Raw genomic sequence first — 144,179 nt, forward strand, 5'->3', positions numbered from 1 at the left:
ATTTATTGTGCTGTTCACATTCTGTCCCCTGAGTGAGAAGCTCTGAGCGGGGAGTGAGAAAAGAGAAACAAAACATAGCGAGTTGAAATGAATGCAGTGAAAAGGTGTCCAGTAACAATGCCATGTTTGTGTCTTTAATTGATTTTCATATCCGTACAGCAACACGCTCTTTATCCGTCAACATGTCATATTATCCCGAGACCATTAACGGAATAACACAGAGCAATTGCAAGATTATTGTGCCACAATATTTCGCGCTCCAATAGATCTAATAAATTGTCCTTAACTTTAAGTGCTTTAACTTTCATTTAACACAGGATACTAATTACTCAGTGTGTGACATTGGCTTGCAGTCATTGGCTCCATGCTGTGTAAAGGTTCAGTTATTTCCCCCCTACATGCTGTAATTACATGTAAGTAACCCAGAAACGGCAGGGGCACGGTCTCAGATACATTTACATTTTTACTTTACAACATCAGGAGGATACGTCCCCTACTGGCGAAGGCGACGCAGGTTCTAGTCCAGGCTCTTATCATCTCACGCCTACTGCAACTCCCTCCTGGCTGGACTACATTCATGTTCCATCCGACTGTGACAGCTCATCCAGAATGCAGCAGCCCGACTGCTCTTTAACCTGCACAAGTTCTCCCACACTACACCGCTCCTCCGCTCCCTTCACTGGTTACCAGTGGCTGCCCGAATTTGCTTGAAGACTCTGGTGCTGGCCTACCGTGCTGTGGATGGATCAGACCCTTCTTACATCCAGCCCGCTCACTTCGCTCTGCATCGGCCAATCGGCTCGCTACTCCCTCACGGCGAGTGGGGCGCAGATACCCCTCAAATAACACCCGCCTGTTTGTTATCCTGGTTCCAAAATTGATGTCAGGTCAGCAGACAGTCTGCACACCTTCCGTCGCAGACTGAAAACCCACCTGTTTCGACAGAACCTTGGACAATTTCTGTATGTAGCATTGGTTTGGCTTGTTTGAAGCTAAAGGTTGAGTTTTTATTCTATCGTTTCTGTTGCACTTAAAATGATTTCACCTATTTGAAGCTAATGTACTTGCAAGAGTATTACTGTTCAGAGTTGTATCCTCGTGATTGTTTGCACTTATCGTGAGTCTCTTTGGACAAAAGCCTCGGCCAAATGAAAAGTGATGTTATGGAATCTGTAAACGTATTAGGACATGCATTGAAAGAAAAGCAAAAATGGTTTCAATTTCTATCATTTCTTTCAGAACAGTGGTGAGGTGTAAAAATACTTTTGGTCTGCAACGCCCACATTGTGCCAACGCTCTCTGACATCTCTCTCTCCATAGAATAACAATAGCTCAAATCGAAATGTGATTCTGCTGTAATCATGTAGAGGCAGTCTAACATGCACCAAGCATTGCCAACAATCCCCCGAACCCCAACACAGAGCCAAACCATATGTTAAATTACTATGTGTTCAGCCTCCCTGATTGCAGTACAATCAGGATTACCCATGCTTCTAAAGTGAATTGTACTGCTTGTAACCATTTAGTATTTCTGCCGAGCACGATCAAGTTTCCTTCAGAGACACACAGTGTTCCCTCTCTTGTTCCTCAACAACCCCCACAGATATTATGCAAAGGCATATTGCGACAGTGTCCTAGAGCATACAAAAATATTCTGGCTGTAGAGAAAAAACCACGTGTTACCCACTGCTCTGTGAATATCATGGACCAATCAGCGGCTTCTGAGATTACTGCATGTCTCTGAACACAATCTGGATCACCACAGATGGTTGCATATTTAGATTTTAAGTAAAACAAATTTCTATCGTGTTTAAGATGAGTATTTTCCTATATTTTGTGATTTAAATATACCACCAACCTTCTTCCAAGAGCAGAATTAAAAAATATATATTTCTTCCACATGCTCTCTTTAGCCCACGTGCTGTTCTAGGTATACATCATGAGATGACCTTGAATAACTGAATTGCTTACAACAATGTAGTCAGTCTTGAAATACTGACAAAGCATACATACAAACTTTATAAGATATTCAACCTATTATAAATAAATGATACATTCCTTGACTATCTTAAAATGAAGATACATTCAGGACATTTCAGCTCCCAGCTATATAGGATGGATCTTCAAAAAAAAAAAAACGGGTAGGACTCGAACCACAGGCCGCTGTGGCAAGGACTCAGCCTTTATACATGGGTTGCCCGCGCTACCACCCGGCTGAGCTACCACCCGGCTGAGCTACCACCCGGCTGAGCTACCACCCGGCTGAGCTACCACCCGGCTGAGCTACCACCCGGCTGAGCTACCACCCGGCTGAGCTACCACCCGGCTGAGCTACCACCCGGCTGAGCTACCACCCGGCTGAGCTACCACCCGGCTGAGCTACCGGGGCGCACAGGAAGTGTCTTTTCTAATCTGGTGTGGACTTTCAAAGGGGCTTTCTTGCCCCGAGTTAAGCCTCCGAGGCAGCACTTCCACTCAGGCTTTCTAGTTTCAACCACAAACCCACAGCATGAGAATAAGTGCAGAGTCTTAATTTAGGCCAAGCAAGTACCTCTAACGCAAGTACAGTACTGCTGTGGTTCCAAAGCCCCAAAAGGCACGACTGACACATTGTCAAATACAAATGCAATATAATAAAAAGTATTTTCACAGTACTTTAACAGAACTAAATATTGATTAGCATAACAGGTGCTTAACAAGCCGATTCTAACTAAGCGACAGCTTGTTCTCAGGTGAAGAAACAACCAGAGGCACAATGTGAAGGAGACTCCTATCAATCTGTGTCAGAGACAGAAAATGGAAGCTGGATATTTCAACATGCTCTGTGGTGATGTGACATTATGCATGCAGCAGAACCCCATGGAAATGAGCCACCCTTACCGAAGATGAAGTGGACAGGAAAGCACCCGTTTCCAGGGTTTGAAGTGGCACTCGGTCATGAGTGCCACTTCATTCCTTGACAAGCATTCTTGAATCGCTTTGCTGCCAGATTCGATGGTGAGTTTGGATTGAAGTAGATACTTGAATGTATTATACAATGAATGAGATACTCGAACATGGCTGCTCATTTATTCCAGTAAAAGCTGTTCACATAGAGCATACTACAAAAAGAGTTTATTTTGTTTCCTAATATATGTGAATTAGTGTCTTGCTCTCGCTGAGCCCGGCTGAGAGAAATATTATCTTGATTCATCTCTTGGTGGATTTTAAATATGTTGGACCCAAAGGTTGACATTGCAGTACCATTTTTAAATGTATGTAATGTCTCTAAAATGTTTTTTAAATTTTAATTGCTGCTTGTGTACTGGTTGTAGATAGCTAAACTTTTTTCTGGGCCTGAGGACGAGCAAGACATCACCGCACAGAGTAACTTTGAGTGTCTCAATGTTTGATTCGGCTGATAGGCAAAAGTGTTATAAACTCCAAATAAAATAACATAATTCAAATAAACGTAGAGGGACTCTTACACAGCTTTAGTATTTCACTGCTGCATGTCAAAAGGAAACACAACTAGAGAGATTGTCTTTTTTATTCCACACATTCTCCTTATCTGTCTAAATCTGGCCTCTACATTACCCACAATGCAGCTTGATCATGGACATCAGCAGTAAACCACTCTGCACTTGCTGTGCCGTTGTTTTCCTATAGAGAGCCACCCTTGGCGCTCGAAATTGCCATGAGCGGTGCTGTCAAAGTTCAAGTTATTTCAACTTTTACCTTGATGCCGCTGACCTTTCAAAGCGCATCCAATGAGACAACAACTGTATGTAACATAGCCGCAAGCAGGGGAGGTAACCATAGAAACAAAACTAACTAGCTGCCTTTACCGCAAGGCTGCGAGCCCTACCTCGACGTGAGCACGGAGAACATTTCATATTATGTGAAGGCAGCTTTACTGTTCATAAAGCACAATGGTTTTCTCAAACTGTTTGTCTCCATAAACCTTGTATTCACCCCGTCTAAAATGTTCCGTTTTTTAGTCTCTTAAAGCTCCCCTCCCGAAAATCCCAGTCTGCTCTGATTGGCTTGCGAGAAAAATATGTCACATGTTTTCCAAAGGTTCTCAAGTCCGTGATATAGGAAAGGGAGCCAACTCAGAATGGTTTTCTGACCTAGGCAGCCAACATACAACTGGCTGGGAAGTCTTATTTCACAGTTGTTAGTTGGTAGAAACTCCACATACCAAAATGTTTGTGCATAAGCTCTGGACAAGTGATTTTTTTTAATAATACTTTCCCTTTAAGCAAAGAAAAAAACAATTGTTTTGCATTATCTGACACTGACTTACACTGGAGACAAACTTGAAAACCACATGATACTCCAGGTGGGAATAAACTAAACTGCAGCAAACCCATTCAATATTCATCCTCTCCTTTCAATGCCACGGGGAAAACATCAGTCAGCAAATGAACTGTCCACACCCTCTTTCAATGCTTCTATTAATTTTCACCTCGGACAAACTGTATCTTTTGCCACAAGTAGTTTTAAAGACTGACTCCCAGTGTGACCCTGTGGTTCTGGTAGGTGGGTGATATCTGTTCTGTTTTAAGTGCCACATGTTCATGTTCGGTGTGACCTACAACCGATGCAAGGACGTCTCTCCTGGGTCACGATTCTTAGGAAAAAGAGAAAACCCTTTAAAAGAGAGACTGTGACAGGAACAGAGAGAGAGGGCTCGAGTGTCGAGACGTGTTCATATGTGCGTACTGTGTTGTTGGCGTAGTAGACGGAAGATCTGTCAAACTAAAATATACACGGCCGAAAGGAAGTAGGATTTCATAACCAAGAATCAGAGTTATTGGCAAGATACAAACACACACACTGGGCATCAAAGGAGAAGTTAAGAGGCGGCAGCTAATCAGAAAGGTTACTCATTAGTTGAGTTGAAAGGGAGGTTGTGTGTTTAACAGGGAAATATTTTTCTCAAAAACTAAAAGCTGTACGCTCCTGCTGAGTCCAAAACGTATTTTTATGCCATTAACAGTTTTAATCTCAAATGTTCATTCCAATTATAAAAGCTTGCTTGTACTTGTGACAAATGATCCTCAGTGTTCCTTCCTTTGCATGCACACAGTAGTGAATACACTACATCAGAATGTGCAGTGCTGTATTCCACAGGAAATTAGAAAGGGAAACATTTAATATTCCTCCCTATAGACTAAACCTCTTATGAGTTGTATATTGCCATGTCAAGGCTTTATCCTCCCTCCCCTTATCTAAAAAGTGTATCATCACACACACACACACACACACACACACACACACACACACACACACACACACACACACATTTCAGCACCATGTTTGAAACCAAAAACCCTGTAAAATCCCCAAATCAAGTAGATTTACACTTGAATGGAAAACAGCTGCAATTCCTCAGATAGTAGAAAAAACATGCTGACCATTCCTGAAGTGTAACTCCCTAAAGTCTCATGTTCATGAGCGCTGCCAACACTTCATGAGGAAACAAGTGAGGGATCCAAACACAGGGAGTCTGCATAGTTGTGTTACATGCTCAACAAAGTTTGTCTCAAGTCAGTGGTTCTCATTGTGTTGGTCACTCTCCATGACAGTGTTTTTATTCCAGTTCAACTGAAAGTATGATTGATGATTGATTGACTTTTTTCCAGTTTGCCCCAAAAAAGAAAAACCCAGCAAGGACATAAAGGGGAATGACATTCAGGTTGATGTTTTTTTACCATGAAAGCAGAACAAATAGTTAGACTCAATATACTGTATGTTGCTCTGTAAAATTTCAAGTCCATTGCATTTTCTTTTGACTGGTGAAGCCTTTAAGGTCTCACCATTGTATTGTTTTGGACACATGACCAAGCTGGAGGTACCACTTTGGGGGTTAGGGTCGGTTTCCTGGTATTTTCTGCCTTGTCCTGATTGTACTTGGCAATCTGGGTTAAACTGAACTGACCTCTGATGCTCATGTTTCATGCCGAGATAAATAAAATCTAATCGTATTCTTGGTATTAGGCCCGGAGGTGTGGTCCAAAAAAAAGGCAGCCTGAGATTCAATCAGTCAAGCAGGATCTTGGCTGCCACAAAGGCCCTGACTTTATCTTTACGCAATATAACCTGCGATGCACTCTTGTACAGTCTTGGAGTCTCCCGCACTCTTTGCCCCCAGATTTCAAAATACAATCAATTCTATTCTTTCCCCAAAAAAATCCAGTGGCTCTGCTTTGCAATCATGTTGGTCTGTTCAGTGCTATTTTTTTGGTCACTGATATGGGTATGAAAATGAAAAATGATCCAAAAAGGAAGAGGCACGACTCAAAAAAAAAAAAGGTTCTTTGTAGGGTTTCCATTTAATTAGACATGTTGAGTGTTCATTATTACCGAGACATTCAGAGTTTCTTACTCAGTTTGATCGATGTTCCTTTTTGACGTCAGATTCAGATCAAAGCACCTTATTTGTCTTCTTGATCATTCGTTGACCTAAAACTGACATTTGGAAAGATTCACTGCTTGTGTCTGTGTGCATGTGTGTTAGGGTTCACATCCTTCTAACCGATGACAGTTTTTCAGATGCAATATGGAAATGAGTGTAATTATAAACCATATGGAGGAAAAACTCTAACCCACATGTGTGGTAAAGATGCAGAACAAAACTGCGGTGGCAGTGGGGACTTTGTACTGTCTCAGGTTCTGCTGCACTGTTAGTCCACCTTCGATTTACAAGTTCTATAAAATCAGAGCCTGGACGCAGATATTAATTCAAATCCTTTGTTTTATATCCAGCCGGTGCATTAATGGCTATATATATAGTTTTACTCATGTTTGCAGAAACAGTTTATTTAAATGTTTTGTATCTGTATGTTTCACTACAGTATTGAGCTGAACCCAACTGAACTGTATCCAAATGTATTATTCCTTATAACCCAACTTGGCATTTTCAGGATTCATGTGCTAAAACTCTCCTCATCTCCTATAGGAAAAGCACATTTCATATCGCCAGCTTCACTTCCACCAGCAGTGTGCTAATTACCCAACACTGTCCTCAATTCCCACAGCTGTGTTTCAGATCTCTAAGGGAAAAACATTTATTTATTTTATTTGGGGTGGGGGGGTTATGCTCATCAAAGATTAATCTTGAATTGGAATGTAAAAATGTCAAGTGTACTGCTTTGTCGAGAGAGGAATGAGAACATTGAAAATCCTCCTTTTGCCTCGCAGAGAGTTTCTCACTGCCTGGCACAGGCGCAGCCAAGACAGTCCCTCTGAATTATTTACATATTCCGGCGGGGGGGGTGCATACACATAACTGTTATATGCCTGGATGGGTGAGAATGGACACAAACATTCATTGACAGCTATCATATTACAGTTCTCAGCCTCAGACCATGTGATGGTGGAAGACTCCACCACGTAGAACAGGGGGGTCATTATTTGCAAGCAGGATCTAATTATTGATCGTAAGCCAGGGAGCAATGGTACTGTCACATCAGTGGCCGTCCTAGCTCCGCTTAGCTTATTGATCATTTAATAGTTTTTGCCAAGGTAGTCAATATTGATGCAGGGATTATTCTTTAACATTTACCTTCCCCCTGTCTTGACACATTAACTTGCAGAGTGTATAAAGTCAAAGCATTGCAATTTTTGATTGATTTCAACCAAAGGTATTTTTCTTGTTTTTAACTAGGATTAAAAAGTAAATACAAAAAGAAAATGGTACCGTTCTGGTGGATTGCCTATAAAGAAAAGGCATATTTTTTAAGGAGGCTGGTCTCCAGGGCACTATTCTCCATCAATACTAGTTAAAGGATTGTCTCTGTAGCATACTAATACAAGGACATTGGATTGTTAAACATACCCATACGCCTGTTCCCATTATAAAGGGCCTGAGTTTGGGATGCGCGACAACATATAAAATAACCTTGGATTGTTCTTGGCTTCTTTTTATTTCTTTTTGTTTTATAAAACACTTGTCATCACTACTTAATTTTTTATGTTCTTGACCCATTAAAAATACTTTTTTTTATAGGCATTCAACAATATAGTTTGTGCACATTAGTCGTTGAGTTGCTCACATGACTGTAAGAATTTCTTCCTCCCAAAAATAATGGAACAAAAAATATTAAAATAACAGCAGGAATGACATTTAGAAATATATGACATGTTCTGTCAGTTTTCCCATATCTTCCTGTAATCATTTAATAAATCTCAGAAAGTTCTCACACACATGAGTACGTAAACACTGCGATACTGTTGTTAACTGTCTATAAATAGAAGCTTGGTGTAAAGTGTCACGTCTTGTTTCTCTCTTTCATCTCTTTCCTTTCCACCCACAGAGGGACTGCATGTGCGTTAGCTTAAGATGTATCATCATCATCATTGTGTCTGGACAGTGCGGGGAAAAAAGACAGCTTTATGAGGCGCAGAAACATTTACTAACACTTTGAGTCAAATGTTTAGAATAAAATAAAACACAGATGAATGACTGAAGTCTCACAAATGTATTGTCTTTACTTTTTGGAAATAGCTACAGGGGTAGTAACACATTCTTTACCTCCAGCTGCAGTGCTTCTGAGAGCTTTGGAATCCCTGACACATCTTTGAGATGAGTATGAAAGTTGTGCTCACTAACTGATTAAATCAAATCGGATTTTTTTGGGTACAGTAAATATAAATACACAGTTTAAGAAGCTAACCATGTTGGTGAAATGGATAGTTTAGGCTCCTCTTAGCGGTATTTAACAATGATTGTAGAACTCTCGACGGACTGCCATAAAATGGAATGTTTTGTCGTCTATATGGCTTTTTTATGACACTTGAAATAATACACACACAATCACAAGCAAATAATCCACACACACACACACACACACACACACACACACACACACACACACACACACACACACACACAAACACACATAGCAAGCAATAAACACACAAATGCACATTCATGCGATGCATTTTGTGTGCAGCTTGATAATATTTGAGACCCTCTGGGTGTCAGTAAATACTTTCTATGGTTCCAGTGGAACATAAGACTTAAGTAGCCTCAGTAAATGGTTTTATAAGCAGTTCACTGAAGCATGATGTCTCCTTACCTGAAACCTCCTTATCCCTCACACACCACCACTGATACAATTTATTTTCAGGCAATTGTGGCACAGACCGATTCCCTCGATTGATTCTATTGCCTCGGCTAAAAACGAGCCCTCACCCTTCAGAGAGAACGAGTCACCCGAGTGTTTGTGCGCTTTACACGTGGGCTCTATAGCCAACCTCTAGGAACTCTTACTTAAATCCAAATGAAAGCCTTCGTGACTCAAGTTTTGTCCAGATATTTCTGGTCGAAGCTGAATAGATTTTTAGGAGGTTTGTCTACTCTGAGGTTAGTGCCGAGAGCAAACAGGGGCCAGCTGCTCCTGCTTATCGCTGAAAAGCAAACTTCAAACGAGATTTATCATCGTTGCTGTGATGAAAATAAATACTGCCTTTAATCACGCCGATCAGGAATGGCTAAATGTGTCAACATACAGAAATGTAATTCACAAACTGCCATCTATATCAAACCCATAACTACTGTGTTAAATGTGTATCATTCCCCCTGGATCCTATTGCCTACATTTATACCTGTCTATAGTAAGGATGGAGAGCAGTGCCAAATACCTGAGTGTAACATGGCTGTTGATTTGATCTACCAGCCAGCAATGGAAGCATTGATTGATTGAAATGCTAACAAGTTTTAATTAACACCTTTTAGTGGGCGTTTTGCTGTTAGCAACTGCAGATGAGCGACATGTCAACAACTTCTGGCGTAAAGGGTATGGGAGGACTTCCTCATAACTCACATTGCTACATTATAAATCCTGCTGTCTCGTGCACGTCAACAGCATGTTGATTGATACTTTGCACAAGAAGTATAGTCTTCTTATCCATTTGCTTTTGTTTGTATGTGGCGTTGTGGTGTGAGTTGCAAAGGTCTGGAGGAAGTTCTCCTCAGTGCGACTACGTGCCATTCTACCTACTCATTGTATTTTTTGCATCAAAGTATAACGGCGGCTGTGTCCTAATTGCAGCGTGCGCTTCTGCAGACTTTGAGGTGAAGTCATCAGCGAAGGCTTGAGTGTCATTTTCTATAAAAGTTTTCTCAAGTCCCAAGCCTGAGCCAGTGACGAACATATATTTGCTCAATCCAAGAGGAAAAAAACAGTTTGGTCTTTAATTTACAGGCTGGTGAAACTCTGTCCTCGATCTCAGCAGTGAATATCATCAAAATGTGTCAATTCTTAAGGGATACCTTTAAACAAAGTATAATCCAAACTGAATCCTGAAAAATCTGAATAAACAAAGCTGCCTTCAATTAAAAGCTGTTTAAAGCCCAACGAGAAATTTGAGTCTGTTAAAATAACACCCGGCTAAGTCCTCTTGGTTTGAGGAATCTGTGGAGTTGAGTTTAAAGGAGCCTTGCTGTTCCTAAAAAACGATATTTGATATTTTCTAAATGTTGTATTATTGCTATCTTCAGCTATTCCGACGCCTGTGTGAAAAGAAATTATTTTCTGACACTGACTAATGCTGTGCTGAATTAAAGACTTACACAGATTGAATGTATGCCATTGATGCAGATGTATATATAGGATTACTTGCACACTACTGACAGATATTCAACAGAGATGTCTAAATAAGACTAAAAGGCTAAATTCCTGGCTAATTAAACAGCTATAAGAAGGTAAGTTTAGAAAAGTGTGAAAGCTCATGTCAATCATTCAGTATCACCCCATATATCGCTCTATTATGCATTCAGCGCAAACTGACAAAAACGCTTCAGAGTGGAACGTCAGCGGAGCATAGCTGACTACTCAGCAAACCCAGCCAAAATATTATGATTTCCAACCGTAGTTTAAATAAGAAATGCAGGTTTGTGGATGTGGGGGCTCAGGCCAGCGTTTCAGGCAACCACCAGATTGCTGCCTTGGACGTCTTGGTAGTGGAAACAGATGGGATGGGGCTCACAGTGGCAGATCATTGTTATTATCGTCGTACAGTGGGGGCGAGTTATGAAAAATGCTGCTTGCTATGCAATGTCGCATGGTTTTTTCTCTCTGGAAAACTAAAAGCAATGGGTTACATGGTAAAAGTGCAAAAATAATAGGAATACTTTTGACGTGAATGCAATATCTTGGCAGCTTGTTTTCTCCTTTTTTGTTTTTTTATTGATCCATTGAGATGGAATACCCAGTTGCTATTAGCACTCACACCCACTTTGCCTGATTTTCAATGACAAATAGATCCAGATGCTCAAAGTAGTTTTATATTGAACATCGCAATCATAGCTCAATGAAAATCTAATTTCGGTAAAGTTGTAATGTTAGCACTCAGCTCATTTGCTGCAGAATAAAAAAAAAAAGTACAATAATAAGTCTAAGAGAGGGAAAGCATGAGCTGCTGCCAGTGGTATCAACGGCCTGGGACTAAGAGGAGAGAGAGGAGAGACGTACAGAAGCCTGCTGGGGGAACACATAACTCCGCTCTGTGTCCCGATGCTGAGAGTGGAAGGGAAAAGAAGATACAATGCCATATTCTCTTTGGAATTAATTCACTGTCTCTTCTCCAAGAGCATCTAATTTAGTGTTGCTTGCCTTCCTTACTGTCTCAATCTGCCCCTCTCTCTCTCTGTCTCTCCCACTTTCTTCCTCCGTCTCCTCTCCTCTCTCGCTGCTTCCATCCTGCTTTGCTCTGCTCTCTCTCCTCCCTCCCACCACCACCATCACCACCCTTCTAACCACCACCTCTTTCCCTTTGCTGTCTCTCGTTCTCTCTTTCTCTGCCTTAGGCCTTTGTTAGACTGTCTTTGTGGCGGGCGCAGAGAGAAAGAGGGAGGCCTTGAACACGACTCAAGCAGTCTGATTGGGAAGGAGAGCGTAAGAACCTGGAGACATGGGAGATGAGAGAAGGAACGAGTGGATATGAAAAAGCTCTTCTCCCCCCTGTGACAGACAGAGGGAATGAGAAAGGAGAGGCAGCTTACTGATAGAAACACAGACAGGCAACAAAGAGAAAAGTGATTATCCCCTTATCCACTGTTTTAAAGAGGTTAACCTCATTAAAATTGCGGTTATGAAAATGCTGAGGGCACGACAGATACTAAAGCCTCATGCCATACACTCTCAGTCTGAATTCATAGATTCTTTACCCATTAAGTTTTAATTTCAGATACTTCTGCGTCCTAAAGGTTCTTTAGCCCCCCCCCCCCCCGTTAATTTAGATGAAAGGATAAAATCTTCGTTGCCCTTCAAGGTGCAGGTTATTGCTGGAAGAGGAATAGTAGTCACTCCTCGCAAACTCTGTAACTTTTGCTAGAAGTAAAAACATGGCGCTCGCTTTTAGAGGCTAAAATTTAAAAAAATTGCAGTAAATTAGTAAAATATGAGAAGGTCACTGTGTTTTCCAGCCCGTTGCTCATCCTAAATGGGTCCCCGTGGCCCAAATGAGGATGGATGTGAGCTGAAGAGGATATACTAGTCGGAGCTCAGCCTCTCGACAAGGGCAAAGGAAGAGTTGAGTTCGAACGACTGGCTGTATACTAGTGAGGAGGATTTACAGGATACATTTGTGTTCAGTGTGAGGACTGGCAGCGGAGACTGGGAGGAGGTCAAGGGGCCTGTATTTAGTGTACAGATTTAGCAGCAAGCCTCTGTGAATCCTCTCTGATCATCTCTCTGTTGTTTGCTCTTTCTCTCTCTTGTCTCTCTGGCACACATGAGACTGAAGCCTAATGAGGACTTTTGTGTCCGTGTTTCCGTTGTAACTGCTCACTAGCCAGTCATACGAAGAACACAAAGTATTATCTTTTTAAATAGTACATTCTTAGCCCAACTCCAAACAGAATGTTGTGCAGATAAAGTAACAGCATGGAAACAATGTGAGGTGCTGTGATTGTACGAATAGAGGACAACGTCTCATTAAGATGATAGCAGACTCAACTGTTGGACCTGCGGATGATTTATAGGTCTTTTTGACCAAGTGCATACAGTTATTGGTCTCTTTCTACATTAAAACCATGGGACACTTGATATCGTTCATGATTCATGATGATGAGAGCGGAAACACCTCAAGGTCAGACTGATAACTATGGGATGCTGGGTGATGACATCAGCTTGTGTTGTGGAGAATTCTCACTAAAATGTGTGGAAATAGAAGTATGACATTAAACAGGATGCATTATGTCCGTTAAAATGATGCATTCTGCCTAACGACCAATTACTGACCTTCAGTAAATGTCACATTGAATCCAAAATTGCATGTCCTTGCAAGAAAAGATCATTGTTATCCATCACAGTGAAAACTTCAAACTCTCTTCTACCTTTCAAATATTATACTTAACAGTTACCATGTAGTACACCTGATGACCTGTAATTAAATTCCCCACCATGGCTTTATCGTTGTACATTTGAAATTGCCAACGTTTTTACTGTCAGCCTCATTTAAACCCAAGTTTCATCAGAATCCAATCAGTGGTGGTTGAAATATCACACACGGCACATGAATCAGTGTGGTGCCACCCGTGTGCAAAAATAATCTAATTTTCAAAATGCCACAGCTCAGTGACATATCTACAGCAGTTTACATTGTAGTTTCATCAGTGCCTTGACAATAGTGCCTAAATGGATGAAATCCCAAACTGGTTATTAACCTTTCATTGAGATCATGTGCCATTTCACCAAGAAGCTGAAGTAACTTTTCAAGTGGAACAGCAAAGTGTAGGCCATGAAATTGTCTACATTGGTGCTCCTGTCATCCACGGAGTCAGGCTATGCTTGTTGCAGTATGGGCACACACTACCTTAACAATCAAAGCTCCATTGCACTCCATTGACCATCACAATCCACCAGAGTCTCTTCCAGGAACAACAGACACAATCACAATACAAAGACAAGGGGTATTTAATGTTATACTCAGATAACAGGATGTCCATCGAAGACCGACATCTCACAAAGAAATATATTTATGAATCTTCTACATAAGGAGGCCTAACCTGTGTGAAACTACTCATTGTATTAACATAACGTATTACCATTTACAGAATGGCCTAACTTTTGGATGGGAATGCTGGTTCAAGATCTGCCATTTAAAATCCAACATTTCCAGAGAGAATGTACTTGAAACAGCTATCCAACTTCCTCAGCCTTGAAGAGGAAGCCATGTGGAGTGAATAAAACGAGGTTAAAAAAAACGGCAACAAAAAAACTGATTATACACAATTTAAAGTCCAAATCCCAGCAGACTTTTTGGAAGTGCTCTTCAGTTGTCTCCATCAGAGAGACGGCACCCCAGTCGGTTCACTGTGACCGAGCGTGAACCTCACATCCTCCAGTGAGCCAAACAGACTGTCCTTGAAGCCGAGTCAAAATGCACCGCCTAGTCAGGAAGTTAGGTGATAGTACCTTCAAAACAAAAGCTTAACTTTTCAAAAAGTTACATATATGGAGTACACGTCATATAGCTTTATAAATCGCATTATTTTCTAAAAAGATAATCATTAAATCAGCTATCTAGTGGAACACAAGTTGGCATTATCCTTCATAGGCTATGCTTTGCAATTTCTGCAGTGAAAAAGACGATCTGAAAATAACAATATTGCTTTTAAAACATCATGTATTAAACGTTTTTGCATTACTAGGAACGCAATGCAGCTTATTTTGACTCAAAATTGATGAATTGCCTGGTTTTATTTTGGTAGTCTGTTCCGGAAAAAGATGATAGTTCACGGAGGCTTGACAGCAGTTGTCCGGGAGCGTTGAGCGCACACGCCGCTCTCTCCACTACATCGCACCACTGCGGTAGGAGCGGGGAAGGCAGCAGCAGAGGGGGACCCCGGAGGCACAGTTCACTTGTCCCTGCACGGAAACAAGTCCAGGTGGTCTCTCTGCCGACTTTATCACAGAGGAGGACTTTACCTGAGAGGAAGCAACAGCTCCCAGGGCAATCTTGCAGCCCAGCGAGAGCGAAGGAGGGAGAACTTTTGGCTATTGCTTTTTTTTCTTTCTATACCACACCTGCTTAACCTTGGAAGTCAGACCTGTTTATTGTGAGAGGATGGGACTGCTACTCCTCTCCATCGCCCTGTGTTTGGGCACCGCTGTCCCGCATGATGTGAAAGGTGAGTGGGAAAGTGACTTGCTCACTGTATCGTGTGTCAAAACATTTTTGACACGACTAGCTTTAGCGTGGGAGTACCACAAACTGATCATTGGCGACCGGAGCATCTTCAGATATTAAAAGAGACCACGTGAATAGATTATTTAAAAAAAGGAAGAAGCCCACATGAATATTTTAGCATAATGCAATGTCCGTTTATGGAGAATCTGTGTTGTTTGCGGAATGCGAGCAGCCTGTCGGCACGGTTTGGCAACACATACCGCTCTTAATCTGTGCAAGATTCCTTAGTTAATTGTTTCGCTTTCGTTTTAAGGAACACTTGTTTGAGTCGATGAAACAGATGATTAAATATCTTATTCATGCGTAATGTCTCTGTGATATGGACCAAAGCGGTCCGTACATCAGGCGCACATTTTAAGTAGAAATGTGCACAGCGCCAGTATTTTATTCGCCCTCACAGTGATAATCTCCAGCTGTTTGTTTAGCTCCTCCGTGATGCTTCAGAGGATAAAAAAGAAGATGTGCGTCCAGATAAAGCCGCGGTCGGTTAATACATAAAGGGACGTCACTTTCCCCTCTGTAACAAACTGAATGAAGAAGAAGAAAAGATAAAAGAAAAGATGTCTCCAATGTGGGCTTCAGACAGACCCTGATGCTATCACTTTAGAGGAGATATGCTCGAGAGTCTCCTGTGTTAGTGACATCATGGCACCATTAATGACTAGGATGACACTAGGAGAAGGTCAGCTGTGCATTACAAGTCTAATGTATGGTCTTGAAAAACTCACACTGCCTTTTATATGTAGCGTGGATATTGTTGAAAGCTTATATATATATATATATATATATATATATATATATATATATATATATATATATATATATATATATATATATATATTCACCTGACCCACTGGATCATCATTTAAATCATTCCACATCCCACCTCCTTTGTGCTTCCAGTTACTGATGATAGGAATATTAAAGCTTTGTATATTTCTCATGAACAGGGCAGGAACGGTACCTGTGGGATTAGTGTAAAGAAAGCAGTGTAGCCCTTATAGAAGTAGGTCATGCCATCTGTCCTGTCTCTATTCATTTAGCATCATGCTTGCCTCAGGAGTCACACACATGTCAGACAGACCTCAGTCTCTACACCAGGACTGTGCCTTAAGCAGAGTTTCTAGGGCTCCCTAAGCATCACAGTGTCAACCCAGAATCAGCCGCTACAAGACATAATACTCCCCGGTAGGTGGGCATAATGAAAGCAGAGGAAAAGCAGGGAGCTTTAGTGCCGTGGGTCGACTTGTTTCAAGGCTCAGTGAGTTAAAAATACACTCTGCACTTGTCCCTCAATTAATCATATCCCGGTTAAATTTGTTGTATTGTAAAGGGATTTTTGTCCATCTGTTTTCAAACTGAGTACAGCTGTAACATCGTTCACGGTGAGAAGCTGGTTTGAGTAAGAGATGGAGGTGGATGGAGGGTGCTGACAGTATTTGATCTGTGTGTGAGCATCCTTACAACCATCCTCGGTCACTAAGGCAGCTATTTTAACAGTGTACCTGCTCTTTTTTGTTTTTGAAACCCAGAGTTGGACTGGACAGGGATCCAGAGGTCCAACAACATTCCTACTCCCCATCATAAAGAATGCATCGTGATGATTAGAAGTCTTTTTTTGTATTATACATGAGCTACGTTATACTAACCTTTCCCCGTGGCTGAAAGGTAGCAGGTGTCTTTAGACACTGCTGCTAACAAACGCTCTATTGAAGATGTCACAGGGTGACTCTGTCCACTGAAACAAATTGATGGGGTAGAAACATTCGCCTTCAGGTAAAACAGACTGCATTGTTCCAAGTCAGTGTGCAATACATCACTTCCTCTGGTTGGTTACTGGTGCGGACTCTCACACATTGTTTCAGCCTGTCTGCCTGGACAAAGCACATGACTGCACCAGTGGGCTCCCTGTATGTAAGATGCTTTTGTGCTTGTTTAGAGTGTCAGTTTTAATGACTTTTATGCATCTTCATTTTAGTCTCAGTCTTGGTATAATGGCTGCACAATTAGAGCCTTTTAGCCAAATGGACGGCCATCTGGAGGGGAAATGTGATTTTCTGCTCATGGTGAATCATGATTAGTGTTAATATCGTTGGACACTGTTCATTTCACTGAAAGATTTAACTCGTTAAACACAGTTGAATGAGTTGGTCAAACACAATGCACCGATGTAGAAACGTTGTGATTTCCAGAATGGTCGTGTGTTTACTTTGGCTTCGTCGGTTGCTCGCCATGCTCACAGACTATAGGGAAAGACTGACTGACTCCCTCGCTAGCAGGAATGGCAACTTGTGCATTTGGACAAACAATAGAGCAGGCTGGAATGAGAGGGATTTAAACTAACTCACTTAGATTTTCCTTGGACGCATTATTTTACACAGTGGGCTATAATTGTCATGAATTATATGATGTCTTAATCACTGCACATATATAACTTCAGATCTGTAAACAACTTGCCGCAGCACTACAGTGTTGGCTCGAGCTGCAGCAATTAGTTGATTAATTATCAAACAACAGAAGAAAAAAGAAATCAATAACTATTTTGTTAGTCGATTAATAATCTTTTTCTTTTTTAAAGCACATTTTCCAAACATTCACTGGTTAAAGCTTCTCAAATGTGTCATATCTGATTGTAAACGGAATATTTTTGGTCAAATAAAACAAGCAATCTGAATGTTTTATGTTTGGCTTTGAAAATTATAGCTGGCCCCTTTCATTCTTTAAAAGTTTTTCCGATAACAGTTTAAAAAAATCCTGCTTGCCACTGTGCAGAAAACACAACAACAACAACAACAAAATGAGCGCTTGTGTTTTGCAAACTGCTGTGAATACTAATAAAAGATATTCTCCTTGAATGCATGCAGACTATAGCGATATATCTAAACGCTCATTACATTTACTGGCCACTGAAGGTTATAGTGGATATACAGCCGACTTTTAATAACAACGACTCCCAACCTCCCTCCACAATGCCCTTCTCTCTGCTTTTAAATGGCACAGTCTTCAATCAGTCGAGAGAGGTCAGACCTCTGTCAGATCAGCAGCCATGATAACCAAAGAACTGAAAGCAACTCATTGCACGACAACCCACACAAGGAAATTAGACGTGAGCTATCGCAACATAGGAATCAATCTTTCCACAAAGCCTTCTCTCCGGTTGCTGTAGTGTACATTGGCTACTAGACTTGACTTTTTTCATGTTTGCGGAACATGATTGGGCTATTCATTGTCACAGCTGACGTTCCTTAATCCCATTAATAGTCGAAGGAGAGGTAATCTGTCTCCCGTGCTGACATGTTAATGAATACGGATTCTATTTGTCTTTGCTGTAGTCCGCCTCTCTTGTCCCGCCTACATTTTTTACTTGACTTATTGGGAGGGCAGTAGAGTTCCAGAGGTTACAAAGGACACACGCTAAGGAAGATCTTAAAGAACTTTAACATGGCCCTGAGATAAGAATGGGCAGAGCATCGGTGAAATACATTGTTTAAGCCGATACATACACATATAAGCTTTCAGACTAAGCTAAATGATTGTAATTGTGTGATAGATAGATAGATAGAGATAGATAGATAGATAGATAGATAGATAGATACTTTTTAGGCATCCAGTAGCTTAAAGACATATAACATATAACATTACACATCTGCCCCCCGGACCGGTCATGAACGTCTCACTCAGCTAAGATATAAAATATGGGTGTTGGCGACATATTTAGCTTTTGGTCCAGTTCTAGATTTTCAAGGTGACTGGAAGCTTTTGTACATTAGCCAGTAAAAAAAGAAACGATGTGAACAAGAAGAACAGAGAGAGCAATTGGCAGTAAACAAGAAAAGAAAAGATATTGCCTGTTTTCTTTCATCTATAAATCAATGTTTGATGTTTCTATTCACAAAACTCTGGAAAAACTTCTAAATGTTCCCAAATATCTTTTTAAAGGTCTAACATTCCCCAAAAGCAGCATGTTACATTATGACGGCTGGGATAAGCAGTGATCGTCTTAGCATTCCATTAAATCCAATGTCAAAACTCAGGAAGAAATAAATAAATAAATAAAGCCCCCCCTGAAAGAAAGAGTAAAGAGATTATAAGAATGTTTCGTTTGTAGTGTCATTTCATGTCAAGTGTACTTCACTTTTTGTGTTAGCTAAGAACATGCAGCAGCACACCCGCCTCATAGTTTGAGCATTCAGAAGACCGCATGCTGGTTTTAAGTAATCCCCACTGGGTCACGATTAATGACTCATCTGCACAAGCAGGCTCACACACAGTGTGTGTGTGTGTGTGTGTGTGTGTGTGTGTGTGTGTGTGTGTGTGTGTGTGTGTGGCAGATAATGACGTTATATGATGTCTTTCTTTAAATGAACTGTAACACATTGCACCGGTATTGTTTGTGAGTTTGCTGAGGCTCACTACTTTCTTGACTCACTACAAAGAAAAGCCATCCGAAGCCATCCAGACAGAACACATTTAGCCTGAAGTAGAAAATGTAATTTTTATGGTACAGATGGCCTTAAATGGTTGTTCAGACAAATAATGTTAACATGCAACATGTAGCAGGTACAGGTCCAATATCAGAGTAGAGTACAACACACTATTCAACACTACTGCACAGTAGCTAACCCTTCCTGTTAGCGGATGGTGATATGTGGCAGCGTGTTTAAACCCAACTGATGGGACTTTGTATGCGCCCACATACATGCTACTCGCTCCCTTTTCAAATTGTTTAAAACATTTATTTTTCATATTGTTATGCTATACAATTCTATACATTTGTGTGCCATTACTCGTGATTTACAATGAATACAAACACAAACATGGGTTTGCATTGAGTGTCAACACTGCAATGCCTTCATATTACTTATTGCAATAAGTAGCATTAGGCTACATTTTAATGAAGCTTTATAGTTTTAGGGTGCTCGAGGTGCATTGTGCTAATTGCATTAGAACACATTTGTTCAGACTTGTCTATTATCCACACAGTAGCCTGGCATCAACAAACAAAAAAACACAACTTGAATTAGATTTGAGCTCTCAGAGAAATGCAGTCCAAAATACTTTAGATCGGCCTTGATCCTATAGCTGCTCTCCTTATCCTCACTCTGCTCATTGTACTTGTACATTGAATGGGAAAGCACCCATTTAATTACATTCTCTGTTCATGTTAACCATGTCTCCATCTATATCCGTCCCCCTGCGTGTTTGTTATTTGCAAATGCAAACAGACTGCATATCAGCTCCGTGCATGCCAACTGTACTGTACTTTCAATATCATTTAACAAGCAACTTCAATTTAGACGGCTTTAAGTATTAACTAAATAGCTATGTTCACTGCGAAACAAAAGCACCTTAAGTTAAAGCTTGCATTCTGCAACAAAATTAGGGCCATGTAATTACCGTGTAAATTAATGTCTGTTCGCTTTTTTAGTTCTCTTTGTTTTTTAAGCGCCTGCCTTTACACAAAAAAAGGAGTCATTCTGACGACTAGTGTGTGTGTGTGTGTGTGCGTGTGCGTGTGCGTGTGCGTGCGCGTGCTAAACTCACTGACGAGCATCAGGGTGGATTTTCATTGCCTTCCTTACGTGAGCCAAGCCCAACTTTTGCATTGCAGCGGGAGTGTCAGAGCAGCATCAGCTGTACATTATCAGCGCTGGACATGAGTGAGAGACTCCACCTTTCCACAGCGGATCAATAAGCAGAATAAATTACTTTGGATTAAGTGCAGAACTGCAGCAGCCTGTAAATCTGAGGAGGTTTGAGCAGTTGCAGACTGTTTGAGCTCCATTGTGAGACCAAAGCTTTAAAGCAGTGAGATTAAAACAATGAAATGTCATATTTCAGAGTTTAAAAGCTTGTACATGGACGGATGAATGACGCATAGACATTTTGCTGGAATGTTTTATCTTTACACGAAAGAAGCCACCTCCTGAAACATTTCTTTTTTTATGTGCTATCTGCTCTGTGTGAGGATATAAATGTATTTTATGCTTGTAATTTATATAGTTTCCCCCCCATCTCGCCAAGAGATGTTTCCTATCTATGCGTGTGTGTGTGTGTGTGTGTGTGTGTGTGTGTGTGTGTGTGTGTGTGTGTGTGTAGTCCATCCAGTCTCATGTTAAGTCTGTGATTTTGTCATTTTATCAAAGAAACCCAACGCGTGCGATGTATATATGCTTGCATTTCTGTGTTTCACAAGCATGCTTTAATTGCTACAGACTGAAGTTAAGCCTGCTTTAGTTCAAATAAGATTGAAGAGTTAAAGCAAAGTATCTCTCCGGCTCTGGAACGCCACTGCGTTTTCAATAAACCCAATCTACTTGTTTGAGATCAGATGGGTGCAGGTGGCTTAAGTTCTTACTTCCAACAAGCCCTAAGGTGATACGGGCTACTTATTCTTATTCTAGAGGCATACTTAACTCATGAGCCCCCGTTTCACAGTCTACACACCGGGGTCAATGAGGTAACTTGAATCTCTAACCCTTTTCTTCTCCTGCATGAATGTACAGTAAATGATGCGGCAGAAGCTAAATGTTCATCTAAAAAGTAATAAATAAGTCGTCACTGGTTTGACGTGATTGTGCCGGGTGCCATCCATCGTTCCGATTATCTCTTTCCTTTCCCTGTGTAGCATTCGATGCATGTCTTGCTGTAGGATTTAGTTTGTGCATTTCATCTCATTCCCAGACTCATCAGCTCTTTGCTTTACTGCATTTTAACTTGTATTTGATTATGTCAATACCTGTACTGATGATGCTGTTTTTCTTGTGTCTTGTGTTTGTGTTTCTGTGTTTGTGTTTCTGTGTGTGTGTGTGTGTGTCTGTGTGTGTGTGTGTGTGTGTGTGTGTGTGTGTGTGTGTGTGTGTGTGTGTGTGTGTGTGTGTGCAGTTGTGTGGGTTTGTGTGCTCGAAGCTGGGAGAGGTAACCCAGAAATGTCATCACACAAAGTCTCGGCAGCAATTCTGGCTCTTAAGCACAGCGTGGATGTGCATCTATACTTCACTCAGTTGCCAAAAAACCCAAAAACAATGTCAGCCATTCTGCTTTCACACTAAATGTTGCTGAATGCCAACAAAGGGGATCAGTGGGTGATTGAGAACAAGAAAGGAGTGTGTCTGTAAATACAATGTTTTAGTAAAAAGAGATACGTTCTTCAACTTAGATATGAACGCACTGCCCTGGACTAGTGCCAAGTACTTTCCAGCAGGCTTATTTAAGGCGAGGGCATGAGTTATATGCTATATCCATTGAGTAGAGTGCATATATTTTTTTAAAGTGGAAAATCTCCTGTCAATGTTTTTAGATTTAGATTTTACCCTAGATGTGTTTACTACCAGGCAGGGTGGGGGAGCTGAGAGCCAGGATGGAAAGCACCTTTAATGTGAAGTTCAATGAACAGCAACCACTCACCTTCAAACTTCAAAGTAAAGCCCATTACAAAACTTGCCATCCATTGTCACTTATAAAGCGGGAAAGGGTTACAACAAGTTGCACCATTTTGGTAATTGCTACAGGTATGGAACTGATTGGATTGCTTTTCTCTTTGCAGGGGTGTTGAGGCAAACATGGTCCAACAGAAGCATTTGAAATACATTGAAACATGTCTGAGGCACTGAAAGACAAGTGGCAAAGAGCTGCTGGTCTCTGACTTGAAGACTTAATGCCAATGCGCGGGGATATGGTTTAAGAATGGGCAGTATGCAGCTGGCCTTTAAGCTTTTATAAGAAATAAGAAAACCAAGGACAAGCTGAACGTTGCTGCAGCCACTCCTACGTTCTGTCAGAATAATGTATATTCTCAGGGACGTCATTTAATTGAATTCTATCACTATATTTAAAGATAATGTTGTCTCTTGGTGCACATTTATACCAGCAATGTGTTTTGGTTTGTGTTTTCCTCTTTATGGACAGAAATCCTACAAAGGACTACTCTGAACTTGCGGCTCACGAAAGCGTCCGCGGCTCAACGGTCTTTGTTTGTGTCATTAAAGTCGTCTTGTGGAAGCCTGAAGTTTAGGCGGCGAGTCACGGTGCAGCCCCCACGCACCGTCTGTCACAGGGCCAACGTAGATTTACACACAGTCTCGACTTCTGGCAATTGGATAGTAATCAAGTATAAATGATCACACATTTCACTAATTCATTATTATGCATATTTGTGTTTTTTTATAGTGAGGGAAATTTATAATACAGTATGCGTCATTCACCGTATTGTGCCATATGCAGGCACACAGCGAAGCCAACTCCACTGACATCATTCACCATGTTGAGGGTTGTCTTCTATTCTGCTTCTAACCCAGGTGGTTGGACAGTGTGGTCTCTGTATAATTCACCAGTGTTTGAGGTATGAAATATTTACATGTGTGATCTTTCTAACCTGCCTCAGCTGTTCTATAGGTGGTTGTGCTGCACTGCTGATGCAGGCAGAGTCATACTGAAGTACTTGAACACTGTGCTTGTAAATCTTGTTCTGTGTTTAATGTTGAACCTGTGAAGTTAAATTAGCGGTTCGAAAGTTTAAATCACAGAGCGTATTTTTAAACAGTTTCAAAGCGTTCAAATCTTTGTAGATATCTCACCCCTCTCTCTCTCAGCTAACAGCCACCGAGCGAGAGGAGAGAGAGCGCAGAGAGAGCAGAGAGAGAGAGCGGAGACGGAGCGAGAGAGAGAAGAGAGAAGAGCGAGAGCGAGGAGCGAGAGAGCGAGAGAGAGAGAGGAGCGAGAGCGAGAGAGAGAGAGCGAGAGAGAGAGAGTGAGAGAGAGAGAAAGAGCGAAAACAGAGAGAAAGAGCGAGAGCGCGAGAGAGAGGAGAGAGAGAGAGAGAGACGAGAGCGAGAGAGCGAGAGAGGAGAAAGGAGAAGAGAGGGAGAGAAGAGAGAGAAAAGCGAAAGAGAGAGAGGGGGAGAGAGTATCGCGCGAGAGCCTAGCTACGAATACTCTACCTATCTCTCTCTCTCTCTTCTCTCTCTTCTCTCTCTCTCTCTCTCTCTCTCTCTCTCTCTCTCTCTCTGTCTGTCTCTCTTCTCTCTTCCGCTCTCTCTCTCTCATCTCTCTCTCTCTACATCTCTCTCTCTCTCTTCTGCCTTCACAATTTAAGCAAATCACCTAAGCACTTCAAACCCAGACAGACGAGGCACACACACACACACACACACACACACACATACATGCGCGCACACAAACACACACTATAGAAGTTATAATTATAACACATCAAACCACTGTTCTAATGTGACTGCTGCAGCTGGGCAATGGATTGGCATGATTCTATGAATACAAATATTTGCTAGTTTCTGCTGGTCCTCACTGTGTAGTAGACTTGTATTGAATTGTTTGGTTGCAGAACATGTGTTATTCATTTCCTGCTCAGTTCTGCTTCTACAACTGAAGTGAACGCAGTGTTTTTTCAAGTAGACACAACATATTCACTAAAAAAGTAGCTTAGAACATTTTGATGTCCAGTAATCAACCATGACTGTACATCATCACTTATAAAGCCATTGTGCGCCGAGCCTTGTCTTGCTCAACACTGTGGCTCTTTGAGGGAAATAGCGTCGGCTACATGAAATTCACTGACCAAGGAGTAAGTGGGATGAAGAAATTCAATTTGCAAAGGCCTGCCCTTTCCAGTACACACAATGCACAGTTTAGGCCAGCGGGGGTGTAGTATGAGTGGAATAAGGATCAGAAGATATTTTGTAACTACTTCTTCATGTATTTCTAACATGCATACAGTGTAGTAGAGACACATCACACGCAGCTTCCCTTGTAATATTTCTTCACACTTTAAATTGCCAGTATGACCTTAAGCTGCCGCTATGCAGTCGGAGAGACAGTGAGAAGTGGGGCAGCGTTTGCTAGCTGTAAAAGAAACACTGTACCTTTAAATTAACTGGGAGAGATACTGTGTTAGAGCTGTGATGAAGTATATTTAGGTATCGTGTGGGATTACATTCAGAAAAGATTTTTAACGAGACAATTAGTGAGCTTTAAAGGTGCTGGTAGGCATATTTCTGTTCTTTCGGAGAGAGCCTGGTTAGTCTCCAGTCTTTATGCTAAGCTAAGCTAACCGGCTACTGGCTCCCACTGCATGTGGAACTGAGAGGCTGATACCACTCATGTCTAAATCAAGTCAACCAAATACACATATTTCCCAAACATGTTTCCCTTTAATGCAAAGAAACATATATTAAAGTGGAAATCATTTGGATTTAAATGCTTTTCTTGGATTTATCAAAATGTAGGATTGGCTCTTTAAAGCTATCTGTGTCCCTCTGTCACTTACATACACACACATACACACACACACACACACACACACACACACACACGCAAAAAGACAAAACATTTGAATTTGCCGTACCATTGCATCCTTTGTGAATTTTGAATCCGAGAGTTGCTCAGTCACAGAGTATTTGTGTGACATAATCTCCCTTTCATCCCAAATGCCACATGGAAAACATCACGACAACAAGAGTGCTAATGAGGTAAACATTTAACGAACAGGGTCACGGAAATGCCTTCATGTTTCGTTGAATATGCATCAATCCTGTGAATTAGTGACACAGTTTTGAAGTAAAATGCTTTTTCCCCCCCCTTGCCCATATTTTTTTCTTTCCTCGCCTGTTAATCTGCACTAGCACTTTCTCCATCACAGACACCTTCCGTTTCAGCAGTTACTCTGAAGAATTGGATGAGATGTAAGCTCCACTTCTTTATACATGTTTGATGAATCTTTTTATTCCACTTACGGGATACAAGCATGAGTGTGTGAGATCTTGTCTGGGGAAAAAAGGGTGCAAAAGATGGTAGGTTTCCAAGTTTGTAATGAGGCTAGCGAGGCTCTGCTGGCTCACGAGCAAACTAGGACATCTGTAATGAGCGTGCAGAGAAACGAGGGGGTGCGGGCAGAGAGAACGGAGAGGAGCATGTTGCGAAACCTGAATTGAGCCAAAAGCTCAGCAGTCCAGTGGATGTTAGGAGGGAGGAGGGGTCAGTCATACGTGCTTATCTGTGTACCATATGGTAAAGTGAAGGGTGTGTTTTTTTTCTTAAATTCATAGCTTGATTTTAGCATGTACTGTATGTAATGGCTTTATAGTCCCAAGCAATGCTGCTAGATGTGTAAGTAAAACACAAAGCTGTTCTGCACACATCACAGCAATGCTCTGATCTTCGTAACCTTTTCAAATTGAATGTCGCTGCGTTTCCAAAGTGCCATTACTCTCTCCGTGTGACAGCATTATTGAAAATAATATTGTGAATCCAGTAAAATATTTACGAGCTAATATGAATGATGTTAATTAATAGAATCCATCAAAAGGGCCTTGATGTTATGTTTCTCCGCCTGCGTCTTACATACAGAACAATTTGTTTTGGTGATTTATTTTTTGTAACCATGGTATTTTTCTTTAAAGATAACTAAAGTAGTAAAAGACAAATGTACGTACGAGAATTTAAAGGCATGTATATGTTTAAACTGTTGTATAACTACTGTTGAATAAGGTTTTTTTTTTTTTTTTTATAGGTAGAAGATTAGTTATATTTATCAACTCTGAAATTCCAGCCAAACTTTATAGTGCATATTAGCAGGATCGTAAAAACATCATTAATTAAACTCTACGTTTGCCCTAAAGTCATAGTAAACCTTAAACAAATGCCCCAACAGTTCACCTGCCTTTTTCGAGAAGTTTATTACACACTAATGCAGCACATAAAGCAAACAGCTTTACAGTAAGGGTGTTCAGAGGTAAGCTGGGTGCGTGAGACCATAGAGATAACAGATGTTACTGAGCCTCCCCACCCCCCCGTGGACGTTGGGGGCAAAAGGTTTCCAAAGCTACATGATATAGGCATTCATAAAAGTGGGCACGATGGAGGCAGTGAATTATTAACCCTGTAACACTTATATTAGCTGCTGCTCCTGCATCCCATTGTGTTTTTATAATGGCAGCGTGGCGTAATAGCCCTTTTTAATCACCTCATGCGAGTTGACATCCTTACATGAAATGTCACCGTAGTTTTGGAACAATCGTAAATTTTTATTCCATAGTGACTTCATGGTTCGTACTGTACGCGGGTAAGGGTTTCACCTGAGGAAAGCTTCAGTCCCAGGTTGCGGCAAAATCCTCTAGACACTGGGCTGAGTGCATTATCGCTGCCCCTGGCCCATGATGAGGAGAAGTATCGATCTTACCCTCAGATGAAAGCCCTCTGTGCACCTCTGCAGGGCTTAGAGATGGCTGAGGCAGGATGCACAGTAATGAGAGCAATAGAGGGCAGCATGGGGGACAGGCTTACTCCTAACAAGGATGGAGACCTTTTACACTAAGAAAGAAAGAAGCTTGCTGGGCATTTCTGATTGTTTGTTTGTATTTAACCCCTCCCCTCAAGCCCCTCAGTTCTTTCTTTCTCTGAGCATGCTTTAGGTCTTCACCACACCACACACTGTAGCCTTGATGGTCTTATCTGGAATTCAGAACCCCTGTGGGAACAAATCTCAGCAAAGACCGTTTTGAAAAGTAAATTTGGTTTACTCCCAGTATGAAGTCAGAGGAGGCAGTTGAGGTGGTCTCAAACGATTAAAAGCATTTCTCAAGAGAAAGCGGTTTGAGCTTACCCAGACCTAAGAGGGTAGAATACCTCTGGCTGGGGAAGAAATATCTCCGCTCCTTTGGAGTGCTATGGTTGGAGGCTTTTGTGGCAACATAAGTTGTTTTCGAGACAAGGACTCCAAAGAGAGAACTTTGTGTGTGTGCAAGCCTTTTTGAGATGATGATGATGTTGGGTGAAGCCTCTCACCTCACAGTGACCAAAGCTCAACCACACCATACTTATTATGGGTGCTGAGTCTGCGCCATGACTGCTGTAGGTTTTGGTCAGGCTTCCCCAGAGCTTACATCATATCGTATGGTGCTGGGAGCGGTAATGGAGTTTAAACAAAAGCTTCTTTCATGCCCAACAACAGATGAAAAAGATTAACTGGTCATATCAGGTTCTGTTAGTGGCTCTTAATACAGGCAACATAGATGATGCTGGGAGATCAATGACATTGTGACGACTCACAGTCTCAGTCGCTAACTGGAAGTAAGTTGAAGAAATAGTTTGCCATTTTGGGAAATACTGTCAGCAGCCGGTTAGCGTATCTTAGCGTAAAGACTGGAAACATGGGTAAACAGCTAGAGTGCCCAACGCTAAGCTAAGCTAACTGGCCAAAAGAACATATTTGTTCCATCCATCCTGTTGCATAACTGACTGCCAACCATGCCACACCTCTTGGAGCTCTTTATGCCCTAACATTGGATGATACTAAACATCTAATATTCAAATTTCTTTAAATGTGGCCTCTCTTGTCTCTCAAAAGTTAGCATTGTCAAGACAGTTCACAGCAATTGGTCAACGGCTCTAATTCTCATGTGAGAGTGCATCCAAAGATGAACTCTCTCCACAAAAGAGCTTAACAGATTGGTTGAGCAGCCATGATTCCAAAGCAGTGAAATGACTTCAATTTGAAATGTCCCATTTTTTTTTTAATAAACGCTTGTAAATACTTCACCGGTTGGACCTCTCTAAATACTAATATCTGCCCATGCTGCCTTGGTTCCACTAGAAATCTGTTAAACTCAATGACGGGGGAATTTGAAGGGACTGCCCTCAGCAATTGACTGACTTCACAGGAGTACCAAATGTTTCTCTCATCTTCAAAATGTCCCTGCAACGCAGACCTAGATCTCTTCTCTCTGGACTCGGTCCTCCCAAAAGCTTCCACAGACTTAGCGGCCAGCATGCTCTCTGTTATCAATCCCCATTTCATCTGTTTTATGTTCTGCTTTTTCTCAGTCTCTCTAGCGCCTTTTTATTTCCAGTCCACATTACTGCTTTTTTCTTTGTCTCCTTTCATATCTTTATAATGCCGTTTCTGAACTGTGTAGGTCGTGTATGTGTTAAGCTTAGGACCACGCTGTCTGTCTTTCTACTCTTCCATGGATGTTTAGCATTTTCAGCCCTCTCTAAACAGATTCTCTCTCCTCTCGCTTCCCCCTCCCCGAGGCCAAAGCGAGCTTATTCCCTCTAGCTATTACATCCAATTAGGAGGAGTGAGAGTTTCACCCCTCCTCCCGTTCTACACTAACAATGTGGAGGAATACAGTGGAATGAGTCAGGGTTTTCTCTTCTCTTCTTTGATGTGAACAAATTACGTTTCAGATGCACATTTGGCAAGGAAACAAAGATCCAGTTTACTCTTTCAAGTTTGGGTTCTTTGTCATTTGGTGAACAACAGAACAACAATGGATAAAGAGATGCATTTGAGTGGATTGACAGCCTCTTTTATTTCAGCTGCTGTTTCAAATTAAAAAAAGCCTCGCTTAAAATTGTATTTATATGATAACAGTTTGTGTTATCGATTAGGGAAGCGGTGAAAACATTTGACCTAGTCAAACATGCATCACATTGCCAAACTCTATCACTGATGCTCTTCTTCCAGCTGTTCTCAAAGTATGCATGATTTACAGTAATGTGACTTCCTCTGCTTTCTGAAGAACATGTGTGTGAAACACTTTCACACGCCCTTTAGTTCAATATAAAGCAGTTTTTTATCATGTTTTAAGGTGTTCCGGTTTTACAAACGAAATGAGAGAAAGCTGTAGAGCTCTCTTTTCAAAGACGACAGGACTTAACCTTTAGAGCAGGGGTCTTCAACGTTTTTTCGGGCCAAGGACTCCCAAACTGGTGTAGCGTGGTGCAGGGACCCCCTACTGTATATATTATACACAAGAGACTTGAGGAGGTCTGTGCGTGGCGGAAATGTATTTTAGTTCACCCCTGTCCTTTCCTCCACTCTGTCTCTGGCTGTAGGTGTGTGTCGCCGCCCTTCGCGAAGTACAGCGGAGGAGGGAATGTGAATGGCAAAGCAAAAACAAAATACTTTTCCCCAATTACCTCCGCGGACCCCCACCTCCATCGCAGATAATTGAAGTAAACAGAGATTTGCGTTTCAAAAGGGCCAGAAAATGACCATCGCATTTCTGGAAACAGCGAATGCGACATAATGGGGTCAGCAAACTTTAGCACCCAGTGAGCTCATTTGCTTTTGTTTATTGCTCTTACATAATTTGTGTGGATTACATACTCAAGGGTGAAAGTGATGCTGAGAGCATTTTGATGTTGGTGTGAGCTGTTCCTGTAAGACGAGCCGCCTCGTACAGTACGGAGGCTTTTGCACCTAGTCTGCTGTTTCTGCTTCCTTCCCTTTCTTCTTCTCTGCCTCCATGCTCCATTTTTCTTATTTCTTAGCACTGTTGTGGTTATAATTCCTACTTGCATTATTCATTTGGTTACACAGATCAAAAAAATATACATTCTTCTTCTCTGTGTATATATATATATATCTCCACTGTCTTGCTTTATTTTTCTTTGCTGTTTTTAAAACCAGAGAAGCTGGACTTTTGATCCGACCACAATGTTCATATTGCGAGTGTTGTGCCATTGGTAGTTTAAAACGTCTTTTTACAGTAACTTTATTCAAGCGATAGCAGAGATACTGGTCTTCATATTGTTTGTACAACAATGCACATAGTTGTAGCAGCTTATTTTCCTCATCAAACTCTTCTGGAATCATCTTTAACTTGACTTTGGATCCAAACTCCCATGACCCCCTCAAGTTATGTGTTATGACATCTACCGTCAATGTTTTGGTTATAAAAGCTTTTTTTCTTCTTCTTCTTCTTCTGCTGCTGCACAGTAGGACACAGAGCAACAACAAATGTGGAAAAGCCTCAGAAACTGTATCTCTGCTGAAAAGGAACACTTGCTGCACGGCCATGCATATCAGTCTTCACGCCAAGGCATCTGTTTGTTGCTCATTAAGCAGCGCAACAATCGCTATTCAGTTTGCAATTATTTCTGGAAGAATAGCAACAATTAATCTGTAAATGAATAGTTTTGTTATCGGACTGGATGGCTTGTTGTGTTTTATATCTGTTGCCTGAGGAATCGATCAAATCTCCGAATTTGTACACAACTTTAAATTGCCAGAATCACGGATTTCATTCGATTGACAATTGTCAGAAAGAAAAAGAAACGTCAATTCTGTCCACTTATGTAATTATTGAGACAGTCTCCTATAGGGTGTGGATGATCGATACTGACCACAGCACTATCAAAAACGTATATTATTTGGCTGTCACTTGGTGTTGCACACTGACACTTAAGTGCAGACTTCAAAACAAGCATATTGATTGCGCGTCAAAAACACAGTATGAATCAGGCCTTGGACATGTTGTCTGCACTCTGTATTGACCACATTACAAAAACACTTCCCTGTAAACAGTCTGATCCGAAGGGTTTTCTTCATGTTATGCTTGGAATAGCAATGTGGTGCTCTATTTAATCGAACATACCATCCACAAGCAATCGCATGCAGTGTACCGTCCGGGATATTATAGATTTTAAACATTCGTATAGTTTCTTTCCTTCCACTCAGACACACTTGTCAAAGGAACTTGACTCTAAGGTCAATATGTTTAATTGAGATTCAACAACACAGTATGTACATCACAAATCTTTATTGAATACTTTGAATATGTTCCCATTTGTTTTAAATGCCAAGAAATGTACTGTATTCAGTAGAATTTTGAAACGTATTGCATCCATCACTGCTTTATTGAGCAGTGTGTGTGTGTGTGTGTGTGTGTGTGTGTGTGTGTGTGTGTGTGTGTGTGTGTGTGTATTCTCATAATACACTGTTTTGGCAGGGCTTTTACCACTACATTGGGAAATATAAAGCAAACAAGTTATACATTGTGAACCATACCACAGTATCTGTCAGGAAATAAAAATGCAGAAAAGACATTTTCTCTCATATTGTGCCACCCTGTTTTTTTTAAATAAATAATATTCCTACTTTCATGTACTGTAACCTACTTAGCAGAGGTTGAGATGACATGTAAAAGCATCCCGAGGAGTGAAATGAGCTGTACGTAAAAAGAAAAAAATCCCTCGTTTCATCCCAGAGTGTGGTGTTTTTTTTCTTCCTAAATCACATGTCAAAGAGCCACTCGTTAATGGAGGACTTTACCCCGCACTCCTGCTCCGCTGACAAAAATGTAAAATGAGGATGGATGGGTTATTTACTCACAGAAAGATAGTGTTTGCCACTCGGCTTGATATAAAGGGATGTACTGCTGCACTTTCTTGCCATTAGTTAGAAGAACATCAACAATGCCTCCCTAATTATCGTTGGTATTGTGCCGATGAGTCATTTCACAGTTAGCCACCCACTCCATACCAAGATGATTTAATGTTAATAAGCACTGCTATGATTGAACAAACACCTTTAGGGTGAAGTTATGTGGGAGATAGATGCGCAATGAGCATCTGCTGGGGGTTGGAGAGTGAGAGTGAGTGTGTGTGTGTGTGTGTGTGTGTGTGTGGGTTGGGGCTACAAGGAAGGTGATATCTGTAGTGCTAATGCAGTACATCTCCACAGATTGTATTACGTGCCACGGTGCGGCTAACTAAATCCTCATTTGCAGCAAAACCACTTTAAACATTGTTCTTTTTTTCTGTTATAAAAAGCAAAAAATGAGATGATATACATGCAGACGGCTATATTGCCAGCTGGATGCAGTTCTGTGAATATCTCTAAACAAACAAACAAAACTTTTTTCACATTTTCTCACCGTTCCAGTCCGTTTATCCGAATATTCTCAGTGCCAAAACTTAGGGACTGCAAATGCTGACTTTGCATAATTGTGTCACTTACACAAATGATAACTCTTACCAAGAATTAACATTTCAACCGGTCCAACACAGTTTTTGGCAATCTTATTCCACAGCTGCCTGGCAACTTGATTGTTATAATGCTGCTCATTTATGGCTGAAAACACATGGAACCTTTTCAATTTGCAACTTGAGTCATGCAGTAATTAAATGCAGTCCTGTGGCAAATTAAACTGGTTTGTGTGCTAATTTTATGGATTCTGTCTTTTTTCTTCTTCTTCTAACTATCATGATTAAAACGGCTCATGTCTCGTGCTCGCTGCCAAATGCGAGAAAGAAACATCAAAACTCCCAACAAAAGTTTTACAGCTTGAGATTCATAAAATGAGACACTTGACAGACGCAAACAGGATTTGTCAGCCCCAGCGAGCGGTTGTCTGGGCTGCCAGCATTAGCGGTGACAGCTGACTGTCACTCTTGATGCTACATCGCTAAATGGGAATACGATCCATTACCCGGATTGTTTTTGACATTGTCATGGGCAGACTGGCCATGAAGGTAAGCGTGATCAGCTTTATGGAGCCATCGTGTCAGATGGAGCTCGATTTGACTGCAGTCCACCCATCGGTTTTTGTTTTTTTCAGTTGTTACTTCCCAGCTAACAACTAATGTTTGGCAATATACTGTTTAAACCAGGGGTCTTCAACGTTTTTCAGGCCAAGGACCCCCAAACTGATGATGAGATGGAGCAGGGACCCCCTACTATATATATTGTATAAGATTGTGTTTTATATTAAACTGGCCTCGTGCCATGTATAAACATAGCTACCCTGTTATTGTGCATTCGATATATATATATATATATATATATATATATATATTCATGTTATTTTAAACATGTTGCCGTGCCACTGCCATTTATATACATACATCTTGCTTAACACTCAGCTATTAAAATAATTCACAGATTCCTGTTCGCTACAATATGTCTGATTCATGTTAATGTGTATTAAAAGACAAAAAATTGGTTGAAGAAAAAAAAAAAATTGTCTAATCAACCAAATATTTTGCGACCCTCCTGCAGTACCTCCGCGGACCACCTTGGGGTCGCGGACCCCCTGTTGAATACCTCTGTCTTAAAATATAACGAGCTAATAGACACGATTGGTCCAAATGAGTAGTTTAAACCAATCAAACAAGAAGTTATTTTACATTTGCTTTATATCTTCATATGTAAATGTGAGGGGCAACCACTCATAACACTAGCCGTCAAAAAAAAAAGCCTGTTATTGTAATGAATTAAACATTAAAATGAACTTCCTCCGTAACCTTTCCATAGTACAAAACATCCAGCAGGTCAATGCCATCAAATATGACATCATGAAATAGCAGCTGGCTCCCACAACCGTGTAATGGATAGCTATCATAATTACAATTATTGCAATCATCGTGTTGACCTCTCACCCTGACAAATGTGGATACATCAAAACAATGCTTTCATATTTATTATGAAAGCCTTACAGGGCTGTGGGGTTATTGCTAATGCTAAGGAAACAACACAGGGACATATTTCATGCAACCTCATCCCACTCAAAACAAGCTCAATGTCATCGCATGGCACCTAATGGACATTTACTTCTTAAAATTATACACATTTTCTTTTCTCATTTTATTAAACCTCTACATTACAAAACCTTGCTCTTCTCAATGTTCACACTATCTACTGCCTGCCAGTCACATGAGTGCTTTAGGTATCCTATCAATATGTTGTACTCCAAACCTTTTGTCTTCTCAAGTGATGTTTGGAGAGAAAAGTAGACGCACTGTTGTCTGCATTCTCTGTCGCTAAAATCCCTTCACACACTTACATTATTTGCTAGGACACTCAGCTGTCAAGAACTTAAGTGGGGCTTCTCGCTTGTTGAAAATTTAAGATGGCTTCATCAAATAGAAGAAGAAAAAAACCGCACACAACCACAGACTAGATGAAACATTTTATTGTGAAACTTTAACACGCTACAGAACACTTTGCTCTTCTATTTCTGCTTCTGTCGTACCAAATTGATTAATTATTCTACTTGTGTGTCCCATGTGAGACAGTGAGGTCCTTCATTGTATCAGTTAAACGATAAACTATGATGGTGTTCAGGGTTTTCTCTCTTTCCTCTCGCCTTTCCATTTCCGAACATCTTAAAGGTTTGGGGAACTGCGATCACATGGTTCATCAGAGGTGATCCAAATGCATTTCACCACTTCAAGTCAACCACGTTCTTCTTGCCACCTTTTTATACAAATACAATATAGCACATAGACCATTACAAATCTCCAAAATCATTGGTGAGGCATCAAAACGCCATTTCTTAAGCACACATGCGACATGTCATTACGTTTGTACCAAGGGTGGACTCTTCTCTTCTCATTTGTACTAAATTGAAATGGGAAAAATATGAGAAAGTAGAGCAAATGTTTCCTTCATCACTGGCTGTGAACTGTGTCCTGCTGATCCGCCTAAATTAAGTGGAGCTGTTTCCGTTAAACAACATTTCACAGCCAACCCTGCACTCATTGTTGAACACTGCTGGTGAAAGTAACTTGTATAGCTGTATATACCATGGTGGTTGGATTGTGAGGCCAATCTTGGTCGTGTTTGCTTCCTCCAGATCTTCACAGTGGGATGGTTTACTTGTATAACTTAGGTGAAGCCTATGTTCCATTGCATAGGGAGAATCTATTGCAGGTCTGTGTCAACCCACAGACTGTATATATAAATATATATAAGGCGTCACTGTACGTCTCAGAAACAACCCCACTGAAGGTGCAGTGTTTCTAAAGGGATAGAGCTGTCCACTCTGCACAATTACATTAGATCACTCATATGCATTTTGGTATTCATGTATTAATTGACCATTTATGGTTAATAGAATGGTGTTGCACATCATTTAAATGTCCTTGTGACTAATACAAGCCCTCTATGCAGGGTTAAATACGTCAGTTGTTTTTTTTTTAATCCAAGGTCACTATTTGGGGAAAAAAGCAGATTATAAAATGCTATTTGTAATTTATACTCTGTGATTGCATTTGTGTGTGTGTGTGTGTATGTCTATGTGTGTGTGTGTGTGTGTGTGTGTGCATGTAAAAAGAAAATGCTGCAGTCAGCCAAAATGTAGAAACAAAGTAAAAACTGCTGCTAATGATGAATGGAAGGAAATATTACATCAACACATTTCCCTCAACCCTAACGTTGTCACGTTACATCCGTATATATATATATATATATATATATATATATATATATACTACTACTTTATATGTGTGTGCGTGTGTACTTCCTGTGCACCGGCCCCCTCTATCTACACTCAACACCTTGAGGTCACAGCAGCCCTATGCTGGACAGGCTGGCTGGTTCCCATTTAGATTATGGATGGTTATTACTGCCTCCAGGCTGTCAGTCAGATTAAACCAATATGTAGCACGATGGCGGCTCATCGTGAAACAGAGAGGACCTTCTTCTGGGAAGGAGAAGGGGCCATTTAAATAAGTCATGTCACCCAGAACCCTCCATGTTTTACAAATGTATTAGAGCAGTCTGAAGATGCATCCATGTGTTAAATATCTGTTGTAGGAAATGGAACAATATTTTAGTTAGTGCCCTTCTTTGTCTGTCGGTGTTTCTATATTATACATCTATAACATTTGGACTTTTAATTGTCTTTGGCACCTGGGCTTTACTACTGTAAGAAAACATACACTCAGTTGATTATATAAACTCATTTGTAGCTTGAATAGTTTAGTTGCTGTAATAGAGAAAATGAATGTACAGTGTTTGATGTTAATTATGCTTTACAGCTCATATGTGTGGATGGGTTTTGGCTTTCACCACATTATGATAGACATTACACTAAACTGACTGCTTAGAGTGTTAGTGTCTGTCATCACTTTGTGAGATACAGTATGAACAAAGCACACCCGAGTGGTAAATCATGGTTGTTTCAAGATTCATTATAGATCTGTTTATAGCCTTATACTGCAGAGGGAAAATGTTGGTTTGCTTTGATGATCACTTTTTATGGGAAGGGAAATTGAAAGATGTTAGATTTGCAGGATTTTATGAACAGAAACATCTCAATGTTCAAAGAAAGGCACATGTTACCAGGATATGACTAAAACAAATGTTCTTTTTCTTTGTCTTTATTATTGAACAGCATAGAACCACTTTCTTACTATCCTAGTTGTATTGTATGTGATTTGTTCACAATAGTAGAAGTATTACCACTAGATGTGTGTGGCGTCTACATCCGGGTGAGAAAGACAAGTCATTATTCAAAACCAGTCTGTGAAGCCATGTATTGATTCCTTGAATAGAATCCTCTTTGCGTCCTTGCTATAAGACATGGTATAAAACAATGTACATGACTAAATAAAATAATAAGAACAATGAAACTGGGACCACCTTTTAGAATAACCCACGACCAATATATTCCAATACCTATACATGCCTGCTGTATGGTTAAGGTCTGGTTTAGAGTAGGCCCCGGTAAAGGTTAGGGGAAACACCACCATTGTGGTCAAGTAACAACAATATTGACTGTTGGTACAAGATGGGGCATGAACCAATGCTCACATATGTCAGAGTCACAGACCTTGTTAACCCAACCACCCTTCCCCACTTCCTCCTTTTAACGTTGTCACATTATTCCTGCTTTTGCTGCTTAGAGGGGACAAAAATTGTACGGACATTGCATGTACGCGAGACTACCGAGGTTTTCACCCAGAAATGGCGACCAAGTGTGCTCTTTCACTATTTAGACAAACAATCTTCTCATCTTTTAAACTATTCATTAAAGGGGAAGTACATTTATTTCTCTTGCTAGACAACAATAGTTGAGATAAATAGTGAGGTTTATTTCCATTGGAATGTGATGCATTGACTCCCAACAATTGAAGACTTTAATTTGTGCCGGCACAGTGTCTTATACAACAGATGCTCAGTATTGTGTGCACTCCTATAATTCACCACATCAACACATACAGCACAAAAGAAAACTCCCTTTTTATATCTCTATCTTCTCAGCATTTGTATTCATGTGTGGGTGTGAATAGTTGTCTGCACTCGGAGGCATGTTTTTCTTTTTCTTTGTGAGAGTGTAATTATGTGTGCACACTGTATACAGTATGTGTCTGTGGGCTCATATATGTGTCTGTGTCTTGACCCCTATGGTAAGACAGGCGGAGAGAAAAACCTCACTAAGTGAAGCGTGGAATGTGCTTGGTTTTGGAATTACATTGGCCCATGCGCATAGGGAAACACAGAGAGGACCTTCTACTGCCAGTCGAGAGATCGGGAAAGTCCCCAATTTGAGTTTTCTCTCAGTTGAAGAAGTGTTAAAGGCTGCGGCTCGCTCTTTAATACTGTGTGTTTATCACAGTTGTGTCTAAGTTAATCTATTTTCCCGTTTTTATATATGGCAGCTGCTGAGGAGCGATCCATGGCTGCTGTCTGAGTTGAAATAATTAGTTCTAGGTGTGTCCTAAGTTTGTCAAAACAGTCAGCTCAGCTTGCCTTGCTTAGACATTTAGTAGATACACTGAATACAGAACCCCAGGAACAAGGTAGCACATTAAATAAGATTGGCAATATAAAAGTTTTCTCTAAGAGCAAGGGAATGCAGACTGGCGGAGCACTGATGTTTGGTTTGTGGAGAGGAGAACAATCTACTCTCTGAATGTTTCTCTGCATTGTGATTGTAAATGATTAGTTTTCTAAGATGGATTTGGATGCATGTGCAGCTGCATGAAATGCTGCCATCAAAAAACCCTGTCTGCCTCATGATCTATGTGGCCTTAACCCTCTCCATACAATGCTGATAGCCTATTAGTGTGTCGTGCTTTGGATGAAAGCATTGAATCATACTTTAATTGAGATAGCATGCTCATTGGTGGGCAGTATCATTAGCTATTGAGATGCAATAGATATGTTTCAGAGCATCAAAACCCCAATATATTATCCATCCATCATTGAACCAATTCCCATTCCCTTGGATGGGAATTGGTTCATTCTGTGACACATCTCTGATCATCACCAACAATAATGGCAAATGCTATTCGTCATTCGATGCCCTTGGTCTTGTTCCTGTGTCCAGCTTTCAGGCCCATTTTCGGAGCAATTTTACAAATGATGATGGAGATGGAGGGTTGTGGTAATGATGGCAGACAGGCCAAAACTCAGCCACAGAGCTGGATTGGGGCTTAGTAGCCCAGGATGCGGCAAACAACTATGTATGCCACAGGGGCTAATCCTACACTGGTCCAGAATGATGAGCACATATTAGTCAAAGGCCACCGACCAGAACGTGACATTGTAAATGTGTATGAATGGGGGATGGGCCGTGACACGGTGCCAGGCTACGCTTCATGGTGGCAGTGTGGAGTATTTGTCTTGGCAGGATGTTGTACCCTACAGGTAGCAGGTGTGTGTATGTGGCTTTACATAGTGTATGCTCCCTTGGATTACATGTGAAATGTTACTGCACATATGGTGGTGCACAGCACATTTGATAACATATAATTGAAACAGCAGTGTTGCATGCAGCTGAAGCACTTTAATACTGTGACATAGTTGTGCCAAGCTAATATATTTTCTCACTCTTTCTCCCCTCGTTTTCTCTTCTTTGTCTCAACAGCAGCAGATGGTGAGGAACCAACTTCAGCAGGTGGGGAATTTTTTATGCTTGGTAACGTGATTTCCCTTCATTTGTGTATATCTGTATGTGTGTGTGTGTGTGTGTGTGTGTGCATTATTGTGTGTGTGCAAAAGGGAGGGAGAGAGCTCTTTCACTTTCTAAATCTTGGCCAAGCCTTCTTTCCTTCATCACCACTGACTCTAATTCCTGTATCGGCTCGCTGATCATGCCTGGTCAGCAGCACCGATGATTATATCATTTGCTCGTTCAGATCATAAGGCAGGCCTATTCAAACCTCTATAATAGAGGGACTCGTAAAAAACATAGCTTGACTTTCTCTGGGATAGAGTTTTGAGATTGTTTTCAGAACCTCACAGTGCAATGCAGTGCTTTAGCTTGATTGCCTTTCTGAGTGTGTGTGTGTGTGTGTGTGTGTGTGTGTGTGTGTGTGTGTGTGTGTGTGTGAGCGTTTAGTTTATAATCCATCTCTTTAAGAGTAGCATTAATCTTCAACAATTTCAACATCTCGAAACTGTCTTTTACCTACAGTACAATGCTTATATGCATGCCATTAGCTTCCGTCTGAACGTAGTGTATCCATTTCCTAAAGAGCACATTAAGTGTGTGTTCTGCTGCTCTTAGTGTTTGTAATAGGTACGGTAGTGGAGTAAAGAGCTGTGAATTATCATACAGAAACTTCCTTTCCCTTCATTAGAGACCATATTTGGAATTCAGGAATACTGCTTCTCATTATTGAAATAACTAATGCAACGAGAGTTTTATTACAAAAGCAAGACCACAGAGGACAACAGTAAACAAGAACCTGATTTATCTTCATCAGTGATATAATTAAAATGTCACTTCACATCCTGGGGAGGTACTGCAGCTGAATACTAACGTACTACTTCTAAGTGAATCCTCAGCTTCTAATTGTCTTTGTCTACGTTTCTTTCATTGACATTAATCTCGGCCGGTTTATTTGAGATCAAATGGGTTAAAACCAGAATGATTTATTTAGATAAGACATAATACCCCAGAAATCAAAGCAGTTTGTTGTTGCGATGCTAAAAGCTTAGTGTAATCTCAGACTCTAATCAGTTCGTCAGAAAATACATGAATACACATAATCTGAATATACATCTGCTACTTTAGAATACTAACATAAACCCCACTAATGAAACTAAAGGAGAATAGTACAACATGTAATTGTGTGGTGGCATAAAAGACAAAAGACATACTACAGTACAGAGTTTACATTCAACAACTCAACATACAATGATTGTGATGCATAGACATAAAGTACAGTCTGTCACCCCTGTGAATATACTGTCAATAAATGTCTTAAATGTCTTAAATGAAATGAATGGATACACTTATCTTCAGCATACATATACTGTTTGAATAGAACGTGGTCAACAGCACAAAAGAAAATGATTATAAGATCTGAAAATGACCCGAATTAGGTGTGACTTGTGACCACTGACCTGGAACTGGACTTATAGAGAAAATAGGACAGGGGCGATGTGGACGGCCAAATTACTCATGACAGCTTTGAAGAATTTAGCATATCAGCTGCTATTTCACAGCTCTCATACTGTATCTTTAATCTACATAATCACGCCCTTTGTCTGCACACTTATGAAGGAGACTATTATTTTGCCTGTGTGTGTTTTTTTTAGGTCCTGTCTGTATCTCTGTGTCCATGCTGATGTGATTGTATTTTAGTCTATGAATATTGGCCCACATTGCATCCGTTAAAATTAAAAGTTTGAGGTTGGAGAGAGAGAGAAATTCTGCTTAGTGTGCTGAACATGACAGAATATTCAATTAAATGTAGTTCTCTGCCCCAGCGGAATAATACAATGAGGAAATGGGCATGTTATCTACATGAGGGTTGGATTCATTTACACCTAGGGAAGTCTTTTTATATTGCACCTAATGGACATTTCGTGATAACAATAATAATACAAAGGACTACTACCACTACTATAACTTTGCCTTTCTGCTGCAAAACAATGGCTGAACTGAATGTTTCACTGGATAACAATGATTAATGCAGTGAGCATAATGTAGTGCCTCACCTTGTTATTGTGTTTGATGGTGTCGTGGGAGACTAATGTTGGATATTACTTAGTGACATTACCACTTTGATTAATTTAATTCATTCCTAAATGTGAGCGTCAAAGTATTGAACGATCATCTTTTCTTTATTAAGTCTGTTCAGTCACACACACACACACACAGAAACAAATAATCTGCTCATTAAAAAATTAGAATCTATTTTTCCCTCCTTTATAAACAGGAAGTGAGTTTAAAGGGCGATCATATATCAAGAGACTCTAACATTGATAAAAACGTCCCTCCTCCATATCCGTCCTCTCAGATTGTCACACGTTCACATCAGTGGCTTTCAGCACCAGTATGTGAGCTCATCATATGTCTTTAAAAGTTATCTATGTGACATTCAGAACATGTAATGTAGCATCAAAACACTATTTGCTATGCAGAGAAATTAACCGTGTAATGTTGTCCTGATCAGAGGGATCGACTCCAGCTTCCACGTACCAACCGCAAATTAACGTTTGCAAAGTCCGTTGCTGCAGCAGCACAAATCCCATCACAACAAATACATTAAATGCACAAGCCCCGTGGTTGCATCGTGCCACTGAGACCTCAAGAAGCATAATGGAGTCTTAAGGTTAAGTGGATAACTAACAGTCTCAGAACAAAGAACATTCCTCCATTGAACCGGTTGGAGCCAGCCTCTGTCTGATTATCTTGAAGCTTATTGGGTTGCAGCTCATTTCTCTTAGCATATACAATTTGGCATTTCTCAAAAAACATTAGAATGAGGGAAACAAAAGGACCTTTAGGAGGCAGGGACACCGCTCTGACATTTTCATGGCATTTAGTATCTGACAAAACAACGTCCATTTCCGCCTTCCATGAACGATGCTGATCTTCAGCGTGACCCGTCCAGTTGGATATTTATTTGACATATTCTAAACCATTTTGTTTCTGCTTGATTCTTACTTTTTATTTATTTTTTTACAACTCTAAGTGCATTGGTCCGACAATGTCAAATGCTGATCGACTGAAATTGTCAGAATGGCACGGGAGAATGTGAGGCCAAGGACTCACTAAAAGCATGAGGGCTAATGCTGAGAACACTGATGTAATATTGGTGGTGCAGTGCCAACTTTCATCAGTCAAGGTGAAGGATGGGTGCAGTGACCATGAACCCGTGAACCAGTGAAGCCATCATAGAGAAAGAGGCTGGGTTAAAATAGATTTGACACAATTAGGCCATGTCAGATTTCTCTGGGATGTGGCTGGGTGCACATTCAGAGCTGAGGAGCTTCAATGTAAATGTCACTCTCTTGAGGCAGGTAAAGTGTGTTTAAAAAAAAATAAAAGGTTTCTGGATTCTGAAAGGTTAACAAGGTGGTTGATGGGCTGGCTTGTTAACTCAGTACTGTGTAAAATGGATGAATTGCAACTGAAATTCAGACTTGACACTTTAATTTTTTAGGGTCGTTTTTTCATTAACGGTCAATTAAATGAACTGCTGAATCTCCGTGGAGGTGTAATTGGGGGGATGTTGCTGAGTGCAGTTGTCAACACCAAAGATGAGTGCAGATGCGTATTTGTGTTGAGTAAGAGTATTAGATTAAAAGCCCTTCTTCCACTGCTGCTGTAAATGGTCAGCTGGCCTCACAACCTGACCCACTTCACTGGGATCAACAACAATCTTCTTCAAGGAACGGTCAGTAATGCTTCGCCCGACCTGCTCGCGACCCCGACCAACACGAGGTAGCATTAGCAATACGCATCTCTTTTCCCCTCGCGTTTTTATTGCCAGTGAAAGAACTGTAATACTCTATATTGGAGGGATGTTTTCTCTCTGTCTCTTTCAATAGAAAAACAGAGGGAACAAGTGGATCAGTTAATTATGTCCCACTTATGAAATCAAGTGAGTCTTAATACCTCAAGCCTCTCAGCTTCAATGGCACATTGTAAAATTTAGTGTTGCAAACGTTATCATTTAGGAAGGGTTCAGTTCTAAAGTGCAGTCTAATGAAATTAGTGTTTGCTCATACATTTGAAACAAGCTAATGTTGTGACAGCTGTCAGCTAAGATGAAAGAGCACATATGTAGCTTTAACCCCGAACACGTCAGACCTTTATGATTGATCTGCGAGGAAACAAAGGATGCTTTCTTGTGTTTAACCATTGGTCAGGTTTTCACAGCTGATTGATTAGACTCTCTTTGGAGCCAGAAAAAGAAATCGCAGTGCTCGTGCCGGACACAACACAAGCTCACATCAATCACCGAGCGAGGGTTGGCTTCTACAGTGGAACAGCAGCTGACATTCACACAATAAAGCTGCCAATGTTTCTTGCAGACATGCGTAACACAACGTGCACGTAGAGTGAAGAGGGCATCCACTGACAGTTTGTTGATACCTCCTCAGATGACATACAATGACCACCCTCCTGCCTTTACTGGACACGTTGCTTGTTTTTTCTTTTTTTCTTCAGATGTGTTGTGATCTCCAGTTGTGTGTCCTCTCACCCCTGCTGCTTCTATCAGGACTGCCATTACTTTATGCATTCATGCTTTATTGAAAATGCTCAGTTGTTGCAGTGGGTTAGAGGATTTATTTCTTTAAAGCCTAAAGGCCCTGTCACACATATCCGTATGACAGAAACGTATGCCGGTGCATACGAAAATCCAAATACGTCAAACTTTTCATCGGATCGGAAAAGTGAACATATACAGATACGCATGTCAAACCTATTGATAGAGTATCACTTCCTAATACAAAATGTATCAGACGAATACCCAACGAATGCATAACTTATACAAAAATATGGCGTATACAAAATATGGGCAACACGCTGGTTTACGTTGATATAAGGGAAGGTATAAGTAGTATTCGTTAAGAGCAGGCGGTGTTACGTTGGGGTGCGTTGTTGAACGCTGATGTTTTGAGCATGTTCAAAATTACCTGACGTACCCAACGTGTGCTTTATAAGATATGCAGGCGTTACGTGACGTTAGACATATGTGAATACGGAATACGTACGTGAATATTTACCTATTTAAATACAGTACGTAAATACTTACCTACGTAAATATAGTACGTAAATACCTACGTGACTACGTTAGAGGTACGTTAGATATAGGCTACGTCGGCTGACGGTGAATCCTACAGCCAATGTATTGATGACGAGTGGATAACCTATTCCTACCCTATGTTAAGATGATGCCTGACGACGGAGTAACTTATTAAACGTGTTTCTACAGTACAGCTAGCGTTCAGCATATTAGCCGTTCTCCAGCATCAGCATGACGTGAACCAGATGGCATTTTCCAGCTCCGTTGGCCAGGCGCTCTGATACGTTTTAAATAAATAAGTGATAAGCTATCAATGTTTGACATACGTATAATAATTTTTTATGTATTCGTTATGTATACGTCAGCTAAACACCGCTGTGGAAAAGTTGGACGTATTTGTACTCTGACACATTTTTAGCTAATTTTCATATACACCGGCATGTTTCTGCCATACGGAACTGTCTGGCGTGTTCGGCGTAACGTCTGCGTCCTTCAAACGATTACAACTTACCCTTCATTTATATCAACCTATTGCTGATATTTCGTATGCGACGTTTCTGTCATACGGATATGTGTGACAGGGCCTTAAAATAACACTTTACTTCCCAAAATGGAAATAAATGAAAGAAAAACTCTGTCACTGTCAGATAAACATCCTAGTATCTTTTAATGTATGTATATTTATAAATGGCATCGTGTCAGGAAGTTAGAACCAGACTTTTTAGATCATCAGCCACAGACAGTATTTTTTCCAAGTATGTTTTAAGACACTTTTGTAAATCTCACTTTACGAGGACATGTTAGAAGCAAAAGCAATTATACATGTTTTCCTTTTGGCAAGGTTAATGTGCTTTCCCTCAGCAGAATAGTTTTTGATATACATTATCTGTGTCTCATTTGTTTGTGTGCTAATGTAACTGCGGTATCCGATTCTGACTCTTTCACATTCTTGCAGTGCACAGGGTGTAGAACGTATGCAGCGTTTCCACCTTATGTAGTATTCTTGGTTTTAAATTGTCATCCAGCTCCATAAATCACAGCATCAGTAAATCAATCCTTTTTTGAAATATTGCTCTGTAATCATTTGGAGCGTTTTATATATTTTTTTTAAATAACAAATTCCGGACTCAAACGTAGCTGTTATGCTGAACATACTCTCTGTATCTCTCTCACATACTCCCTTTGACTCTCTCGCTCTCTCTCCCTCCGCCTCCGCCTCCGCCTCCTTCTTTTCTGCTTTATGCGCTCTCCATTAGGGAGGCTGTCAGTACGCCTTGGTGCGACTATAGATCGTCACGTCAAAACAGCCCTGAAACCTGTCACCCCTGTCTCCCTCAGAGAGCAGGGCCTCTGTGAAAGCTATTATACGTTGCTCTGTTCAACTGATTAGCCACCACTCTCATTATTAGTGATACAGGTCCTGGCATTGAAACGGCACGACTTCGATAGAATTAACTCGTTTGTAATTCATACCCAAAGGGGGCTTCTAATTCCAGCGAGAGAACTATAATACGCTTGCTTGTGGTGTTTATTTATTTATTTACTTGACTGAGTTGATTTTCAGCCTATACATTTTCCAGATGATGTAGTATGAAATCCAAGGCCGCAACTGTTTACTGACACTGTCAAATTCTGTGCTCATGGTTTCTCATTTGTCAAATTGACTTAAGAGCGCATGATGGTCTCATCCTTGAGACTTCTTCTTGTTGCTTATCCCTTAAAATGAAATAAGAGACCTGTCGCGGCACAGTTTACCTGCCAAGCCTAAGATATGACTGTAAAAAGACAAGAATATAAATTGTATCAAGAAAGGAATCTTTAAAAAAAAAAAAAAAAGACCCATCGAAGCAAATTTGTTTTTCTTCTCCTAAATTCTTCTGTCAACACACTGTTTTACAAGCGTTGAACCGACCGTGAGTTATCACATAGACCATTGGACTTTCTTCTCACATCTCTCTTTTAATGTTCAACATGTGCTGAGCTTCAGCCAGGTTTGCATTAATATCCAGCCGTAGACTTGTAAAGTTTTCCAATCCAATCTCAATCCACAAAGTTTTGACAGCAGTCGTCCAACTCGATGTTTAAAAGATGAGACAGCCATTGGCAGGCCCTTGAGTTATGAAACCAATAACCCTGCGTCAAGGCCTCGTCATTTACATTTAGCCCCTTGCTGCAGGTTAGTCCAAGAAAGATCGTAGGCTCCATGTTATGGACATTGCCAATGAAGTAATATATTACCATGTCATATACATTTATCATTACCGGCAAAACTTTGATGGTGTTTTGTTTTTGCTTTTCATGGAAATTCTTTTGTTTGCTAAATCCCCATTTTGTGGATTCACTAGCAGCTGTTCACTACACCCAAATGCAAAAGAGAAAACAATGGTAATGATGAATGGGGTGCTGCACACACAGCAATAATACATGTGCTTAGTGGCTATGAATATGAATTCCCTTGCAAATTAATGTTTTGTGCATAAGAGCCTTTTCTCCACTGAGCTGTGCTGACCCGTGCGCAGGGTTCAGCATACGCACCCTTTGATTTTCAGTAGAAATGCTGAAACGTGGAATGGCAACATGCGGAAAGTAGGTTAGTATTCAAACTAAATTGGACACATTGAGTACACTTAAGATGAACCTGAAGCGCAACAAAGAGAGCAACAGAAGTTTTAGAAAACACATGAAATAATACAAAATATGCAAAAAGGTGATCAATTCATGCGTGACTGAAAGTAATCCCTGCAGTGTACACCTTTTTTTAAAAGGCAAGTTTATATTTGCGGTCGTCAGACTTTGAATAATTTTGCTACTTTTATGAAGTTTCTTATTAAATGGCAAGATGTAATGAGACGTTACTGTCTCCTGGTGATGACCATGCATCATTAAAGGAGATGTGCTGAACATGTAACCTTCTTAATCCTACATTTCAGTTACAGATATAACTGCCAATTAACGCCATCTCAGCACATGTCTTATACACACAGGCGCATTTCACTGTGACCAATCATAGATTTGTATGTCTTTTTATGTCATTATTTTTTTATATTTATTTATCTAGACCGATGCAAAGTTAGCCACTCAAAAAAAAATCAAAGATTAGTGTGATAGATCTGTGCACTGTAACAGTACTGGCCACTATTTTGCACATGCATCTGTTATTTAAAGAACGAATAGCAGCACCGATGGCATACCGACACAGAAGGTCAGTTATTAATTATCCAGCGGAGCAGAACAAGTCTATGCAGTCACTCAAGCAAACACTTTTGCTCAATAGAATAGTGCGGTTGATAATTGGCCATATTTATTGGGGGATGCTAAGGCCAAAATGTAGCTATTCGGCGTGGGTGTGGCTGTGCGTGTGGCTGTGTGTGTGGCTGTGTGTGTGGCTGTGCGTGTGGCTGTGCGTGTGGCTGTGCGTGTGGCTGTGCGTGTGTGTATTGGCGTGCATGCTTCCTCTGTGCATATAGGTGATAGTGTTCTACCTGGCAGCTAGTCTGTGCTCTCCACTTAGCGCTGAGGATGAAGTGTTGCCTCCCCGGAGAGGACATATTCAATGACTTTTAGACTGTGCCTTGGGCTGCCCTCCAAACCACAGAGACCAGCAATAGCAGCCACTGAAACTCTCCTCGCTCTCCTGTCATCCTTAGTTTTGCCTGTCAAACTATTTTACTCACACACTGTCTCTCAAGGTCCATCTCGGTGCCATTTATTCATTTAAACTTCAAACGCACAGGTAATATACACTTTTAATCATTGACTGAAGGTTTTTGAAGGAATGTCTTTTTTGTCACTGTTGGCATGGTAATGCTCATTTTATTCATGCAACACCACAGAGAATCAGTTACCTTGAACAATGTGTACTCGTATGCAGTACATAAGGAAGTAAAAGATGTAGCTCATTATCAGCGTCTCATGGCTGTCACATACTGTTTTATTGTGACATTAAACGTAACTCTAACACTGTTTGCCTCCCTTTTCTCCCCAAACAGGCCCGTGCCATCCAAACCCTTGCCACAACAGAGGAACATGTGAGATCAGTGAGACCTACAGGGGTGACACTTTTATTGGTTACGTCTGCAAGTGTCCACCAGGCTTCAGTGGAGTTCATTGCCAACACAGTAAGTTGTACCAGCGTCTCCTCCTAAGAAAAACACTTAAATTCTCACAAAATAGAAATAAATAATAAAAGAGTTTCGGAAAGCCTGTCTCCTTTTATACATTTCCATGAAGTAAGATTTGTCTGTTTTTATCTAAAAGATTTTCTCAACACAAATAATGACCTTGAGCAGTGATTTAATGTCAAACAGCTGACAGGAAGTAAATCGCTGTTGAAAGGATGAGTTCAGCAAAATCATAGTGGGTTTGCTAGAGAAAAGAAATGCTGAACGGGCTTTCTTTTGTTGCGCATGCTCTTAATAAAGGTTAGTGTCAAAAGGTTTTTGCTGCCTATGAGATAATATTTTACGTTAGATCAAGGGCATTGTTCTCCAGCCCAGTTCAATTTATGCTCTACCTTTTTAAATGGACTTTCTGAACTCTTAAGCCTCTAACGCCCTGAAACTGGGCGATCGCTATTGCAAATATGAGGTGCAAGCCAATGTGGGTGTGACCACCACCAGAAACTGTAAAAACATGTACACGACACGCATTCCATTGCTGCTACGTGAGCTTCCCTGCTGTCTTCCCACCATGATGTAATTTAGAGGTCTAACAGTGCCTTTTGATGTTATTGAAGACATCTTGCAACGAAAGAAAGCAAAGTACTGGGAAATCGACAACGTCGCTTTTCACAAACAACAAAAGCTTCTATTGATTATTGTTGCTAAGCTTTATCCAGCCTTTACAACTGAGCTGTTTGATTTGATAACTGTTTATGTCAACAGAAAGGAGCAGCCAAAGCAAGGTTTTTTTGGTATTTCAAAAAGTCAAGTTTCTTCTATTTTTATTTTTTATGTCGTCTGTTTCACTTTTGTTTTTACTGCTCTCAGCAGTTTTGAAGTCGGTTTCACAGCAGTGTCAAAGCTTGCTTGTGTCAATATCACTTGCAGCAGCACTTACCAAACAATGTCTGCCAGGAAGTAAAACATACTTAATGTGTCCATTATTTTTGAAGAGGATGAAACTAGAGACGACACCTGTAAAGTTTATCCATCCATCCATCGTCTACCGCTTATCCGGGGTCGGGTCGCGGGGGCAGCAGCTCCAGTAAGGAACCCCAAACTGCCCTGCTCTGGGCCACATCCGCCAGCTCCGACTGGGGGATCCCGAGGCGTTCCCAGGCCAGTGAGGAGATATAATCTCTCCACCGAGTCCTGGGTCTTCCCCGGGGTCTCCTCCCAGCTGGACGTGCCTGGAACACCTCCCTAGGGAGGCGCCCAGGTGGCATCCTTACTAGATGCCCGAACCACCTCAACTGGCTCCTTTCAACGCAAAGGAGCCACTTGAGGTGGTTCAGTAAAGTTTAGTATGGTCAAATCAGGCTAGGGGCCAACGACCCCCTTTTTAGGTTTTTTGTACTGCCTCATTTGAAAATGTCTGCTCTTGCCTTAGACCGTAGACTAGATATAATTTTCAAATAATCAATTTACACAATAAATACACTTGGTGTGTAATATAGCCTATGCTTGCATTCCTCTGACCTCATGTGTTTTTTATGTACCATCAATAAGTCCTTGTTATTGGAGTGTTTCTGTGTGCATTTAATATGCCAAGCTGAACGCTGATGTACACAGTCCTTTCTGTTTCCGTTTTGTTTTGGCTTACCCCGGTTAGCCTGTGTTTTATAACGTCACAATGCTATGAATTGTGGGTTTTTTCCCTGAAGTGCTCAAAATGTCTGCAGCAGAGCTCTCAAGCACTTGACGATTTGACAGTAGGACATCCCTAAGCCCTCGCTTACTTACCTGCAACGCACCTCAAAGTCTGCGAGTCCGTGAGTGTGGACATTGGGATTGAGCTCAGGTCAACATTTCTGCCATGGTGACTCATACACACACACACACACACACACACACACACACACACACACACACACACACATATAAAGTCTCACAAGGTGGAAACAATTGGTACAGCTGGTAAATATGTCACATCACAGGTGGAACCAACATCAGCTAACCAGCAGTAGAAGAACACAAGTTTAGCATCAAACGTATACATTAGTATCTTGCCTTAAAAACCTTTCTGCATTCTGACTAAATCCCAGGATTTAGAAACAGCATGTAGCTCTTCATCTGTAAGTGCTAAATCTAGCTAAATCCTGCAGTATGATATATAGGCCAAGTCCTGTGTGTGTGTGTGTGCTTGGCTGAGCATTGCATTAGCCCGCACAGCACAGTTGTCCTTCATTTCTTCGCAGGTGTGCTTCTAAGTAATGGATTTAATGTATCATGGTGCAAACTCTGCGGTGAGATGGATCATTATTGGTTTGAAAGAGAAAGAGAGATAAAGTTGCAGAGAGAAAGAAAGATGTCAACCAATACTTCTAGAAGCCATTTATATCTCATAACTGCCACACGTACACCAAGGTTAAACGAGACAGCAATTTAGTGGTAAACTGAACAAAGAGAGGGGATTTTATTTTCAGAAAGTAAGTGTCAGTCATTATACATTATCTTTTACTTATTTAATGCAAAGCCACAAGAAACGTAAAAGGAAATGGAGCGAGTTGCTGTATCCACTTGTTAGTCATTGTGTTTGTCTTTAGCCAAAACTGTGAGCAATTGACTAGCATTCATGTCATAATTCAGTTATTGTTTCCTATTAAGCCCTTAGGGTGGTGAGAAACTGATTTGATATGGGCTGAATACACATTAATGTCTGCCAATTTCCCTCACCGTCATTACAGTTGAATGGAAGATAGTGAGTGTGAAAGAGAGAGGATGAAAGGCAGGAAGAATTTTGTTAATAATCAAATCTCGCGTCTGGATAATTCCTGCAATTAAATGACAAAGGCATATAAATAATTGTTCCTTTTTAGAATGAAAGCTTTGCTGGCTTTGTTATGGTATGGTCTTTGCTTTTACTGAAAAGAAGAAAAAAAATGTATTTTGGAGGTGTTTTAATCCTGTTTAACAATCGGTTTTAATGTATGTGTTATTTAAATGAAAATCACACATTGTTGCACCTAAAACGTATACTTAACTTTTTGTTACTGCATCCGTCGATGCTATAAATTCATTAATACATGAATTAGTTTTCTCGTTAATAACAGGATAGGTGTCTGCTGCTTGGAATAATTTATCAAATGTCTGAAATTGTATTACAGGATTACCCTTTTATGTTTATGTGAAATCTGATCCAGGGGTTTAAATCAGTACTGGCCCAAACGCTGGGCTTATGCTGTGTAGTGAACTATACATATGTAACATAATATAGTTGTGTGCGAGGCCCTGGCTTTTTACTGTTGCTCTTACTATCTCCTTGCTCCGTCAGTGCCAAATCCAATTTCACACCTTTGAACGTTATCCTAAATACATGCACTACATATCCTGCCTGTTAGACCGGTTTTATGAAGCACAGCGGGAAATGATGTCGCACATGGACAGCGAGGATAAGTACAAGCTATTTCAGACTTCTTTGATGGGCAGATACTGTACGCACTAAATGTTGTTGACTGCTCTTGTTTCTTTGTTTCGTTTTTTTTTTTAGAAACGCAGCCGTCACTGACTCAACTTGAGGTGTTGTAGATTTCCATATTCAGGGCAGACGTCAGATAATCACAGCTGGAGTTATTAGCAGTGTGCAGTCACAGCAGAGTTTGATTTCACTCGGCCACTTTATATGGAACTAAGTCCCACAGCGTCTTGTTTCTGCCTTTTTAAAGATATCGCTTGAATGTGAAATTACAATGGTGTCTTTTACTCATTGCAATAAAAATGTGCTTGTGCTGAATTGAGTTGTTGTTGAATTCCCGTAAGGTTTCACTTTTGAAATGATACTAAAAGAAACAGTTGAATACAGTCTCAAAGTCTAACCACCTGAGAAAAACACCAGGGTTTATAAAGGGCTAAAGTCACTGCTTTTATTATTAGATCCCTTATTATCACAAAGTCATTCATCTTTCAAATAGTGTGGCGTCACGTCCCTGTGGTGACAAGAGAACAAGAGCCGCGTTATTGGGCGAGCAGCCAAACATTGTAATGACCTGTCAAAGTGTGAAGATTGGGACTGATTGCCTCAGTCGTCATGAGGTTGCAGATCATTTTTAGGGCACATGTTCTCAGCCTATCAAGGACAAAAGTATAAACTGTTGGGATTTTTTTTTACAAGGGCAGTGTTTTGATTTCTCTGAGTAGAAATGTTCTGTTTCGTCTCACCGTGAACAGCCTCGTCTAACAAGTCCACCTTGTATGGTTTTTAAACATTTTTAATTTAATTTGATGCAGTTAAAAGTAAATCATATCTTTGGAAGTTGGCAGAATAGATGAAGATTTGTCACCCTCTTTTCTCTTTCAGTAGGGAATACCTAATCACAGTTTTCTGCCGCTCCGTCTCTACTCTCTTTCAAAGATGTTGTTTTTTTTTCTCTTATTCACTAAAAGCTCTCGCCTAGGGATGCTGTGTGTGGAGCTCCCTGCAAAATCACACAGAAAATCAAAGCTTCTAGAGAAAATGTTTCCAGAAAGTGTGAGCCATTGTGTTCGGGCTGCTGGTTATCAATACCAAAAACATATACAGTCCCAGTCGCTGTAAAATATTGAATATAAAAAGAAATGGCCAAGGTGATTTGACTTTATCGTCTCTGAGATGACTGCTGTTCGATTGTCTAACTCGGCTTCTTCCAATTGGCCTGCAAGTCCTTGAAGCAGATTCTATCTTGCCCTTTGATTGATAAGTGTCTTTGACTTTTCTTTCTGAATCACACCAGCAGGGCAGGATTGACTTGTGCTCTTTCTGAAAGTGTGGCCCTGTATTTGATTATTGACAGTTGCTATAAAGCTGCATTAGCCCTGCTGCCTCCACAGCTTCTTGCCACAGGCTAATCAGCCAGTGTTTTATGGCTGTGCTCCGCAGCACAAGAGAAAGAAAGAGACTCCACATGGACTAGCTCTCTGCTTACTCTTCGATACCACATTTAGGACTGCATTAGTGACATGTTTAGTGTGTTTTTTCAGCTGATAAGTAGGTATCCAGTGGCGCTTATATTTCCTATTATCTTGTTTATTTTTTCCCTCTCTAATGTGGAGGCCCTCTGACTCCTCGCCTTCACGTGGGTTCTTTATGTAGAGTGAGCAAGAGAAATACAGATCTGACATATTTTCCACTGGAATATGTTTGTTGTGCTCAATTTACTGTTTAACGACAAGATGATTACATAGACAATAACGCTGCGGCCCGAGGCGACATGAATGATTATCAAGAGGTACACTTGTTGTGTACATCTTAACCGTTTTAAGCATTTGACGACCGCAGGAGACTCTATTTGTCAGGTGCAAGGAGGAGGCAGAGGTCCGACGGTGTTTCCCAGCACCCATTCCGCCCCTGTGAACACCCACCACTTTAGCGGCACACCTCCGAGTGGTTACCTGCACCTCTTAAAGTGAGAAATGACTCGCCTTTCTCAAACCTGCCAGTGCCTCACAGGAGGTGACTTTGTGGCGGAGGATCTTCAGTTTATCGTGATGGCGGAAGGAGGGAGAGGGAGAGCTCTTGTTAGCCGGCATATCTTCCACCGCTCCGACAGAGGCCACAGAGAGAGGACAGCGGGGTAGGGATGGAGGAAGATTGGTGGGCTTGTGGTTTCCTGCTCCCTCTCGCCATGATTGAGGCAGTTGTTATATCTGCTTCTCACTGTGAGGCTGGACGTTTAAAGTCACTCCAGCAAAGATCACGAGGAAGCATGACAATGGCTTTAAAAATCCCAAATTATTTCAATTACGCATAGAAATCATGCTTTAAACATTGATATCTTGATCCCAAAACAGAAAAGAATGTAATAGTTTAAATGTTTAATATTCCAAGTTTTTCATCTCAGCAGTGAAGCTCCACAAAGTGCCGTTGCTATTTTGCTTAACGCTTTTGGGGAAAGCTCTACATAAATCCACTAACTGTCTCTGTCTTAGATCATATGAGCTGTATATCTGAATTGAGTTTTAGGGCAGATTTCCACTTTGAGTTTAAATAAATTAAGTTTTCGGGGCAGGTTTAGCTAACTGGATTAAGATTGAATTAAGTGCAACTATAAGTTAGTGAAAGAAAGTTGTTAAAGGAAAACTTTTCCATGGTAAATGGGTGGAAGAAGTACTTTGTACACAGAAAGTTAATCTATTTTCAAAATACACAGAGGCATCGGTTTAGTCATAGTGCCTGAGGTCTGTTCTGTTAGGTATAAATCTGCATCGTTTTAACAGCCTCCAGGTTACAAGATTTGGGAAGTTTTACTGGAATTATGCTAATCTACACACCAATTTTATTTTTATATGCATAAATTAGCCTGAGTAACTTTTAACAACGGTTTGTTTTTACAGAATATTTATACCTATTCTGAAACATAGGATTTGTAATTGTGCTCCTCTTCTCCTCTTCTTCTTAGTGTCACAAGATGACTATGATTGTGTTGCGTTATTTCAAACCGTACAGCACAATGACATAGTATTAAAGAGTCTGCTATGTATTTTATTTCAGTGTCGGATTTTGTCAAAATCATGTGAGTATAGAAGCACTCCTGCTAGAACTTCCCAAGGTCATCATTGCATGACAGATAAAACTGAAGTGCCCTCAGAACTATTGTGAACACTGGCAGCCTCAAGGCTCTCCCTTCTGCTCCATTACTGTGATGTAGAGCTGTGTGGAGGACGAGGCCATTTCCAGACACCCTCTCGGCATTACATTCACAATCCCACAGACCACCCACTGCTTACGGTCTGTGGCTAGAAAGCTGCATTTACAGGAAGAGAGGAGTGTAGAGAATCCTGGGGGAAGGGTCCATAGTCCACCAAACATCTCCAAAGAAGCGACCACAATCACACAGCCAAACCGTCAGACGGCAATGATCACCAACTCATGATGTGCCAGTGTGTCTGTGTTCTCTCTGTCTCGTCTCGCAGGATTCTCTGCAGATCAATATGGAAAGATGGATTTGCTCGTGTGCCAGCAGTCCTGTTGTTTTAGCTCACGGCACATTTGGTCTTTCTTTCTTTAAAGCGGCCAATATTTTGTGTCGCTGGAAACACCTCTAATCATAGCGTGGTCAGTTCATCTGGGCTTTAGAGGAATTTTATGTTTTAAGAAAAAGACATTAATGTCTAAAACAGATTTAACTCTACTCATGTGATAGTTAACAAACATACATCCACCCTTACTTTGTGCACACGAGGAAAGGAGAGAATGTCTTACATCACTCCTTACTGATTCTCATGATGATTGTAGAAGCAAATGTCTCCTGTTTAAATAGCCATCATTCAGGGACTTGAAAGATGCTTGATTAAGTTTTATTGTTGGGCTAGTGAAGGCTGACCTGGCATATTACTTTGACGGGGAGTTTGCTTTCTGTAGGTAAGGAGGTTTCAGTCCATTACTGGACAGGGGAAGGTCTTGCTATGTGTTGTTGACCATTTCCTGTCTGGCTCAAAAACACGTGCAAAAGGTGCGTCTTTACGCTTCAAATGAATTGTTCCACAATGCGTTCATGAGCGTGAGGCTGAGGCCCAATAAAACTCCTACTTCAATACGTTACTATTTACTACAGTGTCATTTCAATGATTTACCTTTTATCATATATCACATACATATATTTGTCTTTGATTTGATTGTTTCTGACGCCATGTACTGTTGTTTATTTATTGATGTGTAAAGTGTTTGGAAAAGTGGTAAACAAATGACGTTTTCTCTAAAGTTTTTTTCACTGTCAGGTTCAGTGTAAAATGATGACGACTTAAGAGTCAATGACGTCAGTGTTGACGGGAAAAGTAATCAGGAATACTCTGTAACCCTGGCTGCTCCTTTGCTTTCCTTTGAACATGTATAGTTGCTTCAGTGTCCATTGAACACTGTTGTGATGCAATGCTGACGTGACTCTTTCCATCTACACACAGGATTTACTTTGATTAATTCTTAGCGTCTTGCAGCGCTGACAAGATTGCGGTAGCGTCTGTTACATTGGCTTGATATAGCAACACTGGTGTCAGCCAGCACTTGTTACTCTATTCTTTGTGTGTATATGTATATGTACATATATATATATATATATATATATATATATATAGTTAGAAATAGTTCATTTGGAATGCGTTGCACCCCTGCTGACATGCAAATTAATGTTTTCCCTGGAGTAGAAAATCTGGTTTAAACATTTTGCTGTAGCACCATCGCATTTGAAAGTCTCAGATCTCTACAGGCTACGTTGTTGAAGGACAACACTCTTCATGTCTCCTTGCGATGTGTCTCAAAGGGCCTCCATACATATGGATTATGTAGGTGAATGAGAGGATGGTCTTGCATCTGCTTTCTCCTGAACCTTAAACCTGTACCGGATACACAGTAAAAAAAGAAAAAATATTTTCAAGTCATCTTTCAATGAACAATAAGATACATATGAACTGCACGACACAGGACCACATTTGTTCACTTATTTGCAAGTTAATTGTGTGTCCTTTTTATATATTTGGTCTTAATAAAAGGCAGTCATAGTCCAGGACATTCCCAGCGTTCAGTCGACTGAATGAATACCATGAGCATACAGTTAACAGAATGGTAACGTATACTTCTTTGTGTGTGTGTGTGTGTGTGTGTGTGTGTGTGTGTGTGTGTGTGTGTGTGTGTGTGTGTGCATCCACAAAGTGAAGCAGCCCCTAAATATCAGTGTTGGACTGATGTCTATGTTCTCGGTATCCTGCTGCTCCTGTCCCTATCCCAGGAGTTAACCCTATCTCGTCTGTGTCAGAGGGCATCTTGGAAAACAAGCCGAGGAAACGAGCTGGAATCATAGCGTCACCTCTTCTGCGCTCCTGACATTGATGTTTTATTTAGCCTTCGAGATAGAGCCTTGAGCTTGACGGATCCAAATCGACCTTTTTTTTTTTGTTTTCTCAGGTTTATTGAATACAAAGAATGACACTAAAAACTATATACCGGGATTCATCTGCGCTTGACCCTGATCTTGTCAGTGTTGGTGTCGTGCTTGCTCTCACACCCTCATCTGTCAGTATACAAGTGATACATCAAATGTTCCTTATGCCTTCAGTAAGCACTCAATTCTGCAAATCCTGCCAAATAAAAAACTGCTGTAGGAACATGACCTTTCTTGTTTGGCAAGGTGGTGCTTTGCTAGCGCAATTGCAGACGGGGCAGTTTTTACACTAAGCATCTTTGATGTTAAAACCAAATCTATGGTCTTCAGGTGAAAAAGAAAAGAAAAAGGCTATATAAAATGGTCAGACCGGTGGCTAGACGTGCAGTCTTGTTAGTGTTTTCGGAAAAGGCCAGCACTTTCGAAAACATTTTGAATGTGCCAAAGTGCTTCCAGAGAGGTTTTCTTAGAGCCTGGATCTTCTTAAAGTGTGTTTGTTGAGATTACAAGAGAAAAGGAAACAAAAGTCTTCAGTGATGTTTCTAAGTGTTCATGGTAGTGACTCTCAGTGGGTCCCAGGGAAATGTTATGTTTTTAACCTATTGCACAGTTCATCTCGTGTTTGATGTTCTTTGGTTACATTCATATAAATTTAAATGTATCTGAAAATGTAGTCTAAGAAATGTATTTACAAAAGATTATACAAATAAAATCTGAAATCAGAAATGATGTGTAGCTGTTATCACAAACCTGAAACTTGATGAGACAGCGCTACAAGGCTGGTGATGCAATAAAATGTTGCATCCGGGACATTTAGTCCCTCCTGCGCTGAATGAGAGTATGAACGCGCGATGGGCCATTAGCCCCCAAACTCAAACGTCCCTGTCCTGTGTCACGAACGAGAGTTGATGAAGAAAACGACTTGTAAAATGTCACGCCACACACAAGCATTTGACGCGAGCGGTAGGCCTAATATACCGTGTTGTCTCGTGTTATTAAATATAATGTGTCAAACACACACTCTCCCCCCCGCCCACTTCTGAAATGAATCCAGCGCCTCATCAGGGGAAAAAATAGGGTGTCAACACTGTATGTGTTGATAGTTAGTTCACTGCGTCCTTTAGGATGTTCATGCGTCAGAGATGCAGGACGTGTGTCGAGCAACTTCAATGACCTTGGAAACGTGTACTTTGTATGTTATGAAGAAAAAAAGCAAGAAAAATAATGAGAAGAGAATTTCCAACAAAAAATGTGGATGTATTTGTTCAATTTAGTTGGTTTCTTTCTCCCCCTCCCTTGTTTCCAGTCCCTGAGCAGCCATTCACCTGCTTCATCCTTCCTGTGGAGGAGTTTTAGAGAACAAGCTGTTACAGGGGCCTAATTGTGTAAGGCCCCCTCGGACACTTGAGCTTCGCTGTCACCTCCTAGCCTCTGCAGTAAGGATGGACCTTTTGGCAGATGGCCAAAGCATAAATAGAGATGCATTTTCAAATCCCAGGTGGTGGGGGAAAAAAAGAGTTAGACTCAGTCCTGCCCGGGGCTTCTGGCTGGCTCGGCAAGGCAAAGCAGAACACTGATAAATGTTCAGCTTGAATACACAGAGCTGCATTAATTCAGCACGGTCAAATTGTGTGGCCAAATTAGTATCAGTGTAGTTTTACTACGGACTGAGTTCAATCTGACTGAGATTAAGGTTGATGGTCATGAGAATGTCCAGTTTGTAAAACATAATTAGGATATTGGTTATTGCCCTGCAGAGAGATCTTGTATCATTATTCCACCTTTTCTTTAATCATGGATGTGACTCGGTGTGGAAGAAATGATGGAGATGTGCGAGTGGCCGTTATGGGGATGATAGTACTTTTTACCAAAGCATTCATGGAATCTCCTCTAGACGGATAAGGATAGATCAGAGAGAGGGTCAGCAAGGAAATGAATGAATAAAATCAGTGTGAAATGACTGTTGAATCCACTGAAGCATCTTAATTCGGCAGCACTATCAATATTAAGCTCTTCATAAATCATTCAGAATCCGACCCTTATCAAAAGCCTTTTTCTTTTAGTGGATATGATTTTAAATAGTTGGTCAATGCAACTTACATGTCAGCTTATTATGTTTTAAACTAAACTTATTAACTCATCCATAAGTGCTGGTCTTCGTGTCATGCCTTAGAGTGCTCTTATCTTTGATTATTGTCGGTTATACACTCTTAATTTGAATGTGAATGGTGGTTTGGTCAGTCAACCACCTTGGTTTTGACTAAAATATCTTAACAACATTTGGATGGATTTCCATAACATTTTGTACAGACTTTCATCATCCACAGAGGATAAATCCTTCTGACTGTGGTGATCTCTTGACTTCACTACCATTAGGTTGACATGTGTGGTTTGGATTGAAATATGTTGACAACTATTGGATGGCTTGCCATAAAATGTGCTAAAGATAGCCAGTGTCCCGAGAGGATACATTCTAATGGCCTTGGTGATCCTCTGTTTTTTCCTGTACTGCCACCTGCAGGTCAAATATTTCCCTTATTCAGTGAATGTCCACGGTTTGGCACAACATTTGGTACAGACATGGTTCTGACTTACGACTCTACCATCATCAGGTCAAAATATATTTTTGTCCAATGTCTTTAGTCTCAATACCTACAAAACTAAGAAACTCAGCTGTATGTGTGTGTTAAAACCCAATATATTCAAATATTGTGGTCTCCTAAGAGCAGACATCTCTTAGGAGCTTGGGCTTGGTGTGGGGGAACATACAGATGTATGTTCCCCCACACCAAGCCCATGCTTGCTCTTATGCCATGGCCATGACATGGCTCCACTTGCTTTCTGCATCTTATTTTTGTGTCTCTTAAACATTCTAGTAAGTGTACCTCAATGATGTTAAAGAGCTTGTGGATCACGGTTGTCCCGAGGTAGATCAGTATTCCCCTCACACACTGGCTGTGGAGGCTCCATCAGTAAGCTTAAAATGACACTTTAGGCTTTCCTCCAAGTGTCATTCTGCGCAACGCAGCTTCGGCAGAGCCCCCCGGTCTGCATGTCTTCGAAATGATGAGTGTTTCGCTTCTCAAGATACTCAAACCTCTCTCCTGCAACACCTTTTCAAGGACTTCTGGAGTGCTGCTGTTAATAACTTCTCAGTGGGCTAATCCCACTTCAAAAAGTGTGCCTTCCAACACCATTCTTAATCCTGAATTCACAGCTTCATGCCTCATCATATCCCTTAAAACATACTGCATGTACCACTGTGAAAACTAACCTGCATGTGTGAATCATATTTCTTTTTGGCTCATCATTATTCTGAGTCACGTATTACTAAGGCTGAGACGTATCTCTGGAAAAAACATTTCAAGGATACAACGGTTGATGTTAAATCTCTCTTTCAACTAGTTGTGGGACTTCATCAGACTGATAATAATCCTGTCTTATATGGTGAAAGTCACTGCAGTGGCATGGGTAAGGCAAGGATAGATTGACAGCTTAGTTTGACAGTGGAGACAGGCACTTCCATGTTCCATCTTCTATCTCTGACTCAACTTGGAGAGACAGGTCTTTTCTTGGCCTTGTGTCGTGTGGACTCGACACATTTCACTGCACCAGGACCTGTCAAACACGAAATCCAAAGGCTGATCGCCCATATACAGAGATGCAGCTCCGAGGACAAGTCAGCACTTCTTGTATTACTGTAGCATTATACAACTATCCTGGAATGTGCAGAGGCAGGCAATAATCTATTCAGGATAGATACTGAATGTGAAATATGTGCATGTGTTGCGTCTATGCCAAAGCTTTTGTGAGCATTCAATCATGAAAAAACTGAATTAGAAGCGCGCACAAAAAATGAGATTAGATATGACGTGATGCAATGCAGGTGGAAAAACATTGCATGTACCTGACTTTTACTGCCAACAAAGACCCTCAATCTGTACACACAACCTACTGAGGTGTCCGGTCTTTCCCGATGAGATGTTCTTCTACCTCTGCCCGTTCGAGTGAGTTCTGTGTTGCATCGAAACTGGAAAAAAATCTGTACAAGATGTGCTGTACTCATCCAAACTGAAACTCTTGTTATTGAACATGTGTTTACAGTATTGCCATGTGTATACCATGCCATGTGCAAAACACTTCCTCATATGCAATGTTCTGCACCCTTAAATTGTGTATGAGCCTAGAAGTAGTGTTTCATAGTATGTCCTTGAGGTCCTCACACCTAATGGAGTGCTTTGTCACAGAGTTTATAAACTAATGATATAAATTATTCCTGCTCAGACTAGCAAATCCAACATTGCATTATTTCACCATGAATCACAGGGCATCAGCAGCAGCCTGTCCCAGGGGAAACCCTATCCGCTATAAAAAATAGGATGATTACTTCCAAAGCAAGAAGGAATGTTCAAGTTCAGGGGTTAATTATGTGGCAGACATAAACAACCGGTTGTCAACTTCTTTCCTGTCTATCAATGACTGAGGAAGTCCAACCACAATGCCTTGTCTAGAAAGAGAGGTCAAGAGGACCCACTTGCTTATCAACCGTGTGGATTCACTGACTCGGTGACAAAAAAACCCAGATAAAGATAAGATGAAACTTCCCGAGGGAAGTGTGCGTGACGGCTAAACTGAGTCCAGATGGTGATGTGAAGTCTTGACTAACCTCCAATTGTGTGGCTTACAGTGTCTCTCTAAAGGAAAAAGAAGGCTTTATCCAGCTTTACCTAACATCTGACTATAATTTAATGAAGGAAGTGGGTGTGATGTAGGGGCAATACTCCTGGGACATTACCTTTCATTCTGCTAATTAGGTTTGGGGGCTTTCAGTGTGTGAGGATTACAAGCTATTAGCAGGCATTTATTCTAATCATTTGTGTGATTTATGTTGTTGTGCGGGGCCAGTTTAGGTTTCTGATGCTACTGCATACGTAAGTTCAGCTTAAAATAAAATGCTTATTTAATATAAATAAACTCTGTAAACTACATTTCCTCAGTCCTCTATTGAGGCAAACCGCTACTACGTGAGATGGAGAAAATGCATAGAGCTGTTGGTTTCCTCTAGTATTACAAAAATATAGATGTGTTCTCTGACTGCAAACATGTCATATTTACGCCACATTTACATCCTTCGTCGTGCAACATTTGACACAATACCTTTACTGTTGAATGAACTGGAAAGTGGATTCATTGGCTTTTGTGTTTGTGTGGCTGTATCAGGTGCCTGGCGCTGCAGAAGTCAGTGCAGCCTAGTGGAGAGGGCACAGGTGACCCCCCCCCCCCTCCTCCCAATGCAGGTCTATTCCCGCTCCATAGACACACCGAAGCCCAATTTAGCGCTCTCAGCCGGTACCAGCACTATTCTTTGCTCTCATTGTTCTCCGCCTGAGACACTTTTTAGACAGCGATAGAGGAGCAAAGCCAGGGAGCGAGACGTTCCAGTGGACCGATGAAAGCATGGCGAGAGACTGACCGAAGACCAAGCTGATTTATTCCGCGGTTCATAGCTTCAGTTTCCCAGTGGCTGTGTCTTTGTGCGAGGAGCGACGACAATGGTGTTAATGATGATAGCACAGAGTGTATGCTGTTAATCCTTTTTCTAATTAACCTTAAAATTCAATGAATTCACAAAATGTATAATCACAGTGAAGAACTATGTATTTAACAATATATATATATATATATATATATATATATATATATAATTGCGATTGACATGATAAAAGATGCACCTGTCCAATATAATATTCATTGTGTTAGCCCTCCAATAAATATGTACAATCGTGAAATCTAACTCTATAATTTGTCTGATGCTAATGACGCCGTATTATAAGCTTAAGTTTTTGTCCACCGCCGTGTGTGCAATGGGTGGAAAACACATAAACACTTTGCTAAGTATTACAATCCAATGTAATGCCACTAAATACAGTGTTAGTTGACTCAGCATCATCCAAATCATTCAACAAAAAAGTGAACATTATCAGCTTCAATAAAGCAGCATTATTGGAGAGCCAGTGTGTTGTATTACATTGAATTGTACGCCTTGTAGTTTTATTACCGCCCTCCGCTGTAGAAATCTTCACTCAAACTGGTTTGTTAAATCAATATAACCGAGATAGCACCATTCCCATTAAACCGAAGACATCAGTTGCAAAATGTTGTTTTTACTATAAAGCTTTAATGAACTATTTAAAAGCAGGATAGCAGACTCTGACTATTATTAGTCAGGGGAACTCCTTGGATGCATGCCTGTAATTGTGTTAAAGAAGTTGTGTAGCACTGGGCGAGCACATCTTTCTCACTCTACATTTCCTTCACCCTCTCCTCTCTATCTTTCTAAGTTTGTGCCTCTCCAATGCTCTCTCCCCGCCTCTCATCGCCTTTCTTCTCTAGTATTTATCGGGTGAATTAACTGCATTCCCTGAAGTAATCCTTTTTCTCCCACCTGATTTACTGGCAATACACCGCTTTTAAGTCTCACTTTCCCATGCGCCGATCTCCCAGGGGCTGATGGCCTCTCATAAAAGAAAAGCAAATCCTAAGATGGGCTCGCTGTGTTTTCTGCTCTCTGTGGTATGTTGTGCTCCAGGCTATTTGAGTGGTTTGCCCATTTGGCTCACCTTTTTGTAGTTGAACTTAAATAGTGGCAACAAAGCGGCCCCAGCACCAGCGCCCCTCAAGGATGAGCTGGTGTGGCTGATGGATGGATGTACATTGCTGTTATTTTCTTGGTTTTGAGGTTAAAGTGTCTATAGAGGGTGTGTTGTTCACTTTCTTTACTCAGCTAAAATCTACAGCAACATTTGTATAATCAAAGTAGATGGTTGGTTTTATGAGGTACTTATCTATAGTAGATGGCGGTCGGCTTGCCCCTAGTTTGGAGCAGAAACTTATTTTAGCCGCTTAAAAGAAAGGCCGACCAAAAAAGATGCATTTAAGTGTATACTATACTACTAATATTGCTTTACCTTGCCGTAAGACAGCCATACAGTCTGTTTCCGACGCGGAACTGAAGCCCACCGAAACTATCCAAAGTCATACAATTACACAAACAAACTAACCGGTTTGAGGCGGTAATAGCGACGGTGAGGTAAAATTACTGTTTTTTTTCCAATGGAGTCTCGTGGCTTTGGCGAGAGCTTTTAAGAACCTCATACGACCACGCTTCAAAACGTCCTAACTATCCCTTTTAAGATGTTCACATTATTGCTGCTGCAACTATTCACAGATGGATCTACATTGAGTTAATTAATTTAATGTATTACAATCCTAATGGTCACAATTGGCTGTAAACTCACATTTTCATTTGAGTGTTCCACTAAGGTAATTAGTAACGACCAAATATTCCCCGGATAAATGACTGCTGTGAAATGCATGAATAATGTTTTATACAGCCATGCTGTAACCCTGATTATTGTTTTCAGCTTGTGAGTCTGTGTGTGTGTCATAATGGCAAAATGTGCGCCTGGAGACACCTACACCTACCACCACAGAGGTGGTCTTTTGTGTACTTTGCCAGCTATTTATACTTCTGTCTGTCTGTCTGTCGACACATTCTTTTTGTGCAGTGATAGCGTTGCAATCACAAAAACTTTACAGATGTATAGTTAACATCACAATGAAGTGGTCGAGTTCGCAGAAGGGTGCGGTCCGAGCAAGGGCGCTGGAAGTAGAAGGGTAGGAAGTAGTTTACTTTACCGGGTGGAGTGATCCCATAGAAACATGGTCTCTAGTTATTAACTGTATTAGTATTTTTAGTACTGTTGTTGACATCAGTTGATAACAATTAGTGGTTCTTGAGGACTACAGACATTAAAACCTGCAAAGCGGAGTTATGAGAGATGATTGGCTGTTGTTATTCTCTATAAAGTGGGCGAGTTGGCATTTTCCATGTTACCGGTTCGTAACTGGATTTAATACAACATAATCCCCCTCGGTTGCACTAACCTCCCATAATTGAGATGTTTCCTTCTGACAAATGCTTGTTTGTTCATCTCTATGCTAATAGTGTGTTGTCAGTAGGAGGCTAGCTTCTTGTATTAGTCTCGCTGGCTGTTTTTAGATGCGTAATTATATCAGATCGTCCCGTGCTAGCTACGACCAAGGCTGGAGTATAATGAAAAGTTACAGGTAAACATGAGGAAAAAGTGGTTTGTGGATAATTTGATTCTGAATAAGATTTGAAACATGAATTAGCTTTAGAGAAGTATAATAACAACTGAGTCTTGTGTATTGTGCATCTGATTATACCGAGCACTTAGAATGTTGCAACACCCAAATCCACCCTATTGAATCGTTGAGTGATTATCTCTCGTACATGCACCAACAAGACATCGTTTAGATCAGTGGTTCCCAAAGTGGGGGGCTATTGCAGGGGGGGGGGGGGGGCTTGGTGTGGCAAGGCTTGAGCCCTGCTAGCAAAACATGGACAAGTTTGTGACAGGGCTCCTGTCATTTTTCAACCAAATTTCATAAAATAACAGATCAGAAAAGTCAGATTGACTTTGTCTTCTCTCTCAGCTTCAGTTTTAAGCCGTCTTATGTATACAATGCATCTCTCTAATATTTAATATAGGTCGAGGCTCCAAAAGGTAAAGCACATGAAAACAACTTCATGGTCCCCAGCGTAAGTGTAGACAATGTAAATCAAACCATGATGCAATTTTGGGGAGACGGGGACTGTTTGCCTTTCTGTAATGGCTTTGAAAATGTCTTGAGAAACAGACACTGAATAAAAAAGCTCCACGTAGACACAAACAGATGAATAGACTATCACAAACCATCTTTGCTGTGGAAAATAAGGCAACACTCCTCATAATAAATGTCATGTAATCTTCACAGTGTGACAGTTAAATTCATTTTGCTTCTCACTGTTATAATTTAAACATTCCATGCTGTATAATTAAAGATGAGTGGTCTCTGCAGTTGGAGTTTGATTTACCTACTTTGTGTCCAGCGTAGTCTGTCGAGAGGAGTTTTCTTTGAGTGCCAAATCAACTGTATTGTTGTTCTTTGTATAGCCACAAGATGACATGCTGGCTAGTAAAACAATTTTCTTCAATCTACTCGAGGATGAAGCGCTAAAAAGCACGCGTTAAGTCACATTACATTGGGAGGATCTGTGTTTGGCTGTTTATTTCATGTGCAGTACATTTGATTCATCGTCTACTGTATTTAACTTAGAACGGCTTTATAGAAGAGGATTAACAAATAGCGGGGCTTCTCTTTTCATCAGCCGCATCTGAAGCAGTATGCAGTCGCCATATAAAAAGACACATCAGGCCTTTTCTTGAGTGTGCTTGGCTGTGTGCACACAAGGAAAACTAAATATATTTATACATAGAGAGAGAACTCTGCGCGTCCAGGCAGACTCATGAGTCTCCCTCTGCAATCCAGGCGAATGAAAACAATAGATGTGCGTTTCAAGTTCAACCTGCACAACTTTTCTTATCGTCTTGTGGGAAAGGTTTTACAGCTCAAATTCATCGAACGTCTTTTCAACCAAATTCAGTTGTCTCCCGGGTCCTTCATGGATTTTTGGTTGAATCACTAAACATTTCTTATCTCTCTCTCTCTCTCTCTCTCTCCCTCTCTTCTCTATTTATTTTTTTTATACTTTGCTGCCAGATTAAAGATGCTACTGCTTCCAGTCACAGTGCCTCTGTGACCATTATGTGTGAAGACCAGGACTGTATTTCTGGAGCATATGCATTCGCCGAGAAAAAAAAATACAAATATATTTTTAAATATTACAAATGTGCCCAAGTGACTACTATAGATATTATAGATACAATCTCAAGGAAATGAAGCACCGTGAAAGACTTACTTTAATCATATTTCACTTTCTTAAGCTTTCCAAATCTCAAGCCTAGTTACATATTCATGAAGCAAAGATGTACCTATGAATCACATCCAACTCATGTTTAGAGGAGATTAAAAGTCTCGTAGCAGCCATAGGCAACTTTGGAAATCATTAGAAATTTGATTAAAGCTGTTTAAAAAGTTTACCTCTTTTTCCTGCCACCCCCCCCCCCTCCTCTGTAAACTATCCCTTTAATCCCCATTCCCCTTAATTTAATAGAACAGAGTGCAAATGGGTGAGATGGGTGGGGTTGTGGGTCTCTCGCCTTCTGTAATTGGTTAGATGAATCAATCAGGGAAGAGCTATTACAGAGAGCAATTACAGAGCAAAGATCGCTGTACAATGGATGGTTATTCTGTGACAATTTAGCATATTGACAGTCTGTTCTGCTCTTCTATGTGTGATACTTTAAACAAAGGGACTCGGGATATTTACCAAGTCCATTGTAAAAGAATGAGCTTTGTAGAATTGAGCAAGAAAAGTACGATACTTATTTAAACTACAGAGAAAGAACACTAGGTTAGTTGTTCTTAACATTTCAAAGCTCGGTTGTGTGTTGTAGCATTGATGGTCTCTTGGGGATATATTTGATTTATTAGTCCTTCTGAGAGCTTCTATGGGCCGACAGAATCAAGTAACACACAGGGAAAATTCAATATATGCTCCCAACCAATGCATTCTAATGAGGATGAGGTCTTTTTAATTGCCTGCGTGTCTGGTTCAAATAAATTAATGCACCTTTTTTTTTTGTTTCGTGGCTCTTTCAGATATTAATGAATGCGAAAGGGACCCCTGCAAGAACGGGGGCATTTGCACAGATCTGGTTGCCAACTATTCCTGCGACTGCCCAGGGGAGTACATGGGCAGGAACTGTCAATACAGTAAGTGCTTGTGCTTCTTTCTTTTTTTTTATGTTTGTCTTTCAACTCTTTTACAACTATCTATTAATTATTAACAACACACACACACACACACACACACACACACACACACACACACACACACACACACACACACACACACACACACCAGACAGTTTCCTGGTAATTCCCCATAAAGAACATCTAAACAGACTTCTGGGGATAGTGTGCAAACCTTTGATGAAAACGTTATTAAGAGCTTATACAAGTTTATTAAGTCTACAGGACAATCCTTTGCTTTTGTATTTTGTTGGTTTTAACTTGTAGCCCATAATGTATCTTATTCACAACAGTATTCAGACTAAATTAGTCCATCAGGAAAGTGTTACATTACATCATGGCTGCTTATTGTCAGTGAAGGAGTCAGACGGGTGGAGAAGCCTCTGTGTGCTCCGTGTGCTCTGTGTGCTCCGTGTGCTCCGTGTGCTCTGTGTGCTCCGTGTGCTCTGTGTGCTCTGTGTGCTCCGTGTGCTCTGTGTGCACCAGTGCAGTTAAAGAACTAAATGTTTCAGTGAACATGAGCCACAGAGAGTGAAATTATGCATTTGCAAGATTTGACATTGTACAATTATTTTTACATATCTTCCAAGAAATTGAAATTGTCATTTAAAAGGTGTTAATTATAGTTCACATTCTGTTTCATACAACGTTTGAAAGGTCCGGGGTTTTTTATTTTTATAAATAAGGATAACTGTGGAGTGTTTGTTAAATAATCCTTCCATCATCATGTCTGATAATACATATGATCTATGAGTTGATCTTCTGATACTGGACAGGACGGATTTCTGAAATTCCCTCTGTATATTTTTGGATATGTCTAGCACAGCATGATATTTATTATTTCTTTAAAATGTGTCTTCAATGTTCATGTTTTCTGAATGAAAGTCATCATAAATTGTGCAATGTATGCAGATCGTCTATATTCAAATGTAATTAACATTAACAAAGTGAATCCAAATCTACACTTATTACTTCTCTGTAAATACAACAGAAATGAACTAGAAACAACTGCTCAAGTTCTGCATGTTCAGAGAAAAACAACAAGCCCTAAAGCGTAATAATAATAATAATAATAATAATAATAATAATAATAATAATAATAATAATAACAACAAAACAAAAAAATTGAGCATTTGAATGCGGAGAAGTCACGGCCACTTTATGCTCCCAAGCCCTCGTTGTTTATGCCCAGCGGCTGTGTGGAACGAAAGAGAGCTTCTTATCACTTTCTTTCTGCAAGACGCCACAGAGCTTAAAGTGGCCTCATGTGTTTATTATGCTATTGCTGCTCACTCTAGGAACATATTAGGATTATTGTATCAGTGGACTTGGAGCCCTGAGCCACCACTGTGCTGCTGCTCACAAATGAATTCATCTGATTTCCTCTCATCGGTGAAGCCCTGTTGTTCGGCAACATACTCAGGAATCTTCAGGAACAAGTCTGCATCGGAAAAGGGAGACATTTTGAAAGTTGCTGTGGTTTTGTTTTTATAAACTGAATGAGCAAAGTGAGAGGGGAATTAGTGAATGAAGAGGAGCAGAGAGGCAAAGCCTGACTGATACAGTTGGTGTAGCGAGTGAAGAACTTCAGGAGAAAGATTAAGTCTTGCTGATTGAACAAATGCTAAGCTCCATTATGTGTTTAATGTTATCCGTTTCCATTTCCCCTCACAAATGCATTATTTGTACAGCATATTATAGAACCATTCATTCAGCCAAAGTTACAATGCAGCCTATAAGCATTAAGATGGTTTGTTTTTGGTCTTTACTTCAACACATTAGATTTGAAATGAAACACTTGCCATGAGGTGAAAGTGCTGACTCTCAGCTTTAATGAGATGTTGTTTACATCCATAACAAATTAACTGTGTAGAAATGATAGGCCTTTTTCTTTTTTGTACACAAATTCCCAGAGGGTTGAAAAGGCCAATAAGTCCAACAATGTTCACCCAATATAGACGTAAACAACCCCAAACACCCCTCCAGCTAAAAGTCAGCACCACTTGTTTTGTTTTGTTGTTTTTGTTTCATTTTAAATCCAGTGCACTTGAATATAGCTAAACATATTTCCTAAAATTTTTCATCTGAACTGTATATTTAATGAAAAGGCTGCTTTAAGTAAAAAAACAGCCTGAAACAAGAGACTGGATTACCAGGAACAGGAGAGGGGTTTGTAATTTATCACACAAATGTATGTCTATATCAAATATGTGATGTATTAGAATAAATAACAAAGACAATGATGAACAATGAAATTGTTGTTTCTCCTCCAACTAATAACAGTGACCATCCAACAACATAGAAACCTACATTTCCCATAATGCAATCCAAATAGCGTCTTTCATTACAATCTCCTTGCCTGGTAAACACCCACATCTTGCAAACTGAACATGCTCCCTTTGTTAAAGGTGTCATCACTGTGACATCACTTTATTTTATTTAAATTGTATTAGATTTGACAAAGCTGCTCCAGAGGACAACTTTTTCCTGTGATTTAATAAAGTGATCTTAATGTTTAAAACTGGTGGAACGCACCTTTTTTTTAAAAATCAAGCTCCAAATGTTGTCTCTGCTATTTAAACACATTTAATATGTTGCAGCCTTAACAGACGAAGTACAGTCGACGGGTTCCCCAATGAACATAGCGTGCATAAAATGGGTAAAATGCCTGGATCTTCTTGTATGCACGGACTCGTCATCTCCTCTGACTTGTTCCTTCAACCCACGGTATGTGTGTGGGCAAGTCCTGCACACACATTGGCAGTTTGAGACCAGATTGAGCTGCTGTACTGTACTGTGTTTTTTTTTGGCCATCCCAGAAATGAGCGTGATGATATTATGTGAAAGCAGCAGTGGGCTTTTGGCCATGTTGCCTGTCTGTTTGCTAATTATCCGATTTTAATGAAATCATTACATTCCCTTCAATATTGATTCACATGATCCAATGGAAAGTTAAAAAAAAAATCTGTCACTTGCCAACATAAATCTCAGTAAAATATAGAAAAGAGCATAAAATATAGTGAGATAACACTTGGCTGCCTTTCTGCTGAAGCAAATGTGGGGTTGTTACTGCTGTATCCGTCCAGAGACATCCATACTTTAAGACATTAATATGGGTTGAATGGTCCTTTAATAATCCACTGTTAAGGAAAGGTGAGGACTGTTCAGAGCCCCATTTTCCAAAAGAATCTTAAGGCTAAGATGATTGTTAAACCATCCGCCTTGAGCAGAATCTAAATCGATTTAAGTACACCATGTTTTTCTTAAACTTATTTCCACCCTGTAACATCAAATACAACCCGGTAGCCCAGTGTCAAATACAGTGCACTGCTGGAAGCTCTGGCTCTTTACTGCAAATTAGACGTTTTCATCACCTCATGATTTAGTTTGTCTTGTGGAGGCCTGAGATGTCTCAGCCTTTCTTTAAGCTCTATTTACAGTGACACATCTTTCCATCTCTTTCCCTGACAGACACTATTTCTGACCCAGAATACTCAAGTGCTCGAGGATCACAAGTGACGAAATGCTCAGAGTCAGACACGTTGCAAACAAACTTCTCAACGTTGTTGTTGCACATGCACTAGTTATTCAATACGATGTAGATCCCCCAAAGTTTTAACACTTCATTGTGACTCCATTGTACAAACACAACACAACAGCTATATGATGTTTGTGTAAGTGTGTAGAGGTCGATACATCCGTTCGGAAACACTGTCACCTTTTTGTCACCAGAGAGTAGTGACAAGTTATAACTGCACATAATAACACATTAGCACATCCATGTAATGCATACAGGTGCATTTCATTCACTTTCATTTGTCACTTGTGGCTCTTCTATGGCTGACATAAGATTTTTGTGTTTATTATTATTATTATTTTCCTCACCCCCTCTCATTCCCACTTCCTGCTCATTAGTATTGGTGTGCTGGCATTAATTTCAGTGGGGCTCTAATTTGTTTAGGCTGTAGGTAGGGCTTGTGGGAGATGGATTCAGCTGTCACATCACAGTAGTGCTGCTGTTAGTGATGTGTGCTGTCGCAGGGCTGATGTATGCTACGGGGCCAGCAGGCCAAGGCCCGGGGGCTGGCTGCCTCTGCTGGTCTGACGGACGACTGGCAGGCTGCTCGTTAAGAGCGGCCCTTCATTGCCGCAAGGTGAGAAGGACTGGGACTTTGCAACAGTGTGTTGCCACAACGCACATAGAATACCTCTCAAGAGGTACAACATGTAGACAAATATGATCCCGTGGTGACGCAACATTGCACCTCGGCCCTAAACGTCATGTCATAGTGAGTAAAATAATAGATTAGATTTCACTTTCAGGAGTTAAATCAGGGTGATATGCCATCTGGTGCATGCACCAGATTAGCATGTGTAAATCCACAGGGTCCCTAACCAATTGAAAGTCAGGTTTAATTAAAAAATATTGTGTTGATCTTCGTATTGATTTGCAATCTCTACATTATTTGAAATTGGTTGGGAGATATCACGCTACGACTCAATTAGCACTCCTTAGGCTGCCAGTTAGAGTTAGTCAAAGAAAATAATATTCATCATATTATTCATATGAGAAATATGAGGATCTTTGTAATACTTGTTGCCCTCTGTAGGACAGGTTGAAGACATGTTTGTAGCCCTGCTAGCTGCATTGGTCGGTACATAACTTTAGTCCAGACTGAAGTATATCCCAACATGTTTTGATGGATTGCTATGAAATTGTCTTCATGGTCCCCAGAGGATCACTCAGAGTGGTCCATTTGCTCTGCCTAAGTACAGCTTTGCAGTTTCTCTTGATGAAGAATACATATTTAATGCATTGTGCCTTTTAAACATGTTCCTATCACTTCAGATCTGAGGTCTGAGCCTGCGAACCTAACCTCAGAATGTTAAATATATTTCTTATTTTTTTCGTAGTTATGGCAAAATAAATATATAATTGGAGAAATCAATTCTAATCAATTGATACTCTAAGTGAGTTTGTCCAATTTTTCTGATTTTCATTTTGAGATAGCTTGCTGACAGACGGATCTCCTTGTTTTCACTCTGTGTTAAGGAGAATCAGCCAATAACATACACAGATATTCATGGTCTCTATGGAATCAGGCACAGCATGCTGAAATGCATACTGTATATCCAACACAAAGTCCTAGCAGAAGCTGAAGCAGAGTCAAAAATGAATCTGTTCTTTCTAAGACTTTTAAAAGGGCCGAATGAAGTTCATCTATCATATAACGGATCATCTGAAGGTTCTCTTAGCTTCAGCAGTAGGCTACCGCATCCACCTACACCATTCCCTCATCAGTCTGGAAGCGATGAGTCACACACACAAGGAAGAACTGGTGAAGCGAGAGTGATTTACCATAGTGGAATGTATAAACACATCTCTGTCAGTACAAGCACACAGATATACTCTTTGCTCTCTTCCCAGCCTCCAGTCGATCCCCCCGGACTGTCCTCAGACATTACTCACTGTCTCCCTGCCTCCCTGTTGCCTAGAGCCCCACTGTTTTTAGCAGCTGGATACATTGTGCTAGGGTTGTTTGCATTGTTCCATTCTTCTCTGTCTCTTGGCTTTCTTCTGCGGTGAAAGTCTTCTCACAACTCTCATCGCTGCCACTTTCATTGTCTGCCGGTATGCATGTGTGTATGTTTGTGTGTGTGTGTGTGTGTGTGTGTGTGTGTGTGTGTGTGTGTGTGTGTGTGTGTGTGTGTGTGTGTGTGTTTGAAGTGCTTAGGTGATTTGCCTAAATTGTGAAGGCAACACAGCCTTCGGGGTGACCGCTGCTCCAGGCTTCCCCTGAAGGCTGGTTTACACGGACACTTACAGTTCAGCTGGCATGAGCGAGCAGTGCCTCTGGCTGAACTTTGCGCTTGATGTGTCCCTGTTCTTTCTGGAACATTTCCAAGTTCCCTCAGCTTTCCCAACACTTGTGTGTTTTTTTGTTTAGGCTCTTAAACACAGTTGTTATGATCTGTGAGCAGAGCCATGCTAACAACATATTTTCACCACTGTTCACAAAACTAAAAGTGTAATAAATGATGTGTGCACTCATGTTTCATTACTCCAATCTCCCTGTTTGAAATGAACACAAACCAGAGTAGAATACCTCGCACATCATTTCCATCAATAGTCCAGTTTTCAAAATTGTCAAATGTGGATGAAAATGAAATGAAATGCAATACTAATCATTTTGTCTCTGTAATACTAAACCATCATTCCATTCAAAAAATACATTTTAAGTGCAGGGGGGGAAAAAAATACACACACACTACTAACTCCGACTCTCTCGTCTGGTCTATGTGCTTGCTGCTGACACTCAATAAGAAAAGCAGTGGGAAATAAAATTCCATTTTGCAATACACTAGAGGTTTGACTTTCAACCGTTATAGAAAATGAGATGTCCCAAACTGCAATTTCAGTTAGTGTCTCTGTAAAGGACACACTGCCTTGCTATTAGTAATAACTCAAAGTAATGTTCTTTAGACTTGTTCAACTTTTTATCCGGTGTTAGCTGTTCTTCACTGGCTCATGTTTTATTATAGTATTCATACGATTGCAAATGATGTTCATTAGAAAAGATATCTTCAAACAAACGATGCTCGGCTATAAATCCTTGCATTCATGTCAACTATGTGCTTGACTTAGAGACTAATTAAAACGTAAGCGTCTGTCACAGCTAACTCAGCACATCATTCAGTAAATACAGCTGTGATGCTGTCTATGTTCGAGAGGCACTTTCTTCTATCGGCTAGAAGAAATGTAATGATGCATGTTGACTGTTTAGCAGAATTCAAACCCACGTTGTGTCACCTCTCTATTCGCTGTTTAGTTTAGTTTTGAAATTGCACAGCATTGGAAAGCAATTTTTCTAAACTGATTTAAAGTGAATATGTTGCATGATACAACTGTTGAATTATATCCAACGGAGAAACAATCTCATTTACAATCTCCGTTACACAGCTCTGTAACACGATGTAGTCATGCTGAAGGATTCTGAGGACCTGCAGTCGCATCTGATTCACTTTTGACGGTGATACGACGCAGCAGTTTGGAACAACAATTCAACCTCAGTTGTGCTGTTTTCTTGGCACACCTGAGTCCTCGATTATAAGTTATGTGATGATTAAAGGCAAACTATACAATGTGCATGCATATCCCATCCTAATTCAATCCATCACGAGCTAAGTTTTGATAGAAAAAAGCAGATGTTTCGTGTGTAAATGAAACAATTACGAAAATCTCATTCGGGGAGATGTGTCAACTTTTTCTCAAACTTTAAATGTTATGCAATAAAATTGCATATTGTGTTAAATCTTATATTTATGTAAAAATACCATATGGATTCATACTCCCTTTCCATCTGTTTCTTCACTTTGTTTAATTTCTCAAGTGTTTTATTATTATTTGATTTCCCAATATCCTTAAAAAAAAAACTAAATACAAAAACACACAAGGAAGTAGTTGTTTTGCAGCACAATTCATTTTTTATTTGATAAACATTGCCAGAACCCCTTTCAGCATCTAAAATGCTCTTGATGTGCCCAGATTAGAGGAGAAGGAGGGAAAATAATTTGGCAGAAGAAGAAGAAAGGACAGTGTTTCTGTCTGAATATTATGCTGTCAGGCCTCCCGACTTAATACTGCAGCCCGTAGGATGTTTAAAGCTCTTACAAAGCTTGTTGACTTTGGGGTTGATGCTTTCCAGAAGTGGTCGCAGCTCCTTGTGAGGAAGCCTTAGGGCTCTGTTACTGATGGAAGAGATGAAGGAGCTACCTGTTAGTCCCTCAGATGTGGACAGCATGAAGGCAGAGACAAGTCCTCTTGTTGACTGCGGTTACTTGATAAATCAAAGCAACATTTATAATAATAGACACAGCAGTCATGGTGGACAAATATATGACGATCTCAAAAGACAAATGTCTCAGTGAGAGGTACAACATGAAGATACAACAACAGAGAGAGAAGGAAAAGTTTGTGTTTTAATGTCCGTGCCAGGCTAAAGTTTTCATCTGAGATAAACGGGGACATCGAGTCTGACGTGGAGACATTGAAGAGAATAATGAAACAAGATGTGGAATACAAAATCACTGGCATTGCAAAATGCTGTCTTTGTGGTATCTTTAGAAATCGATATGCATTCCACAGACTGATTTGCACATATTTTGTGATTGCTGAAATTACATGAAGGCTCATCTGCCTCTCTCTCTCTCTCTCTCTCTCTCTCTCTCTCTCTCTCTCTCTCTTCAATCAGGATGCTCTGGACCACTGGGCATGGAGGGAGGTATAATCTCCAACCAACAGATAACAGCCTCTTCCACCCACCGCGCTCTCTTCGGCTTGCAGAAGTGGTACCCGTACTTTGCACGCCTCAACAAGAAGGGCCTGGTCAATGCCTGGACCGCTGCCGAAAATGACAGATGGCCGTGGATCCAGGTAAAACGGAGTCACAGGACGGGTCACATGCAGAGGGTCAGGGCCAGACACAATGAATAGTCCTTAATGCTTAGATCCTTTTCTTTTTCTTTTTTTTGGGCCTGTTTCAATGCAGAAAAATCACTCCCAATGCCTACTATTTTAGATTTGTAACCCTAGGAACTTGTATGTTGTAGATGTCATTGCATTAGACAATGATTAAAGGGCTAATATTTAAGCTGCTGCAGCTCCCTCACCGTGAATGATCTGGCTCCAGTTTATGACCTATGTAGAACTGATTGTCTGGATTTATGTTGAGCAAAGCGTCATGCATCATGATCCTGTGCTGAAACGGCTGTGGCGTATTCAGCAGAACAACGGTCAGATTATATAGCTATGCTATATTTAATGTCCATCCCACAGATCCCACAGTATTCCAGATAGAAATACATATTAATTGTGAAATAATCAATCATTTAGCTTTAGTTGATTCATTAACTATTATATAAATAATGTTTTTTTTCAGCTTTGTTACATTTCTCCTACTTTTTAAGCCACTAATGCAATGACAGAAATGCTGACAGCAACCTTTTGAAGTGGGCTGTTATCAGATGCATGATACACGGGCGGTGAACCGTGAACAAAATGTAATAGAAAAACATACTACAGCGTGACAGAGCGTTGGAGAAAGTGGCGCTGTACCTAACAACAAGAGAATAGTAACATGAGGCAAAAATGGATTTGTATAAAAATGAAAAAGAGAGAGTGTCAAAGAAACGGCCAACATGAGTGAGAGAAAAGGAGCATGCCACATGGAGAGGCTGAGGAGAACGGGACATAAAACATTCAGGCGGTTTGTTTGACTTTAATGATGCCACGTGGGATATTGTGCGGGATGCTGTAGGCATTGTGTGTTTCTACTGAGGGGCTAGATAATTGGGACGTGAGTACAGAGGTTCAACAGTCCTGTCAGTGTTTTTGGGATTATGCTAAGGAGTCGGCGGTGTGCTTTTGTAGTGCAGAGTGATGTGGCGTGACTGCGTTTGAATGTCATGTGAAACACGTTGTACTGACAGATGACAACCCTATCAGGATAGGGATCAGATTTGTCTGGCTATTTGTAAGGTTTTTTTTATTTTTCTGGTGCTGTATGTTTCTTTGGATGTCAGTCAGTGTTAGCTCTTTCAAATCCAAACACAGAGCAAAATACTTTGAATAATACATCAATGGAAGTGCAGACGAAGCATGCATTCACCGTACATGTTTTTTGTTTTCTGTTTATGCTGGTTTGTGTGTTTGTGAAATGAGCTTGCTGCTGTTCACACATCTACATGCTGTCGGAAGATCAGTTTGTTTTTTTTCCACAGCCTTAGCCACAACTACCTCACACATAGAATTGCATTTGAACACTCGAGGGAAATATGCTGCCGGTATGACCAATATCAGCAAAATATAGCTGCAGCCGGTTGCGCTGGAAGAATGAAACAATCACTTGTGAAGAGGGTCTATACATAATTTAATGGACGCTAAACTGTTAATGACATAATGCTGGCAAGCAAATCTGCATCTGTGGGTTCACATGTTCAGCCATGTATATATATATACGAATATATATATATATATATATATAACGTCTAATTCTGTGTCTGTCCAACATCTAACTCTACAAACAACAAGGCGACAAATGCTGTTCATCAGTTTATTCTACAATCACAGGACTATTGCAATCATTACTACTTAAATAAAGCTTTTACTTTTATACTTTTACTTTTATACATACACATACACATATACTCCAAAACTCATTCCTACATTAAATGATTCATGAATGAGGTTCACGAGCCTAAACTCAATGCAGCACTCGGGTTCTGTTTCAGAACCGGGCTGATTTGTTCAGGCCGCTTTCAAAGCCTTTAAATGTTTGCAATGCCCCTACGACCAAACACAATGAGAGCGTGATTGCATATCACTGGCCATTACTGTGAGGTTGTGACATGCTCTGGATTATGTGTACGCCATGCTCTTGCAGGGATATTGGTTGAGTGCTCTTACAATGAGTCACCGGTATATAAAAGTTTCTCTGGCATGTGACTGTGTTTAGGTGCAATATACAGACCATAAGGTTTAATTACTTTACGCATCAAACATCCTATAAATGAACCAAACAGAAGGGAAGAGAATAAAAAAAACCGCTGATGCAATTTAAGTAATGTCTGTTTAAGTGTTTGTGTGTGTTATAGAAAAAGAAAGCACAACGAGAGAATTAAGGCTCTCTGTGTGTGTGTGTGTGTGTGTGTGTGTGTGTGTGTGTGTGTGTGTGTGTGTGTGTGCGCGTGTGTGTGCGCTTTTTTTTTTTTAAACCACAGCCACAGGGCTCTGATACACAGCGTAGTGAAAATGTTACAATACTGCAACAGTTTTAATCTCAGTGTGTAACAGAGAATATTTTATCACTTGATGTGCTCCTGACCTTTGTTTGTGTGTGTGTGAAGTCTTCTGTGTTGGTATGATTAGATGTGGTAATCGTTTGTGCTCTTGGCAATATCAAGACCTGTAAGCAAGCCAGTTACATTTCCACTGCTGTAGCTGTAAATACTGTTTATGTCTTTTGTACAGGGAAAGTATAAACCAGTTAGTTGATGCTGTTCTCCTTAGTTTAGCAGAGGGCTTTCCAGTTCTAATATAACATGACTTGAGTAGCAACAGCAATACAGAACAAAATTCTGGTTTTCACAATGTTTGTCAGCACGTGTTAACCAAGCCTGTGTCTTTGTGTTGTTATAAGCCAGTTATTACTTTACTATACCTGTGATCTCAGAGGGCAGAAGTCAAATATATATTTGTCAATAGGACGATGACCTTATCGATCATTTCTTTAAAACAGTGGCAGAGATATCAAAAATGGTGTTTCCTTAAGGTAGTGTGTGAGTTACTGCTACAGGGCATAATCACTTCCAGGATGTGTCCGATGGTTTCATGCTGGATATTTTCTCACAGCAGTGAATGTTTTTTTCCAGAGGGAAAACATGTTAAATCACACCATGCAAAACAGTGGAACAATACTTTCTTTGTGTTATAGAACATAAATTAGTAGAAGTTATTTTCTTTAGAGGCGCCTGCATTTTTACCAAGAGCACTTCACACACAAGTATGTTTTTAGGGAAAAGGATAGGGAAAAGTTCATTCTAAACTTTGTTCTCTTCAGTTCTTCTAGCTCTCTGTTGCACAAACGCTGAGAGTTCATACATCTGCTAAGGACAAACAACTCTGTCTTTAAAAAAAGAAAATGTATGGTGGTCGACAATCATGCTTTTTTTTGGAAAATATTTGTCATCATTTTATGTCTTGGTATGAGGATGGGATATGAAACATCAGAAGGGATTCAGTGTCATGACTACTGAGTATCTTTGCACGTGTCATATGTAGGTTCAATTGCACAATGATTTCAAGAATAAGCTATTTATTTGGGACCTACAAATATGGTATGTACTAAATTAGTTGTGGCGTAATCTGCAGCATCTCAGTGTAATATGTGTGTGTAATTAAAAGTGGCAACAGACAACCCCCCCAGCACCAAGTAGTTGGTGCCGCTGTCGCAAAGACAACCGGATCGCTTTCTATGTTCCTTAGAGCTACCAACAGCACGGGAACACACTGCATTTGTTTCCAAACAAACTTGTACAACAGAGATGGTATTAACATATTTTCTGTCTGTTGATTTTTATATGAACAAGCAGATCGACCTACTTGTTCATATATCGTTAGAGACATGGCTACCGCTCGCAGCCGGGCTACTGTCCCAATCAAGAAACAACCGTAAGAATCCAAAGTGCTATGATAAAGGAAGTAAAACATCTGGTAGTAATAATAAGTAGTTGTGTTATTTACTGATCTAGGTTACTAGAAATAACTTGTTTTCTTTTAACACTCCCCCTCTTCCCCTTCTCTGCCCCCTCAGTCAGCGGGGGCTCTTTTTGAGTTTCCACAGTTGACTCGGTTGTTCCGCTACCTGGGGAGAGCTACCGCAAGCTATTTTGTTGAGTTGCCTCTTATAGCGAAATGCTCTCTGCTAAGCAGGGATGCAGTGTATATGTCTAGGGCTTTTATTGTGAAAAGTATTGTGAAGAACTGGTGGCTGTAATGCACTGCCGTTGACAATGTGGGAGCAATAGAGAGTTTGTCGTCTCGGTTCAGAACAGGGAGCCGTCCCTGCCGTAAATTGAGCCTCCATTTTCGTGGGAGATAGACAGAGTTGCAAAGTGAAAAGCGTGTATCGAACCAATCTACACGCCAATGGTGTCATTACTCTACAGCCATCCGAAAAGATGTCTACTGCCACTTTAAGCATTTTAGGTTAGCGGTCTCTCACACCGAGGTATTTTCCTTCCAACTGACACATTAATGTTTGTAGACAAAGGTCTGCCCGTGGAGGATGTTTCCAACGATTCCCCGCTCAAACAAATAATTGCATCACTGTTAGCGCTGACGTGACAGACGTATGTTTCTGACTGGTCATTAAAAATGCGAAGGATCACCCCAATTACCCCGGCCATGGCCTTTTAGTGACAGGGCTTCTAATTAGTGTACGAAGTAACTTCGCATCTCTATGGAGAAAACTGTGACGAGCGAAGAAATGCTGTGAATGAGAAAGAGCGGGTCGCATCAACTCTGAGGCTCCATGAGGGGTCCTTATGTATAATTAACTTAATATGTTGGCTTAAGTATGATGAAAAATGTGGCATTAAGCCTTGTCTCTACAAATGTAAATTAAAAAAAGGACAGTCAACGCGGAAATAGAAATGATTAGGCATCACTCCGTTAGATTTTGACAGTTCAAACAGGGTTGGTGAACATAAACGGTTCTTTTCTTGTGCTGGATCTGTAAGAGCTTTTTTCATTAACAGAAAAGGAGAGTATAACTTAGTGGGCTCAGACTATCTGTTTGAGCTTTTACTCTAAAATATTTGACTTGTAAATTGCCTCATTTCATAGTAATGTGAACATTCCTGCAGCGGAAAATGAGCTCAAGCCCGAAGAATACCATCCTGAATGTGGTCACATTGTCAGTGAAGTTAGACTTCAATTTCTCATGGATCAGCTTTAAAATGGTTCAAGTTCTTAAATAGAAACTGACGCAGGTTTCACAGACTATAGTCTCATTCGTTTTGCAACATCACATTAAGTTATGGAATTTTTTTTTGGTCTTAAAAAGAAAAGGTAAGAATAAATGCAACCTTGAGCTGTACTGCTCCAATTCATTGGAGTAATTCAAATGATCTTTTAATCTGCATTTCTTTCTTTAGGTTTGGCCATTTCAAGTTAATGGTCCTTTGCTTAGTACTCACTCGGTACTGCGTTATTGCTGTCCTTATGTGCTATGGAAGACTAGAGAGCTGCGTACTTTTATATTTTGTCAGACGAGCCAAAGTGTCTTTTTTTTTCTCCTGAAAATGATGCAGCTTGTCGCCAAAATGATTAATGAATAATTGTCATCACCGTTTATTTACTTTATCTCATTTGTCAGAGACTATCACGAATGTGTTACAGTATTATAATACTGAAATTGCCTCGTGTTATCCTCTCCTACTTTTTTTATCAACGTTAATATTGAGTGTAAAAAAAAAAGAGAAATTGGCAGTGTGCGTGTGCATGCCTGTGAGGAACCTAACGCAGCGCCACTCCTTAGACACCGCGGGGCTTCTTCATATGAAGCAAGCTGCTGTAAACTATCATCAGTCATTAAGAAAAATAACAAAATACCTCGAGAGACTTCTTTCATTTTTTAAACAAGTTCACCAGAATTACAGTACGAGTGAAGCACTTTTGTCGTCAACAAGCAATGACAGGTTTCGGCGTTGACTTTAGAAAAACACGTGGCATGTGTGACGCCACTCATACTGTAGGTCTCTGAGGAGTGCTATCATCCTGTAGTCGGAGGTGGGTTATTCAAATTTGGGCAAAGATATGAGAGCACCAACCACGTGAGTTGAGACAATCAAACGAGCATGCTTCTAAAAGTATCGCTCTTCAACCTTTGACATCTGTAACCCAGATATACGTCGTACTACAATATAGATGAGGAGACTGGTATGCTGTCCTTTAATGGAGGGATCCTTTTGGAGCCATCATGTTGAGGCCATTAGTGATTTGCAGCTTTAATTATTCAGGCACCCAACTGAACACATGTTGGCGGCTCAGCAGGTAGAGCGGTCGTCCACAAATCGGAAGGTCGGTGGTTGGATCCCCAGCTCCTTCGGGATGTCGAAGTGCAAGACATTGAACCCCACATTTCCCCCGATGTGTTAATCGGTTCTAGTGAGCAGATGACCGTGTATGGAAGCTGGAAGATGGACTATTGCTGTTTGACATGTGAAAAACATGTGAAAGCAAACCTTAAACTGGTGTGTGTGACGTCTGTCCTGCTTAGATAATAATGATCCTTCTTTGTTCATCCATCCCTTTCCTCTTTCTTAGCTCTCTCTCTCTTTCTTTTTCTCTTGGCTCTCCAAGCCGCCTTACATTGGCACCATATTGACAGTCTGCACAGGGTTGACGGACTGGATCTGGAGCGTGAGGATTGATTAAATGTTCCATTCGATCACAGACTTTCTGAATTAGATGGATGGCCCTGACAGAAAAGATACAAGGGGGTGACTTGATTCCCATGACTTGCGTGCGCACACTGCTCGTGCTCACACACACAGATGCACTCATTCAAACTGTCTGAAAATGAAGCATTCATTTCTTGACTTTTTTTTTTTACTCCACAGATAAACCTGCAGAGGAGAATGAGGGTCACAGGCCTAATTACCCAGGGTGCAAAGCGTATCGGCAGCCCGGAGTACGTCAAGTCTTACAAAGTAGCCTATAGCGATGACGGGAAGACCTGGAGAACATACAAAGTCAAGGGCAAAGATGATGACATGGTGAGACACACATGTGGGCACACCAACACAACGCATACACACCCATTGTCATTTCTCCACTCTTTCTCTTTAGCCTCTCACTGTGAAATACACAGACAGAGATACACACATGCCCACACTCTCACACGTGCACACACAGCGACTAGAGACTGTGCACTCAGTCAAGGGCAGGGTGGAGGACATGATGAGATGGCTTTTTAATTAGCTAGCACACACCGGGCCTATCTCGCTGCCCCTTACCCCCCTCCACTTTTATGACTTCTAGATTGAATTTTTATACTATTTGGGGATGAAACAGCCACCAAATAGGCCACACAGCATTCTATCATTCCTGACAGCGAGCCACGGCTGCCTTCCATTTGGCCGAGCTCCGAATGACCCCGACTTCCAAATTTATTACACGGAACAATGAGTCTACTTGAATAGTCTGTAATCTCAGTCTTGTACTTATTTCTTTTATAGCGTGTAGTTGTCGCTCAAAATGTGGCATAGAGAAAAGAAAGAATGTGCATAATTGAGTGCGTACAGTATTTTTGGAGGTGGATGTTCTAAGCGTATGAGCAGACTGGGATAAATACCTGTTACACGCCCTGGACCTTGACCTAATATAAGTTGGGGGTTTCCCTTCACATTGACCCGTTGCGAGCCAGTGACAGCTCGAAAACGCTCGGCTCTGTCTCTGTCTCTGCCTTGCATTCTCTTCGTCTGTCGCCCTGTCTCTGCACATCACACATGCGGTACATCAGTCACTGAAATCAGAGAGTTTCTGTCAGGTCATTTGGATAAAACTCTCCAGAAGGTATAGCGATATAATTGGAGCACTAATTTAAAACACACCACTGTTCTTATGAATTACGGGCTCAAATGGTGCGAGAAATTGTCTATTTTCCTCTGTAATTCCAGCTCATTGACCTTGAAAGACAGCAATTTGTTGAGTGTGGAGTAGACACTAGAGACAGTGCCAGATAGACTAAATTACGGCAAAACGGATCTGCTTCACCATCCTCCCCTCCCCCATCTGCTGTTATTTCATCCCCTGCAACAGATTTTCCGAGGAAACGTCGATAACAACGCTCCGTCAGCCAACTCCTTCACTCCTCCTATTGAAGCCCAGTACGTGCGCATTTACCCCCAAGTCTGCAGGAGGCACTGTACCTTACGCATGGAGCTGCTCGGCTGTGAGCTAACAGGTGGGTGAGCCGAGCATGTTTCATCCAACTGTACAACACAAATGAATCATGAAATGATCTGAAAATCCACCGCAGTATGCCTCCTGCGCAATTGTGTCATGCTTCATTTTTTAATTTGGAAACAGCACTGAAAATGTACTCGGTCAGGATGTCAGGAAGAAGCTGTAGAAGCTGTTTGTTGATGTTGTTGCCAGGTTGCTCTGAACCACTGGGATTGAAGTCGGGCCATGTGCAGGACTACCAGGTTACGGCCTCCAGCATCTTCAGGACGCTCAACATGGACATGTTCACTTGGGAGCCTGGAAAGGCCCGTTTGGACAAACAGGGCAAGGTCAATGCCTGGACAGCTGGACACAGTGACCAGTCACAGTGGCTACAGGTAAGATGTTATCTGTAGCTAAATGTGCTATAGTTATATTCTTAGAAACAGTCAGTAATAGGTAGTCATTTCTTTTTTTCTTCTTCATGCTAGTCCTTTTTAATCCAACACCCACATTGCCTCAGTTTGGAAGAGTGTCGCCCTGTTATCTTTGGCAGCAGCCCAGGCTTTCTATCTCTATGAAAACAGCCAATCCATTTGTTTTCATTACAGTAACTGATGGCTGAAAATGTCTCCTGAAAGGGACAAGACACGGCTCTAAGTAAACGTTTACACCCCAGTCTTTCTTCTTAACAATATGTGAGATTGATGGAGGCCTAGGGAGTTTAAGATACATATCAATAAGACTGAATCGTGCCCAGTATGCCCTCACGTATGGCCTCATATATTGGATTTTTTGTTCTTTTAAAATAAAAGGCAGTACATGCTCTTTGCTTTTAGAGTTAAGAAACCACATTTTACTTCAAGCTGTAAAACTGATAGCATAAAAGAAATTGTGATGTGGATCATCTTCTCAGGGAATTGAAGATCAGAGTGATTTCTTGGCCTTTCTGCTAGACTCGTTCCACACGTACCTCCCTAGCAGTGGCACAGTTAGTGCTCTGTAGTCACGCTGACTTGTCTGGCCGTTATTAGATTGGCCGAGTCTTGAGTCAGATATGTTTTATATTAAGCTGAAAGCTTTTTTGCCAAGGGTGAGGGTATGCAGGGCTGTGTGTGGCAGGAGACAGGTACTCAGGCAGGCCACATCCAGGCCAGGGAGCTCAGCTAAGCAAAATTGATTGCTGTGGGTAAAGGGAAACTTCTGGTCTCATATTACATGCTGTGCCGGCAAGAAAGTGGAGATGCTATACAGACGCACTGGCAAGGACCATTTCTGCGCACACAGGCATATACAATATCTGGCTCTTGAAAAGTAGGCATTAAGAGTTATATACTGTAATGTGCTGTTTCACATTTATACCGATACAGCTGTTTTATATATAGCGATCGTCTTGTAGGCATTTGTTAAACTCCCACAATCTTCTTCGTACTGGTCGCCATGGCAAATAATTGATTTCCAGTGACATTATTGAATGTCTTTAAACCTAACAGATTCATGGAATTAATCAGTCTTAATGGCACATTAAGTATTCCTATTAATCAGGACAACTGCTCTGGCGTGCAGTGAAAGCAGTGTGAAGCTCTTTACAAACATCAAATGTCAGACTGGATTTATTGACGCTTAGGACCGGACAAGATCACATTTCAGAAGCAAACAGTGGAGACATGAGCTGACAGATTCTGTCTCTTTGATACTCTGAATACTTTTAGCAATACATACATTTACATCCAGGCTGTAAATATTTAGATTTTTCATAGTAATGATTGTTAACTTAAACATCTCAGTTTAACAAAACGTTTATGGCACTAGGGATTACGTTGATACATTTTTCATATATATATATATATATTTTTTTCAATTAGTGGTCATATTCATCATAGAAATGCAAAACTCAAACATGCAGTGAATCATTTGAATGGTGATCATCAATAACGACAGAATAGAACTTTTGTGCCACAAAACACTGTAAAATCTTAATAAATAAAAAATAAAAAGCCTAGATCTGGTCCAGTTTGGGAACTCTCTAAGCTAAAGATATTCTGTCACGAGATACAATTACACACAAGGAGACAAAACCAGAATCTTTCAAGATGTTTTCCAGAAAAGAGCTGAAGCTGTCAGACTGAGCTGCCAAGTGTTCCAGCTGGCATAAGCTGATTAGTTAATTATGCACATTAATATGTCCACATAGCAAAGTGAAATTGCTAGAGTGACAGAAGCTACTTTTCAATTATACATTGTCTCTGTTAATGCAACACATGCACTGCAAGGTTTCTGGCAAGAAGTGTTCCAGGACTCTGAGTTCATTGGTGGATTATGGTAAACATTTCTCATTAAAGGAAATAAACACGGTTAGAATGGCGTCATTGTGTCTCTTCATCTCACATTTCCAAATCTCTTAACTGCATTGCAGTCAAAAAGTACTTTGCAAGGATTCATTTTCCTGGAGCTTGATGTAGAAATCCGAAACACTTATCATGTAGTGGGTAGCACTGATGGTGAATCCCCGGGTAATATCCACCAACAGGAAATGAAGTAGAGGTGAAAACTAAACCTCAGAGAATAAGTACTCCATTCACACCTGGACTCACCAACATCTATTGTCTTTCTCATTCTCCCCTTCCGCAATGATTTCCTGTACAGCTTAGCACAATTGATGGGCCAGGTTGTTACATTGATACATCATTTTTAGGCCATTTTCTTTAAATATTTATCTGATCATCAAGCTCTGAGTTGAAAATATATCCGACACCTTGTTACACTGTGGCTATTGAATCACTGTTTATCCAAAAGAGACTGCAGAGAAGTATTATGTACCTTAGGACACAGTAACTCCAAATAAGCTGACAGAAAACCACTTTATAATACTTTTAATTCATTGTGCAATATATATATAAAGTGCATCTCTCTATAAATGCACACTTCTCACTTCAATTTGTTATTTCTAGTTAAATAATCTGAGCAGGTCTACTTAAATCTTACATATATCTTCACTGATACATTCAACATAGACAGACTTGTAATTCTTTGATCTGTAATAAATAAATAAATACATCAGCTTATTAGTTATCTATAAACTGGACATTGGCAGGTCGACATTGTGTTGTTATTCAATGCACATTGAAAAGATCACATGTCTCAAATCGCATTCTCCTGAGAAACGTTAAGCATGTTTTCTCACTCCCTGACAAGCCTACAAATCCCTGTGGCAGAGCAGAAGAAATAAGAAACGCCCTTCGAGTTTGTTTTGGTCGGGTGCCATGTTTAAGCTTTGTACACAAAATGCAAAGCTTGTATTTTAGTCAACAAAATATGAACCCTTTAGTTTAGCTACAGTAGAGTGTCTGGTTCCAGTGCCCTCTAAGCTAGTGCTCTGCAGACACTTCACTTCAGAGGAGATTCATCACTAAAAACACTTCACATTATATACACTTTTCCCTTGGGTTTCTTTCATAAGAGAAAATGTTCTCTTTCTGTTCCTGATCCACACTACAGGTGCAGGAACACTACAGTGTATGTAAGTAGAATGGTTCACAAGTGAAACAAAAAGAAGAGGTTCATGATGCTATCGAATATGTTCCACGTAGCTTCAGCTCACGTCTTTGTTTCACATAATGTTTAGCTCCATTGTTCTCCCAATTAAGAGTTATCTTGTAACTGCCCTTGCAAATGTAACTCAGATTTGTGGCTGTTCCAGTTCCAGCCACTGGGAGTGCTAGAGAACCTTTGCTCAGCTTCTGCCAACACGGCCAGCTGTGTTTGTTGTATAAGACTAAACACATTAACATTAATGCATGTCATTTAAGTCAGTCCGATAAAATAGCCTTCAATGTTTCCACAGAGTACATTCTTTTTAATTCATGTCATGTACACCTGTACAGTAAATAATGACAGGGTGTACATTACGCTAAGATGTAATGTACAAATGTCTTGTGTAGACAATGATAGTGGAAAATGTGTCACTTCATTTGCAACTTGTTTAATTTATTTCGAGCCTGCAAAGGTTACAAAACAAGCTATGAAAGTAATTCCATTCTAGTGGTTCATTTGTTATCCCCTGTCTCCAAGGTTTTCACACCCAATTATCTCCTTAAAGTGATAAATATGTGCAGTTTGTGGCTGTGGCACCCTGATAATCACCTCTGCCTCTGATGATGCAGAGTGAGCTCAAACTTGGGTGTGAAAGACCTGCAATCGCGCCTGTGCAAATGTTATATTGGTCTTAGATTCAGCATACAGGTACAGTCATTGTCACACAACACTCAGGTAATGTGAGTCATCACATATCTACAATATTGACCCTAATTAAATAACAACGTAGGAAGTTAAGTGAACAAAGATTGGTGTTTTACATTGTATTAGACAGTGATGTCTCTGTTTAGTTGAAATGCAAATTAGAAGTTTTTTTTATATAAAGGCAGAGGAGAAAAATCTCAGGTTCCGGGGAACTTGAGTAAATGTAGACTAACATATATAGAGGATACAAAACAATTAAGCAAATGACTACTGTGAGAGTCAAGGTTTGCATAGGTAGACGCTGTTGAGCTAAATAGTGTCAGCTTAGCAGCTAAGGCATTTCCTCCACATGAGGAAAAAGCGTCTCTCTGCTGGAACACACTGAACGCAGGAGAAAGCACAGTGGGGTACTATAAACCCAGACAGAAGAGACAAAGACAAGCGGAGAGATTTAAGTAAAGTGACCAATCACAGTCACAGTCTGTAGCCTGGCAGTGTTATTACTCTACCCCCGGTTTAGTTGCATACATTTCTTTATTGCATCATAGTTTATACAGTGTAGGTTGAGTTTGTGATTATTGAGCAAATGGTGGTACCCTCACCTGGGTCAATATATTGATTGAACTCCATGGAAACACTGTTTCGGTCTCAGCAGTGCAGATGTATAATGTGACTAGAGTGTAAGAATAATAAATGCCACTGCCACAACGGTGTAGTTTGTATTGGTAGAAGTTGGCAATCATTGCAGATGTGTGACAGAACTGGATTGCAGCCATTTGTTTCCTGAACCAGTCGGTAAAATATATATGTAAAGTACATGGCCACCAGAGATGAGGAAGCCAGTTGCTCCAGACACTGAATTCCCACTTTTTGTGTTTGGCAAAAGACTATCTCCCACTGAGGGACCTTGGAGACATGTTGAGCATGGTTTAAAGGGCCCTGCAGAAATCGACAGTCATCTAGACACACAAAGACGAAGCATTAAAACGTGCCATGAAGAACATTGGTGTTGAGTGCTTTGAACACAGCGGGAGGGTAAAAGATCCTAGAAGACATGACCAGACACTGTGTGGTGTGAAATCAGTTTAAATCGTCCACTCATTGCCTTTATGAACGAATGTGAGATGGTTCTTAATGGTTATAGTGTTTAAAACTCTATGATCATCGTATGAGAGAGAAAACTCTCCTTACCTATGAAAAAGACCATAGTGCAAGCGGGCAAAGTGGATGGTTTAGCTTGTGCCTTGTCATTGTATTTCTCCATGGGTATCATTATCAGGCCAGCAAAAGAGTATAGTCTAGGAGAAGTATTGCCTGGCAGAATGCCGTCATGGGCTAAAGTCAATGTTTATTGAGATGACAGATTCGCATACTCAAGGAAGAACACAAAGGTTTGTGGGATCCCTAAAGGTAGAAGACGATGGGAGAAGCCTGTGTGAATACTACCTTAGCATACTTCTGACATTTAAAGGACCAGTGTGTAGGATCAAGTGGCATCTAGTGGTTAGGTTGCAGATTGCAACCAACTGAACACCCCTCCACTCACCCCTCCCTTTCCAAGCGTTTCAGAGAACCTGCGATGGCCTTCAGGTAACATGAAAATGTTAAAGGTCCTCTCTAGGCCCAGAGTTTGGTTTGTCCATTCTGGGCTACTGTAGGACATGGCGGACTCGTGGAAGAGAACCTGCTCTCTATGTAGAATTTAAGGGCTAATTCTAAGGTAGCACAAAAAACACATTGATTCTTTGTTTCAGGTGATTATACACCAATGAAAACATAGTTATGAATATTATATTAGTCAATAGATTCCCCTCAATTCTTTAACAAAGCAGTACTGGCTTTTAACCAACTAATAATTACCAAGAAATGTGAAAGTCCCTAAACATTGTTCATCCTTGAATCCTTGCAAAGTAATGTGTTGACTGCAATGAGAGATGAGAGATGTGAAAGTAGAGATGAAGAGACACAATCACGCCGTTTTTATTCATTTTAATGAGAAATGTTTACCATAATCCTGGAACACTTTTTGCCAGAAAGAATCCAGAGCTTTATAAATAAAGCACTGCTTTGATAGCAACATCAAGAGGGGTGGCACTGGTTATACCAGAGGACACTGGAGGAGGCTGAATGTGAGAAGACGGTCTTGTCATGTCCAGGTTGGGAACAGTACAAGCTGTACTTCAGATGGATGCAACCCAACACTTGATCTGGGATCATCAATCTTATACTGTCCAGCTGTGCTCGGTCACCTTCTCCCCGTCTTGTGAGTGACAGAGCCTTTTCTGTCTCATTAATCCGACACAAACAGTTGCAGGCTGAGATGGAGCAGCGCGGCTAACAGAGCACATACTGTAGATATAGATATGCACATGCAGTGTAAGAGTAATGAGTGGCAGTGGGAGGTGAGGCATGTAGGAACATCAGTGATTTCCCCTGTTGGTCAGGCGGGAGCACAGAGGACCAAGGAGTAGAAAGACAGGGACAGGTGGAGAGGCAGAAGCAGGCGAGGACACACTCAACACAGCTGAAGTCAGGGATATAAATACTGCAGAGAGCAAATATTAAACAAAATAAATCTTGCAAAATGCAATGTTGATGGATTCAACTTTTAAGTGTAGCTTTTACTGTGCTCACAGTTCTTACAAATCGAAACAATAATATGTTAGATCAAATTAATGTGACATTTCCATAATGGAGCATACTGTAGAGCCTGCAACCAATTACTTTATCCTTATTGTACACAGATCTCATATAATAAACTATATACATTTGATCATATAGACGTACCAGAACATTAAACTCATTATATTCAATTCAAAAATAGTAGTTATGGTTATAATTCTGACATAAAAATAAGAGTTTTTAACCCTTACATGACCACAATGTGAGGTTTGAGGTTGAAAACATAATTAATTTTAGTTACCAGATTTTTAATTATTAACAGCTAAAATGGTGAATCAGTTTCAATGTCAAGCAGGTGTTTCTTTTTTCATAAAACAATTTCCATCATTTTGTTTTATGCAATTTGCATTACTTGTTTTAAAAGTGCTCATCACATCGTAAGTACTTCAATGTTTTATTTAATAGTGTAATTCAAAATGTCCTTGTGAATTACAAAGGCATGAATTGATATACCCCAGCTGTTTGCCAATGGCTCCTAAAGCGTCAATGCATGTTGACACTTCACATAGAGTATTGTCCCATGTGGAGTCGAGGCTAGAAGGAACAATAAGTAGACGTAATGCAAGATTGATTCCCGCTCAGTGCCTGTGAGCGTGCATTTGTTGTAATCAAACCGGGTATTATCATTACACCAATTTTGTCGAGCACAGCTTCCTAATCAAATCGCTACCTCAAATACAGCGTTGCTGACAACAAACTCTATTTCTTTTAATCAATAGAATTAGCTTGGTGTTTGTTTCATCCATCCACAGAGGAGAATGGCTTTAATTTGTCCCATTGAAACTCTCATCCCTTCTTGAGTGCTTCTGCAGCAAAGATGAAGCGTGTCCTTTCTAAAGACAGAAAAGCTGCCTCCGAGAGAGCAATGGCATTGTTGCATGAAAGGATTTAGGAGGGATTTTGATCATCTGGAATAGCAATGATCATGTCTATATTTCACGAGCAAGAGACTAGTACTTTATTTAAAATTACTTGCATGGACAGAAAGAATTTATTGTGAAGATTCAAGGGTGAGACGTCTTCTGCGTCCTTCAAGTTTGATCCTCCTCTCAATGGAAAACACAGTCTTACAACCATGAATTGTTAGGAAGCATATAGAGGCTATCCTCCTAAATCCAGCACTTGTGTTACTGTCATACTATATTGATCTGGTTGAAACTAGATAAAGGCACTTCTCCCCACAGATCTGACCATTCAAAGTTCTAATCACACTAGATGCATCCTTTTATTCTACCGGCTGCTCAGCTTTTTATCATTATTTGTCCTGCTACTCTACACATGAAACTGGATCAATGAGAACAGCACGTGCAGCCAAGTTTTCTTGCTGAACTAATTAAAGAAACCGAATGTTAGAGGGACAACGTCTCCAGGTGGTTTCTGTTGCAATTAGTGTGAAGCACACAACCATTTAGCCACAGCTGTGATACTGAGCAAATTATGAAACGTATATACGCTGCCTTCAGCATACTTTCTAATCTGCCAGTCTGCATCTATACTTCTGCGCATGTAAATTCAACCTTCACAGAAGTTACCATGACAATTTTAATTATCCAACACGTTGGTAGATTATTTTTTTTACCACAATTTGTGACAAAGTCTTAGCTGTAGCTCTGCACACTGATAAGAAGCTCTGAAGCCAGGATAACAGATGTAACCATGACTGCAAATTGCTCAGCCGGCACTTGCCTTGGCAGATGTGCCAGCCCAGTTTCAGAAAGGCAAGATCACATTTGAACCGTGCAGCCATAAACAGCAGACAGTGCACGATTATAAGACTTGGCACGTTTGTAGAATATGGAGGATTATATTAAGAGGGATTGGTGTGGGTTATTATCAGACCTCTATGGAGAAGCATGTCAGATGGGACCCGTATGATACTGAGTATGTACTGAAATTGCTGGTTAGAGATTCCTTCATATACATTTTTTTAAATATACATAAATGTAGTATGTTGCTTCAAAAAATGTTACCTGCAGCTATTGCTAATTCAATCATCTTGCGAACATTATCCAAGAATTCAAGGAGAATCTTTGAAAACATGCCTGATGTAAATTTCATTAAGGCATTATCGTCAGAGCCTCATTATAATCCTGTCCAATGTGGCTCCATTTTATTCAATTTCCCTGCAGCTAGTATGCTGATTCAATTAGCTTCCAAATGAAGTTACGGAAGGGATGGTAAATCCATCTGCTTCCCTAATTCAATTGGGTGCTTTTTAGTGTCCCCTCCCTCCAACCACAGCCTTACATGTACAGGTCTGCTTGGAACCTGTGTAGTCACTCTTTTGTTTTCATTATCCAAAGAAGCCATCTTATCCTTCAACTCCTGATCCTCATCTCCCTCTCCCTCTCTCACCTACGTCCCTCTCACTCCCTCTCAGCAAACGTAGGAAGCATTTATCTGTTTTATCTTGGGATGAGTGATTCATGAGTCTGCAGCAGCGCCTGTTGTAATCGTGGGATCTGCAGGAATTGTCAGAAGCGAAGACGCAAGAGTTTAAATCAGTGCAGCAGAGATTGGGTCCAATGTGTTCTGCATGTGTATCTTAGGGTTTCAGAGTGTTTCTAAGCCATCTCTTGACAAGCTGGCTATCCTACGTTTAAATCCTACATCTTTATGTTGTGCACCCAAGAGAGTGTGGACTGCACTAAGAGAGCACTACACGCTGTGCTCTACAGTATTATGATTAATTCACAATAGTCCGAAGTTAAGGTTGTGTAAAAAACTGGACATGGATTTATTTTAGGGTTAGTATCAAATGGCAAAGACCACCTATGTCCATAAATGTTATCTATTTAGCAATTTCATGGTTCCCTTTTTTATTGCGTGTGAAGCACACCTTGTTTTTATGTGCAAAGAGGGAGAGGGAGAGTGTGTGTGTGTGTGTGTGTCTTTGCGCACACGTGTGAGAATTGGATATGAATATTTTATGTGCCATGTGAGAAGCAGGAAAGGGGGGAGAGGAGCGATGAGGAGAAGTAAGTGCTGCAGCCAGAGTCGTAAACGGTTTTATTTTTAACTCACCTGTTTGTTGAGTTTTAAAAATCAACCTTTTCAAATCTGTATCCTCATTGTTAGAACGTGAACACCATATATATTTTTTATCATGAAATCATTTCACATTTTACACTTACTTAATATTCCAACAGAAAGCTCTTTTTTTCCCCCCCTCCAGCACGAATTACAGTTTTGATTTCCAACTAGATTAACCAGGGAGACTACTTTAGATGTTATCCCTGAGTAAGTGTCCATCACATGTGTAGTCACAGTGAGCATGAAACAAAGTGTGAAATCCCCAAAGTCCCTTACAGCTTCAAGGCTACATGTTTACACATATTGATCTGAGTCCCTCACTTCACTCACGCTGACATGGTATTCAACTCACTGCTTCTGTAGATGCATGTTCTCCTTGCTGTAATATCTCCAAATGATCCAGACCACCATGGTTGATTTCCTCCCTGTTCCTCTTGCCATGACCAATTCCCTTCAATTGTTCATGCAACCATTCAGACTTAACATGCTGAACTAAGGCGCCATCTGTTACACGGCCGTGTACTCTGAATAGCTTTTAGAATCTCAGGTATTAATGCGTGTGCTTTAATCTACTAGCATTGGCGGAAGGTTGCCTTTGTTGTGGAGGAAATATAAAAATAAAAACATTGTTTAATGGTCTAAATGTGCACTTTCTATTTTAAAGCACTCATTACAGTGTTAAATTATAAATGGAGAAAAATAATACAAAACAAAGAGCTGTTTGTGTTGCAAGCTGTTACAGGAGAGGGTTACTTTACTTTAATTATACAGACTTCATTTAACTAATTAGAATTTATAATCATACAGTACATAACACAGCCTCCCCAATACTTGTAGTTCTGAGAAATGTTTCAATTAGTCTACCAGTTCCTCAACGGGCTTACACAAGCTGCATTTATTAAGCCCCCCAAAAACATGACAACATTTTACAGGAAGCTCACAGGATAGTCACATATGTCTATAAGTTCTAATATTAACCAAGACTAAGAGTTTACAGCCATGCTCTGTGAGACTGTAGCTACTTCAACACAGCGTTGTTTTGAGCTATGCTGAGTCATCATGCTAGCTTGCTGAAAATGAAAAATGCTAGCATGATGATGTTTACCAGGTATAATGTTTATCATGTTCACCAGCTTAGTTTAGTGTGTTAGAATTCGCTATGTGGCGCTACAACACAGAGTACAGTACAATGCTATTAACATGTATTCTGAGGGAAACATCTGTAACACATTTCTCAGCAAAACCACAAATGTCAACCTCATAGTGGAGAAGTCAGAGAGCCAAAGTAGTTACGATACATCCTCTGGGGACCATGAATGTCTGCACAAAATGTTGTGCCAATCCTTTTATATATATATTGAGATAGTTCACTGGATAAATGAAAATATTACTCTCTGGTAGCTCTAGATAAGAAAACCCTGGGATCTCTAAATTCAGGATTCATTCTGGTCTTTGCAGATTGCCTGGGGTTATCTACATGCAGGTGCCATTTGTTGTGTGTTTAAGCACATTAGACATAGCCTACTGTGAAGATGGAAAAATTGTCAATATTTTTAGACAGAATGAAAAAGAATGGATGCAACATTGCTTCACAAGTGTGCTGGCATGAAGACTATAGTGAAGAGGAAGGGGGAGGGGGAGGATGTTCAATTCATAGCGCTGTCCTTGCCATGTAAAACGGTTGTGCTTACAAATGTGTGTGCTTGCCACCATATTGCAATTCACTGTGAGTGACTGCATGGAGCTTTTCCTGTATTTATACTTGGCTGAAAGATGTGCCTTGACCAGCCAGCCAGCTGACTGTCTTAATGTACTGCCAAAAACAAGTCATATTGCTCTGTAACAACAAAGACGTCTATCCTTGTGTCAGGACGGCTCAATCCACACGGAGATGTTTCTTTTAGCAGAATGCATTTGATTCGCGTTCCACATTTAGCATTTTCAAATGCAAGTTAAATATCAAAAAAAGGGAAAATGTTTAAGTTCATGCTGGAATGTGCTAAGTGCCACACTGACTGGCCTTAGACAACATGATGCCGGCATGAGGGGACTTTCTCACTGTGACACATTACCTTTATTATCCTCAATGCTACAAGGCAACTGAGTCACACTTCAGACTGTCTCCACACCTGTGAGCTCTGCAGGCATGTATACCTTCTGACATGCCACCACTCCATGTGGAAACAGCAGTCACAAAAGGTGTCAGAAAGGAGACTCGTGTGTGTGTGTTTGTGTGTCGTAGAGTTATACTGAAATTTAAAAGAGGACTTCAGGACTTGCATGGTACTGCAGATAACCTAAGGTGACAAATACAGTAAGTTAGTACAACTATCACGCTATCCTGAAATTAACTTATATATATTTCCAAACACGGCATCTACTCGTTCCATATCATTAACTTGTAACCTGAGGCACAAACAAAAACCTATTTGTGTTTTACCATTATAAAGGAATTGTTTTGTCAGGTGGGACACGAGGGTTAATTTGTGGATTTTCAACAGTTTCGTATGTAGGTGTTACCAGACCTGCTCATTGCTGCCTCATGCGATGGGCTGCCTGAAGGTGTAAAGGTGTACTTTCCGAAAATATTTAAATGTGGCCATGAGAAAGCTGTTGACTCTTAAGAAGCTTGTGTTCTCTTTTTATTATTTATTTAGACCTGCTGCTATTTTACAGTCTAGATTTTACACTTTAATAAGTCATTAGGGCCTCTTCGTCCAACAGGCCTATGAAGGGCTACAGGCTGTTTGTTTTCTACAGTTATAAACAAAACAAACGAAATGAATGAATATGATCTTAAGTCTAATTGGTTTGGGCTGATGTTATTGCCGGCTCTAAGTATGTCACACCCTATTTTAGATGTGTTCACTGTCCTGATACTGGGACATCCTTGCACACAAAAAACAGCTATACATGTCACAAAACAACCTTTCAAGCTCTGCCAGACTCAGCCTCCTGGTTCATCTCATAGAATTGACTGAGCCAGCTCAACTCTGTGTGTAATGGAAACTCCGAAAGGTGTCATGACACTAACAGGCTTTTCTTTGCACACAGTAGAGAAGTGCTGCACTCAGTCAGCCATCTGTCTGGAAAGTATCTACCTTCAGCCTCATCCCTCGTTTTTTTTATATTTTAAACTTTTCTGAAGATACTGGGTTGCAGCAGCGCATACTTGTCTTTTTTTTTGGCATGTGGCATGTAATACTATGTTCAGAGAGCAGGTGGAATTTCATGCAACTGTGACTGTCACTTCCCCCTTGGCCAAAAGCACACTGCGATGGTTTCCACCTTTCCACCCCCATGTCAACCAAAGGTAACCTGTGAAAATCACTAGGGTTGTGGTGTCTGGTCTGTTTACTCTACGCCACAGTATGAATGAATCTATAAAGAAAAAATATGTACCACAATATATAAGTTCATTGGTGTATCACAAATGTGTTTTTACATGTAAAGCCTGTACTACTGAATAACCTGTTGTAAATGCAGCTGTCAGAAACATAAGAGTGACTGCATCAAATGTGTCTGCTCTATAATGCACATTGTTGTCTGTAGTATGATTTGTCACACTCTTTGTCCTACATTAGTAGTTTTACATCCTGGTCATCAAGAGTGAGAACTGTTCCACAGAGAACCAAGCATGCTCAAAGCCCTGAGGACCAGGATCGCATGGCCTTGAAAAGAAAAACTCACAAGAGATGGATAAAAAAAAGGTCAACAATTAGTGAAGCAGATGATATCTTGACTTTCAGTGTGGGTCCCATAATGCAACTTAATCTTTGTTAAGACCCTCCCCACCTCCTAGATGTCTGTCAAACACAACACATCCAGTTTTTGATGCAGACTTTCTACATTAAATTTTATGTTGAACAATATTTTAAATTTTAGCCTGATGAAGTTCTAGCAACAAAACTTCGCAAATACATTTTTATTTTTAACTTTTACAGTTTAGTTGCAACTTTTGATCGGCTCGTCCTCTCCTACATACCTCTTCCTATGATATTGCTTTATGTTTAGCAATATCACACAAGCTTTGCATTGTAAAGATTTTAAGCATGTTGTGTTGTTTCAGCGTATGATTAAGAAAATGACCAACTGTAGGTTTAGGTAGAGAGAAGAGCGGTAAAAGCTTTATTTGTGGGCTTGATAGCATTGTCCTCCTCATTCCTCTGTGAGTAGTGTGCACGCAATTCTGATTGTGCACTGTGCCCTTAAAGAAAATACAGAAAGCATGCATCTCACACACTCACACACACACACACACACACACACACACACACACACATACACACACACACACACACACACACACACACACACACACACACACACACACACACACACACGCACACACACACACGCCCCACAGGCTTTGAAGATGAAATGAGTCTTCAACACATACAGTTAAATTAGCACAGCTGGAGGGAGAATGTCAGCAGGATTCTATGTATGCAAGTGCCGTATTCATAAAAAAGAAAACCGGGCCTCGTTCTGCTCCTTCTAAAGCTGCCTCTCACTGCCTTCATCTCCCTATCCTGCAATGGCAAAGCCACTTCAAATAGGAACATGAGAATTACACACCAACTATCATTTTAATGAGCATAAGAGATGAGTGTTTGTCTTGCAGAAGTGCACGAGCGTTTCCCCTTTGCATGCTGCCATCAAATAGAAGTACAAATAAGTAATTGACCCTCTCCCCCCATTTCGATATGCAGATGTATTGTTGGGGGGGGAATTGGAGGCATACATTAGAGCGACATGAATCTTATTGTTAATCTCAGACACAGCAAGCGAAATCCTAAAATTCTCGTGTTTTATTTATTTGAAACATCCACGCCATGAGCGTTCAGAGATTGCTACAAAGACTTCACACTCTCCTAGTTTGTCTGGGTTAACGGCTCATGGAGGAGGGAATGGGTTGAGAGTGTGATGGAAGAAAGAACAGAAGGTGGGGGCTGGAGGAGAGGCCTTGCTTTAACAAGCTTATCTCGCTCCCTAATTCAGTTTGGGCCATCAAAGTGTTGAGAGCCAGTGTCGCTAGGGGCGGTTGTATTTTTTGACCGCTACCTGTGACAGCAATTACAGGTTCCCTTCCAAGCCTGCCTTTGTTATGGTGGCAGACTTGACTGCTTGTGTAGAACAAGATTACCTCAACGTTCTGCAACTGGAGCATAATCAAAGCCTAACAATGCAAGGTGTCGTGCCCCTCTAAATCAACCAAGCTGCCCCTGCCACTGTTTCTTTCTGGACTCCTTTATCCAGCGGGTTGCTGTGACATTATTGTAATTATAATTACATGTTAAAAGGTTTTCACATACATATCTGCCGCAGTCGGTGGCAGAAATGGGCGCTACTTTACTCAAAAACGGAAGTAGGGGCTGCTTACATTCGAAGGAGAAACTACATGAAGTATGCATATGTACTGTGCAGCCTCTGCATAATTGCATACCTTTAGCCACATCTTTGTAACGGTAAACTGTCAATGCCATGTGTCCTACTTTCATCAGCTTAACATCTCACAAATGGAGAACCGGGAGTTGATCCACTTGGATGCCCTTTAGAAAGCCAAGAGTTTGCTGTGTACTTGCTATGGCATGGCTTTGTCTACATGTGTGTCAGGAACCCAAGCCTATGCCTGCTTATGTAGACAGCGGGGGGCCCGCATTTAAAAAAGATCCCTCTAATACCCAGGGGGCAATCCTCAATCTTAAAGAAGCATGGGAAGAAAGAGAAGCTCTGCAGCAGTGTTGAAACCTCATGAGAGATGTAAACTCTGAATGAGCTCATTCACATCACTGCTCAAAAAAAATAAAAATCAGAGCTTGTAACATATTGCAGGCAGTAAACGTGCCGCAAAGTGCTGAGATGCTCAGTGGTGATCTACAATGAGTCCAGACCGGGAGGTAGAATAAAACCGAGCCACAACTCATGCATTCAGTTTGTTTGCTTTTTTTTGTTTAATCTACGCAGTGCCCTATTTAGTTTAGTCAGAGCCGTGTGACACAGTATATGTTGCTCTATGACCAGGCCCATTAGTGTGATGTATGGTTGCCTCAATGTTGTGTATATTCAGCAGAAGAAATAAATCTGCATGCGTATGATTCACTCTCTTGCTCTCTCTTTGTGCTTCTAAATGTTGCCACTATCTTCCCATGTGACAGCAAAATGGCAAGTTGCACACAGTTTCTCATCCTGTGTTGACTGTGAATGGGTGCTTCATAGACGTATGTGATAAGTGAGACAGTTTTAGGGTGACATTTAGGCTGTTAGCAGTTAAGGGTTGTGTGGATGTGTGATCGGCTGTCATCTGATTAGAGAGCGTTAACATTTGTTCATTGTATAATTTTCACGGACGTAGATAAGTCCCAACCGGTCGGCTCTGTCGGAAAGGTTCATGCGCGATTTAAAACGGAAGATGGCGCGTTGAGTCATCACATGAAATTCGATTTTGAAACATTTTGTAAGAAATGTCAATATTAACACGTTTAAGTGTCGAGTACCAATTTAAAGAAAGTGAATCACATGGGAAGTTATGACGAATCAACACCTTTTATTAGTCATATTTTTGAAGTGTTTTTGTCAAGAAAACAACTCTGCACATTTGGCTTGGTGTGATGCGAAGATGTAAAAGTATTTCTGCCATGTCTCCGTTATGTTAAATGACACACACGCTGTTTTTTCCTTATGAAAGCTCAGGGGGAGTGACTTGTTTTATAACACTTCCCTGTATGCCCCATTATAATACGAGCTGTGTGTTTGTGCACTGCACTGTGTTGTTCCTGTTAGTTGGTTATGCCTTCCTCCTAACTTTAGATTGCTCACATACATTATTCATTTGACATAATTAACACGGTGGAAAGAAATCTTACATAGAATTTTTTTTTTGACCTTTTTTCGACATAATTGCAAAGTATTTTCCGTGATGCAGAGTGAGCCACGTAAATGTGAAGCAGCTTATGGACTTGCTGTTTTGGGGTTTAGAGTAATTACGTTTTGAATCTCAACCCAACAGCGTTGTGTACTCTTTAAATAATGAAGCATAATTGAATCCTAAAATGTCAATATTAGTAACAGTTTGTGTGTTTACTCCCTAGCATCCCTGTGTTGTAAATTGTTTGCAACAAATGAGAACCTATTAAAAATTAACCCAAATGGAGCAGTCTGGCTCTCAGAAGCTGCTGCGGCGTGCAATTTCTGTTTTGCTGAGGCGAGGTGGTGGACTTAGCCTTGTTGTTCAATACTCTGTGAATAATTGAAAGTGACTTTTTGCACCCCAATGTCTTTATACGGTAAATCCTCTAGCATTAAAAGAAATAAAAAGATGCTGACTAGATTGTGAAGATATAACACCTCTGACACCTTTTCACTGGCGAAGATTCTTGAGAAATGTATCATTCTAATGTTTTTTCTCTTTGCTTCTTTCCTCTTTCAGGTGGACCTGCTCGGGCCGACCAAGGTCACAGGTATCATCACCCAGGGAGCTAAAGACTTTGGCCATGTCCAGTTTGTTGGCTCATACAAACTGGCGTACAGTAATGATGGAGAGCGGTGGAATATATATCAAGACGAGAAACAGGGGAAGGACAAGGTAAAATAACCACAAATCACACAGTTTCAAGCCACGTCTACCAAACATGTTAACTGACAAAACTGGTATTTAGATAAAACACCCCTTCATAGTCGTGTACACATAGCAAACATACTGAAGAAATACTGTGGAATCCTAAACTGTGAGTACTGAAAGTTGTTCACATCACAAAAGAAAGGGGCATTCTGGGTAGAGATAGTTAACAGAAGAAGAAAAAAAAGCACAGGAAGGACGGAAAGCTGAATCAGACAAAACTGCAAATGTCAAACGTTTTTTATTTTGTATTTAGTGTGAAAATGTCTATTTCAGGATCAGTCCGTTCCACTTCCCTTTAGCATCTTCTTATCTGTGGCTCAAACTGAGCTTGCCTAGTCTGTCCTACTTCCTCCCTCTGGTTTGGGATCAGATAAGACTGTGCTGTCAACCTGGTCTGGCCAGTGCTGTGCAGAAAATCTTGTTTATGGCCCTTCAACAGAGTACATGTCCATTCCAATCGGCCACGACAACAGAGACAGGGCCGCCGCAGCCTCTCTGCTGATATCAGGAGAGCTGCAGGCACAGTGTTACAGCTAAAGCTGAAGCCCCTTGTCTTTCAGATACTGGTGGCAAGAGAGGTAGTGTTTCCTTTTCTCTTTCGCCTTGTTATTGAAAGATAAGCCCAACTTCTTCCGCTTATTCATGTACTGGTGACGTGTTGACTTTGGTAAATCAAGAAACTGAGATCAAATAGAATGCATACATGCATTGCGCATAACGCAGATACTGTATAGGTGCTTTAAATCTCTCACAGTAGTTTTACACTGAGCCCATGATATATCTACAATGTAGTTTATGATCTGTTCTGTTCTGATCTGCAGTTGAATTGAATTCTTTGTCTCTGTCTTGAACGTGATTACAAAGTTTTTAAGATCATACATAGAATGCGTGAAACAAAACCCCAGCCGTTAGAATGTGTCAAATGTGTTCAACGTGATTGAAACATGTAATGTGTAAAAGTTTGCACAGATAATTGAAATCTGGATGCCCTGAGACCCTTATTTCTTGCATAGTATTTGATTCATAATTGAAGATAGATTGATTTAGATTGCGCTAGATTCCATCTTTAACACAAATTGGCACCCATTAAGTAATCTGTTTCAAACATTTAAAAGTTCTAATCTAATGTGAAAGCACGTGCGGATAGTTTTCTAATGATTTGAAATCCTTTAGTCTTTAATTTGCCGTCATACTTGATTACATAGGTCAACCCGAGTCCATGCCCTGCAGTGTGTGCACATAACAGCATCGGCTATGATGTCGAGCTTTCTCATAAAAAAGTGATTCCGAGCAGTTGGTGGAGGTTATGTGGTAACTTCTGATTTCATTTCAAAATGCAATTTTCTGAAAGAAAGAGTTTTTATTTTTTTTGGCTCAGCGTGGGAGACCTAAAGCTGAAATATGACTGCACCTTGCTATTACCCCTCAATAGCCAGATGTCAATGTGTGCCCTTATCCTTGTTGTGGAGCCAGTGCAGCAGCCAATACCCAGAAATATTTTCTCATCTCTGCTGCAGTTCACATTCCGTGCTTGAGGAGTTTATAATTTCAACACCCAAGGACGATCTTCGGATACGAGCCAATGCACGCTCAGCACGATTTTCACTCAAGCAATCTCAATACTGAGCACTGTATGACTTCGTCTGAGATAGCGAAGAGAAGGAGAGAAGAGCACTGGTGATTCCTCGGGAACCTTTTATGTTTATCATCTTTTTAGTATGTCATTTTTTGGAAATAACTTAGTGGGGAGCAGCACTCTCGTCAAGTTACACATGGATTTCAAAATATCTTTAAACTAGATACAAGCCCTTTCTATAACCATCTATCGCCTCCCCTGTGTTGTTATAGCTGTATAAGTCAGAGCAAAACCAGGGATAAGTAGTCAGAGTGTGTGTGCTCTGTATTAGAGGGCAGGCATTTCTAGTAAGGCTTCTGAGAATGTCAATCAGTTTGTCCCTAGACGGAGCCAAGGGGCTGTTCAGATGTATGATTCTTCAAGGTGTTTTCCCCCTTCAGTCAGCTGAAGCAGCCATTAATGCTAGAGGACACATTTGGCTGTTGGACTCCCGAGGCTCCTCCTGCCACACCACAATGCTTGACTTGGCAGGGATATACTGTGTGTGTGTGTGTGTGTGTGTGTGTGTGTGTGTGTGTGTGTGTGTATGGGTGTGTGTGTGTCTGGGTGTCTGGTTCGGGCACAGTGGTAGAGGCTTGTAAGTATTCTTCTCAGCTTCCCCCTCTAGCTCCTGTGTGGCAGAGGCTGCAGGCAGTTAGATCTAGATTGAGAGAGGAGGCTCAGTCAGAATACAGATGTTGTCAAAGCAGGGCACAGTGGCACACACACATATACACACACGCACACAACAGTATCCCTCCACAAAATCCATAGAGCGCCTTGTTTGGCTTTTCTGTGCACATCCCAAATACCTGTGTACTGCACATGTAACTGAGACAAGTAACAACATAGTCCATTGTTTAAACATAATTAAACCAGGATACATTCCATAATTATACACATCAGCTCGGCTGCACACCCACATGCACACACTTTCCTCACCTGGGTCACTACACTGCCAAGTCCTGCGCCGCTGCCCTTTTCCTGTGTGTCAATATTAACACAGTCAGTTGATGGGGGGCAATCAGGCACAAAAATAATTGATTTATGTTTTAATAGTGTTTCAGTCAGGTGACACAGGGTTAATTAGCCAAAAACCCTTCAGTTCCCTCAAGGTCAGAGGGTAACTGACTGTTAGATAGCTGTGAATACAATCAATGTAAGATTAACCACTTATACTCAGATTCTATTTCTCTTCAGTCTTGGACAATGTTGACACATAATTATATTGCATATTGCCGTCCCTCTTAGAAGAAGTAGCTTCTGTTACAGTTGCCTCTTCTAAGCGTGCAGGCTACTCTTGACCTTTCAATCAATCACTTTGGTCCGCTAAGGCAACACGAGGGCAGAGGGCAAAGATATCTAAGCGTCCTGCTCTCTTGACCCGTGCAGCAGGTTTAAATAATGGAGTATGAAGGGCACACAAGGCATGCCTTAGTAATCCATACGTGGAACTATACCAGCCTGGGAAATCGATAGTTGGGAGCAGAGTTGTGGCTCTTAGGCCTCCAGACCCACACAGAGAAATGTGGAACTATACTTGTGTCTCCGGATAAAAACAATTATACTTTGCCAACATAATCCAAGAGTTGAAAATGAAGCACTACAGCGTTGTTACAGTACTTCAGTTCCCAGGAGTTGGCAGCCAGCACAGACACTACCACCTGTCAGCGGCTGGTGGCGTTTCCTCTCTCTGTCCTGATTCTGCTGCTCTCGGGCAGGTTGGACACGGATCAGGCTCAGCAAGTTGGGCTTCAGCAACAGAGGCTGCCTCATTCATGTAAATGAATGTAGTGATTACTGTAGTTACAGTCATTTCAATTTGGTACAGTTAGAACTGATTGCTCACAGATACAATAATGATGAATTTGAGTTAAAAATCACTTGATGGTCACAATATACAAATTCAAACATTAATGCAACATGTTCTACATCCGCCAACCTGCTGCACAACTTACACATTTCAAAAAGTCATTCATCAAGGCGTTGTTTGGCCATTTGCAAATATATAAATAGATGAATAAACACAATTACAAGTTTGTCTTTGTTTGTCCAGAGGTAATGGCTTCCATCCATTCTTTACAGTCGAGTACCTCTGGTTCAGATATCTGTAATTGTCTATGTTCGGTGTAGTGAAACAAGATTTTGTACTTTCTTCCCCTGAATTATTGTATACACTTCAAATAGTTTTCCAATATGTTGTTGTTGAGGAAACATTCACCACCTTGCACGTCCTTTTCCTGTTTTTTTCTTCCTGACATAACAGTAATTGTCCTGTTGCTGTGATTCTTCACATATCCTGTTCCAGACACACAACGGTTTAGGAACTGGAAGATTTTTGGGCTTGGTTTCAAAACTGATGCCCTTCACTCCAGGTTCATATTATTATTATTATTATTATTATTATTATTATTATTATTATTATTATTATTATTATTATTATTATTATTATTATTATTATTATTATTATTATTATTATTATATCTCTATCAACCTTTAGTGCCAGGCCATGAAGCGAGAAGCCCTTCTGCAGATTCGGTTTCCAAACTCTGCTAAAAAAATCTTTAAATCTCGTCCTTGAATTCCGAGTTTGTGATAAATAGTGTGTGAATAATTGGTCAACACAAACTATATTTCTAGCACTTGGTTTCATAAAACCTTCAAAAACATGTGTTGACTGTTTGAAAGTCCAAACCTGCTCCTCTGATTATGTGGAAGATAGTTAGTTGAATCTTTACTCTGAAATGGTTAACCCCTGTCTCCAGCACGTGCTTGGATTTGGCCCACTGATTTTCCATTCCACACAACAGTGAGTCCCATTACATCCCAATTACACTGGAAGAATCATGTGTGTTTAATTGAAATGATCATATCCTTCAATGAAGCAGACCCTGTAGATACATTTCTTTCGCTTCTAATAATCAACAATAGAGCCTACGTCCCAGTATGACAAAGAGCTTATTTATATCTGATGGCTAACCCTTGAACTGTTCTTTCAAGGCGTATCTCAAGGCCCTTAAATGTCATTGAATTGGTATAAAAGTGTTGCAGACACTAAACTCTCTTAACGACTTAAATGTTTGGTTTAAGTTGGACACAACTGTTTTTTTAGCATGTATGCTAGTGGCTACACAAAGTAGGTGTGTTGATCCAGAATGCACATTAGTCTGTAGCACAATATGTAACGAGTTATACAGAGCCCACGCTGGAGGAACACGGCATTCTTTTCATGGCAACATTCCTGCCAACCACCGAAGCCTTTTATTTAATGCCAAGGTGGAAAAACTCTAAATGTTCAACAAAATTGAAGGAAAACAAGACCAACAAGCACACGGTGCAGGGTAATAACACTACTCGGTAAGCAGGAGAAACAAAGGTAGATATCTGTCATTAATTGTGGAGGTTGGAACTTCCAGCTGTGCCGCTCTAGCGACGCACAATTCTTCCGCTGTGGGGGGGAAACTGTTGATGTGTTCAAATGTGTGCAGCATGAAAGAAAAGAACCAAGAATAGGACTGCATTTAGAGAATGTACTGTTATTGGCAGTGTGTGGAGTGAAGCTCTGATTGGCTGCACTTCATTCAGTACCTGTTCAGGCATAAGGCCTTGAAGGTAACAGTCTGTAAGAAATGCGGCAGGAATGTTCTGTACCTGCCTCTCAGGAAAAAGACATTACAATTGGTTTCTCTGGTTTTTTTCCACCACATGTTGACTTGTAAAGCATTTGATTACCACGTTTCAAGTCTTAAAGAAAAAACATTTTTCTGCACCATTAAAATTCAGTTTTTCAGCAGAAAACGTGAGTATAGTTTCTGGTTGCTAACATAACAATTCATCCATGCTCTCCTGCCTTTTATAGGTATTCCAAGGGAACTTTGACAACGACACACACCGAAAGAACGTGATAGATCCACCCATCTACGCTCGGCTCATCCGGATCCTCCCCTGGTCATGGTACGGCAGGATCACTTTGCGTGCAGAAGTACTCGGATGCACAGAGGAAGAGTAAAGTCCTGTCTTCCATCTTTCTTGCCATTGTCCCCTTGTCCCTTGGCATACTGGAGTATCTCACACAGTATTTCAAAAATAAACTGTGCAACCTGTAAAAAGAAATCAATTTCCAATGGATTTTTCAAGAATACGTGTTTGGTTGTGGTAGGTTGCTGTTTGTTCTTTTTGTACAATGATTTAAAACCTGCCCTTGATCCACTTTTTTGTCTTTTACTTTCCTCTTTAAAAGCGTGATCTTTGTCTTTTTATTCTTCTCAAGATTTACCATCCTGTTTGGAATGACCTTCTGTAATATATATGGGAGTGGTTGGGGTGGGGTGGCGTTGGAGTCGGAGAGGGGTTTTCTCTGTGGTTTTATCTCGTCGCCATGGAAGCTATTAGTACAGTGTCACTTTTTAACAAAGACGTGAAATCTGTCTGCCGTGCTTCATTGGACATAATTAACCAACTTCTTACCATAACTAAACGCTCTAAAATTCCTTGTAGAGATCACACGTTACCACATGATCAAATGTATTTTTACTTTGATTACAACACTTTCTTCGTGCCATGCTTTTACCCTAAAGAACACTGGCATTACTACATGAATCGAAACACTATTAATGCTCTTGTATTATATGTAAAAGACTAAGAATTGCATGGTGCGTGAATTATAAATGTATATTATGACAAATCATTTAAAACCTCCAGCCCTGAGAGCAATGGCTTTGATTTAGGGACCTATTTTTATGTGCATTTTTAAATAGTTCTGAAACATTACAACACACTGCAAAAGCTTACTGAAGATACCTGATGTGCGAGACAATAAAAAGGCACTGCAGTTGAATATGGTACTGCAGCATTAACAATGAGGCTGTCTGCAGTTGAATTGTCTTAATGCTCCCATAAGGAGTTCCATTTTTTTATTTGCATTTGATTATTGCTCGATTTTTCTAAGATATTTGGAATTACTGTTCGTGCTTGTTCTTTTTTTGTATTTATTTAGATTTATTTGTCTCAGCTGTCAGATGCATAATATCTGTGTTTAATGTCTTTGTGTTGTCTTGGAGATCTAAGTTGTATCAATTACAAAGCTCAGGATAGATGTCATTCATAATATTAACGCACTCATTTTTGGCCACCTATTTAAATATTTCTCTGTATTATTATTTAAAGAAAATGTCAACTGAGTGAGAGCAATTATTTAAATCATGTCCACATATGCATAATTCAAATATTAAAAGCCTATTAACCTTTTATTTTCCCTAATCCCTTTGATTTAATAAATACTAATTGTTAATTAAATTCTTCCCTTTTGTTTCTTAAAAGAGAGCAAATGTTCAAGATTAATAATATATTAATATATGTCATTATCTCAAACTTACAATAAACAGTACAGAGCTCTAAACTAAATATGAAATTAATTATCCTTGGATGAGAGATAATACAGCAACGAAATGTAATTAATTAATTGTAGAGCTTGTGGGTATTTCCACATGACATGATAGCTGCTCTCTGCATGTTCAAATGGTTTCAGGGAGCTGGAAATATTTAGACACGTTAAGGTTTACAGGGGATAAAGATGCAGTTATGCCAATCTCATCAAAAATATATTTCTTTTTTATGCAGTTTTCACTGTATGGATTCTGCTGTTGGCTGCGCCCTGCAGTAAATGAACAGTAATGGTTGGCTGGTTGAATTAATGCAAGTAAAGAAGTACCTGAGGTATCGCAGCTGCCCCATTCTACACGGCTTAAAAATAGACCTGGATTACTCTAGTGGTTCCTACTCTTGACTAGTTTTCCCAAAGCTCTCGAGTGCTAGAATAAGAGCTGAAGGGAGCTGCTTTTATGCTCTGTGTTTCAATTACCAGCTTTCATACATTTAACCATCCAATAATGTCATATTGTAGGAACACCATGTATTTGTTCTGAGACTGCAGCCCAGCCTGGAAGAGACAGTACAAAAAAAACCTATTTAATTTGATGCAACCAACCTCCAAGTTATTTTTGGTTGAGTGGCATTGTTATTTTTCATCACTTTATATTCAATGAATGAAATGACATTCAAATCGGGAACTTTTTTGGACTTAATTATAAAAGCACAGCAAGAGAAAAACACCAAGAAATTGTGTCAATGTCCAAATATTTCGTCGCTTACTTTATATTGTTGTGTCCCACGGCATTTTCAGCTGTCATGCCATCAACATGGATGTCGTTGTAGTTGACAAGTAACCGTAAAAACAAAACAAAAAGCATATTTAATTGTTATCTGGATGATTGGAACAGAAGCATAGCCAATTGTATTCTGGTTTGGCAAATAACACAGGATATCTTGGAAAAGATTACTTGTGTTGCCAAACTTGATCTGTACAATGTAAGTTACACTTAAAGACTTTGCTGTAGATTGCCAATTTGTGAAAAATGTTATTGGTGTGAATCAGTGACTGTCATTCCGTAGATTCATGGACAAAGGGTAAGCACAAACAGATAATTTGTGCACTCTTGTTTATTGCCAAATAACTAGATCTTGGCCGGCATCTGCTCTGATTGATCTTTGTAGTCAGCTTCCTGTCAGCAGGCCTGCTGCAAAGCTTTGAGGAAGTTTGCATGATGTATGAGTTTGAACAGTACAGTATAACTAAGATGTCCACAGGCGCATTATGTTCTTGCATATCATAAAGATCTAATAGCCTTTACTTTGTACTTGCCATCGATTGTCGTGTGCATTGTAAAACTTCATCTCACAGGTTCAGAAGGGGAGCGGAGTTTAAAACTCATCCTGTTATTGTATTTCTGTGTCCGCTGTTCACATTATATTTCCTACCTCCTCAGTCGAGAGTGTCAATCACCATCTGGAAGACAATACCTGTTATAACGCTGGTTTAGGTTCAAGCCTGCAAGAGGAGAGTGAGAAACTGTGTACAGTTAAAAAAAATATGTTGCTTCAAACAAAAGCTCTTTCAGTTTGACAAATAAAAACATATCTGTGACAAATGACGTGGTCGCTTTGTTTTTCTTTAAATGTCTGATCACTTATTCGGTTCATTTCCTGAATTGTATAACAGAGAAGTGTTTTAATCTAAGTCTCCACCTACAGTACACGGAGGCTGAGGACATTCTTACAGCCCAGATGAAGGAAAGTATCAATGTTAAGATTTGTTTTTAAAGTCTTTTGACGTCCTTTTACTGCTGTTAAAGCTTCAGTTACAGTTGCTGCTCTTATCAATGTGTCGTGCACTCACGCTATGTTCCCTGTCACACTCTGACAATGGCACATTGTGGCTTTATTGATTGAATAAATGACAAACAGGGTTTAAAGACTGGAAGTATATTTGCCAACTGGTTTGTGACTTGAGGAAAGATAATAAATGGTAAGTCTTGGGAGTCGTTGAATAAATTGTGCACTGACCAATTTATCTGCTACATCCCAACAATATGAGTGAACTCTTATAGAGAAAAGCTCTATTTCTAAATATTATCTGATCTGCTGACCTCATTGATAACCTAAAGATGATTCATTAAAGGAATAGTTTGCCACCTGCTTTATCGCCGGGAGTTGGATCAGAATATTTATTAACACTTATGTTTGTTTGCCCAAAACGCACCTGGAGCTAGCAGTCAGTTGTTATACATGAGTTTAGCATAAAGTGTGAACAGCTCGCCTTGATCTGTCCAAACGTAATAAAATCTGCTCACCAACACCTTTTAAAACTCACTAATCATTCTGTATTATCTCATTTCATCTATACACAATCTAAAGTGTCAAATCGACAATTCGCAATTTTAATTGGGGAATTATGTGCTGGACTATTTCCTGGATGGGACCAGTTGCCAGGCAACCACTGGAGACAGAGTCACTGGTCCCAGAGCTAAGCTAAAGTGGCTGCTGGTGGTATACAGTAGTGTCATATATACTGTACAGACTTTCCCAAAATGTCGAGTTCTGTCTTTGTATTACGGGTTTAGGTTGGTGGCATTCTTTTCTATGAGAATCTTTATAGATGAAACCACTCAATGTGTATAAAGTAGCTCAAGTGAGCTCCAACTTCTGTTAAAATACTTCTAAAATGTTAATGAATTAGTTCTAATGTTACTTAAACACAATGTTAAGAGCACTTTTTGGGACATAAGTACTTTTACAAAATATAAAAACATGCAAACAGTGTCCTCTTCTGTCATTCACTGTTCATCGTCACATGTCGGTTAGAGTTTGCCAGGATTTCAAATTAAGTTAGCATAATAATGTGTTGTAGTTTGTAGTATTTAGTTTTTTGCCACTAATTCAGCGGCACTTAAATATAAATGATCATCGGCACATAGCCCATGTTTTGTTGTGCATGTGCAGCATGCATCCATGTGCAGCGTACAGGTCTGTAAAAGATAAGCTTAAAAAAATAGAGCACTTGTTTACAAGTCTGTGTCAAGTGAAAGGCCTGATGCAGTAAGGAGCACATTTTGTTTGTATGTTTATATTTTAACAGTGATGCTGGTCATGCTGCTCATCATGATGCCAGAGGAGTAAAATGATTGCTCCCTTAGAGACTGTCTGCCATGATGTGCTACATCTTCCCTTACTGTCATCTTACTCCTATTGTTGCCAAGCGTAACCCACTTTTTAAGCGTCTGTATTACAGTATGTGGTTATGCAGCAACAGTAATATCACAAGTAGATGAGTTCTTGACTGCATTTTAAGTTTTGAGAATATGATTATGCTCGTTATTGTCCATAATGTCCAAACAGCTCTATAGTTTCAGTATAAAACAGGTTGCAACACGCACATTACATTGCTCACTCACCATAACCATGGTACAATGTGTTAACATAGTTGGAATGTTACAAGAAATTAGTATGAATATACTGTAACTTTGCATTTTATCCGCTGCGAGGGTTCGAGGACAGAGGTCGCTGAATGCTGTGCAGATTGTAAACCCCCCCCCCCTGAGGAAAATGTGCGATATTTGGCAATATAAATAAAATTGACTTGACTGAAACTTGGCTTGGCTCATGGTTTTACCACTAAAAGCTGCTTCCATTTATTTTCTTTGTCCTGCGATTTCCAGTTTCTGTTTCTCAAATGAGTTTCCACAATTGAGGCAGAGGATCCCAGTGCGAGCAGCAGGGCCGACACGTCGGTGGAAATGTCCGGTAATGATTCTGTTATCAAAGTGTCAGTGCAAGTGAAGGTAATTGCCTCGTAACTCAGGTGAGTGAAGCTACTTGGCAATTAAAAGCAGATTAGAAAACAATCAGTTTAGCCTGGTTGTCCTTTTCATTAATGCTTGATCAGTAAAGATTCTGCATTCAAAGTGACCCCTTTTTGTGTTCTTTGGGAGGATTCTTCCCCCTTAAAGTGATTGTTTCCTGTGTGGCATTGTACCTGCATCAAATCAATATGAACACAAGGTGTTCCCACATAGATTTCCTGACTAGCTGTGTCAACACTGTGACTACAAGCGATCTACTCACGTCGTGTCCTCTATACATGTTCAAACCTTTTACTGAAGCTTACAGCAACATTTCACAAGTAAGATACAATAATTTATTCCAACTACAATGATGTCAAATATAAAAACATAATTGTATTGTTTCAATTTGTTAGATCCATCTATCTATCTATCTATCTATCTATCTATCTATCTATCTATCTATCTATCTATCTATCTATCTATCTATCTATATCTATCTATCTATCTACCTATCTATCTATCTATCTATCTATCTACCTATCTATCTATCTATCCATCCATCTATGTCTGTCTGTCTGTCTGTCTGTCTGTCTGTCTGTCTGTCTGCCTGCCTGTCTGTCTGTCTGTCTGTCTGTCTGTCTGTCTGTCTGTCTGTCTGTAAATCTGTCTGTCTGTCCGTGTATTTACAATAATCCCTGGTTTCTTCATCTTTTATGGAAGAAGCTCTGAGTGTAATAGAGCAGACACACATTGTTTACCATCTTAATTTCAACACTTGTGCAGCTCTTTTGACTCTTATCTGTTTAATTTAAGAAAAAAACCTTTTTATTCCCTTTCCAAGTTCCCTTCTTTTATCTTTTCTCATGCAAGGAGTGTAATTCTGTTACTGCGATCAAAAGGCAGTCATATTTATTCTGGTGACCCGCTGATTAAATTTATCTTTGCAAACTGCTTTAAAATGAGTCGACAGATTAAAGCATCACTGCACTCTGTAAACCTTAGGTGTAAGATGAATGTGTCTTAGCATCCAAAGACACATTCATTTACAAAACGCCTTTGGAGAAGAGAGGATTTATTTTCACCAAGAAAAAACATGTGGTGGTTTGATGGTGCTTATAATTTGACTTTTCATACCTAATTCACTATCCTGTTTCAACACATACTATATATATATATATATATAGTTTTTTTTTTAAGTATATATATAGTATATATATATATATATACTATATATATATAAAGTATATATATAGTATATATACGTATATATACGATATATAGTACATACATATATATATATATATATAAAAATATAAACTTTATAAATATAAACTTCACTTAAAAAGTACTTCCCTAACACCAAACTGCAGAGGGTGAACTGTGATCAAATACTGCACAGTGGCATCATATAATTGAATGATATAATAATTAAATAACGTCTTACAAGGAAATATTTCAAACACAATTGTTGCATAGCATAGATATTAAGCGTAGCACATAATGATTCAGCTCTTCAGAAAGAACAGCAAATAATACAATATTTTACAAAGAGTTAATGTAATCGGGGGTCTCTGGTTGTATAAAAGTGTAGAGCTTAAAGGTTGTGTTCCCATCAGAAGAGTGGTCAGAAAAGTGTTACATTGCTGTACGAAGTGAGCAGAAATGACAGGGCTTGGATCACATTAAATGCTCTCCTGCTGTTCCCATGTGTAACTGACTGACAGCCCGTAACAGGATTGACAAAGGAGATCGAAGAAAAGTGCAAAAGGAGTTAAATCCTTACTGTACAGAAATAACTCAGATGTAGAAAATAGTTTCACATTCACATTACAGTTGTTTAATTACTTTGGGCAAGAGGGGGGGGGGGGGAGAATAATTATTTTTGACAAAACAATCTGAGTTCAAGGTCCACAAACTCTTTTGACTGTATCACGCAGATGCAGTTCGCTCAGCGTAATGGAACTTTCCATTGTTCCGAACAAAATACTAGAAATAATAACAATCAGATAATCGAACGTTTTAATGATGACAACTGTGTGACATGATTGAAAGATCTAGCTCTTCTTGTCATATAATAACCTGGTAAATACTCGCTGTACGTGTTATCAATGTCAGTATTTGTTGCATACCATTCAGTGCCAGTATGACAAATTCCAGTAAATCCACAGCAATAAATGAATTGTCAAGGAGGACTAAGCCAATTCAATTGATGAATGAAAATATGCTTGTATAAAAGGTTACATTCATTTGTAAATCCAGCTTTGTATGCTTCTCTGCATGTGTGTGTGTGTATTGGTGCTCCACTGTGTGGACATGAATATAGAGTAGGTAGGGATGGGGTCATTATATTGTCTCATTCATACTCTCTTGGTCAAGGTATCCTAACAAGATTTACTGAACAACTGCAGATCCCTGCCTCACACTGCAGATGTGACACGTAAAAGTATTTCCAGCACTGATGTTAGTGTAACATTCTGAGCGGGGTTAAAGGAATAGAAAATGCAAACGCTATGTAGCAGGATGGTATGCAAAAGGAACTTAATGCATTCAAGTTTAACCGTTAATTAATCGCACATTACTGATTCTTGAACCTTCTGAATTCAACATTCATCTATGGATGGCTGGCAGTATAGTTGTCCAACTGTAACACCACCATCCATGGATCTATAGCTCCAACTATAATAAATCATCATGTGGGGATTTTGGTGCAGATGCCCTGCAGCTCTTCTTCAGAGGGTAAGTCTAGTGGTGCATGGGAGGGGCCTTCATGATTATTGACGAAGGTGGCTGAAAAGAAAAAGCTGGAGGTAGATGTAAATCTGCCCTGAGGGATTTTTCACAACCTGGCAACCTAAATGTTATTCTTATATATGGCTTATTACTGGGTCTGTTGAGCATTAGTGAAGCATCTGTCAACCATTAATAAAACCATTAGCAACAGTGTATCATCGTGTATCATGATAACACATTATGATATGTTTATTGTGATTATTGAATTATATACCTCGTCTATTTGAACAATTTATACCCAACAAATATCCATTTATTATATATAAACTTTTCACAACCATAACCCAAACTACAACAACATAGAATAGCCTTGATGATACTCATGTCACATGACAGGAAAACATGAATTTGAAAATATCGACTACAGTCGTTTTTCCAGTTAGGACAGTCTACTGCGAAAAGTTGTAAAAAGAAATCAAATTTGTTTAATTTGGATTTTCTTTTCTCGCTGTATAATGATATCTGCTCTCTGGGACAAATGCCCACAATGTTTATTCAATGATACTACATGGTTTTGAATTTTCACCCCATTTGTAAATAAAACTGTGATGACAAATGATAACGCGCTTCAGCCAGAGCGTTTTTAAATCTGGAACATTGCAGCACCACCCAATGTTTGAGCTATATATAGCATCACTTATCATATGGACTAAATGTGTCTGTGCGGTGCTCTGTTTGTTACAATAAGTATTGAGGGCAAATGAGCTTCAAGTGCTCTGTGATGTCGTTCTTGTTATCTTGTTTGTGTAGTCTTTGGGGAGTTTTTTCTGGCAGAACTGGGCCAGTCTCGTGTGAACTGTTCACCTCTCTAGTAAAACCAATGCAAATTTTATTTTGAGTTCACTTATTGTACATATGTAACATTCAAGTGGGACAGAAATGACCACTAAAAAGCTTCTTAAAGTATCAACAAAGTATTCCCTGCGCGGGAATCAAACCTGGGCCTCAGTGGGGAGAGTGCTGAAGCCTAACAACTGGAGCACCAGTCTGTGGACATGTGATGCAATTGTAAGATCTCAGCAGGCAAAATGCGGCAAAGAATTGAAGACAGAACTGTCCTCACATTGACTTTGACACTCTGTGTTTCTGTAAAAACACACCAGCAGTGTGAGATGATGCTATTGTATTTTTTTAATTCATATATAATTCATAGCTTTGTCATGATTTTGATTGAATATTTTATTATTCTGTGTGTTTGAGCGTTTTGACTCCGGCAACAGAATGTGGAAGGTCAATGAGAAGATGTATTAGACGATGCAGTAAAGGGTCCAAATGATTGGTGAGAGAATTAAAGGAAAGCAGAGGTTACAAGAGAATAATGGCCTGAAATGAGCTTTAAAGTGTTTAAACTTTATCAGAACAGTTTCCGTAAAAGACATTCTCCACGATAGGAAAAACGTAATTGCTTGCATTACATTAGCTTTACATCATTACGGGAAAAAAAAACCTTGGCTGACGTAAACGCTCTGCCTTTTTATATTGGGTGGTGTTTCTTTTTTGAAGATATCATCAGGTCTTGAGCTTCTTTTCTCATTTTAAGTTGAGAACAAATAAAAGCAAAGGTTTTTTTTTTCTCTTTTAAAGACAGACGGAGGTAGAGGAGACATCTGGAGACGAGGGCCTTGTCCCTCAGTGCTGTGACTGTATGACGGAGGTGACAAGAACTTTTGCAGCAAGAGTCTATGAAAGATACATGAGCCGAGCTCCAACGAGACTCCAGTCCATGTCAAAAAGGAACGTGAGAGTTTAGGGCCTGTGAGAGTCGCCTCTTTAAAAACGTGCACAAAGCCGGAGCAGAAATATGGTCTAACCCACTCAGTACTTACTGCTTCAAGCTTTGAGAACGCAGTGAAAGCTTCAGACTCGGGGCAAATATTCCTTGGAGACCCGAGCAAGGGGCACTTCCTTAAGTCAGCATTTTACACTGTCTGCACTGTCTGCACTGTCAACTATCGTGTAACATTTTACAGTCAAACCTGGTCCTTCCCCAAACCAAAGAATATTTCAGTTGAAAAGAGAGACTGTAGCAGCTTAAAAATGCTCCAAACCATTTTCATTTAGTCTCATATTACATTAATTTATAATAAATGGTGCCATATGAGATTTTATTTTGATACATTTTATGTCCACTGGATTTGTCTTTTCTAAAAGTCAATTTAATCAGAGGGAATATTGGGGGCATTGTATTGAAAAATGTTTTGATGTGATATCTCAAAAATCTGATTAATTATTTTCCTGCACCTCGCTATCTTTCTGTCGCTCGGAGGAGAAAAGTACTTTCAAGGCCACACACACACACACACACACACACACACACACACACACACACACACACACACACACACACTGATCCATTGCTTTGCTGTCACTGACTTTTGAACTTGTTTTTTTTGGACTAACTAGTTTTGGAATAAATTATTGCAGCCTTTGTCTTTTGTTGATCCTGTAGGCTTGTAGAAATCCCGCCAACATTTTAAAATTACTTCTTTGTCTGGTAGTTCATATATGCATGCGCTGTGGACCCTCTGTGGACCCAATTAGAATCAAATATTACAAACAAAATCCCTCAAGCTATTAATAGCGTGGTTTGGATATTTGTATCTACAGTAATATTGGGTACTGTGTAGCCTAAAGCATTTTCATTACATATATTCTGTAACAATACTTTTGCCTTGCATCATTTAGATTTGGGATTGCCTTCTATTGCTTTTTCAATAATGTTTTGGGTTGTGAAGCACAACAGAATCAACAACATTAGACATCTAATAATCTGTTTTTGTAGGACAAATAATGTTCACTATTTGTTGTTTGCCTATTACAGTTTATTTTTTCTTGTTGATAGCTAGTTAAACACCCCTCTTGCCTTCAACCAAAAACATACTCCAGATTAAAAGTTGTGCAAAATTAAGTTAATGAATGTTATTATGTATAATCAACTCAAGCTGGCAAATGTATCATTATGAGATGATACAGTTCTACTGGAAATTACTTTGGACTCATTTTACTCAACTGGTCTAATGATAGTTTACTCCACATTGCCATATAAATGAACTATTATTCTGTGTGGTCATAATCATACCATTATGCAAAACATTCATTGGTTCTTTAACAGTTTTCATATTGTTCTACACGCTGTGTGATTAACAAAGAGTCCACAAGCTCGAATGCTCTCGTCATCATTTCATCCCCACTTTGCCAGTGGACTGTATGCAGTTAAAGTGTTTTAATGGAATGATTCCCTCAGAATTTTTTTTTATTAAGTGAAAAGTGATCCTTCTCCTAAACCAGCAGGATCCATGCATATGTGTTTGCATGTATGTGGCTGTATGCATGTATGTGGCTGTATGCATGTATGTGGCTGTATGCATGTATGTGGCTGTATGCATGTATGTGGCTGTATGCATGTATGTGCTGGAGCGTCCATGTGCAGATGCTATCAAGTGCAATGCTCTTTGTTGTAAATGTGTCATGTCGAGCCTGTCCTCTAACACCAGAGCTGAACGCATGTCCCTTTGGCCTATTTGTAGGGTAATATTGTTATCTAGAGGGTAAACATACTATCTCCTTCATGATCAGAAACTCAAGGACATTTCATCTTGACTGAGATTGAATCCCTGGGTCGCAGTGATGGATGCAATGGCTTCTTTGCTGTTGATAACACACAGTTTGTACCACAGCAGAGTTTGTAGATTTTCACTACAGCCGGCTTTCAGACCAACAGTCTTAAAGTATACGTTCAGACGTCTATATATATATTATATATTATATATATATATATATATATATATATGTATATATATATGTATATATATATATGTATATATATATTTAAAAAAAGGCGAAATTCAGCATCAGAAAAGGCATAAAATCTATCTTCTTTTATATATATATATATATATATATATATATATATATATATATATATATATATATATATAAATATAAAAGAAGATAGATTTTATCTATCTTTAATCTATCTTCTTTTATATTTATATTATATATATATATATATATATAAATACAAAAGAAGATAGATTTTATGCCTTTTCTGTTGCTGAATTTCGCCTTTTTTTTTAACATATCATGTCCAAAAAGATAATCGAAACCTGTCATCAAATGGAAAAACAAGCCAACACTATCTGCATATTCATACAGTATGTTTTCCCAACAGCTTCATAAAAAAATCCCACACATACCCTTCCCGGAGTCATACGAGTAAACAAACATTCAAGTACTAACAGAAATATGAAATCCTTCTATTTGCATAAGCTTTTTTTATTTACATTTTGAGATGGCAGAGATCATACCAAATTGACATGAAAGCCCAATGAGCCATTTGGGTGCAGCGTTACACTTCACAGAGCCTTTCAAACCAACCGCCCTCTCATCTCTGCCAATGAATGCTGCATGTCATTAAAACTTAATGCCAAAACACAGGAATCGACTCAGTAGTTTTATCAAGAGGGAGAAATTGTGGCTTGAAATCCACATCAGGGCGGAGAAAAATACATAAAGAGGAAATGAAAAGGTATAACTACTGAGCCCATCTCTGCAGTTATACATGTTTCGTTGTATGAAATATATTCAGTGCTGAAATTGAGTTTAGAGGAAATGAATGGTGCTACAATCTGCATGCGGGAAATATTCTCCCCATCCTGTGAAAGAAATGTAAAGCTGATTGCTGGTTAATGGTTGTAAGCTGCAGGTAGATTGTTATAGCCACAAGGGTGGCAAATAGGATTCTGATAACATCAGAAAAGCATGTTTTCATTTAAACATTGTCAGAGGGACACAAGCCAAAGAGAAAATACCATCTCTTAATCTTCAGTAAAATGATATTGTGTGAGCATACTGGGGAATATAATTCAAATGTAATCCTCTTTTCTTTCAGGTCTATTTGGAGCTTTGCTGAACCTCTGTGTAAACTCTTCATGTGCTCTTAATTTAGTTGAAGAAGACTTAAGCTACCCGGCTGTTCCAGAGCTTCATTGTTTCTCTACTGTTGTTTGAAAGAACTCTGGAGTCAGAGATGGAGAAAGCCGACCTGAATAAAGAGCAATCGGGTCTGATCTGAACCAAACCTTAAGAAACCCTTAAAGCTTTGAGAGACAGGAGAGGATCAGGAAGGAGAACGCGGAGCGGGATGTGACTGGGTAGAGGAAATAGAATCATGCCTGCAATCTCAATCTGTTCAAATCCGCAATCAGAGCGCACTGAAACACTAATGAGGGGTTTCAAAACAAGAGTCAGCACCACTGCTGCTGATGCAGATGTGATATGACAGTTAAATCAACTACGGGAGGAATATTCGCTCGGCCTGCGTAGCAGTGCTGCGACGGAGCGAGCTGCACTGGTTGCTCTGATTTTAAAGGGTTATTTGAGAAAAAGAAAATATTGTATTCCTACAGGTATGCTACCAAAATCATAGCAGTCAAACAGCCCAGGAGAAGTGATAATAATACACATCACTGATGTCTCTACACTCTGATGTGAGAGACCCAGATTTATAACGTCCTCAGTCTGGCTGCTAATAGTGATACTGCAGTCAACGTAGCTCATCCATCAGTGCAGACTTTTTATATCATTTATTCTTTGTGTAATAATTCAGAATGTAAAGGGAGTTTTGGTAACCAGTCCTTAAATCACACTGTGTTATAAACATGTCAAATGAACACACCAGTAACTGGCCTGCTGGCCACAATAGCATGCCCTTGTGTGTAATATAAGCACGGTGGCATCTGTTTGCATGTGTGGGGAAAGAGAAATCTCTTGAATAAGCACAAGAAAGGGAAAAACATTGACAGGAACAGCACAGCACTTGTCTCCCTCCACACAGAAACGAGAGTAGATGGTGTTTTAATAAAGCAGCCTGTTGGGGCAGAACCAGCGATTCTGCATTGTCTGAGCCTGAAAACGGTGTCGCTGCCTGAGCAGCGGCTCCACTGCCTCGACAAACCCAGCCTAATAACACAGGCGGTTAAAACCCACTATTGCTCTCCAAATGGCGGCATCTGTCTCCGGCAGCTGTCCTGGCCTGTGTTCTCATGTGTTTAGGTCGCGCCACCTACCGCAACCTCTTTTGGCTGGTCTAGGGCTCAAGCGTCACCAGGACTGATGCTGCCAGTTGCTCATCCACCAGGACAGGGGGAAGCCTGGGCTGCATCCAGTCATCGCTCAACCTGTTTGATCTGCAGCATGAGCCCCATGTGGAACACGGTGCATTCAGCCAGCTCTGCTCAGCGGTAGGCCTCGGTTCAAGCATGGGCGGCTAAACTCTTACAGGGATCAAACAGATGGGAAGGACGTATAAAGGAAATGCATCAGATTAAGCTGATTTGTCAACATTATCGATGATGTAATTTCTTTGTTGTCTGACTTGGAAGTAAAAAATTCTCTTTAGATTTCTCCCCAGCTATGTAATATGTGCAGCTGTAACACGAAGTATCATCATCAGTATGGTCATCCTCTTTTCTACCAAAGCAAGAAAGTTATTCCACCTATTGTTTACTCAATTCTGTGAATGCTCAGGTAAAAGAGAGGCACACCAGCGTTCCTACTGCTTGTAAGACTAAAGTGAATGTTAACTGGTTTAAGCTAAACTATCAAGGGCCTAATGAAAAACACATTTAAATCACAAAATAAAATGTTGCACATAACTTCGTTGTAGCGTCGGCCACATGAATGACAGGTTAGTCATTTAGTTTAGTATATTCACGATGTTTGTGTCCATCATCCTCATTCGACTAGGTAGCTGTTACTATAATATATTGTTTTTGCTCTTTGTATTAGTAATTATGGGCTGCATGGTTACAAATCTGAACTAATATTTCACAGGTTTCATATTTTCACACGAGGCAGAAAGAAGAAAATCATCCAGGGTTTAAATAGATAAAGGCAGCCGACGTGAACCTTTAGAGAGTTGATTGTTCAAACAAGCGTGAAGTTGTAAAGTTACCCAGTTATATCACGTTCAATCTCATAATGTCTTCAGTCTTTTCATTTCTCACCTGTAATGTTACATGGAATATTGCTTTATTGTATGTTGAATGGGAACCTAAGAAAATTGAAATAGCGGTGAATCTGTATTATTGTATATTAAATGTGCTAAATTATTCAGAGAAAATAGCATATAACATATCAGGCTCCGTTTCCATTTATAACACTGAAATGAAAACGTCTAACTGCAAATTAGCGTGATGTCCTGGCCCACTTAATATGCATCTGATATGAGATGTGTACGTGCATAACTACATGTTTGTGTACACAAGGACAGCTGCATGCCTGTGTTAATGTGTGAACGTGTGTCAGTGATGTGCGGTGAAAAGGTTATAATTCATCAAAGCTAGTGATCATGAAACCTCATTTACTTTTTTAATGAGATATTTGCAAGTGCCGAATATTTCTGCAAACCAATCCTAGTATTACACAGATGAAATGTAATTGGCTAATTGTCAAAATGCTGTGCAGTCTGTTGCAGCCACATACTGTATATCACATTATTGAGATAGCTGATGTGAGAGTGGTGGCAGCATGTGGCGTTGTCCGGGAACACGCGAGCTCTATCTTCCTCGCAGGCCTGCATTAAGAGCTGTCTGTGAGGTCTGATAAGAGACCACAAATTAATGACATTTTAATTACTGAGCCGTTTGGATTCTCTGCCTTTGTTTTATAACAAGGGCAGTAAAATAACCTTTAGGAAGCTTACAGTGGCTCACCCTATCTTTGCAGCCTCTCTGTCCTACAAAAGACAACAATGTAAGGTGCAATGTTAACATCAACATATCTTATAAACATCAATCAAAATGAAGGCTGTAAAAACAGAAAAAGAGTGTGACAAAAGAATACTTATTTCTTATCCAATCGACATATTTTCTGTATGTGACAACCTAATCGTTGGCTCTTTTCCTTGTGTTATGATCTCTGATTCTCCAAAGGCAGTGACATGCCAATCAGATTATCGGCGGTTAATGTCGGGCCGTCGGTGAGCGTCTGTCGGCCTAGTCTTTTGCGGTGTGTCCCGCAGCGTCGGCACTTTTCGGAACAACAGGAAGCAATAACACAGAAGAAGACGAAAACATATGGATGAGAGTCGCAGTGAACGGGAGATAGATGGAGACTGCAGTTGTACCTGCCAAACAAGTTAAAACTTTAAGTAAGTATCTGGCTAAATGGGAGGAGACCTTCCCTTATTTATTTACTTATTTAAAAGCAGAGTCGGGCAAACTCGTGCTTTTTGTAAAGTGTGCCATTCAGATGTTAGCATCGCACACGGCGGAATAAGCGATGTTCGCCAGCAAGAAAAATCGTCCAAGCACAAGCACCAAGAGGCACAAAACATCCACTGTCAATGACTTCATGTGTGACTTAAACTGTGTCAGAGGCAAACCAAGTGACCAGACCTGAGGGAAAGATGTCGTTGTTTTGCGCTAAAAATAATGTAGCCTTCAGCTTCTGCGTTGATTTCAGTCGCAGTGTAGCGGACATGTTTCCCGACTTGCGGTGTGTCCAAATGCAACTTTTTGGCCAAGATGGAGGCAACGTGAGCCGACAGAACTGTCTTCTCTGTCGCCGCCACTTCTTTGATGTCTGTTTGGTGTGTCACAGCCTTAACTTTAAAATGTTCACTTGTTTTGACACCTCACACAATCACACCTTCTAGCTTCCCTGGCAAAATTGCTCATTTCAGCTAACAAGTCCGCACTCCAAACTTACGCTCTTCATTATATTTGTATCACAGTCACTGACTGAACAGCAGTACGTCTCTTCCAGGATGCATGTGGATGTGATGATTTCTGCCATACGGTGTTAGTTCTATGTGAAAGCATGATGTTGAAAATACTTTAATTAGGCACAGATTTTTCTTTGGGCAGAGCCAGTCTTTTTTTTATAGCTACAATTTTGTGATTAAAGATGTTGAATGTCCTTTTCAGTTCTAACCTCTCCGCCATTTACAATAACTGTGCCAACACAAAATGGACTCTTTGGCTAATGTACGAGATGTGAAATAGTTCTTTGTTAACTTCTCCTCATATTTTCTTTCGGCACCACCACTCTGAATAGTCTCTTGTGTTGCTTAAAAAAACACCAAATTGGGTAATTTACAATATTGTACTTAACTTTGAGAGAGACCGATATGCTAATACTGATATTTTGTGGAGTGCTTTCCGAGCATATTGCTAATTAATTATACTAATAAAAAAGTTGAATTCAGTTCATATTTACAAGATTTTTTTTGTCCAATGGCTTTGTTTTTATTGCAAATTCATCAGGCAAATCATTAAAAAAAACAATCCAACAACAGTGACAAACTGTTCTCTGGCTTTTAACAAGTGTACAGGCTTGCTAGTAGTTTAGTGAGGCTGTATCTAAGTGCAGCAGCGTTTTCAGCTTAATACTAACATCAGCATGGTAACCTGCTCTCAGTGACATCGCTAACATGTTAATGTTTTACAGTTACGGATTGTTAACATTTGCAAATTTGCACTAAATACAAAGTACAGGTGGGTATTTTGTCCTTTTAACCAGATGGTGGCGCTTACCAGTTAGAGGTGGGCATCAATGTGTATTTCATGGCAATCCCTCCATTAAAATAAATCAAACTAATATTAATTAAAATATAAAAAAATGAATCTCATGGTGGGAAAAATCACCAAAGGATACAAGATTTGGGAAACACGGATTTCTGTACAAAATGCCAATCCACCAAGTAGATGCCGACATATCTTTTAAGGTAACATTTGACCTGCTGGTGGCGCAGCAGGAAGAGTCAGGTGATCACCAAAGTCCTTTTGATGTCGTTTGGGCACCATTACTATGTATAACAAATCCAATGGCAATCTAGCATTGCTAAAAATGAGTATAACTCATTTCATCTGACTTCAGTATTATAAACATGGCAGAGCTCTGGTGTTTGTGCCTTGAGGAGTTAAAGCCTTTCACTGAATCAATGAACTGTGAGCCAAGACATTTTATAATGGCAGGAAATTGCTATTTGTAGTACTTTTTTTGGAATCCCACTGTTGGGATGTGTACATTTAAAATATTTATAAGTCAGCATCTGATACGGAAACAGCATCTCCCCTTTTTTCTTGTATCATCAAACCTGTTTTACCCTGAGCGCGTCCGGCTCGTCTCCTCTACAGCATCATGGAAGTGAAGATGAGGCTCAGTAGTGTTGAGACCTGCATCTGGTGATTTTCCTCCATGTAGCCAGAGAGGGCAACGCTGCCAGCAAAGCATATGTTTCAATAGGACATGAAAACGAAGATAGGGGATAAAATACATTTGCATAAAAATTACATTAGTGAAATCAGATGGTGCAGGGTCATGTTAAAAGTGTCATGCTCCTAAGACAAAACCAGAGCTATATATTTAATTGAAAAGGGGGATGAAATATTTCATAGATAAGATGCAAAAAGCACTTTCATCTTTTTCTTTCACTCAATGTTCTCATATTGTTTTCCATTTTTGCCATTGTTTTTCTCTCCACTCCCTTCTTCATTACTTATTTATCTATTGTTTTTGGCATAGCCTGTTCTGGGATTACTGTGCTGTGAATGGAATGACTGATGATCTGATGCCGGGAGACATTTTACTAAAATGCTAAAGGCCAGCATCTACATGTGAATCGTGGCAGCCATAAATTGGTTCTCAGTGGAAGATAAATAATGTTCACGTAAAGCGTAAGAAGTATACTAATAAGCTTTATCTGGATTGGTTACGGAGGATGCCAGATGCAAATGATAAGTTAGAAATGATGTTTTAGGCTATTTAGGAGTGTGTGTTTAAGAATAAGAAAGGGAAAATCCCTTTTATGTGTTTCAGTGTATGTGTGCTCATGTGCACTTGAAGAGCACAGTGAGCACTCTATTATCATTCTAACATGATTAAAGACGCTTTCAAGTTGCAAAATCAATGTCGCTGAGACGCCGATGCCTCAGAGGGCACATATCATTCATCAGGCAAAATGAGAATATGGCTAACGAGCTAGCTGTGGTCTGCTGCGGTATCGCGTTGGGCCACATGGTCCTGTAATGCCGTAATGAGGAGAAATGGCTGAGGCATGAAGAGAAGCCAAGTGGCAGGGTGAAGGCCACTAATTCCCCTCGTCTGGAACCAGAGATAAGAGACAGATTAAGATTAACAATGTCCAGCCTGTTGAAAGACTAATTATGAGGCACTCTGCGCAGTAGCTAACTTCTGTACTGAAGGTAGCACCTCACAAAGGCATCCTGGAGTATGTCCACTTGTGGTTTGTATGCGTGTAAGTGAATGCGTGTGTGTGTGTGTGTGTGTGTGTGTGTGTGTTACTCCCCCCTCCCTCTGTTTTCTCTTTAGTCCTCTGTTCAGAGTCTTCAGAGTCTTAGCTAAACCTCTTCTTCATAGGTTTCACATGTCAGCTATTTCCACCCTGCCTGGCTTCACACAGTAACTCAGCTCCTCTCATCCTCTATTAGATGTAGTACATTACTTTTTAGCTGACAGCAGACATTATCAGTTCAAATCTATCAAAATCTAAAGAAGTCTGGGTTTAGTGAAAGCTGATGTTGGTGTCTTATTAATAGGAATTCATTTTGTTTTTAAAAAATGGAAATCAGGAAACTGGAATATACACTGGCGGCACCAGAGATTTTCTTTCAACGAGAGAGAGAGAGAGAGAGAGAGAGAGAGAGAGAGAGAGAGAGAGAGAGAGAGAGAGAGAGAGAGAAAAAGAGAGACAGGGAGAGAGAGAGAGGGGGGGGGGGTGCTATGGCTATCCTGGGGGTAGCTACAGCACCCCCAGGCCCATCCCTGTCGCCGCATATGCTGAGAAAAGGGACAGTCAAAAAATACATATATTCCCTCTTATCTAGATTGTTTTGGTGTGAGTTGCCGAGTTTAGGAGATATCGGCTGTAGAGATGTCTGCCTTCTCTCCAATATAATGGAACTCAGCTTGTGGTGCTCTAAGCGCCAAAAGAAATACATTCAAAAAAGTCAACAGCGATGTATTTTCCAGATATCATGGTAATGTTCATGATAATCCAAAAAACAATCCACCTTGTCGTGATCAGTTTCTTTCAACTGAACTACACCCGCCAACCGTATTATTTATTTTCTTTTGCCGCGTAGATCGCCACAAGCCAAATGCTATCTAGTTCCATTATATTGTAGAGAAGGCCGACATCTCTGTGGCCGATATCTCCAACGCAACTCACACCAACACAATCTAGATTGATAGACTTGTAAGCCTCAAGTTACATAAGAGAACGAGAAACCAAACCACCCTTATTTCCATAAAATTAATTTGACTCCGAGGAGTACATAGAAATACAGTTAATCTGCATGATTAATCTTTCGTAGCCAATTAGAGACATCATCAACACCTGTACCAACTGAGGATAGCTAACACTCTCTACCTGCAATATCAATCACACAAACAAAGGAGGACAAACGTGGACCTGCAAGGAGTTCTCTGTGGGACTGTGGGAGACGTAAGCAGCTGACTGCTGGGCATACCGTGCTGCTGCTGACATCAGGTTTGTAATTTTTGATCACTGAAGCAATTTTACTGTAGCTCTTGTTTCCTGGCCTAGAACAGAACAGATGGAGAGACCTGAGACTTTCCTTTTAAAGCTGCTCTCTGCCTTTGGGCACTAAAGTGCAGCCTCAGACTGTCTCCTGAGCCTGAGGGAGAAGGAGCACAAAGTCAGCTGTGGTGGGGGTTTAGAGCTGCATATATATGTGCAAGAGCCTAAGAGTCCTAAATTAAATATATACCTGTTTATTGTCTCCTGTTCTGCTCTTCACCAGTGTGTTTGAAACAGTATTGAATGCACTCTGTGCTTGTCTCAGTCTTTTTAATAAAGTTGCACAGGCAACAGTACAGTGTGGCTCTGTTCAACTGTATCTGTAATACTGTGAATATCTTAGTGTGCTTTTTATATCCAGCCTTCCCTTCCTCACCATGAATAATGCATATCTGTCACCTATGCTCTGTCTCAGTGACTAACTCTCTCTGTATCAAAGAGTTTTCTGACCTGTAGGGGACTTCTCTTCAAAACTGGTAGCGAAGACACACAAATACACACAAACACAAACACCTGGTTGCCTGCATAGATGTGGTTTGATGAATTCAGTATAAATTATCCAATTTCTTTTCCAGGAATGTCTATTTTCATTACAGTTTCAGTGGAAGTTCACTCTGCTTATATGCTGCCTGCGCTTTTAGCAGTTTTTTTTTTATCTCACTGGGTAATATACAGTACTCCAGTCTGTGTAACCACTATGGCCATTCTCACATGTGTACAAACTGCACCCTAAGGCTGCATCAAGATGTGCGCTTTTGGTCATTTCCAAAATTAAATGTTCTTAAAACTAAATTATTGATTGCAATAGAATGTCAGATTAATTTCTTGAAAAAAGTTATTTTATCCAATATTTTCTTCTGCAAGAGGATTGGTCCTATACAACAACACATAACTACCATGATACATTGCAGCTGTCTTATTATGAAAACGCATTTTTGTTACATGGAAGAAATCTTCTCAATTCTTACAAAATAAAACCCTCAATTTAACAAAATCTCTCATTATAAGGAGAAAAATAACAAGAAAATGTGAAAAGACAAGAAAGAAAGTCAACAAGAAAGAAGTTAATGAGAAACTAGGTGTTGCTGCTGCTACAGCAGGAATAAGTGTGAGAATTTGAATGAACTGATTAAGCCTTTTTTTAGGACTAAAGCACACAATTAACTCTTGAGACTGTGATTAGTATGCAGGAGTCGGACCGTCTCCACTTCTCTCTCTTTGGTTCTTTCAAGATGTTATCTTCTAATGGGACAGCTTTGTCTGTCATTTCATTATTACAGACAACCTTTTTGATTATATATATAACTTCTAGCTAAGCCATGATAACATCTACAGCATCTGTTCTTATATTTAAAGAAATAATGGATTTTAAATTAACTATTTCCATGGAGCTTTTTGGTGATAGAATTCCTCTGCTCTTTATGAGTTTGTAAAATACTGTTATTGCTGCTTACGCGTAAAATAGCAACAACCTACAATAAATTCCGTAAAGAAACCAGGTTTTTAGTACAGCATGATCCAAACATCATTAATATTATGCTATTTAATGTAGATGGGTGGTATCTGCAGTTTATCGTACAAACACTGCTTTAAATTGCTGGTTCTCTGCAAGCCAGACGGTCAGAGCTTTCATTTTTGGAGTTTGTGCTTAGAAGCCAAGCGTACACATTGCATCCAAGTCAAACGGTGAAGCTCTATGGCTCACATGGATAATTGGTAAATTCTCACGGCCTCGAGCCATGAATTCTGTATGTCAACAAATGAGACTCTGAAGACACTGCCTTATCAAAGCTCTCAGCATCTGCAACTGTAAAAGAAAAAATCAGCTCAGTTGTTACATCAAACCTTATAACAGTTTTTGGGGCTGCAGGGGTGTTTTTCCATAACGCCATAACACATTATTACATTTTTCATGCCCCCATTTGCCAACATCCTAATTATTCAGTATTACAGCAGAACAACTCTTATAAAAGACAAAATACTTGACACTTATTGTCAAAACTATTTATTTAAATAATGAGAAAATCTGCTTGAATCATGGTGCTGTAATTTTCTCTATCCTGTCAGTTACTCAGTAACAAGAACACATTGTGTGTAACTGAGATTTGTTTTAATGTGGTTGTGCTTGGTTTCCAAATCTTTCCTCATCATTTATTTTTGAAATGGCGGATACAAACCAGACTGCAGAGTATGGAGTCAAAGTGTGCACCAGATGCTGTTAAAACATCAGGAGAAAACAAACATCCGATCTTAACTCCAACTCCAGCTGGTCTTTCAGTCATACTGAACGGCTCAGTCACTGCTGCTGGTATCATGAGCCCACACAGAAACACCCGCTCACTTATCGTTCACCCGCTCTACAGCTCAGTGTCTCCCAGTACACGGCACTAAACCCCTCATCATCTCGTGCATTGGTGTGTGGCAGTGATTGGATAATGACTTGTATGTAAATACTTGAACATTTAGGCAGAATTTTTCTCGCTCTTCATACTGTAGCAGATACTGAGGAAGTTACAGTTTCCAGTACAGTGTGACACAACGCGACCCATTTGTGTGTCTGCTCTTGAATAGAGGCCAATGATCCAAGCTCTGCAGATGGCACATTTATATTCATGTCACAAATGGCTCACAATTCTAAAAAGAACTATTGTGTTATGGGACATTTTCATTTGCATCTATTTGAATCCAAAATTGAATTAAACAACAAAAAAAATGCTAGAAGTTACAAAACAATATACTAAAAATAGTAGCAAGTTATAGTTATAGTAGTAAGTGAAAGACATACACTGTATAGATAAAAGTCCCTTCATAGTTTTTCTTCTAGTTCTGGATCATTTTTCTTTGAAGTAATGAAATTCGGTCCATGTACGTCTCCCTGTGACCCAAAGCAGGTCACAGGATTAATTGCTTTGGTATTCCTGGTGATCCCTCTCCCACCTTAAGGTTCTTTAAGTATGGGCATCACACACCCAACTGGAATGGCATGGTCTGGAAAGATTGAATCCCCCCAACAAAAAACCCAGATGGAAGAAAGAAGTGAGAAAATTAGACATCATGAGAACTACAGTATGACATTAGATGACCCTGTGCAGTGCAGATACTTCAGAAATCTGCCCCATGCTGGATATTGGATGGCTTGTCTACTCATGTGTAAAAGTGGAGGAGAGCTCAGGGGGCTTTAGGAGGAAATGCTTGATGATCCAAGTTGTGTAGGCCTATTGTTTAGCCTGGCAGAAGCACTGACTCCAAATACAAGATTTATAAAAATGAATATTATGTCTTTTTGGGAAAGAAAGTAAACCCACAATATAGTGGTGTCTTAAAACATTTCTTTCCATTATCAATGTCCATGTTTATAATTTAAGAGAAAAAAACTAAGACGCATTAGGCCATTAATGTGGGTGTGTTGATTTGCAATTTGTTTTCCCATTAACTCTTGTTGATAGGGATTAGGGCCCCTGAACTCAATATCAATGATGTTAAAAAGCAGACAGAATCCACACATTATAATGCACCGAATGTCTGTCTCAGAACAGCCCTGACCCTGATTTAAATATAGCTTGACCACTACAACTGATCCTAATTGTGTGACTCTGACCTCGTGTCTTGCCTTCTAGTCGTGCTGCATCATGTTCAATAATGCAGGGCTAGAAGGCAGCAGCGGTGGTGGTGGGTGTGAGTTAAGAGTATTCCTATATACCATTTCCACACCTTCAGAAAACGGAGCAAGAGGTGAAGGGATCCGCCATGAAAAAGGAGATCATTACAAACTAATGAAAAAAGACAACATGGATGTTGAGGGTATCGAGAAACTGAAAAAAAAATGTTGACCACCAAAAGCACATTTTCTCCTTCGTGTGTTTACTCAACAGTCCACTGGAAAAAGTCAGAAAGGGTGCCTTTAAAATCAAACCAACCGTGTACATTTAATATCACGGTAGAGCAAAAAAAAAAAGTAATTTCCTCTTACCAGACCATCTGAGGTTTAGCTGGAGCTCACTGACCTCGCGGCGGGGGAAATTTGCGGGATGAGTGCTAACACTGAGCATAGCCGGATGCTTTCCAAACCAGCAAAGACCCACTGGGCCTAATCACTACCATTAGGTAGGATTTTCACAGCAGAAGATCCGCTAATGGCCTTTATAATCACCTGGTTTAAATGCCGTAGCAGGAGACAACTGTTGTTTTGGACACATTTAATAAGATTGGATGCTTTAAAAAAAAAACAAAAAAAAAAACAGCATCTACAATTAGTTGTTATGATTCGGTGGTGTTTTTGTCAGTGTCCATGAAATGGCCTGTTTGGGAGAGAAAGTGATACCTCAGCTCCCAGCTCTGCAAGTCCCTTCCCCCACTGGAGCCATCTCATGAGAGGAACATTTCCAGACCTTAGATGTTTAAATCCAGTCTTTCATCTGTCCAGCGTTCAAATGAAAAGCTCCATTGAAAAATGTAATCACCAATGACTTCTACCCAAAGCCACTATTCATGCTCTTTTCCCTATTCATCCATTCGATATTATCAAGTCCATTAAACATATTTGTTTTGCCTTTCATATAAAATCATTAACAGTATCTTTTGTAGTGTGGTCTCTCTCTCTCTCTCTCTCTCTCTCTCTCTCTCTCTCTTGCTCTCGCTCTCTCTCTCGCTCTCTCTCTCTCGCTCTCTCTCTCTCTCTCTCTCTCTCTCTGATATAAAAGCACAGATATAGTTTCAGACAGCGCTTCAGGACTGCACACTGAACAACACAATATTTCACACCCACCTCCAAAGATAAAAATTCACACAGACATTATGTAAAAAGTGTTTGGGTCACCTTGATGAAGACAAAAATGAAAAAGCCAATCAAACTGCTTCAATTTAAAATATATTTGCATAAACCAGCATTCAATCAGCCTGCTACAGTACACAACACAAGACTTTGAACAACTTCAAAACACAAACACACGTCTTGTCCTACATCGTTTGTTGATTGAGCCACCAAACAAACATTCACTGGAGATAAGGTGCACTATTTGAAGCTAGCTAGCTAAATTGTAGCTCCGCTGCAGCATATTAAACAGCACATGAAACATACCTGCAAATATCACGTTGTTCCGGTTAAATTCAATGTGGTTCTTACTCTTCAATACCACTGTGACAAAATACCAACTGTCTGTCCATGGCATGTAAGCTACAGCCCAAGTTTGTTTACTTTGCCTGTAGCTCTCCTACAGGGGCTCAGCCTGCCGGGTGCTGCCAATCAAACACTGACATGCCCCTCCCACTGCTGAGCAATAACAGTATTCTTTCAACAATACATTCAAATAACATGTTGACATTATTTTTGACTGCAAAGAGAGTAAATAAGTACACACAATAAAAATCAATACAAGTAAAACTCATTTACATACTATGTAAGTATATTGAGTATCAAACTATAAAGGTTATGGAGACTGCACCCTATCATTGTTATATTATCGGATAATTATTGTACAACTTTGATGTTGTAGACTGTCGAGGGGAAGCTAATGTTAGCAGGTTATTGGTATTTCTATGTTGCAGAATAAGCCTCCGTTGAATCTGACAGATACATCTGAAGATCTGTTGTAGTGCATCTTCAGTTCATGCCATCATACTTTGACTTTCTTGCACCATTGTTACAGCATAAATGTATTTATGTAATGAGACACCCCAGTGTAACATTATGCAATGCACCGCATAGCGGGTATTTGTCAGTACACTGCCTGAGATAAGTACACGTCCCCCCTCTACCCAGCCCTCGCTTGTTTCCATGCTTCTTTGATGTACTGTAAATTGCATTCCCGTGAGAACAGGCGTGAACTACAGGTATCAAAGGCACTGTTTCCGAATATACATATTGCATTTACTTTGTTTTAAATGGTAATTTTAGTCAGGAAAGGTGATGTTAAGTTATAGGGTCAGAAAGGAGACTAGTGCATACGCATTATGAGTATGCAGAGAGCAGTGATTACATCCACCTTCCCCTTTCAATCCACCTCCTTACTCAAGCTCATTTGTATAAACAAGGGAGAAGTATAAGTCTAGCATGATGTGTCCAATGGTGCTATCTGCTGTTCACTGGGTTACACTGCACCTGGTTACATACTGCACTTGGATGTTAAAATGCATGTGGGAGGAAGAGAAAACAAAACACTTCCTGGCAATATATGTACATATTTACTTCAATATCAAATAGATACTGTTCTTTGTTTATCTCACCTGTCAAATGTTTTCTGATTTCACATTAATTCTGCACATTTATGATGCTACAATTGCTATTTTTTTCTGGGTCCATTAACTGTATAGACAGCTCCACCTGCTGTTTAGATTTTATTTATTATCCACAGCAGCTCTGTTGAGGTGCATGTTGAACGACAAATGGGACTGAATAAATGTATTTTCTTGGATGAATCTGCTGCATTTATCTTTCTTCCAGTGCCTTTCAATGCAATATTCTTTTGGTAGGCATTTAAGGAGCTGAATGCAATAATCTTCAGCACAGAAAAGTGTGTTACTCGCAGCACAGGCTGACAAACATCTTTTTCAGTCGATGTATCATATAGGACCGTAAATGGTCTGTTGTTTAACCTCTCTCCCTCCCCTCCTTGTTCTCGACACATCTTTATGTTCTCTTATGTCTCAGTGCATGAATGTGGGGGTGGTCCCACCCCATTACGAAGCCCTGTAGAGATGAACGATATCCCTATGGTGATATCCATCATGGCATTGGCCCTTCAGAGACAAAGAAGGGGAGAGAAAAACTGGGGCACCTGGAGGCGGCAGTGATTGATGATGTGCTGAGGTCAATGTGACCAGCCAATCATAGCTCAATAAGACCAACACTAAGCAGGAACGATCCTATGTGGGTGAAAAAGAGAAGTTGTCAGGATGTAATGGTTTAATCTGGATGTGTTTATTCCCATGTTTGGACCTCCAGCAAGTGAAAATTGTGTCCCCATCATACCTGAAGACTCATATCTGCAGAAAACTACAGTAATACCCATGATGGATCAGCGGAGGAAGGGATGAAACACGTTTACCTGCATTCACACAGCTGTCTGCTTCCTGTTGTTTTGTGGCATGTAACTCACAGGATGTCTGTGATTTCCTCGTGCTGTCATTTGCCTGTTCAAACACACCTATCACAGCCAGCAAGAAGAGGAACAAGTGTCTGTGTCTACACTGTGACAACCTTCTCACAGTAATTATTCAGTAAGTGACAAGGATTCCTTTTTCTTACAAAGAAAAAAAATATATATATATATATATATATATATATATAAATATATAGTATATATACATATCTTCTCTGGTGGATAAAGCCAGTTTACTCATTCTTCCTTTTCTGAAACCTGTCATGTAGTTTGGCTGAAGTTTTCTTCACTTAAAAAAGTCCTTCCTCCTTTCATTCATTAAAGCTCTTGGTCGTGTACTGCTGTTCTTGTATTGTCTGTCTCAGGTCTCCCAGTAGAAAGAATGTAGTTACACAGACGGAGTCAATATTTCCCGCTTTGTCTGATACTGACTATCTTTGACCTTTGACCTGCCTTACACTTTGTTTGACTGCTCGCAAACTCAGATAACTGTGGAATTTACCTTGTTGTACGTGACCGGGCTGGTCTGCAGAAGCCATACATGGTTTGTAAAAGTAGGATGTGATAGAAGAAGGTGCAAGCAGGGTAACTGCATTATATTGTGTCTGTATTCTTATTAAAAGCTTCTTATGAAAGTACAGTACTAATGCAAACATCACAACCGTAATCAATAAAATATTGATATGGAATCTTATAATGATTATATTTGGAGTAATTGAGTACTATTCCCCCTCCCTCGTTATGATTATTTGTAATTGTGGCAACATAATAATTAATTGTGTTTGACCTTTGACCTTGAGCAAATATGAATAGAACTGGCTCATTCATTGAACCTGTCTCACATAATTTCTCCTCAGCTCTATTACCACTCACACTGCCAGATATTAATCAATGTGGGAGTAAACACACACTGAGCCAAAACCTTAGTGGTCGTTAAAATGAGCTTTAAAAGATTCTAACACCGGCTAATTTTCCGCAGCTTCTCCTCCCAGGGCAATTTTTCATATGATGAGGGTGATGTATCTAAAGAGACTCTGAGGGGCTGCTTTACAGTCTACAAACTGAAATTTCCTACAGTCAGCAGAAATTGTATTCCTGCAGTACACATGTTAATGATTGAGCTTTGATCATATCAACGCTATTATAAATGTTGTGTAAAAGTAGTAGTACATATCAAAATAATCAAGATATTGTGGACAGGCCTGTCTTAGAAAACCTGCTGGAACAAACATTAAAAACACTTCCTTTCTGCTGCTTTATCTTCTTGTATTCCTCTCATGTCCACTTGCTTTTTCTTTGCTTTTTTATGACAGTAGTCTATATATCTCAGCACAGGGGATTACTGTGGCCTTTGATGATAGCAGACAACGCATTTTCCATGGCTCTGGGTCCTATCTTAGGAGAGAAAACAAGCTAGTGCTGTTCAATGGACCTGTCAAGAAAATAGAAGAATAACCATAGATAATCCTTATGAGAATTCACTCAGAAAAAAAGATAGGGTTGGTGTCGTCCCTATATCAGAGACTTCCACTGTATATTCTGTTGTTTTCCACCCTGCTTTCCTACACCATCTGAGGAGAGGCGAGAAGTGGAAGAGCAAAACAAAAGGGCAAAAACAAAAGACAAATGCTTTTGAGATTTATTTTCAAACTAACATACCAGATGTGCTTTGTGTTCTTTTTGTCCAGAGAGAGTTCCTTTCACTTTGTGAAGCCGTCTTCAGAAAACTCCAGAGTTCTATAATCCATGAAACTTCACAAAACCGGACCTATCATCAGGTGCACACATGGGAAATCAAATGCTACCATCCATTCCAGCTGCTTCCTCACTCTCTGTTTGAAAAATGTGTGCAGGAGCCTCTCAACGGTCTGAAATTACTCCCCTGGGTGGGCAGAGAAAAGGCAGTCAGCCAAGGAATGTCACCTGGATTCCACTCAGTGTCCCCTCATTTGTCATGACTCTGCTGCACAGCACAGGCACAACTTACAGAAATGTCTTTTTTTTGTGGTGCACTATAAACTGTTGTTGCTGATGCTGTTTTTCGTTGTCATGTTGAGAAACAACCTTGTAGCCTTCGGGATTGTTTTGCCAAGGATCTTTGTCCATGCTCTCAGTTCCACTAACAATGTAGCAGAAATAGCTTTGTCTGCAACTTTTTACTATTTACAGTGGCTGGAACCTTTAACTTATTATGTACAGTATGTAACAGGGGAACAGGATATCCATGTTCGTATTGATAACTCCATTAGTGTGAGGATTAAATGTGTTCCCTTTACAAGCCCTTCTTTTAAGTCTTTTTGAAAAATCTGGAGATAATACAAAATAAAAATACAATGACGTGGATGGAAGAAATGGGGGAAAGAAAGCAAGACAGCGTAAGTGTTTTTGTGGCAGACTGAGTCGGATTGGTATGAATGTCACATTGTGCCCGGGGAGTGTGAAGGAGAGTCATTACATTCACAGAGGAAGCAGGGGAGGGTCTCTTTTTGAACTCTGTGCATTTGTTTTGAAGTTTGCTTCCAATTATCATGACTAAGTCACTTCCTCGGGGTAACATTTGGTATTTAATGTGAACATGTCACACGCACTTTCAAAGCTGGAGCTCATTTGTTCTGTACTGCATTCTGTTACTTTACTGTCGGTTGTTTTGGGAATGTGTGCTTCAAATACTCTGTTTTTAGAGCAAACAACTGTCCAGTTCAGAACATATTTATATACGATGATACAGTATGATACAGTAAAAGTGTTGAAACAAGGGTGTTCTTTCATGTGGATTATTTCAAAAAGTAGTAGGACATATTTCCCTATGACCGAGTGCACACGTGTCATATCTGCGTACATGATGGTGTAATAAAACTGCTCTCGTGTTCTCCGCCTCGAGTTGGCGCACAGCTGAATCCACACAGTTTTTATGGGCTGTGCTTGCTTCCCCGTTAAACTCCACTCACGTGTGCTCTGTGCATGTATGTGTGCTTTTACACGGTATAGTGTAGTATTTATTTGTTAATATAATTAGGTACGTTTGTTTTGCTGTTAATTAACACTGTAAATATACTTACTATATGTCCACAGCTTGGAAAATCCTGATTTTCTTTCAATTTTGTGCTGCCTACATGCTGGCGTTGTAATAGCACATAGAGGACGCAGAACAGAAGGTCACATGCTTTCAGGGAAAAGTGTGTTTGTTTTAATGCTCACTTCTTCAACAACTTGTTTGCAAAGAAAAGGATTTGGTGTTAAACTTGAATTTATATTCAACCGAAGGATAAGCTTAGGAATTGTGGAAATGCATTACATCAGTGAGTATCCTCCCTGGGAGAACCTCACAATAATACAAATGTGTGTGTTTGTGTGTGTGTCCGTCACAGGCACTGACATGTTAAATTCATGCATGAATCTGTCACTGCTTTGTGTGTCAGTGAGCACATCTATGTTTGCACCGCAGCCTGTCTGTGCAGTCATGGAGCCTTACCAAGCTTTTCTGTGGATGTTTTGCTGGCTGTCACTCCAGCGATCCATCTTGTCTCCTCACTCAGCTGCTGATTCGCCCCAAGCTACGCTGGAAATTTGCTCAAGGAATTACGCTGGGGCTTAAACCAGAATCTGACATAAAAATGCTGCATTTCATTTGAGCAACACGTATTTTTGTCAGCTGAGTGCACTTTCATGTAGAGTGCTGCATTTTTGGGAAGGGAATAATCTATATTAGTATTGCTAATCATTTAAAAATAAACATCATTACTGTATGTTAAAGTCATCAGCTTTAAAACTACTTTGCTGAAGTTTGCTTTACTAAATTGCTTTAGTTTGGTGGGTTGTGAGGAAAATTTAAAAACATTCTTTGTCTTTTTTAGACATAATTCCAACAGACAATGACAGAGACATAACCAGCTAATCGCAAAGAAAGCCTCCAGCGATAAGAGTGGGTTTCCCTCCTGTTGTAGATGGTACCCATAGTCTATTGTAAATAAAAAAGGTCAGTGGCCATTGCTCTGCCAAAACATATGTTGCACATGCACATCCCAAACTGCAGATGATGTTTGAGGCAGATTTTGCTCCATTGAAACACTAGAAATGTCACTAATTTAGTTTTATCACCATAGATATAGTCATACAACTATGTACACTTTATGCTCAGGTATACCTTATCACTTATTCATAATACATAGTACATATCAGTCTTTATTCTATTGCATTATGCACTCCCTAAACATTTCCAGTATGAGGAAGGCAACTCACTATAAGTGCCAAGAGCTACTCTGTGAATTGTGTATTGGCATAATTGTCGAGCACATATAACAGAAGAAGACATTGATAAGGAGCACATCTGCATGCATTTACCACCAACTAATGCTCGTACTCCGCTGGGGTTTGCAGTGCATCTTATATGACACCACACACTGTGGGACCACTGACCAAGAACAATATTTGCTGTAGATTTCAAAATTTTTCTTTATTCGTCATCATGTCCAATACATTGCCAATCCCACGGCTAGGATTTGTTTTCATGTATGTTTTCCATCAGGACATTGAGTCATACTGCTCTCCGAAGACAGCAAGAGATTAACCTTACATTGAATGCATAATGTTACATCATTGTGTGACATCTACAAGAAGTTAGAGCATCCTCTGAAGGGTTTGCAGTAATCAGTATAGTTCTTTATCAGCATTACAGTGTTAGGTGTGTTAATGCACAGTGTTAGTTTAATGACATCAGCAATTACTGCATCATCCTGTCATTAACAAGAGAGAGAAATCACTCGAACAGGCAACTTGTGTAAATGCTTAGAGATAGCCTTTTTTCGTTAAGTATTGCATGGTTAGCATAATAATACTGATGTAAAGTCTTGGTTAGATCTGCTGTGTTACTGAGCAGTAGCAAAAATGTTTCAGTGCTGTAATGATGAACGATGGGTTTTGTGCCGTGACACTGACGTTGACCGGGCTGCTAGAGATCATTTGGGAATTTCAGAGAACTTCAGTATATACAGTAGTGACACAAAATAAATAATTCACAAGACAATTATCCAACAGGGGCACTGAAATATGTATGAAGAAACCCCTGAGCGTGGCTGTTTGAAGGAATTACAAGACATTTTTAAAAGCGTCATTTGGAGCACATTTACTGCACATTCAGGGAATAATTCACTGCGAAAAAGTGAGGAACAGAACCAAGCAAGTAACACAAAAAGTTTTAATGAGTTGTGTGACAACATAAACAGAGGTTAGTCATTATTCAGTTCAAAACTTTGGAAATCTTGAATCATTGGTTAATGCTGGTTGTTTCTCTCTGAGCTGGTCAATTGTACTCAGTAGACCAGTAAGGTGTAGCATTTATCTCATTTTATTTAGAACTTATTTAGAAAAAGAAATACCATCATTTTTTGTTGGTAATTTGTTTTTAATGATGTCATATATAAAATCTGTTTTTGCATTAATTGGGTCATTATTGCAAAAAGAGTCATCTTATATTTGGTCAATTATTCAAAAACAGCAGGGAACAGAGATATGGATTTGGTTAAACATTTATATCTGGAATTCATACTCGGCATAAAACTTTGATTATGAGGCATGCATGTACTTTTTCTAATGTGTAGCAGCCCCTCACTTGAGCCAGTTTATCAGCAGAGATGTGGACGTTTGCCTGCATGACATTCGTCTTCCTCTCAGAAGTATAGCATAACTTTATCTAACGTCAATAATCATGCAATTTGCTCATCAAATCCTAATATAGAATGTGTAACAAAATAAGGATTGTGTCTTTAATCTGCCCGTATGTTTCTTTCTCTGGACCTGGAACAATCCAAACTAATGAGCAAATAACCATTTTCAATCTGTCATAGAGTTATTTGCTCATGAAAATCTGAAGCCTCGTGTTTATATCACTCGTTTCAATCTACTCATGGATTTACAATCAATAAAACATTTTGTGTGACTTTTAAGTTTTATGTGTATTCAAGAATCATTTTATATTTCCTGAAATAAAAAGAATGAGGCTGAGGGCCAGAGGGGGAAAAATAATCATTAATCAGGCAACGCAGGATTAGTGAGTGTGTGATATATATATATATATAAGCCTCTACTGATACTTCAGTCATACTCAGTAGTCCACTGTGTTGACCAACTTGTGTTTTAGTTCAGTTGAGTGTTGTGCCCCTATTAGGCCAGTAGAGGCCAGGGCACATTAATAGTTTTTGTGCTTGTATGGAGCCACAGAGGGCCTGAAAGGGATAAGCTGGCTCAGATGATGGATGGTATACGGTAAATGCTTTTGTATGATGAATCATGAGAGAAATATAAATGACAATTGTCTGGCAACTCTCCAAACACCTGGTATTCAACCGATTGCACAGCATAATGCCTTTACCACAATATGTGCACGCTGTCATTAGATAAAATTTACGTTCCAGTATTTTGTTCCTGAATGAATCTCTAAACAGCAGCCTTCTCAAACACAGTGTTCAGTGCCCCTGCTGTGGAGAGTGCTGTTAGTGCGTCTCATACAAATTCTGTACGCTGTTAGCACACCAGTGACGTTAGTTTCCAGCATGCATGTGAGGCCGTACAGGAAGCTCCAAAGGAAAATAAATGCACAGCACGTCAGCAACCACAACAGTCGATGTAACTTACGGAAACAGTTAGTCAGACAATAACGATATATTGTATACAATGAGTCTGTCGTCAATTTGGATTGCATACAAGCTGTCTATAACTAACTTGGCGATGGACAGAGTCCATGTGGGTAGGGAAGGCAACGAGCCAGGAGGAGCTGCTGTTGGATTGTGAGATTTGATTTGCTGGACTCGTATCTACCACTGCAGACTTTTGTTTCATACTTGAGAATAATTAGATTTTTTCTTGTTTTTACTTGCTCTGGTCTGTTCTGATAAGGATACAAATTCCCACAGAATATTATCAGATAAAGACAAATCTCAGGTGTCCCTCCAAGCAGCCCTAAATGCTTGAGGAAGCATATGGGACCCCTCAGAAATAAGTGGTACCAAATGTTTTTTTCCCCCCATTTTGTAACAATGGATCAGTGTTGAACGGAATAATTCACAGCAGCACAGCAGAGTAGTGGTTGTTTTCTAAAGCTGTGATCTAAGCCAACAAATCTTAAAAGCTAACCCCCCCCCCCATCATCAATAGGCTTTCAATTCAATTCAAAACATATGCAAGGAACAAACTGTTCTGAAAATCATACATTTAAGGGGCCATAGGTTTAATTTTCTTTTGGGCACATAGATTGAATCCATTCGAAATCTATGAAAGGATGGAACATCAATCTAAAGGCTTCATACATTTACTAACTTCTTTACATTATCAGTAACCATAACCATCACATTTATTATGCACTTTAAATATATTCAAGTAGTGCTCTTTATACTGCATATTAGTATCCGTATCCATATGTTACCTTTTTAACCTCTTCTGCTAAGTGGATGCAGGGGACGCACATTATAGCCCTGATGGTGTAGTAGATGGCAGGACTACTGGATTACGTAATCCTTCTGAGGCCTACTGGGGTCCACTTGTTACAAAGTGAATCTGGGCCTCCCTTAAAACTAAGCAGCTCATGCTTACAGTGACTCAGAAAAGACCACACAGCTATGACCTCAGTCTCTGCTGATTCAGATATGATACCATGATCCATTTCCTGCACTCAACTGCTGTGCAAGCAAATGTGAAGTTAATGAAAAATATCAACGAGGTCAGTGTGAACAATTTCAGTTTGACAGTTGAGGTGCTGTGTTTTTACATGTGAGGGGGCTAATATAGCATGGATGAATAACTTAAGAACAGCCAACATTGTGACTGTCTGTTTCCTAAGGAGTTTAGTGTCTATGGAGAGGAATACACTCCTCACTGAGCTCTTGTTGTTTTAGTGATGGCGATATAACTACAGTATCACAAAATGAGTCAAGGGTCAACCTAAAGCATACTCCAATATGAATAAATCTGACGCTACATATACAGTTCACTAACAAGGACCAGATTGTTTAAACATTTGAATTATGAAAACATTATTGGTGTCGTGTGCAAGACTTGAAACCCGCTTGTAGTTCTTGTAGCATTAATACATCCAGCAAAAACTGGAAATTGCTCTTGATGTCTAATCATGTCATACTTCTCTTACTGTTCATGACAGGTTAGCACTGCTGCGGCTATGTGCCTGGTGTCATGCACTCAAACCACCCTCACATGCTCTAGTGCTAGCTAGTGGATGTGTTGAAATGTCTTAGTTGGAAAAACGATACACTGCTCAAGTGTTGACATTAGAAATAACAAATATGAAATAATATTTAGCCCAAATAGTGACTCCCAGCATTTCAGTTTTTACTGAATGA

General features: G+C 40.1%; 1 protein-coding gene across 2 annotated transcripts; it reads left to right on the forward strand.

Annotated features, from left to right (window-relative positions):
* Window positions 1-14,763: 14,763 nt before the first annotated feature.
* On the forward strand, window positions 14,764-111,183 carry edil3a (EGF-like repeats and discoidin I-like domains 3a). Of its 2 annotated transcripts, none has more exons than XM_029440018.1 (10): window positions 14,764-15,127; window positions 39,585-39,614; window positions 48,696-48,824; window positions 68,345-68,458; window positions 76,750-76,931; window positions 83,681-83,836; window positions 84,882-85,026; window positions 85,221-85,405; window positions 102,391-102,546; window positions 108,057-111,183. In XM_029440018.1, the coding sequence occupies exons 1-10, from the start codon at window positions 15,064-15,066 to the stop codon at window positions 108,204-108,206; spliced, it is 1,311 nt and encodes a 436-aa protein (XP_029295878.1). In that variant the 5' UTR covers window positions 14,764-15,063; the 3' UTR covers window positions 108,207-111,183. The 2 variants fall into 2 exon arrangements, with proteins under 2 accessions (XP_029295878.1, XP_029295879.1); XM_029440019.1 differs by having other exon boundaries at window positions 39,588-39,614.
* Window positions 111,184-144,179: the final 32,996 nt, after the last annotated feature.

This window comes from Cottoperca gobio, chromosome 9 (genome assembly GCF_900634415.1).
Source record: "Cottoperca gobio chromosome 9, fCotGob3.1, whole genome shotgun sequence".
NCBI lineage: Eukaryota > Metazoa > Chordata > Actinopteri > Perciformes > Bovichtidae > Cottoperca > Cottoperca gobio.

Excerpts from the sequence above, each read along its gene's own strand:
- edil3a (XM_029440018.1), top strand. The coding sequence starts at position 15,064 with ATGGGACTGCTACTCCTCTCCATCGCCCTGTGTTTGGGCACCGCTGTC. Across the intron at positions 83,837-84,881 it reads AGGGCAAAGATGATGACATG|ATTTTCCGAGGAAACGTCGA; the intron begins GTGAGACACACA and ends CCCCTGCAACAG. Across the intron at positions 85,406-102,390 it reads ACCAGTCACAGTGGCTACAG|GTGGACCTGCTCGGGCCGAC; the intron begins GTAAGATGTTAT and ends TTCCTCTTTCAG.